This window comes from Pygocentrus nattereri, chromosome 4 (genome assembly GCF_015220715.1).
Source record: "Pygocentrus nattereri isolate fPygNat1 chromosome 4, fPygNat1.pri, whole genome shotgun sequence".
Taxonomy (NCBI): Eukaryota; Metazoa; Chordata; class Actinopteri; order Characiformes; family Serrasalmidae; genus Pygocentrus; species Pygocentrus nattereri.
In genome coordinates, this window is record NC_051214.1 from 26,738,444 (window position 1) to 26,860,339 (window position 121,896).

The 121,896-nt window shown below is 40.6% G+C and overlaps 6 protein-coding genes, 1 long non-coding RNA gene and 1 pseudogene across 9 annotated transcripts in view; 5 read left to right on the forward strand and 3 right to left on the reverse strand.

Moving 5' to 3' along the window:
• LOC108415300 (cytochrome P450 2J2-like) overlaps positions 1–4,938 on the forward strand; it is a 16,033-nt gene extending 11,095 nt beyond the window's left edge. The window contains exons 7-9 of the mRNA XM_017688322.2: positions 3,359–3,546; positions 3,638–3,779; positions 3,904–4,938. Of these exons, the coding sequence (XP_017543811.1) occupies positions 3,359–3,546; positions 3,638–3,779; positions 3,904–4,079 (506 nt within the window). The 3' untranslated portion in view covers positions 4,080–4,938. The remainder of the gene's footprint in view (positions 1–3,358; positions 3,547–3,637; positions 3,780–3,903) is intronic.
• Positions 4,939–7,133: 2,195 nt separating this feature from the next.
• LOC108415267 (cytochrome P450 2J2-like) lies at positions 7,134–17,471 on the forward strand. Its single transcript, XM_017688292.2, has 10 exons — positions 7,134–7,482; positions 11,222–11,381; positions 11,514–11,663; positions 12,234–12,394; positions 12,616–12,792; positions 12,881–13,022; positions 13,660–13,847; positions 14,291–14,432; positions 16,687–16,889; positions 17,085–17,471. The coding sequence occupies exons 1-9, from the start codon at positions 7,300–7,302 to the stop codon at positions 16,860–16,862; spliced, it is 1,479 nt and encodes a 492-aa protein (XP_017543781.1). The 5' UTR covers positions 7,134–7,299; the 3' UTR covers positions 16,863–16,889; positions 17,085–17,471.
• Positions 17,472–24,722: 7,251 nt separating this feature from the next.
• LOC108415260 (cytochrome P450 2J6) lies at positions 24,723–41,257 on the forward strand. The gene is made up of 9 exons (XM_017688279.2): positions 24,723–24,914; positions 25,965–26,127; positions 26,497–26,649; positions 27,304–27,464; positions 27,616–27,789; positions 27,969–28,110; positions 38,614–38,801; positions 40,668–40,809; positions 40,912–41,257. Exons 1-9 carry the CDS (start codon positions 24,723–24,725, stop codon positions 41,085–41,087), a joined length of 1,491 nt encoding a protein of 496 aa, XP_017543768.1. The 3' UTR covers positions 41,088–41,257.
• Positions 30,810–32,620, reverse strand: LOC108415376. The gene is made up of 2 exons (XR_001857003.2): positions 32,363–32,620; positions 30,810–31,675 (listed from the first exon to the last, which is right to left on the reverse strand). It is a non-coding gene; the product is annotated as an uncharacterized LOC108415376 (long non-coding RNA).
• A 1,957-nt stretch (positions 41,258–43,214) lies between the features above and the next one.
• LOC108414539 lies at positions 43,215–57,964 on the reverse strand (annotated as a pseudogene).
• LOC108415319 (cytochrome P450 2J2-like) lies at positions 57,827–71,152 on the forward strand. 2 transcript variants are annotated; one of them, XM_017688355.2, is made up of 10 exons: positions 57,827–58,341; positions 64,476–64,540; positions 65,320–65,482; positions 66,922–67,071; positions 68,331–68,488; positions 69,425–69,601; positions 69,991–70,132; positions 70,350–70,537; positions 70,629–70,770; positions 70,879–71,152. In XM_017688355.2, the coding sequence occupies exons 3-10, from the start codon at positions 65,371–65,373 to the stop codon at positions 71,052–71,054; spliced, it is 1,245 nt and encodes a 414-aa protein (XP_017543844.1). In that variant the 5' UTR covers positions 57,827–58,341; positions 64,476–64,540; positions 65,320–65,370; the 3' UTR covers positions 71,055–71,152. The 2 variants fall into 2 exon arrangements, with proteins under 2 accessions (XP_017543844.1, XP_017543838.1); XM_017688349.2 differs by lacking the exon at positions 57,827–58,341 and having other exon boundaries at positions 63,057–64,540.
• An 18,603-nt stretch (positions 71,153–89,755) lies between these two features.
• LOC108415337 (cytochrome P450 2J2-like) lies at positions 89,756–95,000 on the forward strand. The gene is made up of 5 exons (XM_037538084.1): positions 89,756–90,087; positions 90,267–90,408; positions 92,527–92,714; positions 94,581–94,722; positions 94,825–95,000. The coding sequence occupies exons 1-5, from the start codon at positions 89,938–89,940 to the stop codon at positions 94,998–95,000; spliced, it is 798 nt and encodes a 265-aa protein (XP_037393981.1). The 5' UTR covers positions 89,756–89,937.
• A 307-nt stretch (positions 95,001–95,307) lies between these two features.
• hook1 (hook microtubule-tethering protein 1) lies at positions 95,308–117,535 on the reverse strand. Of its 2 annotated transcripts, none has more exons than XM_017688423.2 (22): positions 117,383–117,535; positions 114,924–115,009; positions 114,340–114,412; positions 113,204–113,254; positions 112,692–112,824; positions 112,201–112,268; positions 112,044–112,106; positions 108,985–109,068; positions 106,535–106,698; positions 105,966–106,106; positions 105,418–105,619; positions 103,958–104,068; positions 103,763–103,850; positions 103,479–103,545; positions 103,021–103,161; positions 102,068–102,155; positions 101,842–101,873; positions 101,261–101,343; positions 100,811–100,911; positions 98,293–98,394; positions 98,113–98,181; positions 95,308–96,969 (listed from the first exon to the last, which is right to left on the reverse strand). In XM_017688423.2, the coding sequence occupies exons 1-22, from the start codon at positions 117,425–117,427 to the stop codon at positions 96,814–96,816; spliced, it is 2,148 nt and encodes a 715-aa protein (XP_017543912.1). In that variant the 5' UTR covers positions 117,428–117,535; the 3' UTR covers positions 95,308–96,813. The 2 variants fall into 2 exon arrangements, with proteins under 2 accessions (XP_017543912.1, XP_037393975.1); XM_037538078.1 differs by having other exon boundaries at positions 102,062–102,155.
• Between the last annotated feature and the right edge of the window lie 4,361 nt (positions 117,536–121,896).

The following is a 121,896-nucleotide window of genomic DNA, read 5'->3' on the forward strand; positions in this document are numbered from 1 at the left end:
TGTGTCGTTGAGGACAAGTATCTTACCTTAGATCAGAGAATGGAAAGAGAGTTGAGGGAGGCTTTTGGAACTTTGGACCACAAAAAGATTCAGGGTCCTCTCCTACAAGAGGTAGTACAGTGGAGTTTTAATCCCCCTTCTTGTCCACATTATGGTGGTATATGGGAATGACTCATTCGCATCATCAAACAGGTCATGTATTCTGTTATCCAACAGCAGTCTCTGGACGATGAGGGCTTTTGTACCATCCTTTGTGAGGTAGAGGCCATTCTCAATGACCGTCCCATTATCAAACTCTCTGATGACCCAGCAGATTTGGAAGTGCTTACCCCAACCACATTCTGTTGATTAAGCCAAAGCCAATTCTACTCCCAGGTATATTTCAAGAACATGGCTTGTATAATAGAAAAAGATGGAGATAAGCCCAGTATCTGTCAGACCTTGACTAGGGGTCAAGCTGCACTAGGTGATAGGTCAGGTGACAAGTCAGGTGCTTATAGTCACAAGACACTCATGGAATGGGAGCTCAGATGGTGGGAACATACGGTTTTTACCACGATTGCTGGAACAAACAAAGCATTGACTGGATTATATTTCTGCTATTCAAAGCAAATTAAGTGAAATCAAATTTATTTGTATAGCGCTTTTTACAACTGATGTTGTCACAAAGTAGCTCCACAGAATTACAGAAAAGACAAAGTTTTAACATGAATGTAAAAACCCCTAGGTGAGCAAGCCAGGGGTGACAGTGGCAAGGAGAAACTCCCACAGAGCTGAGGAAGAAATCTTGGGAGGAACCAAGGCTTACCAGGGGGGGTCCCATCCTCCTATGGTCAAACTACCTACAAACGATTATACTACTAATATTAATAGCAGTAGTATTAGTAGCAGTAATAGCTAGGGGTCTACAAAAACTTCAGTGTAGGGTGGGCGGCTAGTCCAAGACAGGTGGTGGTAGCTGGGGCATGGGCAGCTGGTCTGAAGTGGGTAGCAGGAGAGCTTGATAGTCAGTCGTCCTTCAGTGTCCGGCCAGACATGTGCTTAGTCGTTTACTTGGAAAAAGGCAGGGAGATGGAATTAGTATTGTTCTGTTTGTTTATATGTAAAACAGGGAATGTGAACATTTCCAGAGTGTGGCTAATGACTCTGGCAGATCTGACTATAACAGCTTAACTAAAAGGAGAGAACCAGAAGGACACACAGATAATCAATATGGAATTTAACAGGCAGCCAATGAAGTGATGATAGCACTGGACTAATATGATCAAATTTTCTAGTTTTAGTGAGGACCCTGGCTGCAGCATTTTGGACTAGTTGAAGTTTGCTTAGATTCCTGCTCGTACATCTTGACAGTAGTGTATTACCATAATCTAGCCTAGAAGTAATAAAGGCATGTACTAATGTTTCTGCGTCACGCAGAGATAAGGCATTTCTTATCTTGGCAATCTTGCGAAGATGTAAAAAAGCTGTCCTAGTAATGCTGCCTATGTGTTGATCGAATGATAAAACTGAATCAATTATGACAGCAAGATTTTTTACTGCTGAACCAGGTGTAAAGTCAGCGAGATTTAAAATTAAATCTGATAATTTACTTCTTGCCAATTTTGGACCCAGAAGGAGAACCTCTGTTTTGTTACTGTTTACTAGGAGGAAATCACGTAACATCCAACATTTCACATCTTTTACGCAGTCCTCTGTTTTCTTTAATCTGTATTTGTCATCAGGCTTGGCTGATATGTACAACATATCGTCAGCGTAACAATGAAAGTTAATGCCATGGTTACTTATAACTGTGCCTAATGGTAATGTGTATAATGTAAATAATAATGGTCCTAAAATAGAGCCTTGTGGAATTCCAAATCTTACTTTTGAATAATTGGAAGATAAATTGTTTACCCTGACGAACTGATAACCGTTAACTGACGAACCGTTCTGTTAAGTAAGATTTGAACCACGATAGGGCTGTCCCTGTGATTCCAACCATGTTTTTTAACCTTTCTAGGAGAATATTGTGGTCTATTGTATCAAAAGCTGCGCTGAGGTCAAGTTGCAGTAACAGGGATACGTAGCCTTGGTCAGAGGCAAGAAGAAGATCATTAGTTATCTTAACTAGAGCTGTCTCAGTGCTGTGATGTGGCCTGAATCAAGATTGGAATTTTTTATACATGTGGTTCTTATGTAGATATGAACTAAGTTGTTGGGCCACAGATTTTTCTAAGATCTTAGATATAAATGGTATGTTAGAATTAGGCCTGTACTTAGACAATACGCTAACATCAAGATTTGATTTCTTGATCAGAGGTTTGATAACTGCTAGTTTAAAAGCTTTGGGTACATGGCCCAGGCTTAGGGATGAGTTTACTAAGTGGAAGTGAAGTGAAGATCACATTGTTTCTGACTAATATCTATGGTATTTTGGTAGATTACACATACTCCACCTCCCTGATAATCTTGGCCAATGTACATAATTATAGCCTACAGGGGCGGCTTCATTTAGTGCTAAATATTCATCTGGTCTAACCCATGTTTCAGTGAGACAAAATGTCAAATTTATGATCACTTATAATTTTATTTACAATGACTGCTTTTGGGTTTAGTGATCTTATATTGAGTAATCCAAACTTTAGATCTGAGGTGTTGGTGTTATCATCTGAATATGGATGTATGTAGAGTAGGTTGTTGAAATGGGCTGATTGAGTTTTTCTATGATTAAATTTACTTTTAATTCAGGGCAAAGACACAGTCTCAATAAAGTTCAACCTGGGTGGTGCCTCAAGGCAGTTTGCAGACGGTTGGTTTAGCCTGTCTGTCTGCGGCCTGGTCCCGGCTCTGGATTGTCAGCAGCTGTTTACACTACTCTGCCGACTAACTAAAAGATTATGAGCTATGCTGCAAGAAAGTAAGGCAGCACCCTCCCACGTGGGGTGGACACCATCCCTACCTATAAGACCAGGCTTCCCCTCAAAATGTAACCAATTATCTATAAAGCCCACTTGATTTCCGTAACACCACTTGGACATCCAGCACTTTAACACTAAATGTCCGCTGCAGCCTTCAGCGCCATGCTGCATTGGGATGGGGCTAGAGCAAATTATAGCATCGGACATTGTCAAGTTTGTTATCTTCATCATCTAAAAAGAATTTGTTTTCTGTAGACAAATGTCTCAATAAACGGGAACATCACCCAACGTCAAGTTTTAGTTTGAACTGTTGATCATTGGATGCGCATGAAAAAACATTTTAACCACCCGAGCAAGTGACTAAGAAATAGGTTCTCCATTAGTCGCTACAATTATTATTTACATTGAATTTATGTTCATCATTGACTGATGCTGTTGCCTTGTTCCTGTTCTTACAGAAAAGGTACAAGAGGAGATAGACAGAGTGATCGGGCAGTCACGTCAACCCAGCATGGCTGACAAACCCAACATGCCCTACACTGATGCGGTCATCCATGAGATACAAAGAGCAGGCAACACTGTGCCTCTGGGTTTCCCTAAAAGAGCCTCTAGAGATGCAAAACTGGGAGGATACTTCATACCAAAGGTTTGACATTAAGTAGTAAAAAAATCTAAACATAATACGACATGCTCCACAAATACATCAGTGCTGATTCATGTCTTTCACTCACTAATAGGGCACTGCAGTGACTACAAACCTGTCATCTGTGCTTAACGACAAGACTGAGTGGGAAACACCGAACACCTTTAACCCAGGACACTTTCTTGATGATCAAGGCCAATTCCGAAAAAGAGATGCCTTTCTGCCCTTTTCAGCAGGTGAAACAAATATGCAGTTCTGTATTGCTGAGAGACAAATGTATAATATCAGTAAAAAGTATAAAGTGTAATGACATTTTAGAGAACAAATACAGCGTCTCCTTTTGGTTCTGCTGTTCCACAGGTAGGAGGGTGTGTATAGGGGAACCGCTGGCACATATAGAGCTCTTCTTGCTCTTCACCTCACTGCTACAACGCTTTACGTTTGCCCCAGGCCCAGGAGAGAAGCTGAGCCTAGAGGGTCTGATGGGTTTCATGTACGTCCCCAGCCCTTACCGCATGTGTGTGATTCAACGTTGAACCTCCATACACCAAGATTGAGGGATACACAATATGGACAAAAGCACTGGGACACCTACACATTGTACCGACGGGAGCTTTTACAATATTCCTTTCTAAACCTATAGGCATTATTATGGATTTGGTCCACCTTTGCAGCTATAACAGCTTCCACATTTCTGGGAAGGTTTCTAAAAGGTTTGAGTGTGTCTGTAGGAAATTTTGCCCTTTCATGCAGAAAAACATTTGTGAGGTCAGACACATGTTGGATGAGACACAATTTTCCAGTGCCTATTGAGATTGCAAGGCTATGTGCTTAATTTTATACACCTGTTATGGTTGTGGCTGAAACAACTTGAACTCAGTGACCAGGAGGGGTGTGCCAATACTTTTGCCCATATAATGTATAATGAAAGTGGAGGATTTTTCAGGGAATGCTGCATAAAACATACAAACTAGGCAGGTTTTCAGAGAGGGTAAACATTAAGATATGCTGATAAAAGGGATAAAGTTAAAGAGTTGCATAAAAGTTTATTTCAGAAATGTTTTTAAGCCTTTTCAAATTTAATTGTTCATTTCATTTAACCTTGCAAAATTTAAATGCTTGTGTTTGTATAGTTGATCTCAATAGGTTTTAAATTACATATTAGAATGCCTGAACTGAGCTGAAATTCTTAATCTTTGTAATATAATCTTGAGTCTTTTTTGAATTATTTTTCTAATTTTATGTTTTGAAATGTAAAAATGTTGGATGCTGTAAATAATTCCCAAATAAAAATTTGGGATGAAATTGAAAATGAATTTGAAAATTGAAAATGAAATTGAAGTTGTTAAATTTGTTTATTATTCTACCAAATAATATGAGGTTCAAGGAACTTGATTTCTGCATTTGTATTCTTACACTTGCATATGTGGGTCTTCAATGAATGGATGGATGGATGGATGGATGGATGGATGGATGGATGGATGGATGGATGGACGGACGGATGGATGGACGGATGAATGGATGGATGGATGGATGGATGGATGCTGAACGAAATTTAGCAGCCAGTAGCAGTCACACAACACAGTACAGAAATAGTAATAAAGGTGAAAACAGGAAGAATAAATATAAAGAATCCTATCTACATGAATATATACAAATAGAAAAATACAAAAATCTGTAATAATATCTATAACTTGATGATGTAGTAAACAAAAAGTGTTAAAATAGTGTTAAATGAATTACAATATATTTTATACTTTAGATTCTTCAAAGTAGCCAGCTTGCGCTTTGATGACAGCTTTGCAAATTCTTCGCATTTTCTTAATCAGCTTCATGAGGTACTGAACTGGTACCAACAGTCTTGAAGGAGTTCCCAGAGGTGCAAAGCACTTTTCCTTCACTCTGTGGTCCAACTCAGCCCAAACCATCTCAATTGGGTTTAGGCTGGGTGATTGTGGAGGCCAGGTCACGTGATGCAGCACCCCATCGCTGTCCTGCTTGAAGCCCTTACATAGCCTGGAGGTGTGCTTGGCGTCATTGTCCTGTTGAAAAACAAATGATGGTCCCACTATGCGGAAACCAAATGGGATGACATATCGCCGCAGAACGTTGTAGTAGCCATGCTGGTTAAGTGTGCCTTGAGTTTTGAATTAATCACCAACGCTGTCACCAGCAATTCACCGCCACACTATCACATCTCCTCCTCCATGCTTCACGGTGGGAAACACATGTAGAAACCATTCGGTCACCTCTTCTGTATCTCACAAAGACACGGCAGGTGAAACCAATAATATCACATTTCAACTGATCAGACCAAAGTACAGATTTTCATTGCTCCATCTCAGCAGGGGGACCACCAGGTTTGCCACACCATCACAGCTATTGCTGTAGTTTTGTATGTGTATGTATTTATTTATTCATTTATTCAAGCTAAGATCTGCATTTTCAGTCAGCATAAAGTTTGAACACTCCTGGTCAAATAGCTTGTTTTGTTTACACATGTTTTGTTTTGGAACACATCCTGTACAGAAAACAAACTTAAAGCAACACTGTCGGATTTGGGCATTTGGAGACCTCTCTGGTGAAAATATGTAATGGCAAGCAATGTGCTGAAGAATATTTTTTAATGTTGGTTCTGCTTTGGACCTCCATAAACAGTTGAATCCGACTCTTGAGAGTGTGTTGAAAGAGTATTCAAAGAGCACTCGGTCAAAGCTTGGCAAAGATTGTGTCTTCCAATGATGTGAGTGAATGATATACGATTGTGATCATATCTTCATCAGTGTAGCTTTGATTATGTATTTGGGACCTAAACATTAAGTTGGACCTTCTTTCTGAGCCTGTCCATGTGACGTTAACACATAAAGACGTATGATATGGTCAGGAAAACTTCTGCCAAACCTGTTCATAATTCATGACTTTTAAATGGTTAATTCAGGCTTTACAGGGTGACTTACAGCAGTGTTCTCCACATTCAGCAATGTTACTTTGTTTTGACAAAATATTACAGTGTTGCTTTAAATAACACATTCCTCTGTGAATTTTAGTGGAAAATTTCCCCAATGTATTGGGGAAAAAACCCCATGGTCTGTGGAAAACCTTTTTTTTATTGTTTATTTTTCTATTACTTTTTATATGTTAAACTAAGCAAATAAGCAAAAACTGTGCCGTAAAAATGCTGTATGAAAATTTATTCTCTGTAGACGACGTGTTCTCTTACTTTTCACTTAGGAAATCAACAAAGCATGTTGTTTAACTGGGGTGTCCAATTAAATATATATGTCTTTTACATGTGACTGTATGTTTCACCTTTTGTATTCAGTGAACTCTGCCTTGATTTTAAAGCAGTGTGAGTATTTGATTCCTGTGTGCAAATAAGTAGAGGACACGGAGAGGACAGAGCTGGAATGTGTTCTCTGTGGGCCCCTTTTAGAATTCAACAGAATGTAAATAAATGGGTTGTTTTACTTGGAGACCACGCCAGCCCCTGGTTATGTAACACTGAACCCTGTAGTACCAAAATAACACAAACCTTTGTGCTATCTAACCCACCACCATTTGCCTCTATCACTCATCTCTCTCTCTCCAGAGAAACGTGCACACATGCTCGACACACATACTCATGCAAACACACAGACAAACCCTACACACATATGCTGTGGTGACTGTTTGAATTGCACTATAGAATAACTATACAAATGCATGCTGGCCTAGACGGCTGCTTACTATATCAACTCTTCTAAGACAGAATTAGCTATGATTTTATATGCCTTATTTGAGCTGTTTGGTGTTAAATGGTGGTTGATTATCATTCCTATTGTCTTGATTCTTGTCGATTATATTTGGAACAAAAATCCACCTAACTTTCCTCCAGGACCGCTGCCTTTGCCTTTTTTGGGAAATGTCTTCACAGGAGTTGACTATAAAGCTATGGACAAAGTGAGTGCTTTCTATTATTTCTATTAGTCTTTATAACATAAAACAGTACAGTACAGTAAAACATTTTGCAGACAAAGGGTGCCTCTAATCTAGATATTTGAATGGTAAGCTTCTACTAGCCAGTGCATGTGTCACGGAGTCTGACTGTATCTATGTGATCTTTAACTGCCTCTCTGGCTCCTCACCATGCTCTCTGTTTGCATCTGTGTCTCACTGCAATGTCATCTGTGGCAGCATATTCTGGATTTTATTCAAATTCGAATGCAACTTTGAAAATTCAAATGTAAATTTGGAAATGCTAATTGAATTTGGTATTTACAATTACATTTCCAAAGTGAGTCTGCATTATTATAAACATGATTTAAATTCAATTTGTATTTGCATTTCTTTCTATAATGCTGGAAAATGTTAATATGGAAAAGCAATGTGCTTTTGAAATTTCATTTTCTTAGTTTTAATGATCTGAATCTGTCATAATTACAAAAAAAATCCCTGATTTGGAATTGCATTTCCTCATTGTGGCACTTTCAGTTCTGCCATCTGTGTACATTACAGATGTGAATCACTTGAAAGCCCACAGTTTGATTTTATCACAAATCCCCTGTGAATTTTAAAGTTTTTTTGTATGTTTAGTGCTGCATATTAATATATTTCCTTCCTACTGCTAAGTACACCTCCATAGAAAGTCTTTCTCTGTTTTATCTAAGCATGCGCTGATATAAAAATCATATTATCAAGAGTATCATAATGATTACCTAACCTTTTATTACAGACTATAACATCTTGGCATTGCGCATACCAGCAGACCACTCTACTAAATTACGTCTCATTATTTATATATGTTTCTGTGTATGTATAAATATATATGGCATGTTTGTCTCATTTATATATGTATGTATATACACTGCTCAAAAAAATAAAGGGAACACTCAAATAACACATCCTAGATCTGAATGAATGAAATATTCTCATTGAATTCTTTGTTCTGTACAAAGTTGAATGTGCTGACAACAAAATCACACAAAAATCATCAGTGGAAATAAAATGTATTAACCAATGGAGGCCTGGATTTGGAGTCACACACAAAATTAAAGTGGAAAAACACACTACAGGCTGATCCAACTTTGATGTAATGTCCTTAAAACAAGTCAAAATGAGGCTCAGTATTGTGTGTGGCCTCCACGTGCCTGTATGACCTCTCTACAACGCCTGGGCATGCTCCTGATGAAGTGGCAGATGGTCTCCTGAGGGATCTCCTCCCAGACCTGGACTAAAGCATCCGCCAACTCCTGGACAGTCTGTGGTGCAACGTGGCGTTGGTGGATGGAGCGAGACATGATGTCCCAGATGTGCTCAATCAGATTCAGGTCTGGGGAACAGGTGGGCCAGTCCATAGCTTCAATGCCTTCATCTTGCAGGAACTGCTGACACACTCCAGCCACATGAGGTCTAGCATTGTCCTGCATTAGGAGGAACCCAGAGCCAACGCACCAGCATATGGTCTCACAAGGGGTCTGAGGATCTCATCTCGGTACCTAATGGCAGTCAGGCTACCTCTGGCGAGCACATGGAGGGCTGTGCGGCCCTCCAAAGAAATGACACCCCACACCATTACTGACCCACTGCCAAACCGGTCATGCTAAAGGACGCTGCAGGCAGCAGAACGCTCTCCATGGTGTCTCCAACTTCTGTCACGTCTGTCACATGTGCTAAGTGTGAACCTGCTTTCATCTGTGAAGAGCACAGGGCGCCAGTGGCGAATTTGCCAATCCTGGTGTTCTCTAGCAAATGCCAAGCATCCTGCACGGTGTTGGGCTGTGAGCACAACCCCCATCTGTGGACGTCAGGCCCTCATACCATCCTCATGGAGTCGGTTTCTAACCGTTTGTGCAGACACATGCACATTTGTGGCCTGCAGGAGGTCATTTTGCAGGGCTCTGGCAGTGCTCCTCCTGTTCCTCCTTGCACAAAGGCGGAGGTAGCGGTCCTGCTGCTGGGTTGTTGCCCTCCTACGGCCTCCTCCACGTCTACTGGTGTACTGGCCTGTCTCCTGGTAGCGCCTCCAGCCTCTGGACACTACGCTGACAGACAAAGCAAACCTTCTTGCCACAGCTTGCATTGATGTGCCATCCTGGATGAGCTGCACTACCTGAGCCACTTGTGTGGGTTGTAGAGTCCGTCTCATGCTACCACGAGTGTGAAAGCACCACCAACATTCAAAAGTGACCAAAACATCAGCCAGAAAGCATCGGTACTGAGAAGTGGTCTGAGGTCCCCACCTGCAGAACCAGAACTTTATTGAGTGTGTCTTGCTAATTGCCAATAATTTCCACCTGTTGTCTATTCCATTTGCACAACAGCTGTGAAATTGATTGTCAATCAGTGTTGCTTCCTAAGTGGACAGTTTGATTTCACAGAAGTTTGATATACTTAGAGTTATATTGTGTTATTTGAGTGTTCCCTTTATTTTTTTGAGCAGTGTATACACACACACACACACACACACACACACACACACACACACACACAGAAACTATATACATACATATATATATATACATACATACATACATACATACATACATATATATATATATACACAACCCCAATTCTAATGAAGTTGGGACATTGTGTAAAACATGAAAATCCTTTTCAACCTTCATATTCAATTGAATACACTATTTTTAAAGTTGAAAGATTTAATTTTATATTAAAAAATATGAAATCAGAAATTGTCCCATAATTTTACATTGCTATCAAAACAAAGCCTAATTTTAGCCTAATTTTACTTTTAGTAAAATTACCATGATATGACAACATGAGAAGTGTTTGCTTATCATGTACTGACTAGTGTTTTGCTCAAAATTAGCTAAAATTGTCACAACTGAAACAGTCAGTACTGAAACATTTGGTTTGGATTTTAATGATTTATTTCAATAATATTTGAAAGTATCAATTCGGTGCAATGATAGATAGATAGATAGATAGATAGATAGATAGATAGATAGATAGATAGATAGATAGATAGATAGATAGATAGATAAACGTTTAGGGACACACTTCCTTGTCATTGAGTTCAAGTGTTCCAGCCACACCCATTGTTAACAGGCAGATACAATCTTCATTGGTAGTAAAATGGGTTGTACTAATGAGCTCAGTGACCTTAAACATGGCTTTGTCACAGGATGCCACCTCTGCCATAAGTCTACCAAGTACTGGTATTTAACATACCAAGACATTTTGGACAATTGAATGCTTCCAAATTTGATGGAACAGTTTGGGCACAGCATGAGTGTGTCCCAGTCCATAAAGGCGTGTTTGGGTAAGGAAGAACTTGAATGGCCTGCACAGAGCCCTGACCTCAACCCCATCAAACACCTTTGGGTTGAACTAGAACAGAGATTGTGAGCCAGGCCCTCTCGTCCACCATCAGTATTTGACCTCACAAATACTCTTCTGGATGAATGGGCAAAAATTCACATGGACACTCCAAAATCTTGTAAAAAGCCTTTACAGAAGAGTGGAAAGGGGAACAAAGTCCATATTAATGCCTTTGGATTTAGAATGGGGTGTCATAAAAACTCTTGTAGGTGTAATGGGTAGGTGTCCCAACAGTTTTGCCCATATTGTGCAGTTGGTCCTGGAGTTTAGAACACATGCTAGAAAGCACTGCGACTTTTCAGTGATTTCACTGTAAGCACCAACAGAAGTGTGTAAATGATCTGTTTTGTTTTTACAGTTGACAGAAGAGTATGGGGATATTTTCAGTCTGCGGAGAGGCAGCACTAAAATAGTGTACGTTTCTGGATATAAGATGGTAAAGGAAGCTCTTGTCACTCAAGTGGACAGCTTTGCACGTTATGTTACACCCCTATTTGGTGAAATTTACCAAGGGAGAGGTAAGAAAATCATAAAGGAATCATCCTAAACATCAGCCATCTGTAACCTCATATTTACTGATGTCTTTTTACAATGATTCTTTCTGATTTATATGACTTCCTCTCATTCTTCTGGATGAAACCTGACAAAAGGCCTGTCGTTCAGCAATGGCTACTCATGGAGGAAGCAGCAGCAGTTTGCTGTTAGCCACCTGAAGAACTTTGGAGAGGGGAAAAAGACTCTGGAACACCACATCCAGCGAGAGTGTCATTTCCTCTGTGAGGCATTCAAAGAGGAACAGGGTAAGTCCTGTGATGATGCAGGAAGAGCCTCTTATTACATGTAATTGGAATTTCCTGATTGCTTCACTCTCTAGAGGGCTGCTTAGTGTTGTGCACAGAAACAGTGCTTTGAATTTGCACGATTCAAACATATCAAACATTATGAACAGTATGTGGAAAACTGAAAGACTGAAATATACAACCCCATTTCCAAAAAAGTTGGGATGCTGTGTAGAATGTAAATAATAGAATGCAATGATTGGCAAATCATATGAATAATTTTTAAAGAAAATGCTACTAAGACACCATATCAAGTGTTGAAGCTCTGAAATTTTTGTTGTTTTGAAAAATATATGCCCATTTTGAATTTGATGCTTTGTTGGATGCCCTGTGATGGACCGGCGACCTGTCCAGGGTGTATCATGCCTCCCACCCGATGACAGCTGGGATAGGCTCCAGCACCCCCCCCCCCGCCCCAATTAACTATTACCTAAGATGAAGAAAAGTGGTACTTTTCATTAAAAGCTTCCCTGTTCCCCTTTTATAGCACGGTGTATCTTGTACTTGAAAGATGTTTTTCAATTGCTACAGGCCATCCATTTGACCCTCTGGTCAAAATCAATAATGCAGTGGCAAATGTGATTGGCACCCTGGTATTTGGCCAGCGCTACGAGTACGATGACATTCAGTTCCAGAAACTTCTACGCATGAGTGCAGAGTCTGTGCACCTCACTGGCTCTGTTTGGAATGAGGTAAAGGGTTCAGCTTTACACTCAAAATTAAAATGAAAACCAAATTAAAAATCCTAGTGAAGTGCAACATCACAAATTAATTTCAAATAGGAATAAAATACCATACAAAGCTATACACACCATATACACTGTCAGGTAAAAACTTAAATCATATTAAGATGACATGTTTAAGTGCTACTGACTACTACATAAAGCATCACTCTTTATTTTATGCTTTTCAGTGGTATGATGCATTCCCAAGCATAATGAGCAGGATACCAGGACCACATCATATTATAATCACAAACTACCGCAGACTTGCAGCCTTTCTCAAAGAGAAGATTGAGAAGCACAAACTGGACTGGGACCCAAATGAGCCTCGAGATTACATTGACACTTACTTAGCAGAAATTGAGAAGGTAGTAAATATATATATGGGTAAGCTTGTGAGGTAATTTTTAGTCATTTTGAATGCAAATTTTAAAATATGAAATTATACTTTTTCAGAGGAAGAACGACAAAGAGGCCCGGTTTGATTTGGATAACCTGGCATGGTGTATGGTTGATCTCTTCGAGGGAGGAACAGGGACCACTACCACCACTTTATGCTGGGCTCTTTTGTACATGATGAAATATCCACTGATTCAGGGTATGCTTTCTGAGAGAGCAGTGAACTGACAGTGTCTTAAGTAATAATAACCAATGCCACAGATGGACAAAATAGACATGTCTAAAAGTATCCAGACACGTTTTCTAATTAATGCATTCAGCAACATCAAGGCTTTTTGCTTACAAAGGCAATAAACTGTACACACATGGTCATGTGACCTCCAAAAAAGAGGAAGAAGTAGAATGTTACACACAAACCTGAGAATGGCGAAAGGGGTATGAAGCTCATCAGCTTTGGCTTTGGAGCAGGGGAACTGAGTTCTCTGGAGTGATGGGCCACCACTCAAAACCTTTGAGATGAGTTGAAGTGGAGTCTAATGATTCAACATCAACAGCTGACCTCACCAATGTTCCAACATATAGTGTAAAGCTTTCCCAGAAGAGTAGAGACGGTTGTTGCAGCCAAGGGGGACAAATTAATATACTGGATTACTATTAATATACTGGATTGTTGAAGACACAACAGATGAACAGTTGCCTGCATTCATTCAGGCATATTAAGTCTGAAATTATTACATGTACTATCCAGTTATTATATTTGCTATGCAGTACAATTTAAACTGTTTCTTTGTGGACAAATTTAAATAGTTTGTCTAATCAAAAATGTCCCCAATCAGAGAAGGTCCAGGAGGAGATTGACCGCATGATTGGACGTTCAAGTATATGCACTTTGGCAGACAAGGCCAGCATGCCATACACCAATGCTGTTCTTCATGAGGTCCACAGGAAAGGCAATATTGTCCCACTAAACATGTCCAGGGTGGCAATAAAAGACACTACACTGGGGAGCTACTTCATTCCAAAGGTAAAGAAAAATATTGCAATTGAACTATATGACTACACTGCTGATGAACATTATTACCACATGAACAAACTATATCAACACAATAAGTAAAACGAAAGACAAATATATGTGGATGTAATATCTTTCATTCCTGTGGTATATATCAATGTCATTATCACTGACGGAAGAAAACCTAGTATCTCTTAAATAGTAACTTTACATTAGAAGGAAAAAACATACTTTTAATGTAAGTCAATGGAAGCAGAGCTTTTCCAAGCAGTTTTGGGTTGTTTCTTTTGTTCCATACTTCATGAAATTTATATTCATTTTTATATTTATATTTATGAACATATTCATTTATAAACATAAAGACAGATGTTATAATGATAATATGATGATTTCTTCTTCTAACAGGCCTCATAGCCCTGAAAAATTCTTTGTGGTGCTTTCTGTTTTGTCTGCAGGGAACAGTGATGATCACCAACCTCTCTTCTGTGCTGAATGATAAAAGAGAATGGGAAACGCCAGATACCTTCAATCCAGGACACTTCCTGGATTCAGGGGGTCACTTCCGCAGGAGAGACGCTTTCTTTCCATTTTCCGCAGGTATTGCAAAATCTCTTCAGTACAGGGTTGGACTGAGAGCTAAATTCAACTCTGGACTTGTGTCTAGCGGTCCTCTAGCATCGCAGCAACAATCACAATCTTTCTATGCATGAATAAATGAGGAAAAAAAAAAACTAAATTCTACTAAATAAAAAGTTTGCAAGTTCGGACTGTGCCTTCAGTTTATGCTGGTAGTAGAGGGGAGACTGTGACTGAGGGAGGGGAGTTAACTTTGAGCACTTGGATTGGAGTTCTGGAAGGCATAGTTGATCACTTGATGCCATGTTCAAAAGAGATTCAAATACAGATGTGAAACGAAGTCATTGAAATCTACCAGTCTGGAGAAGGTTGCAAAGCCATTGCTAAAGCTCTGGGACTTCAGAGACCCACAGTGAGAGCCATTATCCAGAAAACTTGAAATAGTGATGAACCTTCCCAGAAGTGGCAGGTCTGCCACAGTTTCACCAAGAACACATCAACGACTCATCCTGGAGGTCACAAAAGAACAGAGACAAATGTCTAAAGGACTCTAGGTGCACTTGCCTCAGTTAAGGTCAAAATACATGATTCCATAATAAAAGTCACACTGGGCAAAAATGCCATTGATGGGAGAGCTGCAAGGCACAATTCACTGCTGACCAAAAAGAACACAAAGGCTCATCTCGAGTTTGCCAAAAAAAAATAAAAATCTACATGACCCCCAAGACTTATAAGATAATATTCTGTGGACTGATGAGTCAACGGTGGAACATTTTGGAAAACATACGTCACGTTACATATGGCGTAAAGCTAACACCACATTCCACCACAAGAACATCATACCAACAGTGAAACATGGGGAGTAGTGTGATTGTCTGGGGCTGCTTTGCTTCTACAGGACCTGGATGATTGATGGAACCATTAATTCTGCTCTCTATCAAAAAATCCTGAAGGAGAATGTCAGCCCATCAGTTCATGACCTAAAGCTCAAACACAGCTGGGTTATGCAACAGGTCAATGAACCGAAGCACATGAGGTAGTCCACCTTGCAGTTGTTACTGCCAAGGGTGACATGACCAGTTATGAGGTTTAAAGGTGACACAAAAAGTTATTAGATTTAAAGGGGTGGTTACTTTTTCACATGGGTAATATAGGTTTGAATACATTTTTATCTTCAATAAATGGAAGCTGAATTTGAATGTCTAGTCATTGCTTACTATACTAATTCATGCTGGGATTTTTGTTTTATTGTTTTATTTCCTGCTCTCTGTAACGTGGAGCGAGGAGGTGGACGCACTTGCTGAGATAAGCGAGATTTATTAAGGGCAAATCCAAAATCAGGGTCGAGACAGTCCAGGGTCATAGAGCCAAAACGGATAGATCGGGGGGCAGACATGACAAATCAGAATCAAACAAAATATACAAACAGAACATCCAACATAGCACATGATCCAAACAAAGACCCAAACAAAGACCCAAAGACCCAAACAAAGACCAGCCAAGTCAAGGGGCAAACACAGGGCTTAAATACACATAGAAAATGAGGGAGAGGTGGAAAACAGGTGTAGACAATCAGGGGTGGAGTCATGAAACGAGGGGGCTAAACCAAAACAATTGCACATGGAAGATCAAAACAAAAAGCACATGGAGTGGGAGGAGCCAATCATGACACTCTCTTCCTTGGCAAAAGAAAAGATTAACTTCATTCACAAAGAATTAAGTGAAAGTACACCATAAGCTTTCCCTTTTGTCTATGTTAAAGGCACAAAATAAGCCACCTGTCATAGTTACACTGAGTGAACACACATTTTTAAACAAGAAAAATCTAAGTTTAACTGACTACCTGCTGTAGAACTGGAGTGAGTGTTTGTTATCTGCCTAGTTAATAAGGCAGATTTAGTGTGTGATAGTACTTTAACATTGAGCTAGCCATATGTAGCCTTAGTGTACAAGTAGACTGAACGAATCTGCTAACTCAGCTAGCTAGCTAGCTAACTAAGCAAAGTTCTCACAGGCTCTGAACTCTGTGCTCACCAATTCAGCACTCCTGCAGATCCTCGCTCCGATAGCCGCTTCGCAGTTTCACAGCTTTGTGCATTTGTGCATTTTGTTCAATCTTCCTGGTTTTAATCCTGAACCTTTATGATCACCCTCTCTTTCCATTTCATACAGTTTTCTCCCTCTCTATCTAGCTAGCCTTCACAGTTTACCTTGTTGAGCTGAATGGTGAAGCTTGGGAGGGAATTCACAAACGTGGTTTTGGATGTGTCTGTAGGTAAAAGGCTGTGTCCTGGGGAATATTTGGCTCGTGCGGAACTCTTCCTCCTCTTCACCATCCTCTTACAGACCTTCACTTTCTGTCCTTCTCCTGGGGAAGAGCCCAGTCTGGACAGTCATCTCGGCTTCACGCGGGCCCCAATGCCTTACAAGTTCTGTGCTGTCCCAAGATAAGGAGATAAAGCCATGTGCAGATAAGAGGTGGGAAGGGTAACCGCTACCTTAGTAAACGGATGTCTAAGACTACTAGTGAAAGTGGTTCTGTTTTGCCTTTCTTTCTAATTTGAGGTTTTTCATGTGATGTACAAATGATGTTATCTGCATAACAGTTTCAGTGAACAGTAGAATCTTTGAATGTCTCCATACATTTTCAGAATGTCTTATTTTTCTTCATAGGTCAGTCGTTCGCTCTAATGACAGTGTGCATTCAAGCTGGCACTGACTCCACAGGTTTGTGCAAAGGCCTCAGATAAGCAGATCAAATTCTCCTGAAAGTCTGAACCTGAGCTTCAAAAGAATAGACAAGACAAAAATGACATTTTGATGTACAAAGTGTCACTTACATTTGAATAGCGACCTAGAAATAGTGCAAAATTTAATATTGAACTTGAATATTTTTGCTTCATTTCATGTGTATTGTTTCTATTTGTTAATGTTTAAAAAATCTGTTGCTTGTTTCAACAATGGTGGTCTCAGACTTATGGACCCCACTGTACCTAAAGTAATAATTTAAGTAAAACTCAATGTACTTTTCGAAACAAACAACTTGAGCAGAAGTACAAAGTAGTAAGCCAAAAAAATAGCACTGAATACTTCTAGAACTGCAGAACATTTAACTACATTCAGCATCTACCAGCACATAGGAATCAGAGTCTAATAGACTCTATTCTTCTCATTTTGATGCACAGTTGGAGTAAAACAAAAGATAAACCTCAAAAGTGGAAAAATTATGAATAGAAAATATGCATTGTGTTTAACAAAGTCATCAAATCTTGAAACTATGAATGAAGCCTGTATGAACTTTAATTCATTTTGTATCTGGCTAATGATAAGTAGATAATAATATACTACACTCACTGTCTTAATGAACATTTGAACAATGATCATTCTTATATATATTCTATGCAACATTTTTTTGTGGTCCATTTATTACATTTTATGTAGGTTTATTTACCAAAAACATTTATTTTTACAAGACCTTTTTCAAACCTCCCCTCATCCCTTAGAATTAAATAGACTGACATATATAAATGATCTTCTAATGATCTTTTTAACTGGCTGCCCTGTATTGTGCTTTATTCTGAAAACAGTGTCGGCTGAAACATTCCAATATAAATGGGCAGGACAAAGGTGCTGCAGGCTGAATAGGTGGATGTATAAAAATGTGTTGGTTTTTGTGACATCACAAAAAAATGGATTTTAAAGGGCCGTTTTTGCTGCTTAGTTTCCATACATGGACTGGCGTGAACTTTTAGCAGTGTTTGCATACTACATCAAACTTTTATTTCAATATAGCAAAGAAAAATGAGTTTTTACAAGATGTGGGCCCACACCAAGTAATATTCTTGGTATTTTAAAACCATTTTTATTGATTTGTTCATCTTGACTGTGATGGACTGGCGACCTTTCCAGGGTGCATCCTGCCTTCCACCTGAAGACAGCTGGGATAGGCTCCAGCGCCCTCCGCAGAGAAGCAGCTTACAAGATGTGTGTGTGTGTGTGTGTGTGTGTGTATGTTCATGTTTGTGTGTGTGTGTTCATGCGTGCGTGTGTTCATGCGTGCGTGTGTTCGTGCGTGCGTGTGTTCGTGCGTGCGTGTGCGTGTGTTCGTGCGCGTGCGTGTGTGTGTAGGTGTGTGTTCGTCATGAAATGTTTACATGATGTAAAGACAGCTGCTCTTTTATGGTGTAAAAAACAAAACAAAAACACGGACAAGTCACAACAGCAATAATATGTGGACATAGAGGGAAAATCCCACAGGTACACACATATAGGAGCCTGAACCTGAAATCTATGAAGACATTTAAAATACCTCACTCTGTTAATGCAATTTTATTTCATCTTTTAAAACTTAGCTGAAGACTTTCTTCTTTATTTATTTCATTCAACTCTTAACTTTACAGGAGACGAGGCAAAATCACTTTGAATGCAAGTCAATGATACATTAGTTTTTTGTAAGGCATTTTGGTCAGTTTCCATTGGTCCATACCTCATGGATATTGAACAAAATCTAAAAGGGCAGCTTGCATTTTCAAATTACACAATTTTTTTTAATGGAGATACAAGGTTTCATTCTAACAGCTGTGATATGCTCATATGTTTTGTGTGGGTGATTTGTCGTGAAGTGTCTGTAATATAATTAAAAATTAATAAACAAATAAGGCAAAGCACAGCATAAAATAAAACCCCATTATCTTACCTCTGCCCTGCAGGTTGTGATGTTTGACTACCTAATCTGTAAAAGATAAATACATCAATAAAAGCACTGATCACTGTCCAAGTTTAAAGTATCATATAATTTGTGTAAACACAGGTGACTGAGGTGAATAGGTAAAAGGAATAGTGGACAAACTAAAGGAACAAATGTTTATATATAAATACACAATTATTTTCCTTAAGTGAAATCTGTGCACATCTGAGTGATCAGACAACCAGTTAACATAAAGAAAGCATTGATCTATTCTAAGTTATAAGCTGTAATAAAATCTGTAAGTGTCGCTGAGTCATTTGAGACCTTGTTGATGTCCAGGCTACACTGATGTCTTATGCAAGACTAATGAAATGTGTACACATCTAAAGTGTAAAGATAGGTGATGTGTATCATTATTCTGGTTAAGAAAACATGCTAAGGGTCATAAACACAGAGGTCAGAGTACACATAAAAAAAATGAACCATGACCTACCCAAGTCAGCCATTGACTAAGCAGGCCTTCTTAGATTTATACTGAACAAAGTGCAATGCAGACCATACACTTGTAGAGGAAAGGTGCTTGTGTGCCTGCTACTTTGCCCTTTGATTAAGAATGGAAATTTTTTGCAAAGTCAGCAAGTTCATCATCAATGATTAATGCATGTTTAACCAAATTCTGTTCTTTGGCACCCTGATCACTGTCACGATGTCCATGTGCTCGTGTTTCAGTCTTCCATGTGCGTCTGTTTTCCTGAGTTTCTTGTTGGTCTTTTGTTTGATATGGTTCATGTTTGATGTTTGAATTGTTTGTAAATCTTTTCTGATGTACTGTTTGTATAGTTTGGATTTGTCTGTATTTCGTCATGTCTGTCCCTCAATCTATCCATGCTGGCTATATGAACCTGGACTGTCATGACCATGACCCTGGATTTGCTCTTAATAAAAGTTGCTTATCTCAGCATATGCGTCCACTTCCTCGCTCCCCACCATCACAGAAAGACCAACCAACAGAGGACGCAGCGAGTAAGCGACATACTGGTCTGTAGCTGTTCCGTTGTTACCTGAATTACCCATGTCCCAACGCTGCCAAGTCAGTGAGAGCAAATCCCCCTGGCGCTGAGGGGACACGAGCGTCTCGTCGGTCCCGTAGGAGGGTGAAGGACCATCCCGTCTTCGGTTTGGATGACGAGAGCTCAGGTAAGCACCTTGGGTCCACCCGGCTTGAGCAACGCTGCAAAGAGGAGCGACCTGCAGCGCAAGATATGGTAAGATGGAAGGAACCTGCAGATAACCCTTACTGTGGTACTCGGCTCGTTGTCAAGCGCCATTGTGAGCTTCCCATAGAGGGAAGAGGGTGAGAGTGCACCCCATGGCATTCCTGATCCCGTGGCCACACCCTGCGGCAAGCCTGAGCCCATGGACGCTACCCGTGGCAAGCCTCCGGACCCGCCGCCAGTTGCCATGGACGTCGCTGCAGGCTCACCTGCTTCCATGGACATCGTTGCAGGCTCACCTGCCTCCATGGACATCGTTGCAGGCTCACCTGTCTTCGTGGATGTCGCAGCCCCTTTGTTGCTGCCCATCCCGCCCTCGCCTCTGTCTGCTGCTCCCTGTGGGCCTCCTGTTTCTCCTGTGTCTGATGTTCCCCGTGGGCCTCCCATTTCTCCTGTGTCTGCTCCCCATGGGCCTCCCATTTCTCCTGTGTCTGCTTCCCATGGGCCTCCTGTTTCTGCTTCTGTCTTTCTTGTTTTTTCTGTCTCTTCATTTTTGCCTTCCTCTGTTCCTGGTGTGGTTTTGTTCCCTTATGTCATGTCTGTGCCTGTTCCCGTTCCTGTTGTGGTTCCTGTTCCTGTCTCTCCTTCTGTTTCTGTTCCGGTGTCTGTCTGTGTGTCCATTTCTGTACCTGTGTCTGTCTTGGTTCCTGTTCCCCTCTCGTTTGTGTGGTCTGTCTTACATTCTTGTTTCCCCTCATCCTGTTTTGCCTCTAGTCTCTCATTTGGTGTCGTTTTGTGTTGTGCCTCCTCATCCTCTCTCCATGTTTCATCCTTGTTCTGTTCATGTTTTGTCTATTCCAGTGTCTGGTCTATTCCAGTGTCAGTGTCTTGTTCCTTTTTCTGTGCCTTTGGCTCCTGTTGTCCCGTGTCCTGTGCCTGTGCCCATGGTTCCTGTTGTTCCCTCTCCTGTCTGTGCCTTTGGCTTCCGCTCCCATTCCTGTTCGTGTTCCTGCTCCTGTTCCTGCTCCAGATTGTGTTCCTGCTCCCATTCCTGCTCCTGTGCCTGTTCCATTCTCTGTTCCTTGTGTCCCGGCTCCTGTCCTGTGTCCTGTCCCTGTTTAGTTTGGTTCTGTCCCTGTTTTTGGGACCTTGTGTCTGTGTTTGGTTTTTTGTTTGGCGCACCTCGTTGTTGCATGCCTTTTGGTGGGGGAGGGGATTGGGGTACTGTCACAATTGGCCCCTCCCAGTCCTGTCCATGTGCTCGTGTTGTTTCAGTCTTCCATGTGCATCTGTTTACATGTCCATGTGCTTCTTTGTTTGGGTTCCTTCCTAGTCCGGCCCCCTTGTTTTCTGACTCCGCCCCAGAATAGAACCAGAATAGCCCCAGAACAGCTATATGAACCTGGACTGTCATGACCACGACCCTGGATTTGTTCCCCACCGTCACAATCATAAGCCCTGCCTTATTGTCTTGGCCCTCTACTAACTGCTTAGTAACCACTGCTTTCCATCTTTATCTGTGTAAGGTTCAGATTTAATTTAACTCATTTAAGCCCACTAACCCAAAGTTGCCCCAGTCAAAAACCTGAACCCTGCTGTTGGACCTACGAACTGAGAATATGTTGGCATTAAACATTTCATTTTTTTGTCCTTAAGTAACTGGTTTATGTAAAATGGACAAAGATTTATTAAAATGCAATTCTATTCCAATGAAACTCAAATGAGCTGTACTGAAATGATTCAGTTCTGCTCCACTGAGTTGAATTTTATGTAACAACGTCCTGGCATACTGACTCTAGTATGCATAACTAAAGTTCACAAACCAGTTTATTTTAAATTAGTACACAGTGTGTAACATTAGGCTTGAAGCACCATTTAGAGTCAGATGTGCCTGGGCAACACTCAGTAGCCTGACAGACTCAAGAATGTTGTTTAAAGACAAAAAAAAGGTCTGTGTGGTAAAGCTCACCAGCTGAACACAAATCCCTTGAAAAAAAGGTATCTAAGTGTGCACAAAGGTGAGCTATTTGATTTGCTGTTCAGCTGGTACTATGAGCTGGTTTGACTGAATAAAAACCGTGTGTTGTGTTCCCAAAGATAGGATTTATGGAGGCTACCCTGTAAGCCTCGGCCTGGACTAAAGGTGTTCTCAACTCGAAGCAAAAAGTGAAGTTCCAGCCGAAAATATCCCTTTGAGGTTGTTCCCCGTTTATTGCAAAAATGAAGTTTAATACAAAGGCTAGTTCACCTCGGTGCTGTTCAGTGTGTTAAAATGTGCTGTCTTGGCTGGTTCCACACAGCTACGGTAAGAACCGTGTGTTCCCCAGTCCAAGCCGTCCTACTCACTAATCACTGGCACCTGCATTTATACCTGTGACCTACGTGACCTAAGCTAAAGTGAAGTGCTCCCCCAAGTGACTAAGTCTAAAACTACACTAAAACCTACCTATAAGTGCAAATAAAATGGCTCCTACAGGATTAATTAAACTCGTGTGTTCTTTGTGTCTGTTAGCTTGTTTAATCACATTTCATTGGCTGTCAGCTGCTGTGGTGAGAAACATTAACCAAATCAGAGCTCCACATTGAAGGCAATTCAGTATTAAAGGCTTCAGTTACTTACAGTGGAACTAGCACTGTTAACTGGATAATTTGACTTGAAATGAAATATTTTTGATATTAAGATTGACAGGTGGTATCTTGAAAATGTATAAAAAAATAGTTTTTTTTTTTATCATTACTTTTTTAATTTGTGATATTGTACTATTACCTTACTAATTTCTTACCTATTTTTGATCTTAATTTCTTACCACTTAAATCTCAAGTTCTATTTTTATCTACTTTTATCTTTTATTCACTGTTATTTTAAACTTTCTTTTAATTTAAAATGATCATGTCAATCCCTGTTTTTGTAAATGCTCGGCTACATTGAAAATGAGGGTTGCCCTCAATGTACTTCCGAGTCAAAATAAAGGTTGATTGATTGATTTTGATAAATTACAAAGGAATCATGTAATATGTTGTGGTTTGTTATAACATTTCTCGTTATTTTCTTATTTATTGTCATTTGCTGCTATAGTAATTAGGTTATGCTGATGTTGCTGTTTTGATTCATGCCATATGGAAGAATAGTAAACACACACTTTCATTTAAAAAAATATACATGTAATCTATGTGATTTTTACAATATATATGTGCTTAGAATATTAAAATGTCTAGTCTTTAAATGTATTACAATGTATACATATTTGTCAATATACTGAAATATGAATGCATATGTAGATTAAATGCATGCTATAGTGTCAATTTTAAATATTTCCATATATGCCAAATATGTACTGAAACATAAACTGGATGTGCCTGTTTCTAATCGTTCTAACTGAGAATTTGCCTGTCTAAGGGTGTCTGTACGACCCTGATGACATGTTCTCACGAATGTGCTATAATGCTGTAAAATAAAGACAATATTCCAAGAATAACCAGCCAAACTTGAACCACAATGCTGCAAATTTCCAGTTACATCTTACCATAGGAGCCTCAAATCTGTAAGTACCAACAGTGGCTGGTGTCTGAATAGCTTTTTCTGTCAATTTAGTTTTAAAAGCATTCTTTATGCTAATGAATACATACATTCTGTTCATATTTATATGCACACATTCAGAAGACGTGTAAAAATCTGAAGTCAATATGCACAGGAAGTGAGTTAATGTAATATATGGTAATCTAACCTGCAAGGCTCAAAGCCAAAGTAGAAAACAGGTGAAACACTACAAAAGGATAAAAGAAAAAAGGAGGGATGATGTCAGTGAGCGCGAACAGCCAATGAGCTACTCCGCTTGCCAGCCAATCAGCACACACGTGCAATAAAGCTAGTGTGCTGCTGCACTACTGTTTATTGTAGAAAAAAAATTTATAGTTACATTTTCTTTGCTTTCTTAGGAAAATAAGAAAAGGAACACATGAAATTTCTGGCCAAATGATTAGAAACCATTTTAACTTTTCATTTTTAGACATTGAGCTCTGTTTACTCATTCATTGAGGACTCCCTCACTCTGGCATTTGCAGTCATGTTTTTTGTATAACGGGGGAAATAGGAAGAGGCCAGGGTCCTCATAAAACAGCTTCGATTCCACAACAAAAGAGTTAGAGATAGCAATTCCCTTGCCTGTTGCCGAATTATGCTGTTAGTTTCTAGCCAATTCCAGCGAGTGTAGTTGTTCTGTTGTCACTGCAGTCGACTTTTACTGAGGCTACTCTACCCACCCTTGCCATTACCACGTTATGTAACATGATCATGTCTATAGAGAATAGTGAGGGGTGTGACTAACAAAAGCTGGAAAACACAGGCGCTGTCCTACGAGACCACTTGTTGACTGTTTCTAAAACGTTCCGTCTCTCCATCCCTGCTCAGTCATGATGCCTTTGGCATTGCTTGAGAGTTTTGATCTGAAGGGTCTGCTGCTCTTTCTTCTTGTATTCTTGTTAGTCCTGGACTACCTAAAGAACAAGCCTCCACTGAACTTTCCACCTGGACCCTTCGCCGTACCATTCCTGGGAAACATTTTTAACATCAACTTCAAAGAGCCACATATTTACTTAACCAAGGTGAGCAAACAATTTGTGGTGGACTCTTGCGGGAAAAGTTTGTGATGAACTGATTCAGTATGTCTTTGAAAAGATTTCTCTAAACTGTTCACAGTCTGAGTTAGTGCTGTCATTCTAATGGGTTTATCAGTAATCTTTCTAAGAGGGGAGATTGCCCTGAAAAGCTGTACTAACACACCACACTGTTTTCAAGAGCTTACATAATACAAGTGCAACTTGATATGATTGTCCTTCCAGGACTGTTAAAGCCATCTACACATGAGAGAGAATGTTTAACCCCTTAAACTGCAGGCCTTACGCAGTTGCCATATGCTTTAAAATGTGCAGATGTGTGTTCTCTGTAAATCAACATAATGTGTAATTTGCCCCCAGATTTACATAAAAAGTGCATGTATGTGTGTCCGCTGTTTAGACATTAATGGTTTTTAATGTCTTTTAATTAATTTTCAGAGGAAAGTAAATATATACTGCTGTACAATGAATACTTGAAGTTATACTAATTTCATTTCTATAGTGTTGTCCCATGAAAAGATATAATAAAATATTTGCAGAAATATGAGGGGTGTACTCACTTGTGTATACTGCGACAGACTGTGTATACATATACACAAACACACACATATACACTTTTGTATGATTGTGCAGCTTGATAAAGAGGCAAAAATTAGTACCCCTCCACAGTCCGCAGTGACCAGCTTCAATAAGGTTTAGTGTAAGGGTATCATCCCCTACAAAAATGAGAAGGCCAAAAAACTGCACAGTTTAGTATTTCATCTACTCCAACACACCCACAATGATTGTGACTGGGCTGTTAGGGCCTACCTGACCACAAGGCCCAATGCAGCTCAAATACTAGGGGCGATCCACTTCAGACAAAAACAGTAGCTGAATGAGTAGCATTAAATATGATATTGATAATGATTAAATAAAGTAAAAATAGGAAAAATAGACCACTTTAATATATGATCTATAAAACTGGTCATCTGAAAGTATGGTGACTGAAAGTAAATTCACTGTGTTTGTTTGACCCCCTTGTTTTCATCTCCATAGCTGGGCAAGACCTACAATAATATCTTCTCCATGCAAATTGGGCGACAAAAGTCAGTCTTTCTCACTGGTTATAAAATGGTGAAGGAGGCGCTGGTGAACCAGGCTGAGAACTTTGCAGATAGGCCTTACAGCCCCCTTGCTGTGAGGATATACTCAGGCAATGGTAGGTCATCTGCTGTCAACCACACTTCTTACTATGTCCAGCATTATGTCTTAGTCAAGATTAATGTCCACTTCTTAGTCCTTTAGAGTTCCTAGTCCGGTGTAGACCACAATATCACCTGTGGAATTAACTTGCTCTCCTTGTACACAGTTGGAATTTTTTTGCTCTTGAAACAGGACGTGATTGAAGAGCAATTTCAAACAGAAATTTGTGTTTGGCAGATGATGAAAACATAACTGCCTTGCTCTTTAGAGCAATTCCATGCCAATGCTTGAGCAATTTTAACTGATCAGCTCAATCTGAGTAGTTAGCTTGTTAGGTTAGGTGGTGAGTGAAGTGTACTGTACTCATCTCTTTCTACTCCTGCAGTTGGACTGTTTTCCAGCAATGGGGAAACGTGGAAGAAGCAAAGGCGCTTTGCATTGTCCACACTGAAGAATTTTGGGCTGGGGAAGAAGACCATGGAGCTGGCCATCTGTGAGGAGAGCCGATTTCTGCAGGACGAAATGGACAGACAGAAAGGTACAGTATATATATTCATCAAACAGGCCCAGAACCAGATAATCTCCTAACCCTAATCTGCATGAGAGAAAACTTAACTGTCTTTAGAATAATCTGAATTTTTGGGTCTAGCCTCCACAAAATAACTTGATAGTATGTAGCAATGTTGTAAAATGATCTACACTGACAAAAAAAGAGAAATAGCAATTTGCCTGTCTTCTACCCATCTCAATTAACTTTATATGAAAAAATGAGAAAGGATAAATACTTCATTAATCATGACGAAAGTTTAATAAATCCTATGGTAGGCATATTTAAACAAATAATAACTACAAATAAAACAGAATAATAAAACTGCTAAATAACTACATGCAAATAAAAAGTCATTTTAAAGCAAAACCTTCAGTGGTGCCTTCTGAAGTTATTTTTCAGCCAGAAAGACTACTGGACCTAAAGCAAACGAAAAACCAAACAAACCAATCAAAAAAAAAAAGCATACCACATACGCATACAACCCTTAGAAAGAAACAGTGCTGAAAAGGGAATACAAAAGGTATGGAAGTAGAGTTGAGCACATGCATGTCACCCAACCACACTATACACCATAACAACTAGCTCAAAGATACCATGCATTAAACTAATATGTGTTTCTATGTAACACCATGTTATCCCCAGGAGAGGCTTTTGATCCTACGGAACTTTTCAACAATGCTGTCTCTAACATCATCTGCCAGTTGGTGTTCGGCCAGAGATTTGATTACAATGATCACGATTTCCGGCTCATGCTGAGATACATATCTGAAGCAATTCAGCTAGAGGGCTCCATGTGGGGATGGGTAATCTGCCTCTACATACAACTTCATTACTTCATATTCACTTAAATGAATAAATCCCAGCTAACCTCAGCCCTTACCAGAGATCATAGCTGGGGTACATCCTGATCCTGAGCAGCAATGCTTAACCAAAGCTTTCTCTTCCCCACCAAAGTTTTATGAATCGTTTCCTGCCATTATGAAGCATCTGCCTGGACGACACAACGTCCTTTTTAGAAACTATGAATTCGTTTCTAAATTCATAAGAAAGAACCTGGACAAACACAAAGCAGACCTGGACTCCTCCAACCCTCAGTGCTACATGGACAGCTTCCTAATTGAGAAAGAGGTAGAATACATTTGCTTCTGTAGTGGCATTGATGTAACTGTAAATGACATAACAGATGACTTACCTGAGTGACTGCCAGATACACTGTAAGTTACATCATCTTTCTGTAAAACATTTCTCTTAAATTCTCTTTTTCATTCACTTCTCCCTAATTTTTTCGTCTGTGATTGTGTGTCCAGAACTCTCATGGTCCAGCTGAAGGTTTTACTGAAGACAATCTGGTTTGTTGCACACTAGACCTGTTTACTGCAGGGACTGAAACCACTTCCACGACACTGCGCTGGGCCCTTCTCTACCTTATCAAACATCCGGAGATACAGGGTGAGACCCCATTTCACAAAACCTACTTGTTCCATAATCTGTACACTGACGAAGAAGAAGCAATGCAACACTCATCGCATTTGGCCACCCAGTGACCCAAAAGCATGTCTTTTGTTGTTCATTGTTTGATCTCACATTGCAATTATAAGCAAAATCTAGCCTTTCAAAAACATTTCACAATTACCAGCACCCCTACATTTGCTGCTGAGTATCCATGCTCATTAATGAGACATCTCTTATAATGCTGGATGAGATTACATTACATTACATTTAGCAGACGCTTTTATCCAAAGCGACTTACAAATAATGTGGTACATAGAACAAACATAGTCAGGCCTTAAAGGAGGCCAAAGGGTAATAGCGGGGTAGAGAAGGGAAGGAGGGCAAGAAGGAGATGAGGTTGGTAGTGGTTAGATTGCAAGAGGCAATTAGAGTAAGTGCTCCCTGAAGAGCTCTGTCTTCAGGAGTTTCTTAAAAATAGCGAGGGACGCCCCTGCTCTATAGGAGAACATATAAAGTGACCTGAAACTATGTGACCATACAAAATCTCTCCAGGTCCTTCCTAGGTCCCTAAAAGTGGCCTCTTCTCTTCAGGTCCACTACAGTTCCCCCTGTTCTTGATTCTGTGAAAATTAACCACTGCCGTCAAATGCCATCAGAACTAGATAAATAACAATCTTAAAATGAATCTTGTGTAATACAGTAATATTCACACAGAAAATAATAATTAAAAAAAACAGATCTTACATTCAAACACAAACTTAGCTTACAGAATCAATTAAACCAAAGGCTATAAGCTTTAAAACTTAATATAATTAGATATTAGCTTGTTAATTACCTTGTTGAATATTAATCAAAACATAGATATACCATTACAGTACTGTATGAACTCTGTTAGCATCTGTAACACTTTACAATACTGTTTTGTAGTTAAATAACTAATCAGGAACTAAGCAGGAACGAATGAGTAGTGCTGCATTAACACTTAAATAACTACTCTTAAGTACCAGGGACTACTAATTAACTACTCAGTAGGTAATAATGAACTAATGATTAGGGTAGTTTACTATTAACTAAGCAATAAGTACTGAGTCTCAGAGAATTACTTAGTAACTATGGTGTCTTAGAATAACTTCTCATAAATTACAGATCAATTCAACATTAATTGCTGAATAGCTCAGTCTGACAAGGTTCCTGCTGAACTATTAACTGATGTAGTGTATTCCAACACTTCTAACAGTAGTGAAATACTCTACACAGTGTACAGACTCTACAATATAATGGATTATACCCTCCATTTCTATTCACAGAAACAGGTATCCTTAGAGAAGGCTAGGACATCTCACCACACTGTAATGACTGGTGTCCCTCATGTGTTTGTTTTGATTAGAAACATTAAACTGTTAATGCACATCTTGGTATTTGGCCCTGTGAACCAATTTGCACATCAGCCTACAAATGGGACAACTGCTAAAACACTTCAGTATTCAGTAGACCAGTCTGCTTACCTCTCATCTTTAGAAAAGAAAATGTTTTCTGCAGGAGCATGTGTGCCATTATTTCTTCTGAACAGTAGTTCTCCTTTAATGTCCTCTTGAGGGCAGGGTCAGTTGAAGAGAGGGCTCACAGAAATATCTGAGAGTTTGGTTTACAGACATAAACAGATATACAGAAATACACATCAAACAATACACTTCAGACACTACTAAAGATTTCTACCAAAGACCAGCCACAAACCAGGACAAACACAGAGCTTAAATACATAAGGGATAACGATGGTCAGGTGGATAACAGGTGGTAACAGTCAGGGGACAGGGTCTGGAAACAAGGGGACAGGACCGGGAAGGAACAAAACAAATGCACATGGACAGGACTGGGAGGGGCCAATCGTGACGGTGTCCTGCCTTCAAATTCACTTGGTACCACATATTACCAAGTGATTATGTAATTACTGTCTGTTAGATAATTAATGAGGTGCTGCTCTTCTACATCAAGAGCTAATGATGATCAGGAACAATATAAAATGAAGCAATGGTAACTCTTTATTAATGAACTAGGAGTCACTGATGATGAGGAACAGTACAAAATGAAACACATGGTAACTCATTACTAATGAAATAGGAAATAATGATGATCAGGAACAGTATTATAAAGTGAAACGCATGGCATGTCATTACTAATGAACTAGGAGTTGATGATCAGGAACAGTTTGTAAAGTAAGACACATGACAACTCAATATTAATGACCTAGGAGTTACTCATGATCAGGAAGTATATTATAAATTGAACTACATTTTAAAAAAAAACTAAAAATGATATACTGTAGCACAAACAGTATAAATTTTTTTTGCAATAAGAGTAAATACGTTGTTTATTGACTCCTTTTTTATTTGTGAACAGTCTAAACATGAAAACATTTCTGGGTTAACTAGCTATATCACTGAAAATAAGATAGATGTATGTGTTAGATAGATAGAACTTTATTGATCCCAGAGGGAAATTGTGGTGTTTCAGTAGCAAGACAATTTCACAAACTTATGTGACCACTAGCAAAGCAAAAAAAAAAAACAAAAAAACAACTACGCCTGGGTTTCACCCCAGGAAATACCCAATCAACAAACTAGAGTAATTCAGCACGCAGGTAATGCCTGGTTCACACTACACGACTTTTTCAGTCATCAGGTTTTTGTGCCATTCACACTACATGACTGATCGGCGACACGGGCTGACGAATTAAACGACTTTCACCCTGGGGAAACGCCGACTCATCTGGCTGCTGTCCAAAAACAAGAGAACACACGAAAACTAAACTCTCGTGAGAACTAGCAATACCACATAGAAGATGTGAAAAACAAGCAATCTGAGTTGTCACCGCGCTGATTTGTAGTGAGAAAAGAAAGAAGAAAAGGGAACGAATATGGAGGAGACGATGGATAAAGGCACAGGGCCAGCAGGGACTGTCTGTTCTGCAGAGAGAGTTGGAGGTGAATATTTTATCAATGAAAACGTACCTGTCTGTTTGTACTGTGAGAAAGCATGTGTATATGTACATGTACTCCATATTTTCGTTATTTTTTGACGGTGACGCGGTTCTCTCTCTACGCGTTCCCATTGGCTGTAGCTAGACGCTGCTGTTGCCGACTGGGCTGGATATTAAACATGCTAGATATTTGCCAGGCGTCTCCGATTAGTCGGCGACCACTCGGCGAGTGTCTTTCAGCTGTTCACACTACATTTGCCTCCGACCACAGGTTTCTGTCGGCGATCTACAAAAAACAGTCGGTGACTGAAAAACCAGGCTAAAATCGTGTAGTGTGAACCAGGCATAAGCCTGAAGGACATCCAGAGACATGGGTTTGAGATGAGACATTAATTGATAAGAACATAAGAACACTGGTTTATTAATATAAATCTAAAATAAACAAATGAAAAAAGAAATATATAAGATAGGAGCTCCAAGACGAGGAAATACTGGTTGTGAGCAAACAACGAGTGACAGACAGGAGGGGAGCATTCACAGGAGCACTCCACCACCAGAAGGATACCCCACACACACTCAGGTGCCCTATGAAAAGAAGAGTCGGTTATAACGTACAATGCCAAGACCACTTGATCCAAAAGGGGGTGCTACAAAGCCAGTACATTACCCCAAAACAAAAAACAAAAATTTGGCTAAGGTCAGAGGACAACAAGTACTTACTTTAAAATATCTTAATTTAAGTAATCAAAACAAACCATAAACCAAAATAAGAAAAACTAACAAGGTATAATCAAATATTAAAAAAGCAAAACATAACCAAACAAACATGAATCAAAATAAGGTCAATGTAACAAAAAACAAACAACAAATTCAAATCAAGATAAGCAAAACAAAAATAAGCAAGAGGAAATCAAAACAGCAGCAGCTCAAATTACTCTGTAGGTATTAAAACAATAAAAAGACAAAAGGTAACAGCGAGTCAGCTGCTTCCAGAGCCTGCACATTTGAATGGTTATGCACCACCTAGACCGGTCAATGGCGACGCTCACATCCAACCTAAATGCAGGAGAGGGACATCATTAGCAACTAGATCTCTGTTGCTTCACAGCCCCAGCTGCCTACTTCCAGGAGCCGTGAGAATACCTTTAACTGCCGCTACGCCCAGGCTCACCACCTGTTAGCCGTTTCACCAGCCCACCATACACCTACACAGACACAAACCACTATCCACTATATACAAAAAACAATATCCATGTAGCCCCCACTACATACCTGCATACAGACATCACCCTGCTGAGGTCGAATTGCAGGAGCGTTATAAGTTGGCAGAGCCACAAAGCCACAAAGGGCTGTGATAATTCAATGCTGTTTCCAATAGCTCCTCACTAATGCACCAGAAGTGCTGGAGAAGGGGGAGACTGCATAAAATGGCACGCCAGCACCAATCAAATGACCATCAGCCCCAGCCAAATCAAGCTCCAAGCAGGAGGAAGTTGTACATGCACAAAGTGCCACTGTGCTTATATGCTAAAGCTAATGGCTAATTGCAAACACCTTGTGCTTCAGAGAGGGGCGGGGAAACAGCACAGTGCCTCTCACTATGGTGGCTGGCAGGGCTCACAAGCCACTCACAACCAGCCAAAGGCTTTGCTGGTTACACTTACATATACTATGCAGAAATATCTAAAACAGAAATACATTTAGACATAAGTTAAACTACAAGACAAATAAAATAAAGTTTGAAAATATATCTATTTACATATTTACATGGCATATTAGACAGATTCGCTGTATTTAGCATAGTGCATAGTGCATGCATAGTGAAAGTGTCATTACAGTAATTGTTGTGATCTGCTTTGCTCTGCTTGAGTTTTTTCAGTTCAACCTTCATGTGATTAGCAGTGAATGTAACATCACTGCACATTCCAGTTGTGGGGGGAGGGTGAGAGGTGTCCATTGCAGACAGCGGTTGCTGATGGTCACAGGTGTCAATGGCTGTGGTACAGGAAGGTGAGGCTGTGGATGGCCTATGGTGTAGTTGTGTAGGAGAGCTAATCTACTTAGGAGACAGTCACGGAGGAGCAGGAGAGGAGCCCTTGTCAAACTGCACAAAGAACTGGTTTAACTCATTTGCCCATTCACGCTTTCCCTCTGCTGGAATAAAGCTGCGTTGGTTGAAGCCAGTGATGTGTTTTAGACCTCTCCAGACATCACAAGTATTATTCAGCTCTAGTTTGTTTTCATTGTTTTCCAGCTTGAACTTGTACTCCTCTTTGGCCTTCTTAAATGAGGTTTTAAGCTCTTTTTGGACCCTCTTCAGTTCCTCCCTACCTCCTGCCATAAATGCTGTTTTCTTCTGGTTCAGCAAAGACTTTAAGTCACTGATGGGTTTGTTGTTCTGAAAGCTTCGCACAGTCCTGGAGGGTACAACAAAGTCCAGGGGGTTTATATCATGGGAACCAGGGGTTTATATCATGAGTTGAGATGAACCAGGTTTTGGTCTAAATGGCCCAGTGGATGGAGAGCTGTGGATTTATATGCTTCCTTGACATTGGCATATAGCAGGTCCAGAATATTGTTCTCTCTCGTCTTGCAGACCACAAACTGGCTGAAAGTGGGCAGACTTGATGAGAGGATAATATAATTGAAGTCTCCAGATACTGCGATGAATGCACTAGGGCTTTGGTTTTGCACCTTTGCAATGGTCGAGTGGATGACGTCACACATGGCATCCGCGTTAGCAGAAGGTGGGATGAGCACAGCACACAGAATAGCATGAGAAAACTTGCGAGGGACATAATACGGACACATAGCTACAACACATGGTTCAGTGTCGATCTTACAGATTACTTCTTTAACTATGTGACCAGGATTACATCATCTGTTGTTCACAAACACAGCCAGCTCTCCTCCCTTCTTCTTACCAGTTCGCTTGTGGTCTCTGTCCACCCTCACAGTAGTAAAACCACTCAGATGAACATGAGAGTCTGGTACGCATGGGCTCAGCCATGACTCAGTGAAGCACAGAATGCTGCATTCCCAGTATTCCCATTGTGTCTGTGTTAGAGCAGAAAGTTCATCCATTTTGTTAACCAGTGACCATATGTTCCCCATAATCACTGAAGGAAGATTTGGTTTGTATCTTCGCTTCTTTACCCGCTGTTTCTCTCCCGCTCTGCAGCCCCGGTAAGGATGTCTCAGCTCCACTAGAATCACCAGCCGCTGAGATGTAAACAAAGCCAGCGGCTTCCACAGCACAATCAGCTGATTTCTCATGTAGACAAAGCAAGGGCACGCAGTTATAATACACCCAAACAAAATGAAATCAAAATCTGTCATTACTACTGAAAGAGAAATCTGAGAGCTGAGACCAATCACAGTATATTCTGCATGTATATTAGTTACACGTATTTCTGTTTTATATCTGAGGCACAAAGTTTTACTACCTATTAGCTTAGCTTACATTAGCTACATTAACTAGCTAGCTAGCATGAACTCATAACAACATCAGCAGCAGCTTTAGGTTTAATAAAACACTAATGTGCTTATAATTCTGAAGCAACACAGTAAAACAGACATTATATGAGAAGACCATACCTACTTAGCTCAGATTAGTTAGCAAGTCAGCTAACTGTGTTTCTACATTACTGCTGCAGTCTGAATAAACCCTTGAATCTGAATCAAAAGTCTCACATTAGTGGCCCGGGGGTCTGTCATGAGTCTGATTCACTCATCATACATCAGGAGATACAACAGGTCAGAATTAAAATATGAACAGAATTATTAAACTAATCCAGTGAGAACTCAGGATTAACTGCTCTCCTTTTCTCATCACCTAAAAAAACCCAATGGGCGCTCAACAGAAACACCAAAGCTAATAAAATAAGTGAAATAAATAATAGAAAATAAATAAATTAATTAAACTTTCTCATTCAGTAGTAATGACAGATTTTGATTTCATTTTGTTTGGGTGTATTATTTTCAGTGATATAGCTAACTAACCCAGAGATTTTTTCACATTTGGACTGTTCACAAATAAAAAAGTTGATAAACAACTTATTTACTCTTACTTTTTGAAAAATGTCTTTATTATTACTTTCATTAATTTCTTTATTATTACTTTATTATTCTTTTTTATTACTATTTTGTACTACAGTACATCATTTTTAGGGTTTTTTTTTCTAAAGTAGTTCAAGTTATAATACTGTTCCTGATCATCATTAACTCCTAGTTCATTAATAATAAGTTACTGTGTGTTTCACTTTATAATACTGATCCAGATCATCATTAACTCATAGTTCATTGTTTCAAAGTTACCATTGCTCCATTATATGTTGTTCCTGATCATCATTAGCTCTTGATGAAGAAAAGCAGCACCTCATTCATTATCTAACAGAGAGTAATTACATAATCACTTGGTAATATTCAGAACAAAGTGAATTTGAAGGCAGGACACATACAAATTCAGATATTTCTGTGAGCCCTCTCTTCAACTGACCCTGCCCTCAAGAGGACATTAAAGGAGAACTACTGTTGGCACAGTAGGCAGTACTGGCACACATGCTCCTGCAGAAAACATTTTCTTTTCTAAAGATGAGAGGTAAGCAGACTGGTCTACTGAATACTGAAGTGTTTTAGCAGTTGTCCCATTTGTAGGCTGATGTGCAAATTGGTTCACAGGGCCAAATATCAAGATGTGCATTAACAGTTTAATGTTTCTAATCAAAACAGACAGATGAGGGACACCAGTCATTACAGTGTGGTGAGATGTCCTAGCCTTCTCTAAGGATACCTGTTTCTGTGAATAGAAATGGAAGGTATAATCCATTATATTGTAGAGACTGTACACTGTGTAGAGTATTTCACTACTGTTAGAAGTGTTGGAATACACTACATCAGTTAATAGTTCAGCAGGAACCTTGTCAGACTGAGCTATTCAGCAATTAATGTTGAATTGATCTGTAATTTATGAGAAGTTATTCTAAGACACCATAGTCACTAAGTAATTCTCTATGAGACACAGTACTTATTGCTTAGTTAATAATAAACTACCCTAATCATTAGTTCATTATTACCAACTGAGTAGTTAACTAGTAGTCCTTGGTACTTAAGAGTTTGTGTTAATGCAGCACTACTCATTCGTTCCTGCTTAGTTCCTGATTAGTTATTTAGTGGCACGTGCTCCTGAGGAAAAAAGTTTTTTTTTCTTTTCTAAAGATGAGAGGTAAGCAGACTCGTCTACTGAATACTGAAGTATTTTAACATTTGTCCCATTTGTAGGCTGACGTGCAAGTTGGTTCACACGGCCAAATATGAAGATGTACATTAGCATTTCAAGGTTTCTGATCAGAACAAACACATCAGGGACTCCAGTCATTACAGTGTGGTGTGATGCCCCAGCCTTCTCTGAGGCCTTCTCTGTATTTTATGAGTATTCTAAGAAACCATAGTTACAAAGTAATTCTCTATGAGACTCAGTACTTATTGTTTAGTTAATAGTGAACTATTACACAGGCAAGTCCACCCGGGAGGAGACCCCGGGGAAGACCCAGGACACGCTGGTGTGACTATATTGCCCAGCTGGCCTGGGAGCGCCTCAGAATCCCCCCCGGGGAGCTAGTGGAAGTGGCTGGGGAAAGGGAGGTCTGGGCCTCATTGCTTAGGATGCTGCCCCCACGACCCGAACCCCAGAGAAGCGGAAGATAATGGATGGATGGATGGATGGATGGATGGATGGATGGATGGATGTTACGGGATGGCGAGGAGGTGGAGGTGGATTAGTTAGCAAGTCGGCTAACTGTGTTTCTACATTACTGCTGCAGTCTGAATAAACCCTTGAATCTGAATCAAAAGTCTTACATTACTGGCCCCGGGGGTCTGCCATGAGTCTGATTCACTCATCATACATCAGGAGATACAACAGATCAGAATTAAAATATGAACAGGATTAATAGTGAACTATTACACAGGCAAGTCCACCCAGGAGGAGACCCAGGGGAAGACCCAGGACACGCTGGCGTGACTATATTGCCCAGCTGGCCCGGGAGCGCCTCGGAATCCACCCCGGGGAGCTAGTGGAAGTGGCTGGGGAAAGGGAGGTCTGGGCCTCTTTGCTTAGGATGCTGCCCCCATGACCCGAACCCCAGAGAAGCGGAAGATAATGGATGGACGGATGGATGGATGGATGTTACGGGATGGCGGGGAGATGGACTCAAGTGCAGAACAGAAAGCCAGCAAAAAGGGGAGTAAGGAGATATATGGGGGCAATGGAGTGTGTATTTGACGTTGCTTATGAGGTGACCCAGACTCACATTCGAACCGCTGCTGTAATGATCGGCAGTCCACAGCGTTAACACTGCACCACTGGGATGCACAGGCGAGCAAAGCACCTCGAGGAAGGTGGAAATAAGGAGGCGGGGAAGAGTGGCAAAAAAAGGAAACGCCAAAAGCAGTGTGCTCAAACAACGGCTAAATTAGAAAAAGGTGAAATAACAGATAGTCAGAATACAATAAACTTCCTCTGAGAGTATGAGAGGAAGGTCAGCTTTAGGTTTTGCTGGTTTGCTCTTCAAGCAGCAAACACTTTTGCATGGCTTGGAGCTGTCTCTTGTTCAAGCCTTCTTTTGAGCTTTTAAGCAGTTTTGCAGCAGTTTCCCTCTTTTATTTTTCCAGCTCTTTTCTTTTTTCTTTTCTTTTCGCTAAATACTGTAGCTGTTAACCCTGTACAAAGGTGTGACAAACACTGGTGTTTGGTGCAGCCTTAAATAGGGGAGCTCACAGGTGTATAGGGTTAGCCTGATTAGTCCTTGGCTCCTCGCCGCCGTCGCCGTCTGTTGGCTGCAGGTGGTGCAGGCTGGGTGTGTTGCTGCCATCGTGCTGTACCAGAGCCCAGTAATCTCAAATATTTTCTCTTGAGTTTTAGTGAAGGACCGAGTAAAGACACACTTTGTGTTTAGATTTGATTGTATTGTATTTATCTGCATCTTAAACTCTTATTTCTCTGTTAACACTCCTGGTCTCATATCTCTCTTTTGACTAAGGCTATTTCTCCTAAGTAATTCAAGAGAATCACTCAGAAGTCTTCTGAGCCATCACAGAGAAACATTTCAACAATGAACATTTTCTCTTGGTTTTTATTCTCCTATCTCCCCCAAGATGGATAACAGATCAGTTTCCTGGACAGGGAATAATACTAGTCCTTGACCTAGTTCTACACAGTAATTTTTTTTTTTTTTATTGAAAGAAATATTTTGCCCAAAACTAAGCTTGATCCCTGATTGGAAACCGGAACTTTTATAATCTAATTAGCCAGGAAGATGTAGATCACCAGTAAAGACTGAAGAGTTTCTAAAGATGACTAAAATGAGACTTTGTTCTTAAGAATCAAATGTATCAAGTTGACAAACAATCCTTTTTAACAAGAGTGCCAATAATCCCAGAGTGCACTTTACATAGACTTATTCTAAACATCTTTATGAAAAGAATGTAATGTGACCAATTATCTGACCTTTTTGCTGATGTAGATAAGGTGCAGGAAGAGATAGATAGAGTGATTGGACAGACACGCCTGCCCTGCATGGCCGACAGACCAAACTTGCCCTACACTGAAGCTGTCCTCCATGAGGTCCAGAGGAGAGGAGACATTGTGCCCCTGAATGGAGCAAGAATGGCCGGGAAGGACACAACACTTGCAGGATACTTCATTCCAAAAGTGAGAATCATATTTTATTGACAGACGCTCATGGATTGTTAGAACATGCTGGCAAGAGAACAGGTTATTGTGTATATCACTAAGGCTTCATAAGTTTTGAAGCCTGCATGCAAAAGACACACAGCAAAGTAGTACTAGCATGATATATAGCTGACTAGCATAACTACAGTTGATGCACAGAGGATTAGAGGGTTGTGAGAAAGACCTGTAGTCCAGTCTCAGAAAAGTAAAGTTGTCATTTGCTGAAATCTGCCAGTGTTACACTTCAGTGATTTATTTACTAAAGCTTATAACCCACACTTGTCAAACTGGGGACCTTCCACAGTGGTGCGAAGATTTGCATTTACCCTCATCTAATGCTCTGAATTCAGTTCATGAAGGCCTTGCTAATTAGCTGAGGAGCTGAATCAGGTGTGTTTAATGAGGTAGCGTGCTAAATTCTGCAGTGTTTTGGCCCACCAGGACTGAAGCTTGACATGTGTTATAACCTCAAAAGTTGACCACTCAGATGAATGAAATCAGGCTGATTTGTGAAAAAAATTATGTGAACACCAGGTGAGCAGGTACGCAGAATCTCGAGTTATAGAAACGCATTGGGGAATGGTTTTGTTACAGTGCTGTGCACCCCCAGATTTCAGGATTACAGGATTTGCATCTGCTAAAGAGAATTATAATCATAAAACCTTCTGAACTGTTTAATAATTTGAGTATAGTAAAGACCCATGTGTGCTTGTTTTAGAGCAGATTTTTTCTAATTATCTGCGGTAGCCACGGACTGTTTACATGAACCACGCATTTTCATTACAGTGAGCCAAAAATGCCAGTTGAGGTTCAAAGAGGTCAAGTGTGTACAGGCCGGTTCTAAGCCTTCCTAAGTTTTTTTCTTAAATTTGTTCTTGAGGAAGGTCCTAAGAAGTTTATGTTAGATGCACAACATGTTGTTATAGTACCTTTGTACTCTTAAGTGTGCATAGATTCTGTTCTTACCCAGTAATGAATTGCAAATAAGAAAACATTGGTGAATGTTAGAATCTTCATCAAAAGCAATGTAAGTAGGCATCATGAGGAAATTTCTTCTTAAGAACGATTGTTTTTTTATCAGCCATTGTATCCACTGCTCAGTGAGCATTCCAGTGTCACATCTCACAGCGTGACTGTTGGCATAGCAATCATTTACCACCAAGAATTTGATTGGTTGCATCAATTCCCAGATGTAGGACATATGCAGTATGATAGTAGTAGTTCATTTACAGTATCATAGTAACATAATATTCAACTCACTCCACAGGTTTTAATAGAATGGGGGTCTCGGGCAGATGCTAGAAAAGCTTGAATTTCCATTCAACAAATTATTGTTGTGTGCATTTGGAGGTATGCTTTCCATCATTGTCCTGCGAGAAGATCTATGACCCTATTCTGGCAGAGGCAGCCAGTTACAGTAACTTAGTCACAAAGGTCAAATTAGCACTGCAGAAAATAATAATACTGGGAAGTACAGAATGTTTTAAAGGAATACAACTGATTACCATAAACAGCAATTTTGATGCATTTATGAAGGAACAGAGAGCATATTCAGTTGTAACTCACTTATAATAGAAACCAATAGGCAGGTGCTAAAACAGCTGCCAAAACAGCTGAAACTACTGAACTGAAACAACTGAAACAAAGTCTGTGGTAATTGGCCATATGCTATGCATGGGAAAAAGTATACATAATATAGATTATTCCTTTAATAACAGCAATGTTGATTTGGTGCCTTGTGAGACTAGATTGCAAAAGCCCTTTTAATAGTTTGCACTTTTTCCACTGAGTTGTACTTTTATACTGATTTCTGTTCGCCTCCTTATGCTCTTCTGTTGTGTCCAGGGAACTATGCTGATGCCGATACTTCACTCTGTTTTGTTTGATGAAACTGAGTGGGAGACACCCAATAGCTTCAATCCTGAGCACTTCCTCGATAAAGAGGGGAAGTTTGTGAGGAGAGATGCATTCCTGCCATTCTCCGCAGGTAAAAACATGCTCAAAGAAGAAGCCTGAATCTGTCTTCTACACAAACCAAGTATCTCTCATCCAGCTTCACACACTCACATTCTCTTTCTCTCTGAATCAGGGAAGAGAGTGTGTCTTGGGGAACAGCTCGCGAAGATGGAGCTCTTCTTGTTCTTCGTCGGCCTTTTCCAGAAGTTCCGCTTCTCCGCAGTGGAAGGGGCGCAGCTCAGCACGGAGGGAGTTGTAGGAGTCACGCTCACTCCTCAGCCTTTTAAAATCTATGCAAAGGCACGATGAAAACACGTCATTGCATTGCATTGAAAACAGTTCATGTGCATGTAACCAAATACTTTTGGAACTCTATATATTTATATATATATACACAGTACTGCTTGAAAGTTTTAGGCATCTAAGCAAATTTTTAAATGCTTTACCTCAGCAGTGAGTTTATCACAAAGTATATTAGAATAAAGTCATATTCATAAGAACTTCTTGGGTCCATATTTTTCCTTGACACCTTCACAGCCACCACAGAGACTTGTTAAAATCATCAATTACAACATGAGCACAATTTAATGATGCACTGATTGGTCAAACAAGGAATTGCTTTTGAACTACATATAATACTGGGCTTCCTTGAGGAGAGGTTTGAAAATCCATAAAATCACTATTATACATATATAAAATCACTATATATATATATATATATATATATATACACATACACACACTGCTCAAAAAAATAAAGGGAACACTCAAATAACACTTCCTAGATCTGAATGAATGAAATATTCTCATTGAATATTTTGTTCTGTACAAAGTTGAATGTGCTGACAACAAAATCACACAAAAATCATCATCAATGGAAGTCAAATGTATTAACCAATGGAGGCCTGGATTTGGAGTCACACACAAAATTAAAGTGGAAAAAGACACTACAGGCTGATCCAACTTTGATGTAATGTCCTTAAAACAAGTCAAAATGAGGTTCAGTATTGTGTATGACCTCCCTACAACGCCTGGGCATGCTCTTGATGAGGTGGCAGATGGTCTCCTGAGGGATCTCCTCCCAGACCTGGACTAAAGCATCCGCCAACTCCTGGACAGTCTGTGGTGCAGCGTGGCGTTGGTGGATGGATCGAGACATGATGTCCCAGATGTGCTCGGATTCAGGTCTATGGAACGGGCGGGCCAGTCCATAGCTTCACTGCCTTCATCTTGCAGGAACTGCTGGCACACTCCAGCCACATGAGGTCTAGCATTGTCCTGCATTAGGAGGAACCCAGGGCCAACCACACCAGCATATGGTCTCACAAGGGGTCTGAGGATCTCATCTTGGTAACTAATGGCAGTCAGGCTACCTCTGGCGAGCACATGGAGGGCTGTGCGGCCCTCCAAAGAAATGCCAACCCAAGCTGAAGGATGTTGCAGGCAGCAGATCGGTCTCCACGGCGACTCCAGACTCCAGACATGTGCTCAGCGTGAACCTGCTTTCATCTGTGAAGAGCACAGGGCACCAGTGGCGAATTTGCCAATCCTGGTGTTCTCTGGCAAATGCCAAGCGTCCTGCACAGTGTTGGGCTGTGAGCACAACCCCCATCTGTGGACATCGGGCCCTCATACCTTCCTCATGGAGTCGGTTTCTAACCGTTTGTGCAGATACATGCACATTTGTGGCCTGCTGGAGGTCATTTTGCAGGGCTCTGGCAGTGCTCCTCCTGTTCCTCCTTGCACAAAGGCAGAGGTAGTGATCCTGCTGCAGGGTTGTTGCCCTCCTACGGCCTCCTACATGTCTCCTGGTGTACTGGCCTGTTCTGACTCTCCTGGTAGCGCCTCCAGCCTCTGGAAACTACGCTGACAGACACAGCAAACCTTCTTGCCACAGCTCGCATTGATGTGCCATCCTGGATGAGCTGCACTACCTGAGCCACTTGTGTGGGTTGTAGAGTCCGTCTCACGCTACCACGAGTGTGAAAGCACCACCAACATTCAAAAGTGACCAAAACATCAGCCAGAAAGCAGAAAGGTACTGAGAAGTGGTCTGTGGTCCCCACCTGCAGAACCACTCCTTTATTGAGTGTGTCTTGCTAATTGCCAATAATTTCCACCTGTTGTCTATTCCATTTGCACAACAGCTGTGAAATTGATTGTCAATCAGTGTTGCTTCCTAAGTGAACAGTTTGATTTCACAGAAGTTTGATTTACTTGGAGTTATATTGTGTTGTTTAAGTGTTCCCTTTATTTTTTTGAGCAGTGCATATATATATATATATATATATATATATATATATATATATATATATATATATATATATATATACTGTCTGTGTCTGTCTGTCTGCCCTGCGATGGACTGGCAACCTGTCCAGGGTGTATCCTGCCTTTCGCCCGAAGACTGCTGGGATAGGCTCCAGCTCCCCCCAGCGACCCTGACGTATGTATCCATATATATAAATATAAATCAGAGGAATTTAATGACCAAATTACCCAAATTCCCTAAGAGACAGACAGGTCACTTACCTCGTTCATCTTTGAAAGCATCGCACATAAAGACACTCTCCTGCTGGATGCTCAGCTCAAAGGGCTTCTGCCTGTCACTGGCAGGTGTAGCGCAGGTGTGAGCTGGCAAACTTTCTCTGCATCTTCCACCTGTAACCATTACTTGCAATTAGACCTACATAGCATTCCAAAGGAAGTATAAAGACTTTATTTTTTAGCTTTATGTATATATGATGCATTAAGTTAATGGTCTCAAACTCCAATTAGCAGTTTTAGGTCAGAGCTGAACTCTGGAAACAGGAAGGCAAGTTTATGTGCATAGCATATTTCATACAGTGCAGTCATTCAAAGTGCTTTGCAAAGGAGACAGTACAAAGATAATTCAAATATGTAGGCAAAAGCGTTATTGAAACATTAAAACAATAGTTTAAAAAAAGAAAATATTAAAACTCAAATTGCAAATTAAATTAGCATAATAAAGTGCTGTTGTAGGTGAGAAGTACAGTAGAGCTAACAGTGTTAAATTAAAGGTGCTCTATAACAGGAACGTTTTGAGCCTGGATTTAAAAATGATTTAAAAATAAAAGTGTCAAAAATGGTCTCTGTCAGCTGGTGTTATCTAAGAGCAGCATAGAGGCTAAACGCTGCTTCTCCATGTTTAGTCTTTACCTTCGTCAGGACTAACTGACTAGTTCCTAATGATCTGAGAGCTCTGCTCTGCTCAACATCACTGCACTGCAGCATATCAGATAAACATGCTGGTTCTACCACTGAGCAATTTCTAGAACAGTATTAGTATTTTAAAGTCTACTCTGGAACAGGCTGGTAGCCATTGTAGAGATTTAAGCGTGTAGGGTGACATTTTCTCTTCTTTTACCCCTAATGAGACTCTAGCAGCTGCATTTTGAATCTACTGAAGTTGTTTGATCATCTTTTTTGAAAATCCAGTTAGGAGACCATTACAGTGATTAATCCTGCTAGAAATAAAGGTGTGGGTAAGTTTCCTCAGGTCTGATTTGGGCAGAAAATCTATAATCATGTTGAAGGTAGAGCTCCAGGAGGAGAGTTAGAGACCACTGCACAAATAAAGTGCATCTAAAATGCATCATACGCGTGCTGGCTCTACCAAATAAGTGACAAGTGACAACAGGTGTCTAATTCAGAGTTAGATACTTAGGCTGTGATTAATCCTTATGCTCAAGCACAAGGCATGATAAACAACCAATTTTCTGAAACATGAGGTGTTGCCAAAGTGGGAAAATAATCAAGCTACCTACAAATGCAGAAAGCAAAGCATTCACAACAGTGCAACAGTGAAGCCACTCTGTAATTTAACTTGTGACTTATTAGGACCCCAAGTGAGCCTCTAATCAACAGTGATAAATGTATGCAACTAAGTAGCCACCCAAAAATCCTGCTAAGGGCCCCCAAAAGGACCACAATATACAAAAATTATAAATTCATTGTTAAGATATATTTATTTTCATTGGAAAAAAGTGGTACAATTAGTAATAAGTAATAATTGCATGCTTAACTTCAGAATTGGTTTCTGGTCATGCTATGTTTCTTACCAAGTCCCTGAAAGATTTTCTGAAACATGGGAATGGCAGGACGGTCAGCAAAACTGTCCAGCTGAGTGATGAGGGCCTCCTTCACCATTTTGTATCCAGAGATAAACACTACTTTGTCACTGCCCCATCTCAGGCTGAAAATCTCCCCATATTCCTCAGCGAGCTGAAACAAGTGAAGTCCTCAGATAATAATAAATTAATGGCAGTCGACATTGTTGATAATATTTCATTGTAAGAGCTGCCATGTGGAGAGCAGGGAACACTGATGTATTTAAGAAATGTACACAAACACATGCATGAACAGACTGGCTAATGTGGATTTTTACATTTTTAGTAGCATACTTTTAAGCATTAATATTTGTAGTAGCATACTTTTAAGCATTAATATCAGAAGGCATTAGCTCGCGCTTAGCGTTAAAGCATTATGACATTCGCATGGCAGGGCAGGCAACGAACAGACAGTATGTGACAAATGTGCAGAGACAACCGTCTAAAGTCAAAAAACAGAAGTAGGTCTGCGCCTAACCTAAGGAACATGAGGGTCTCATATCTATATATGGTAAACCATATGTCCATTGCACCCACTAAACAGGAACATGTACACATTTAGGCTTAGCTTATACGCACATACATATTCAGCTTCAGGGTATAAAAGGAGTCAGAACACATTGGGAGGTCAGAGCTTACTTGGGAGATACATGATGCATGTTCTCTGTTTGTAACCTCTCCAGAATTCTGTAATAAAACTTTGTTTGTTTCACTTCAGTCTCATCTACTCGTCTCATTTTTTGCATCAATGAACACGCAGGACTGGTTTCGTCCACACTAACCACCTAAAAAACATTCTGATCCGTCCAGCACTGCAAGCAATGGAGCATAAAAATGTACACTGCCATTTCATTTTGGTTCTCTTACAATATCAGGCAAACAAAAATAAACCAAATGTAACTCATTTACTTTGTTTATGGTTCTGAAGTCAAGCCCAGTGAAGACGTTTCCCACAAAGGTTAAAGGACGAGGTCCTGGAGGAAAACGGGGTGGATTTTTATTCCTGATGACATCAATGAGCAACATCCATCCATCCATTTTCTAAGCCACTTCTCCGTCAGGGTCACGGGAGGTGCTGGAGCCTATCCCAGCAGTCATCAGGCGGAAGGCAGGATACACCCTGGATACACCATCGCAGGGCAGACAGACAGCCACACACACCTAGGGGCAATTTAGCATGTCCAATCGACCTGATTGCATGTCTTTGGGAGGAAACCGGAGAACATGCAGAAATGGGGAGAACATGCAAACTCCACACAGAGAGGACCCTGATCACCCGGCTGGGGAATCGAACCCAGGCCCTCCTCGCTGTGGGGCGACAGCACTACCCACCACACCACCGTGCTGCCTCAATGAGCAACAGAAAAAAGAAAATAATTACTAGGCAGCCTGTGAAATTAATGTAATCAAATAAGTAGTGGACGATCATGGCTGGCGTCAGGTGAAGATGCAAGCACTTTTATTAATGTCCGTGCCTGGACTGGTGCAGAGGTGAGCTGAGGCGAGGGATTACGTAATCCACTCTGAATCTGTGGCAAAGAAGAAAAAGGGGAGGGGCCTCATGAACAGCCTTTTTACCTTCTATTCTTTTACCTTCTATTCTTCTTTAAGGACTTGTTTAGTAGTTTAACTGCTTGAGGTTGAAACTTTTACATTTTTTCATTTTATTTTTAGTTTTTTTTAAAAATGCTGTTATACACTATTATACAATCTACAGCTGTGTGCCTGTAATCAGAACACAAGCAAATGGACTTTAGTAATCATCGTAAAGCAAAGGCTTCCTCTGCTGGTTCTTTCAGTGGGTGCTCAGCGGCAGAAAGGAGAGCACTGCACGGAGTCATAAACACGGCCCAGAAGATCATCAGCTGAAGGACACATTTTATCCAGGACATCATCTGTTTGACCTGCAAACAGACTTAAAAACACTTTTTACCCCAGAGCCATACGGAAACTGAACACTTCCAAACACACACACTGACAAGGACTTTTTATAGAAGACTGTGCTCAGTAGAAGTGACTGAACACCACTACAACTCTTTACTGGCACTGACTTCATAGGACGCTGTACACTGTTCCAGTGTTCCACTCCACCTCTGTTCTATTTATTATTCACTGCACTATTTGTTCTCGAGTGTGCAATATATATTCTTTCTGTGCAATAATTCTTAAAATGTGCAATATTATATAACTCTATAAGCTATCCCATGTGCAATAACTAACTACTACCTCACTTGTCTAATGTCTATTGTCTGTTTAGAATATATAGTTTCATAGTCCTTTTCTTTATATTTTTTAGGCAAGTGTATAAATGTACATACTGTTAGATCCTAATGTCAGTGCATACTGATCAATGCACAATTGATCATGACTATATCATGACCTATGGGTTCAGGCCTGTGACACACAGAGGCCTCAGCTTATTTTTGTGCGTTCATATGGTTAGTTATAACTCATAGTGACAACGATATCTGATCAGCAATGTTCTAAGACTTATCTGTTGTTTAGGCTCCATGTACCCAGATGTCTTAAACATCCTTGGGGGCCCTTGTCCACCTATAATTTTATTTTATCCAATCCTCTCTCTCTAGTGTCTTGTCGCATGATCACGTGATGGCCATGCCATTTGTGTGTATATAAACTCTGCTATTCTGAACAATAAACAGGAAAAGCCTTCTGAGTACAGACCTAGTCTCTGTGGTCATTTGAGTTTCCTCCATCTGGCTGGACTTTCAGGAGGATGGAGGGCTTCTTGCCAAGTTCACAGCTTTGGTATTGAGGTCGAACCATAGAACCTAAAAACATCATCAAACGGTTCTAACAATTATTTTATATATTTTAGCCTTATGTTTAATTATTTTGTGTGTAAAGTGCCGTTGGATTGCTGCTTTTTTGTACACTGTGCAATGACAATAAAGGCATTTTATCTTACCTCACCACCCAACTTCAGAGTCCCGTCAGTCCCTCAAGTTCAACTGTGAATTTGAGTGCTGTTTTTTCAGTCAGTAAACCAGAAAAATTTAATGGCAACCGTGACAAGTGGTGTTTTTTTTTCCTTCAATGTTCCATCTTTTTTAATAATATACCTGCTAGCTCTGACCAGGCCAAGATCTCATTTTTGGTGTTTTGTTTATCAGATAAAGCTTTAGAATGGGCCACTGGAAGTTGGTCATATATTCACAACCTCTCTTTTAGCCAATTCCTAAAAGAATTTAAAATTGTGTTTGATCACCCCATGAAGGATAAGTCAGTGATGAAATGTTAACCAAGCTTTGCCAAGGCTACCGCTCAGTAGTACAGTATGCTGCGGAATTCTGCATGTTAGCTTCTAGTAGCGGATGGAACGAAGCAGCACTACTGTTTATGTTCCACCAGGGACTTCTAATTGAAATTGGAATTCTAATAGAACTGGCATGCAGAGATAATGACCTTTAATAACCCTCTCCATTCACCTTTATTAGCTGCTGAATAATCGTGGCAGGAAACGAACTGACAATCCTGGAAAGAACATTGTGGAAATCTGAATTACCCCTAGACACCTGATTCATGAGGAAAGTAAAGAACCCATGCAGTGTGACTCCTCCCGCCTATCCAAGGAGGAGAGGCTCAGACGGCTGAGAGAAGGCCTCTGTCTGTAGAGGACTCTGTCTCTGTCTGTGGTGGTGCCAGTCATCTAATACAGGATTGCAGGACCAGTCCACCCAAAGGTTCTGCACCAACTCCTGGACAGCACATGGAGAATACTCTCTCTCTGTTAATGTGGTGGGTGTACCCACAAAGTAGTTTTTTTATTTATTAATTTTTATTACCAGTAATTGTCTGCTGTCATCAAGTGTCTGTTGTTTCAGACCTTATAGATTCCAGAGCTGAGGGAAATTTCACCCATTCCCACCTCGTTGAACAACTCCTGTAAAAGACCTGCCTATGACACTGTGAGTAGCTGCGCTGGATGGAGCCCATGTAGGAGCCATTTCGTCTCAGACCCAGAGCCTAGTCATCAAAACCAGTGCTCTACATTCTGAAAACCTATCCCTTTTCATCATAGAACAATCAGAGTTTGAACTTATTCTAGGGTTACCCTGGAAAACATAACCCCACTATTTCCTGGCCAGAATGAGAAATTTAGAAATGGTCTGAATTCTGCCACCTGAACTGTGTATCTCCACCCACATCGTCTATCAGTTCCACATCCATAGAATGCCCCCAGACTGACATTAATGTAACCATTCCTCCTGAATGCATGGACCTCAAGGAGGTGTTTGGCAAAGGCAATGCCATAAATCTACTCCCACACAGACCATATGACTGCGCTATTGATCTTGAAGAGAACCCTGCACTCCCTAAGTCACATGTCTATCCCCTTACTCAAGAGGAGGAACTGGCCATGGATACTTATATCCAAGAAGCTCCTGATCAGGGTTTTATCCAACCATCAATATCCCCAGTAGCCTCAGCCTTCTTCTTTGTTAAAAAGAAGGATGAGGTCTTTATCACTGCAAAGATTACAGAAGTCTGAATCAAATCACTAATACATATCCTTACCCACTTCCATTAGTCTAGAACAATTAAAGAGAGCCAAATATTTTACTAATCTGGACTTGAGAAGTACTTCATTCGTGTCAAAGAAGGAGACGAATGGAAAACAGCTTTTGTGACCACCAGGGAGCACTGAGTATCTTGTGATTCAGGCTCTCTATTGCCCCCTCTGTCTTCCAAGCATTTATCAATGATGTCCTCACAGAAATGTTGGGTAAATTTGTAATAGCTTACATAGATGACATTCTTGTGTACTCACCATACCTGGAGTCACACATCAGTCACATTTGGGCAGTCCTTCAGAAACTCTTAGAAAACAATTTTGGATTAATGCATTTTATTCCTGGGTTATATCATTAGCCCCAACAAGATTGTGATGGATGATAAGAAAGTTGATGCAGTGTTGAATTGGCCCACTTGAGGCTTTAGTAGCATTGCTGCAACCCTCCCCCTTCCCCCTGCCCCCCCAAAATGCTCTACTCAAAGGCAATCCCAAGACGTTTCAATGGACTGAACAAGTTGAGCTTTCAAACACTAAAAGAATTGTTTTCTACTGCCTCTATCATCAAACATCCTGACCCCTCTGAGCCTCTTGTCGTGGAGGTTGATGCCTCAGAAATAGGTGTTGGAGCTGTCCTGTCACATTTCAGCAACCCTCTAAAACTCCACCCGATAGCTTTCTACTCTCACAAGTTGACACCCACTAAACAAAACTATGGTATTGGTGATTGCAAACTGTTGGCAGTTAAACTTGCATTGGAAGAGTGGCATCATTGGTTAGAGGGAGCTAAGCATCCGTTCCTTGTACTCACTGACCATAAAAATCTAGAATACCTACGTAACGCTAAGCGACTAAATGCCTGTCATGCTTGTTGGTCCCTGTTCTTTGTTAGGTTCAATTTCAACATTAAATACCATCCTGGCTCAAAGAACACCAAAGCAGACACTTTGTCCCATCTACAAGGAGAAAGCCAATTACCATAGAGGAGAAACCCTCATTTATCAGCCTAGAGATAGTGTGGCTGTCTACCAAGGATTACATACCATCTGAGGGAAGTAGAAATTTGCTCCCTAAATTCATTGGTGCTTTCAAAATACTTAAAGCCTAATGAACTGAAGACTTCTAAATTGGAGTTGACCCTCAGGTTCAGAGTCTCATGTTCTTTTCAAGTCTTTACTGAAACCTGTTATTTCAGGGCCCTTGTATGAGGCTATGCCAGAAATCACACCACCCCATTTGGAGGAGATAGACAGAGCACTTGTGTTCACTATCTGTAGGTTGCTGGACTCCCAGAGAGGTGTACTCCAGTACCTTGTGGATTGGGAGAGATACAGCCTTGAGGAGCAGTGTTGAGTACCTGCATGGGATATATTGGATCCCGGTTTGATAGCGGACTTTCATGGCTGGCACCCAGAGAAACCTGCTCCTTGACCTAGGGGCAGTCTGATTCACATCATGTGCACCTGTGGAATCATCATCTGTCCAGCGCCACGGCAGCTCAAGTCCTGCTCCTGTTCAGGTCTCTGGATGTGGGCATGGTGGTCATCCTGGTCAGCCTCGTTCCATACATCATGACACTAGTGTTACGAGTTAATTTCAGGTAGTTAAACGGAGGTTTTAATATTGGTACAGTATACATGTGTGAGTGTAATAACCTGGCCTCCTGCTAGGCCACCCTTGGCTGCTAGAGGGAGGAAGAAAGCTGCCTCTACCTGATTACGGCTTACTGTTGTTGGCTATGAAGCATCCTACTTAAGGAGAGCTCATACACAGCTGTGCGATCAGACTTCATGCAACGACGTCAGAGTGCTCTCAACCAAGCTGGTAACTCCTGGAATTGTCCTCCTTCAAGCTCTTTGTCCTTGACCCTCAGTTCTTTCCAAGTTTAACCTCGCAGTGCGAGAATAAAAAAAGATTGTGCTTATTCATTAAATCTAACTGAAAGGGAAATTAAATAAATGGAGAAAGAAATAAAGTTTTTTTTACTTTGGTAAAGGCATTATAGGGGGTTTCTGCTGCGATGTGCACTTCTTTCAAGCAACATTATCTCATTACTCACAGGCCGAGCCCTGGCCTGGGCCACTCCTGTCTGGGAGAATAAGTCTTCCACATGCTCCTCCTAGTACCTGTTTATGGCTGCCATGTACTGTACATTCGATCATCCAGTCTGCAAAGGGGTGTCTGTCTCAAGTCATGGCTGACTATCATGATCTATCAAAGATATTTAGCAAATGCAAGGCATGAGCAAACAGCCATGGATGAATACATCAGGGAGGCACTGGCACTGGGCCTTATCCAGCCTTTCAAATCAAACTAATCAAATAAACTGGGACTGGGATTTTCTTTGTGCGTAAGAAGGTTGGTGGCCTTTTTCACTGCATTGTTTGCTGGGGTCTCAACAAATTAACTCACAAGGACCATTGCCCCTTGTTCCTTATGACATCAGCCTTTGAGGCACAGCAAAAAACCTCAGTCTTCAAAAAGCTGGACATAAACTGGACTTGCACAGTGCCTATAATCCCATTAGGGTACACCAGGATGAAGAAGGGAAGACATCATTCATTACTCCCTTGGGCCACTACCAGTAGATCATAAAGCCCTTTGGGTTAATGAACACGCCAGCTGTCTACTAGCCCTTCATTGATGAGGTTCTATGGGAAGCCCTGAATTACTTTGTGTTTGTCTACCGTGATGACATTCACATTTACAGCCGCTCAGTAAAGTGAACACGTAGTTCTGCTCAAGAACTATCTGTACTTGAAGCTGGAGAAATCCCTTTTCTACACTACGTCAGGCACCTTCTTGGGTTTCATTGTGTCAAATGGCCAACTGACCATGGATCCAGCTAAGGCAAAGGTCATTATGAAATTCTTTCACCCCAACCCCACACTTGACTCACTTGGCTTTCTGGACTTTGCTAATTTCTTCCTCTTTTCCATTTGAAATTTCAGCACAGTGGCCGCTCCTTTGACTGCCGTCGCAAAGTAAGGCATGGGGTGGTTTTGGTGGAGTCTGGAAGCCCCAGAAAGCTTTTGAACAGCTTAAGCATCACTTGACCTCCAGTCCGGTCCTGTAGTGTCCAAACTCCACACTGCCAATTATAATAAAGGTAGATATCTCCAATGCCATCTCCCACCCCCTTTTCTTCCTCGCAGAACTGCTTTAGCTCTGTCATGTTCCTTGGACGCCTCATGTGAACGGCTCTCTTCAAGTCAATCCATAGCATTTCTATAGGGTTGAGATCTGGGCTCTGACTTGGCCACTGCAAAAGGTGGATTTTGTTTTTCATAAGCCATTCTGTTGTGGACTTGCTCCAGTGTTTTGAGACATTGTCCTGTTGTATCACCTAACTTCCACAGTGTTTCAGCTGATGTGTAGACATGCTCACACTATCCTGTAGAATATTTGGATAAACTTGGGAATTCATCTTCCCCTCAATGACTGTAAGCTGGCCAGGCACTGATGCAGCAAAGCAGGCCGAAATCATGATGTTCCCTCCATACTTTACGGTTGGGATGATATTTTCATGATGATGTGCAGTGCCTTTTTTATGTCAGAGTAGTGTAGTGCGGCGTGTTCTTTCCAAATAGTTCAATCTTAGTTTCATCTGTCCACAAAACATTTTGTTTTTAGTAAGCAGTGGCTTTCTTCATAGTGTCTTGCCATAGACACCCTGCTTGTTCAAGGTTTTATGGACTGTAGACGCATGAACACAGATGTTAGCCTGTACCAATGATGCCTTCAAGTCTTTGGCTGTCAGTTAGGGTTGTTTCTTTAGCTCATTGATGAGTCTCCCTTGTGCTCTTGGGGTCAATTTGACTGGGCGCCTACTTCTTGGCAGAATAGCCACAGTCCCAAATTGTCTTCATTTGTAGATTGTTTGCCTTACTGTAGCCTGGTGAATTTCTGTTGTCTTTGAAATCACTTTGTAACCCTTTCCAGCTTTATGTAAATCAACAATTTTTGATTGACGATCCTCTGAAAGCTCTTTTTGGCAAGGCATGGCTCACATACGCATATCCTTCTTGTGCAGAGCAAACTCAAAAATTTTGAGTGGTTTTTATCAGTCAAAGTAGCTCTAGTCCACACCTCCAAACTCATTTTCTTAACAAGACTCCAGGTATGCTAACACCTGACTCCAATTAGCTTTTTTGGGATCATTAACTCAAGGGTTCACATACTTTATCCACAAGCACTATAAGGTTTTTATGGTTGTTCTAAATGAAGACATGAATGATCAGAATTCTTTTGTGTTATGATTTTAGACTTATTATGTCAATACGCTTGACTTGGATGAGGATCAGACCACATTTTATGACAAATTAATGCAGACAACCATAAAATAAAGCTTCACTGTATATATTGTTTGTTTGCTTCTTCTTCTTTCAGCTGCTCCCTTTAGGGGTCGCCACAGCGGATCATCTGCCTCCGTCTTGCCCTATCCACTGCCTCCTCTACTTTTACACCAACCATCTCCATGTCCACCTTCACTACATCCATAAACCTTCTCTGAGGTCTACCTCTTCTCCTTCTACCCGGCAGCTCCATCTCCAACATTCTTTGACCAATATATCCACTTTTCCTCCTCAACACATGTCCAAACCATCTAAACCTGGCCTCTCTGGCTTTATCTCCAAACTGCTCCACCTTCACTGTCCCTCTGATTTGCTCATTTCTAATCTTGTCCATCCTTGTCACTCCCAACGAAAATCTCAGCATCTTCATCTCCGCCACCTCCAGCTCAGCCTCCTGTCTTTTAGACAGAGCCACAGTCTCCAAATCATACATCATAGCCGGACGCACTACTGTCTTGTAAACCTTCCTTTTCACTCTTGCTGCTATCCATCTGTCACACATCAGCCCTGACAGCCATCTACACCCACTCCATCCTGCCTGCACCCTCTTCTTCACCTCTTTTCTACACTGTCCATTGCTCTGGATGGTTGACCCAAGATATTTGAAGTCATCCACCTTTACGACCTCTACTCCTTGCATCCTCACCTTTCCATCTGCCTCCCTCTCATTCACACACATGTATTCCGTCTTGTCTCTACTGACCTTCATTCCTCTCCTCTCCAGTGCAAACCTCCACTTCTCCAGATTCTCTTCCACCTGCTCTCTACTCTCACCACAGTTTACAATGTCATCTGCAAACATCATGGTCCATGGAGCCTCCTGCCTGACCTCATCTGTCAACCTTTCCATCACCATTGCAAACAAGAAGGGGCTCAAAGCTGATCCCTGATGTAACCCTACCTTCACCTTGAAACCATTTGTTACTCCAACTGCACACCTCACCACTGTCTCACTCATGCATGTCCTGCACCACCCTAACCTACTTTTCAGCTACACCTGACTTCCTCATACAGTACCACAGTTCCTCTTTTAGCACCCTATCATATGCCTTCTCCACAAAGACACAATGTAACTCCTTCTGACCTTCTCTGTACTTCTCTACCAACACTCTCAACGCAAAAATTGCATCTGTGGTACTCTTTCTGGGTATGAAACCAAACTGCTGCTCACTGATCTGAACCTCTCACCTTGGCCTTGCTTCAACAACTCTTTCCCATACCTTCATGGTGTGGCTCATCAACTTTATACCTCTGTAGATACTGCAGCTCTGCACATCACCTTTGTTCTTAAAAATGGGGACAAGTACACTGCTTCTCCACTCATCAGGCATCCTCTCACTCTCCAGGATTTTGTTAAACAACCTGGTTAAAAAGTCCACTGCCTTCTCTCCTAAACATCTCCATACCTCCACAGGTATGTCATCTGGACCAACTGCCTTTCCATTCTTCATCCTTTTTAAAGCTGCCCTCACTTCCACCTTACCAATTCTCTGCACTTCCTGATCCACTATCTCTCCCCCCGTTGTCCTCCTCTCTCTCTCGTTTTCCTCATTCATTAGTTCTTCAAAGTACTCCTTCCATCTACTCAACACTCTCTGTTCACTCACTAGTACATTTCCCTCTCTATCCTTTATCAGCCTAACCTGCTGTACATCCTTTCCAGCTCTATCTCGCTGTTTAGCCAAACGATACAAGTCCTTTACTCCTTCTTTACTGTCCAGCCTCTCATACAGCTCATCATAGGCCTGAGCCTTTGCCACCATTCTTTTCGCTATGCGACTAGCCTCACGGTACTCCTGCCTACTTCCTTCATCTCTCTGGTTATCCCACTTTTTCTTAGCTGCCTTCTTCTTCTGAATGCTCTTCTGGACTTCCTCATTCCACCATCAACTTTCCTTGTCTTCTTTCCTCTGACCAGACGAAACACCCAACACATTTTTGCCAGTTTCTCTCACCACCTTACCTGTGGTTTCCCAGTCCTCAGGTAGCTCCTCACTGCCCCCAAGGGCCTGTTGCAATTTTTTCCTGAACTGCCTGCAAGCATCCTCCACCTTCAGCTTCCACCATCTAATCTTTGGATCTGTCTTCACTCTTTTCCTCTTCTTTGTTTCTAATCTCATTCTATAGACAACCACCCTATGCTGCCTTGCTACACCTTCCCCTGGTACCACTTTACAATCTCCAATCTCCTTTAGGTGGCATCTCCTGCTAAGGATATAATCCACCTGTGTGCACCTCCCTCCACTCTTATACGTCACCCTGTGTTCTTCCCTCTTCTGAAAATACTTGTTCACCACAGCCATTTCCATTCTCTTTGCAAAATCTACAACCATCTGACCTTATGCATTTCTGTCTTTCACACCATACATACCCAGCACCTATTCATCCCCTCTGTTCCCTTCACCAACATGTCCATTGAAGTCTGCACCAATCACCAATCTCTCCTCTCTAGGGACACCATCTACCACTTCATCCATCTTACTGCAAAATTCCTCTTTCTCCTCTAACTGACAACCAACCTGTGGTGCATATGAACTGACCATATTCAAAATTACACCATCAACCTCCAACTTTAGGCTCATGATCCTGTCTGACACTCTCTTTACATCCAGAACACTTTTCACAAGCTGTTCCTTTAGGATTATCCCTACTCCATCTCTCTTCCTCTCTACACCATGATAGAACAATTTGAATCCACCTCCAATGTTCCTGGCCTTGCTTCCTTTCCATCTGGTCTCCTGGACACACAGAATATCTACCTTCCTTCTCTCCATCATGTCTGCAAGCTCTCTGCCTTTACCAGTTATTGTCACTATGTTCAGAGTCCCTACTCTAACCTCCACAATCCTGTCTTTCCTTCTCTCTTGCTGCCTTATAACCCGCCTTCCTCCTCTCCTCTTTGATGGTCTTCGACCTACAGTAGTCCAATTTCCACTGGCACCCTGCTGGTCAACAGCACCGGAGGCGGTCGTTGTTAACCCGGGCCTCAACCGATCCAGTATGGCAATCATATTTGTGATCCACATGATAGTTTTGGCACACGTTTTACGCCGGATGCCCTTCCTGACGCAATCCCTCACCATTTATCCGGCCTTGGGACCGGCACCAGAAGTACACAAAGTACAGCCCTAATGGCTGGTTTGTTTGCCTTTACTTCATTGTGAATATTGCCACAGTTTCAGTGAGCATAATGAGCATTGTTTAACTGCCTGTCCAGTTGTCTTTTTGACCTGATTAGTTATTTTAATGCTGTTTTTACCTTTTTCTACTGTTTTGTTATGACTTGTTACAACATATTAGTCGTTAGTAGTAGTTAACATATTAGATAGCTATTCATATTAGTGATAGCCATCAGGATATAAGGGTAGTTCATTCAAAAAGTTGTTTTTCAAAAATTAATTACAGCTTTATATTGTTTACTAAATACCACAGGCTTTCCAAAAAACTGCTGATAGGAATGTTTGAACCTTAACTCCTACAGCCCTAGGCTATTTTTTTGCATAACTGTTAAGTCAAGTCAAGTCAAGTCAAAAGGCTTTTATTTTCATTCCATCTATGTACAAGTACAGAGTGGAGTGAAATTACATTCCTCCAGGAACAACACAATGCAACATGGAATAAAAAGTACAAAGTTCAAATGTGCAGACATAGTATGCAAACAAAAAAATAAGCTAGAATCAATACAATAAATATGATAAATTAAACAGACATTAGACACAGTAAACAGACAGGACAGTGCAGCACCGACACAGCACACATTTCTGGACATGAGGTAGTGAGAATAAGGTGCAGAGATATTTAACATGCTGTGATCTGTGAGCCACGCAGTCAGATGACATACATAAACACAGCAGTTACTGAGGTAGTGAAACTTGAGTAAACAGTGTAAACATAGTGTTAGCAGCAATGTAGAGTAGAGAATCAAAAGAGGTGTGTGTAGAGTATGCGTGTGTGTGGGGGTGGTTTACTTCCGTCCGTGTGAGTTTAAAAACCTGATCGCTTGAGGAACAAAGCTGTTGCAGAGTCTGGCAGTGGCAGTGGCAGTGGCACGGATGCTCCGGTACCTTCTACCAGATGGCAGATGGAAAAAATTCCATGTGAGGGATAGATGGGGTTGTCCACAATGCTGGTGGCTTTCCAGATATATCGTGTGGTGTAGATGTCCATGATGGAGGAGAGAGACCCCAGTGATCTTCTCAGCTGTCCTCACTATGCGCTGTAGTGTCTTGTGGTCGGACTCGGAGCAATTCCCAAACCAAGCAATGATGCAGCTGCTCAGGATGCTCTCCACAGTCCCCCTGTAGAACATGGTCAGGATGGGAGAGGGGAGATGAGCCTTCTTCAGTCTCCGCAGGAAGTAGTCTCCGCAGGAAGTAGTCTCCACTACGGAGTTAGTGTTGAGAGACCAGGTGAGGTTCTCTGTGATGTGGACACCAAGGAACAATTTCCACAGCAGAGCCAGTGATGTTAAGTGGGGGGTGGACACCTCGCACTCTTCGGAAGTCAACAACCATCTCCATAGTTTTGTCTACATTCAGAGACAGGTTGGTTCCATGCCAGTCCATTAGCTGCTGCACCTCCTCTATTTGGTATTTTGGTCAATTAAAATTACAAAGTATTTATATGAGACAATCACACATACACTGTTATTTTCAGGAGACCCTAGGCTACTCAAATATGTCATTATTTGGCACGTCAATGCTAACAGAATTTCATATCTTTATGAATTTGGCCATATTTTTAATAAAAAATGTGCTTTGCATCAGCTATAGTCTTTATTTTTGCCTACACAGACTTTGAAAATAGTTGTTAGTTCATGTACCTTTTCAGGAATTGTTAGACCTGAGTGCTTGTGAAGTAAAAATTGTATAATTTTGATTTGTGGTTTATAATATTATTTATTATTGAGTAAAAATAAATAATTACATGTTTTTATTGAAAATTCATGGATGCACATTGCCAAGGCAGAAGTCACTGGACTAATTTGTTGTTTAGGTCTTTGTGGCCATAAAACTCTGTGCAAATGTTACACAGACAAATACCATGGTGTAACATTACAGCCAACAAACACACAGCAAGTAATACCACTGATGTGGGTTAGTGTTCAACAGTTGCTACAACTGCTGCTGTGAAGCTAACCAGTTGCAATCACAAACATTAGTTTAGTGATACTTTTTTAATCCCACAACCGGGGAAATTCCACCTCCGTATTTAACCCATCCATGAAGTGAAGCACCACATACACACTAGTGGGCAGTGAGCACACTTGACCGGAGCAGTGGGCAGCCCTATCCACAGCACCCGGGGAGCAATTGGTGGTTAGGTGTCTTGCTCAAGGACACCTCAGTCATGTACTGTCGGCTCTGGGGATCAAACCGGCAACCTTCCGGTCACAGGGCCAGTTCCCTAACCTCCAACCCATGACTGCCCCAAATGTGATAAAACAACACTGGCCTATGGTTCTGCAAAACAGCAAAAATAAGTTAACGTAACCCACCTGTCAAGCAGGAGTAGCCTCTTTATGCCTTTTGAGAGCTGTCTCACTAGCTTCTTCAGATTCTTCGTTTCCACCTTAAATGGTATAGCAGTTGTTTTATGATGCCTCGGCTTCTTGTTTTAATTTTTTCCATTCCACCTTAATTGGTGCAGCAGTTAGGTTACATTCAGGTGCTAATCAGTACTGAATAACTATAAGATTAAATACCCAATAACCTGCAGTTAAAGGGTTAAATTGAAAGAGAGGGTTAAAATGAAATACAAAGAGGCAATTGTATTACATAATCAGTAATATAAAATTGCACCCTGGATATGTTATTTATGAAATAACCCTGACCTTTACAGTCCAGAGTGCTATAGGGTATACTATATGCAGATTTGAATGTTCCTTATTTGCCGTGTTAGTTTGATAAATTGCAGTATGCATGGTAAAGGAAATAGGGCCACAGTGTCTGTTTTCCTTTTTTTTTAGGAATTCTTACATAATCTCTTCACTCTGCCCCAGCCCAACTGCACATAACAGGCAAGTTCAGACAAACACACCACACACTCACATGCCGGACTTCTCCAAACTCCAGCCATGTTTTTACAGTACTTACTTACCCTTGGTTTTATGAGCTGGTTGATAGGAATTTCTCTTCTATGCTTTATATGTTAAGTACAGCCAAAAAAATAAATAAAATGTGAGAAAATTTGCTCATTTTTTTCCACTTATTTCACTTAGGAAATCTACAAAACATCAATAGAGTAGGAGTGTACGTATAAATGTACATGTCCTTTACATATGATTATATCTGCATTTTTCCTTTTATATTCAGTGAATACAGCTGTGTATCTACGTAGATGTCACAGAGAGGACAGAGTTGGAATTAGAAAATCAAGAAAACACTTCATTAGACCAAACTTTGGCACACCACTGTATATCATTCATGTTGCTTTGTTGCATTTACTGCCCTCAACCTCTGTACAACAAATAAATTGCCATTTTTTTGGATTTTTATGAGAATTATTTTGTGATTTCAGCTCACTGAGGAGTATAGGGAGATTTTCAGCCTGATGGGGCAGTTGTAAGGGGGAGCGAGGAGGCGGACGCACACGCTGAGATAAGCGAGATTTATTATGGGCAAATCCAGGGTCGTGGTCATAACAGTCCAGGTTCATATAGCCGATGCGGACGGAACGGGGAACAGACATGACAAAAACCAGAGCAACCAGTAAACAGACAAACAAAGACCAATACAATGATACAAAGACACAAAGACTGGCAAACGCAGGGGGCAAACACAGGGCTTAAATACATGGAACAATGAGGGACAGGTGAAAACAATCAGAGGCGGAGTTACAAAACCAAAACAAGAACACATGGACAGGACTGGGAGAGGCCAACCGTGACAGTACCCCCCCCCCAAAGGCACGCACACCGAGGCGTGCCACACAGAACCGAAAACAAAACAAGAAAGCAAAACCCAGAAAGACAAAACCCAAACTAGACAAGGACAGGCACAGACACCGAAGCCAGAGCAGAGGCGGAAACGGGCACAGAGGCAGAACCACAAGAGGCAGAACCACAAACAGGAACAGACACAGACGGAGACACACCAGACACAGGAACAGACGAAACAGAACGAGGACAACAAACGGAGGGAGGACGAGGAGGCACAACACAAAACGATGCCGACCGAGAGACGACCGGAGACACAGGACGAGGAAAACAAGAACGAACAACAGACCACGCAAAAGACAGGGGAACAGGCACCAAAACAGAAACCGGAACGGAAGCAGGTACAGAAACAGAAACAGGAACAGAAACAAAAGGAGACACAGGAACGGGAACCACAACAGGAACGGGAACCGAGACAGACACACAGAAAACCAGGGACCGAACAGGGCAGAAATTAAGGAACAGAAACTGATACAGGAGGCACAGAAGGACCACAGGGAACAGAGACAGAAACGGAAGGCCCAGGGGGAACAGACACAGGCGAGGGCGGGATGGGCGGGAACAAAGGGGATGTAATGTCCACGGAGGCAGGCGGACCTGCTACGACGTCCACGGAGGCAGGCGGGCCTGCTACAACGTCCGTCTCTTGTACAGGAGACAGCAATCTACGCATCAGCAGGATAGTCTCTTGTAGTGTGAGACTGCTCTGATGCATGAAGGGCGGGTCCGGAGGCGCGGCGACTGGCGGCGGGTCCGGAGGCGCAGGCTTGCCGCGGGGTGCGGCCACGGGATCAGGCTTTCGGGCTAGGGACCTCTGCTCCAACCTGGAGGTACAGACAGACACTGGACCCACTCGGCCGTTCCCAAAGCTCACTCGAGCGATAGGCAGCTCGCATTGACGCTTGCGAACGAGCCGAGTCCCACAAAACGGGTCATCTGAATGCTCCTTCCATCTGACCCAAGGCGCTTACCTAAGCTCTCGCCGCCCGGACACAAGGCGGGAAGGTCCTCCGCTTTCTTGCGGGACCGACGAGATGCTCCTGTTCCCTCATCGCCAGGGGATTTGCTGTCTCCGGCTTGGTGGCGTTGGGACACGGCGAACTCGGGCTGCTTTGAAACAGCCGGAGTTTCGTCCCAACGGAACAACCACATGCCGGAGTCTCGCTTACCTGCTGCTTCCTGTGATGGCCAGTCTTTCTGTAAGGGGGAGCGAGGAGGCGGACGCACACGCTGAGATAAGCGAGATTTATTATGGGCAAATCCAGGGTCGTGGTCATAACAGTCCAGGTTCATATAGCCGATGCGGACGGAATGGGGAACAGACATGACAAAAACCAGAGCAACCAGTAAACAGACATAAAACAAAGACCAATACAATGATACAAAGACACAAAGACTGGCAAACGCAGGGGGCAAACACAGGGCTTAAATACATGGAACAATGAGGGACAGGTGAAAACAATCAGGGGCGGAGTTACAAAACCAAAACAAGAACACGTGGACAGGACTGGGAGGGGCCAACCGTGACAGCAGTGAAAAAATTGTGTTTATCTCTGGATCAGAAAGCAACTTCAGAAACTCTTAGAAAACAATTTGTACATAGAAGTGCTAATTCCACATACAATCCATTTAATTCCTGGGTAATATCATTGTTATTTTCTTTCAAAATGTACCTTCTTCATTAGTTTGGCCTGGATGTTTTTATCGGCTCGGAGTGCTAGAAGGCACATAGTTTCAGGATAACTCTAGCCTCCTTGTTTCCTTGTCTGCTTTAGAGGATATATGGACTTTATGTTACAGCTGTGTATCCCCAGCTTTCACAGTTTTTTGCTGTTTTCTCTTTGCTGTGAGCCTTTGTGTTCATCATGTCTAGTACTGCTGTTATTTTATTACCTGATTAATTTGCATGGGTGTTCTTTGAAGGTAATTGGACATAAATTTGAAACAGATGTTGTAGAGGTTTTACTTTGGTAGATAACTTTTCCATATTTAGCAAAGACTCAGCTAATAATCATCAGTGGCCCTAATTTGAATTATGATATTGCACATTTCATTTTTAATAAGAAGATAATTAAATAATAATACTGCTTTAACTTCATATGTGCCCTAGCACTTCAATTTTGCACACTTGTAACCATGTAACCTACATAGCAGCGTCATAGTAGTTACTAGGGGTGCAGGAAAAAATTGATTCTTAGATGCATCGCGATGCAGAAATGAACGATTCTGAATCAATTCACAAATGTCAAAAGTCGATTTTCCAAACCCCTTTTTTAATTTATAACGTAATGTTGACGGAATGCAAAGGGTGGAACTTGGAAGTGGGTTAGTGTAGCGCCTGGACAGTCTCTGGTGGCACATAACAAAACCAAAAGTGGATCAGCGAGAAATCTGACCAGCTCCCCCTGCATAAAATGTCTCTCTTCATTCGCTTGTTTTACAAGGCTGAAGTTGCTTCTCATTCGCCAGCTTCTTGTTTGAATTTAAATGTCTGAATGTAAATGCGGCACCATTTAAGGTGGAACGGGAAAATTTGATAGAGAAGTGACTTCTGCATCACAGCTTTTTAGTGTTTGACAGTCTCCCATTGCAGATTTAACATTGCAAGAAACCAAGTGCACTGCTTATAAATATGAATAAGTCTGATCGTCTTCAAGTGTTCGCACGTCCCGTCTCAAAGATAGTTTACTGACACAGTGACCCCTGACTCTCTACAACGAGACCAATTCCGGAGTTATGAAATCACTAAAGAAAATGGGCAGGATGGATGTAGCATGTGCTGCGTGGACATCTACTGCCACTGGATCTTATTTCACCATAACTGCGCATTTTATTGCAGATGAGTGGTAGCAGCGTCTAATGTGCTCCAAACATGCACAGTGTATGAAAGTCTTCTAGTTTACTTACCACATCACTTCCATTTGGTTTATTAATAAAAGACATCGGAAGTAAACTCATTGTGGACTATTATAAATACTTTGCTTTAAAAGTACCAAGTTCTCACACAGTGAGAAAAAACAAATCCTGTAAAGAAAAAAATTGAAATCATCTTATAATCACATTGCAGCCTCTGAATCTTAATCGAATCGAATTGTGAGGTGCCAAGAGATTCCCACCCCTAATAAGGACTGAGTAATTGACAGTCATTACAGAATAACTATTAGATTAATGACTAAATAATATACCTGCAGTTAAAGGGTTCAGTTGAAAGAGTTGAAATAAAAGGAGCCATTTGTATCACTGAAGTACACATGGTATTGCTAAACATGCACAGTCAGTAATATATAATTTCACACTAGATGTACTATTCAAACCCAGAGCTTTTCAGTCCACAGTGCAATAGGTAGCACATTAATGCTCCTTATCTACTGTGATAGTTTGACAGAGAGTCCAGAGAGATTTATGTAATCTCTTCACTCTGCCCAGACCAACTGAATGTAACATTCACGTGGAACCATACATACCATGCACTCTACAGACCCAGAAACAGGTCTTTACAGGATTTCTTTTTTTTCTAGAAATTCTTATGTAATCTCTTCACTCTGCCCCAGCCCAACTGCATATAACACACATGTTCAGACAAACACACTATACACTCACACGCTGGACTTCTGCAAACCCCCGTCATGATTTTACAGTGCTTATTTTCCCTTGATTTCATGAGCTGTTTGATAGGAATTTTTCTTTTCCTGCTGCTGGTCGACATCATCAGGAATAAAAATCCACCTAATTTTCCACCAGGACCTCGTCCTCTGCCGTTTGTGGGAAATATCTTCACTGGGCTTCACTTCAGAACTATAGACAAAGTAGGTTAAACCTTTAAACTTGTATCAGATGATCCACACTTTCATTCTGCAACCCCATAACTACATACCTTTCATCTTAGTTTTATAATAGTTACTGAACAATTCATAGCATTTACTGCATTAAAAACTTCCATATTTTCAACAGAAGAAAATGTCTTTTTGGGGTTACTTGTTTGTTTAATATTACTTTGGTCATTACTATTTGTATCCAGTCTGCTAGACAAAAAAAGTAGCTGGTTCTGTAAGTCTGCACAAACAAAAGGCTGAAACATCCTCAAACATGTTAATTTAAGAAGTAGAATCAAATTTTGTAGCAATTACATTGTGCACTTCATGTGTAGGAATGTGAGCTTTTCATGTGAAAGAAAGTCAACATGTCAACAATGTTTCTTTGAGTTTCTAATCAAAATAAGTTACAAAATGAAAACATACTTCTGCACATTTTAATACAAAATGACTGTTTATTTGCTGAAAATAAAACACAAAATGAGGCCTGTTCCTGCATTTTACATGTTAAACTGATAAAAAAAATAGCAAATGTGCACTCAATCTTGCAGAAATGTCATATTTCAGTTTGTTCTCTGTAGCGGTTGTGTTCACTTATGTCACTTAGAAAATCAGTAAAACATGTTATTTGTCCAGGGGTGTTCAAACTTTTGTGTGCCACTGTATATCATACATGTTGTTTCACTGCATTCACTGTCCTCGACGTCTGTACAACAGAAAATGGTCATTTTTGTGGATATTTTTATTTAATGAGAATTACTTTGTGATTTCAGCTCGCTGAGGAGTATGGGGAGATTTTCAGCCTGAGGTGGGGCAGTGAGAAAATGGTGTTTATCTCTGGGTATAAAATGGTGAAGGAGGCCCTCGTCACTCAGCTGGACAGCTTTGCTGACCGTCCTATCATCCCTCTGTTTCATCCATTCTTCAAAGGACTTGGTACGTAAAGGCATAACATATGATCAGAGGTGGATAAAGTACAATAGTTCTATTCTTGAATAAAACTAGATGCACTCTTGGTAAAATACTAGTGTAAGTATATAAGAACTTCCTGGTAAATGTACTTTGCCATGTCAGAGATGTCATGTCTCTGGAAAAACATGGTAAAAGCAAAGAAAAAATCTGAGCTCTCATTCATCAGGCAAAATGGGTTGTTTCTAACAGGCAAAGGGCAAAAGAAGGCAAATAGCTAAGCTAGGCAGCCACAACTCAAAGATATGAATTAAATTATTTGTGGCCAAATCAGCAGTATACTTCAGACACAACTTTACGGAACTGCACTGCATTATCTTCTTTTATTTGGCAGTGATTAAGCATTAACATACAAACTATCTCTGTGCTTGCTTGTTTGTCCACTTCAGTGTAAGGAGCAAAATTATTCAAAGAAAAAAAAAACAGCCTGGTTTAACTGTTTACCAAAGTTAGTTTCCATTTTTTTTACTCATGTATAAATATAGATAGAAAACAGGGTAGTATATTTGCACTTTTATGTAGTACTTCTATTTTACCCCAAGTACTGGTGTATTGCACTTCATCCACCCCTGCACATGAACAAATCCATAGTAAATTGATAAGTAGGATTCAAAGCTAAACTGATTGCAATAAAATGAATTCAAACATACAGTTACAATCTCAACATGTCACATTACTTTCCACACATAGGAGGGGATTCGCCAAACATTGAATCTGATGTAGGAAGAAAGGACAGTTTTAAGTGCAGGCCCAGTTAAATCTGATGATCTTAAATCCTGCTGAAGCTTTTGACTCTGTGTGTCCTCCTACAACAGCAGTTAGAAGGTTTACTATGATGTTCTGTCCAAAAAGATAAAATGTGTTTTCAAACCTTTTAAATATATTGTTTAATCAGCTCAGTGTGTGTTTGTGCCAATTGTTCGATTGGTGACCAAACATGTTTAAAAATGTTAGAAAATTAACCATTTAATATACATCAGCTTCTTACCTCCAGAGCAGTTCAGGTTACTTTTTGTAGGAGTGTGTTGTGTCATGAATTGTTACTGCCTTATTTAAATGTGGTTATAGAGCCGTCATGGCTCACATCACACTGAGGTCAAAGCACTCAGGTAATCATTGTTTGTGAGTGATCAAATGTGTTTCCACCACACTATTCGCTCTCATCGTCACAGTAAATGCTGAGCTGTGTTTTATGATTGTAGATTACTCTACCCACCTCTACGTATGACTTACTTTGGAGACTGATATTTTAGACAATCTGTCCTATTATTTTAGATTTTTTATGTATTATTGGCACACTAATGATTATTGCTTTACACTGTGGGATCTCACTTTTCACATGCATTTCGCCTAATTTCTCTCACACATCATCCGATGATGCACTGACACTTTGAAATGTTCTGCAGGTGTTATCCTCAGTAATGGGTACCTGTGGAAGATGCAGAGAAAGTTTACCAACATATATCTACGTAACTTTGGTGAGGCTAAGAAGAATTATGAGCGGAGTATCCAGCAGGAGAGCATCTTTCTCTGTGAAGCTTTCAAAGGGGAAAAAGGCAAGTGATCAGTTCAAGATGTATGAGACCTGTGGCTTTTCTTTTCTGTGCTCATGATAACAGGTCAGAGCTTTCTTACAGGCTGTAAGTCAAAAGAAATCACCTTAGTTCATCTTAACCCCTGTGTGGTATTCTTGTTTTTGTTACTCAGTAGTCTGGTGAACCTACTGCATTATTGTTTTTTTTCTGTTTTTTTATTAATATAGCCATAACAATTTAAGTAAAAATACCAGATGTTTAAAATATCAGAAGAGGCCGGTGTAGGGTTCTCCTTTAGAAGCTGTAGGCAGTCAGCAGCCTGTCCATATTGTCCACCCTTATACACACACACACACACACACACACACACTAACAGCAGGCCATACCTCCACACTTTTATTCTCCGCGGGTTCACCCCAACACCACATGTGTAATATAAATGTGTGGGAGGTGAACAGTGTGAAGACCCTGAAAATGTGTTATTTTATATGTTGTTCACAGAAAATGAGCAAAAGCCAGGGAATCTAAGTTTGAAATAATAATTAATCACATCATTTTTCTTCTGGTAAACGCTGAAAATGGGTCCTACAAACCTGAACACCACGCAAGGGTAAATGAGCTCAGGCCCAGAGAAGGTGGAAGCATTTCTAGATCCTGTATATGTATGATTTACTCTTTGCATGGTAGAGTTTTAACTCTACCAAGCAACAAACCGTATTCATAGACAATTAAGTGTTTCTGAGCCTGTGCAGTTATTTCCGATACAGAATCATGTCTGCTTTTAATGCAGTGCTGCCAGAGGGCCCAAAGATCATGATCAGCCAGTATTGCTTTTTGGCATTGCATACAGAGTTTCAGAGATAAAATTTTGTTATTGTACAATGATAAACATTATTCATGCAGTCTTCTTTTTATAACAAATCATGTTATTTACCCTTTGATAATTAACCTAATTACTGGTAAGATGTTCCAATAACAAAACTGTTTTTATTTACATATTATATACATATTATATAGGCCTACAGCAAGTTTAAAAAGCTGGCTGAATTACTGGCAGGTATTGACAGATAAAATATATTTTAAAAGATATTTTTCACAATATGGTCCATCCAGAGCTTTTGAAAAACTCAATAAATCACCATAAACCATAGAATATGACTTGACTAAAACTCTAAAAGCATTTAATGTTTTTTATATGATTCATCTCAATTGCTGGCTTTACATCACAAAAATGCAAACTTTTTATATCCACTGTATTTATGTAACTTTTCCCCATACAGGTCCATTTAACCCTCAGTTCTACGTGAACAATGCCATTGCAAATATCGTGTCTGCTGCACTTTTTGGACATCGCTTTGATTATCATGATGAGCGTTTCCATACTGTCTTGCGTTTGGACTCCGAAGCCCTCGTGTTGTCAGGTTCTGTTCTGGCTCAGGTCAGTAGGTGCAGTGTGTTCTTAGTTCTTAGAGCCTATTTTTGTTCACCGCTTTATTCGTAGTTTGGAACAGTACGTCTTCACATTAGAATTATTTTTTAGTTAGTGGACTATTCTCAGTCCAGCAGTGACACTGAGGTGTTTTATACTCCAACAGCACTGCTGTGTCTATAATAATCCATTTGAAAGTATAGAGTGTCCCTGAATTTGTTAAATCCATGCATTTCTTTGAGAAATTAGTTGAAAAAGGCAAGTAAAGCACAAATGTGATAATGACCATTGCATTCATGCTACAGTATTCTTCCTGCTTTTTAACTAAAGTGACAAAATACAGAATAAACAACTAATTATACTATTTTTTCATATAATCAGCCAGGAAGAATGAAGTTATTCAGCTGTAGATAAGTTCAATTGGTGTGAGAAGCAGTGGCAAACATTCTCAAAAGCAAAAAATCAGACTAATCCTCACAGTTTAACATACCAAGTATAGAATAAAATAAAACACACATTGCCAAATGTATTACAGCGTCATTGAAATTATCCACTGATTGCCTACTGCTTTAATTACTAAACAGGTTACACTGTAATAAAAGTAGAAACATCACATATGATGAACTGCTAGGTTACGTGACTTGAGTTTAACATTTAGCTTCAAAAGGCTGTTTTTCCAAAATATTTATTTTCAAATATTTATTGAATACTTACCGTTTTATATATAAAAAACAAAATTGCATTTTTTATTTTGCATTTTAAAAAGACGTTTTGTCAATATTGAACATTTTGTGAAATAATAATTATTAAAAAAAAGAATAATACAAATGCCCTACTGGCATTCAGTACTGACAATCAATGTGTTTAATTTATGTGTATAAGTCATCATCACCAAGATTCATCACTTTGTCATTTTGTCATGTCTCTCTCTACTTTCCTCTTTAGCTGTACAACGCCTTTCCACGTCTCTTTGCCTATGTTCCTGGCCCCCACAAGAAGGTTTTTGCCAACTATGGCAAAATTACAGATTTCTTAAGAGATGAAATCAAAAAGCACAAAGAGGACATTGATCCATCGAATCCACGGGACTTCATAGATGCTTATCTAATAGAAATGGAGAAGGTCTGTTTAAAATGGGTCATACTAGCAAAATCCACATTCTTTGTATGTTTTGTATATATATATATATATATATATATATATAAATATATATATATATATACACATACATATATTGTTGCTGTTGGAAGAAAACCTTGTATCTCCACCTCCATTTCCAAGTTTTTGACAATGCCTGTAGCTCTCTGCATCGTATGTAAATTTCATGATGAATGGACGAACAAAAATGACCCCAATTTACTTGGAATTACTTGGTTACTGACTTATATTAAAAGTAAGTTTTATGTTTTGCCTAGTTATCATTTTGGAGATACAAGGTTTTGTTATGATATTAGCAGTTGAAAACCCATATTCTGTCATACATGCAACGCTTCTCTCTATGAATCTGGTAGAAAAGCAGTGACCCTGAAGCTGGCTTTAACATTGAGACATTAGTAGTGACTACACTGGATATTCTTGAGGCAGGGACAGAAGCTTCAGCCTCAACGATACGGTGGGGTCTTCTCTTCATGATGAAACACCCAGAGATACAGAGTGAGTACATTGAGAGTATAAACTATGGTAAACATGTTTCAGTTTAGATTAAAGGACTGTTTGTTTGTTATTACATATTAATCACATTGTTACATTATTGTAGGAAACAAATTCGGCCAAATAGGTTCTCTGTTAGTCACTACAATTATTATTTAAGTTTATGTTCAGCATTGACTGACGCTATGCAAATAAACTTGCCTTGTTCCTGTTCACACAGAGAAGGTACAAGAGGAGATAGACAGAGTGATCGGGCAGTCACGTCAACCCAACATGGCTGACAAACCCAACATGCCCTACACTGATGCGGTCATCCATGAGATACAAAGAGCAGGCAACACTGTGCCTCTGGGTTTCCCTAAAAGAGCCTCTAGAGATGCAACACTGGGAGGATACTTCATACCAAAGGTTTGACATTAAGTAGTAAAAAAGCCCAAACATTATAAGAGATGCTCCACAAATACATCAGTGCTGATTCATGTCTGTCACTCACTAATAGGGCACTGCAGTGTCTACAAACCTGTCATCTCTGCTTAACGACAAGACTGAGTGGGAAACACCAGACACCTTTAACCCAGGACACTTTCTTGATGATCAAGGCCAATTCCGCAAGAGAGAGGTCTTTCTACCCTTTTCAGCAGGTGAAACAAATATGCAGTTCTGTATTTGCTGACAGACAAATTTGTAATAAAAAATCAGTATTTTAGAGAACAAATACAGCATCTCCTTTTGGTTCTACTGTTCTACAGGTAGGAGGGTGTGTATAGGGGAACCGCTGGCACGTATGGAGCTCTTCTTGATCTTCACCTCACTGCTACAACGCTTTACATTTACCCCAGGCCCAGGAGAGAAGCTGAGCCTGGAGGGTCTGCTGGGTTTCATATATGTCCCCAGCCCTTACCACATGTGTGTGACTCAGCGCTGAACCTCCATACACAAAGACTGAGAGATACACAATATGGACAAAAGTATTAAGATAAGATAAGATAATAAAAGATAAGATAAGATAAGAGAAGATAAGAGAAGATAAGATAAGATAAGATAAGATAATCCTTTATTAGTCCCACAGCGGGGAAATTCACAGTATTACAGCAGCAGAAGATTAACAGGAGTAAGGCACTCAGTAATCGAAATGGGAAACAGTATAAACCTTATCAACATTATAAATAATAAAAATTAAAGCTAAATCTCTAGACTATTTACAGGAAAAAAATAAGGATAATAATAAAATAAAATAAAATAAGAGTTGCATAGAAATCTGTATTGCACTTAAGAACATATTGCACAATGAAGAATGTTCACATTCTGTATGTGTGTATAGTGTGTGTGTGTGTGTGTGTGTGGTCTACTGGGAGCAGTACTGGTTGTACAGTCTCACAGCAGCAGGAAGGAAGGACCTGCGATAGCGCTCCTTCACACACTTGGGGTGAAGGAACCGGTCACTGAAGGAACTGCCCAGTGCTGTCAGAGTCTCATGCATGGGATAGGAGTACTTCTCCAGCATGGATGTTTGTTTGTTTAGCATCCTTCTTTCTCCCACCTCCTGCACTGGGTCTAGAGGAGTCCCTAGGACTGAGCCAGCCCTCCTGATCAGTTTGTCCAGTTTCTTCCTGTCTGCAGTGGAGATGCTGCCGCACCAGCAGACCACTCCATAGAGGATGGCCCCTGCACTCCAAATGACCTCAGTCTCCTGAGCAGGTAGAGTCTGCTCTGTCCTTTCCTGTAAAGTGCAGCACTGTTGTCTGACCAGTCCAGTTTATAGTTAAGGTGGACACCCAGGTACTTATAGGAGTCCACTCCTATATCCAGTTCCCTGGATGTTCACTGCTGGAGGGGGATGTGTGCGCCTGCGGAAAGCCACCACCAATTCTTTGGTCTTCCTCGCGTTGATCTGTAGGTGTGAAAGGACCGGCCGTTTTTGGTCCGTTCATGAAGAGGAACCAGAGAGTGGATCACCTGTCCTGTGGAAAGTCTCAGTCTCAGCGAGCGCGCTCGGTGCAGGAAGACAGAACCACTCTCGTAATCAATCAAAGAGTTTATTAAGTCTTCTGCACAAAGAAAGAAGGGCACTCCTTCTTTTATACAAACACGTCCTGCCCTGTTGCGTACAAGCAAACAGGGTGGACCCAAATAAGTTGTCTAACAGTCATGAAATGCTAAGCTGACACTCAAGGACCACCGGAACTGCCCAAGGGCGGGGGGCTTCTGCTCTGTGTACGATAATCTTACCTACGAAAGAGAACAAATGGTCTGCCAAGGACAGTAGCTATGCTTGCTGCAAAGTCTGCTTAGAGCAGAGTTAGAGCAGAGTTAACCCTTTCAAGGTGATTCCGCAGACACCAGTCCACAAAGTCCTGAATCAGTTCTCTGTACTCTCTGTCGTCCTCATTTGTGATGCGGCCGACGATCGCTGAGTCATCAGAGAACTTCTGTAGGTGGCAGTTTGGTGAGTTGTACATGAAGTCTGCAGTGTACAGGGTGAAGAGGAACGGTGCTAACACCGTCCCCTGTGGGGCCCCTGTGTTACAAACCACCATGTCGGACACACAGTCCCTTGTCCTCACATACTGTGGACGGTTGGAGAGGTAGTCCAGGATCCAGTGCGTCATGTGATGGTCCACCCCTGCCTGTTCCAGCTTGTCCTTCAGGAGCCCAGGCTGTATGGTGTTGAAAGCACTGGAGAAATCAAAGAACATGATTCTCACAGTGCCCCCAGGCTTCTCCAGGTGAGAAAGAGCTCCATGCAGCAGGTAGATGATGACATCATCCACCCCGATGCCAGGTTGGTAGGCAAACTGAAGTGGGTCCATAGATGAGCTCACCATAGTGCGGAGTTGTCTAAGGACCAGCCTCTCCCACACAGCTGATCTGCGCAGGACTTGAGGAGCCTGGCACTGATGCCATCCGGCCCTGTAGCCTTCCTCGCCTTGATCTTCCTGAGCTCATTTCTCACCTGGGCCATTGTGAAGGTCAGACTGGAGCAGGGGGGGTGCTGAGTGTTGAAATGTGTGAACAGGGTGTTACGACAACCAGCAGAAGAACCAGTGGGGGGTGGGTGTGAGCTGAAAGTTGTTGGGCTGGGGGTGGGTGTGAGAGAGGGGGTAGAGCAGCATGCTGGAAGTGCCAGACAGGAAGGTTTCAGCAGAGATGTCTGTGCAGTGGGAGGGGCGGGTGAGTGATCAAACAGATTGAGATCGTTCACCCACTTTTGGTCCCCTACCGCTTGAGAGTCAGACTTCTTGTAGCCAGAGATTGCTTTAAGGCCTTTCCAGACTCCGCTGACATTATTCTGTTGTAGCTGTTCCTCCGTCTTCCTCCTGTAGCTAGCTTTCCCCTCCCGGATCTTCCTCCTCAGCTCCCTCTGCACAGTTTTCAGCTCCTCCTTATCCCCTAATCTAAAGGCCCTCTTTTTCTCCTTCAGAAGAGCCTTTATGTCAGGGTTAATCCATGGCTTGCTGTTAGAGAAACACCGTACAGTCTTGGTGGGTACAGTGTTCTCCACGCAGAAGTTCACACAGTCCGTTACGCAGTGTGAGTGAGGCTGTCAATGTCCTCCTCCTCATGATCACACAGCACTTCCCACACTGTTGTGCTGAAACAGTCCTTCAGAGCCTCTTCCGTTTCCTCAGACCATTTCTTTACTGTGCGGGTGACTGCTGGTTCCCTCTGTACAAGAGGTTCGTACAAAGGCAGGAGATGTACCAGGTTGTGATCAGATCTTCCCAGGGGAGGGAGGGGTGATGACCTATATGCCTCCTTTGTGTTGGCATAAAACAGGTCCAGGATTTTATTGTCTCTGGTGTGGCAGGTTACATACTGGACACTTTTTACGATATCCCATTCTAAATCTATAGGCATTATTATGGAGTTGGTCCCCCTTTGCAGCCATAATAGCTTCCACTCTTCTGGGAAGGTTTCTACAAGATTTTGGAATGTGTCTGTAGGAAATTTTGTCCATTCATGCAGAAGAACTCAGACACTGATGTTGGATTAGAGGGCCTGTTTCACAATCTCTGTTCTAGTTCATCTTGAAGGTTTTCAAGTGTTAAGGTCAGGACTTTGTGTAGGCAGTCAGGTTCTTTCACACCAAGCTCACCCAGTCATGCCTTTATGGACCTTACCTTCTGCACTTGAGTTCAGTTATGCTGGAACACAAAAGGTTCTTCCCCAAACTGTTCACACAAAGTTGGAAACAGAATTGTCCAAAATGTCTTGGTCTGCTGAAACATTAAGATTTCCCTAGTCTGACCCCTGAAAACCAACCCCATAGCATTATCCCTCCTCCACCAAACTTTACAGTTGGCACAACGCGGTCAGGCAGGTAATGTTTTCCTGGCATACGCTAAACCCAGACTTGTCCATCAGACTGCCAGATAGTGAAGCGTGATTCATTACTCCACAGAATAGGTTTCCAGAGCCAGTATGCCCCACCACCACCCACACCACCCCCGACCCTGATGCTAGATATTGCGTCTTGATCTTAGGCATGTGTGTAGCTGCTTGGCCATAGAAATCCATTTCATGAAGCTGCTAATGTGCAGTTCTTTTGCTGATGTTGATGTTGCAATTGATGGCCCCACTCTATGGGTTTGCGTGATCTACCCCTTCATGGCTAAGCTGTTGTTGCTCAAAGATGCTTCCATTTCTCAATAATAACACACAGTTGACTGGAACAGTTCTGGCAGGGCAGAAATTTCACAAACTGACTTGTGGCAGAGGTTATATTCTATGACAGAGACATGTTTAAAGTCATTGAGCTCATCAGTATAACCCATTCTACTGCTTGTATTTGTCTGTGGAGATTGCAAGGCTATGCGCTTAATTTTATACACCTGTTAGGTTATGGTTGTGGCTGAAACAACCTGAACTCAGTGACCAGGTGGGGTGTGCCAATACTTTTGCCCATATAGTGTATAATGAAAGTGGAGGATTTTTCAGGGAATGCTGCATAAACTATACAAACTAGGCAGGTTTTCAGAGAGGGTAAACATTAAGATATGCTGATAAAAGGGATAATTAAGAGTTGCATAAAAGTTTATTTCAGAAATGTTTTTAAGCCTTTTCAAAAACAAATTTCATTGTTCATTTCATTTAACCTTGCAAAATTTAAATGCTATCCCACTTGTGTTTGTATAGGTTATCTCAACGGGTTTTTAATTACATCTTTAAAGCTTATAGAAAGCCTGAACTGAGCTGAAATTCTTTATCTTCGTAATGTAATCTTGAGTCTTTTTAAAATTACTCTTCTAATTTCCAGTTTTGAAATATAAAAATGTTGGATGTGGTAAATAATGCCCAAATAACCCAAGGAAGTTGTTAAATTTCTTTATTATTGTACCAAATAATATCAGTTCAAGGAACTTGATTTCTGCATTTGTATTCTTACACTTACATGAGTGGGTGATGGATGGATGGATGGATGGATGGATGGATGGATGGATGGATGGATGGATGCCGATCGAAATTTAGCAGTCGGACAGTAATAGTAATAAAGGTGAAAATAACATAACAGGAACAATAAATATAAAGAATCCTATCTATAGGCATATATACAATTAGAAAAATACAAAAATATGTAATAATATCTATAACCTGATAATGTAGTAAACAAAAAAGCGTTAAACTAGTGTTAAATAAGTTAGACTATATTTTATACTTTAGAGTCGTCAAAGTAGCCAGCTCGCGCTTTGATGACAGCTTTGGACACTCTTGGCATTTTCTTAATCAGCTTCATGAGGTACTGAACTGGAACAGTTTTCCAGCAATCTTGAAGGAAGTCCCAGAGGTGCAGAGCACTTTTCCTTCACTCTGCAGTCCAATTCAGCCCAAACAGTCTCAATTGGATTTAGGCTGGGTGATTGTGGAGGCCAGGTTACGTGATGCAGCACCCCATCACTCTCCTGCTTGGTCAAACAGCCCTTACATAGCCTGGAGGTGTGTTGAGGGTCATTGTCCTGTTGAAAAACATATGATGGTCCCACTATGCAGAAACCAAATGGGATGACACATCGCTGCAGAACGTTGTAGTAGCCATGCTGGTTAAGTGTGCCTTAAGTTTTGAATTAATCACCAACACTGTCACCAACAATTCACCCCCACACTATCACATCTCCTCCTCCATGCTTCACAGTGGGAAACACACATGAAGAAGCCATCCGCTCACCTTTTCTGTATCTCACAAAGACACGGCAGGTGAAACCAATAATATCAAATTTCAACTGATCAGACCAAAGTACAGATTTTCATTGCTCCATCTCAGCAGGGGGACCACCAGGTTTGCCACACCATCACAGCCGTCACTGTAGTTTTATATGTGTATTTATTCATTCATTCATTTATTCAAGCTAAGATCTGCATTTTCAGTCAGCATAAAGTTTGAACACTCCTGGTCAAATAGCTTATTTTGTTTATACATGTTTTGTTTTGGAACACATCCTGTACAGAAAACAAACTTAAAGCAACACTGTCGGATTTGGGCATTTGGAGACCTCTCTGGTGTAAATATGTAATGGCAAGCAGCTGAAGAATGTGCTGAAGAATATTTTTAAGATTAAGTGACCCTTATTAGTCACACAACGGGGAAATTTCACCTCCGCATTTAACCCATCCGTGAAGTGAAACACCACATACACACTAGTGAGCACACACACACTAGGGGGCAGTGAGCACACTTGCCCGGAGCGGTGGGCAGCCCAATCCGCAGTGCCTGGGGAGCAGTTGGGGGTTAGGTGTCTTGCTCAAGGATAGCTTAGTCATGTGCTGTCCGGCTCTTGGGATTGAACTGGTGACCTTCCGGTCACGGGGCTGGATCCCTAACCTCCAGCCCATGACTGCCTTTTTTAATGTTGGTTCTGTTTTGGACCTCCATAAGCAGTTGAATCCGACTCTTGAGAGTGTGTTGAAAGAGTATTCAAAGAGCACTCGGTCAAAGCTTGGCAAAGATTGTGTCTTCCAATGATGTGAGTGAATGATGTACGATTGTGATCATATCTTCATCAGTGTAGCTTTGTTTGTGTATTTGGGACCTAAACATTAAGTTGGACCTTCTTTCTGAGCCTGTCCATGTGACGTTAACACATAAAGACATATGATATGGTCAGGAAAACCTCTGCCGAACCTATTCGTAATTCATGACTTTTAAATGGTTAATTTACAGGGTGACTTATAGCAGTATCTGTTTTCTCCACACTCAGCAATGTTACTTTGTTTTGATAAAAAATATTACATAATATTGCTTAAAATAACACATTCCTCTGCAAGTTTTTGTGCAAAGTTTCTGTTTATGCTTTTATATAATGGAAAAAAAAACAAAATAGGAAAAAAATGAAAATTAGCATTGTACTTTGTACTTTCACATATGGTGCCAAAACTTTTGCATATGACTGTATACATCTGTAATGGGGGTGATAAAACAAGAAGTGTGGCCTGTGTTTTTTTTGTTTTTGTTGTTGTTGTTGATGATTTTTCTATTACTTTTTGTATGTTAAACTAATAAGCAAAAATTGTTAACTAAATTTTTCTGTAAAAATGCTGTATGAAAATTTATTCTCTGTAGATGACGTGTTCTCTTACTTTTCACTTAGGAAATCAACAAAGCATGTTGTTTAACTGGGGTGTCCAATTAAATATATATGTCTTTTACATGTGACTGTATGTTTCACCTTTTGTATTCAGTGAACTCTGCCTTGATTTTAAAGCAGTGTGAGTATTTGATTCCTGTGTGCAAATAAGGAGAGGACACGGAGAGGACAGAGCTGGAATGTGTTCTCTGTGGGCCCCTTTTAGAATTCAACAGAATGTAAATAAATGGGTTGTTTTTCTTGGAGACCACGCCAGCCCCTGGTTATGTAACACTGAACCCTGTAGTACCAAAATAACACAAGAGCCTTTGTGCTATCTAACCCACCACCATTTGCCTCTATCACTCATCTCTCTCTCTCCAGAGAAACGTGCACACATGTTCGACACACTTACTCATGCAAACACACAGACAAACCCTACACACATATGCTGTGGTGACTGTTTGAATTGCACTATAGAATAACTATACAAATGCATGCTGGCCTAGACGGCTGCTTACTATATCAACTCTTCTAAGACAGAATTAGCTATGATTTTATATGCCTTATTTGAGCTGTTTAGTGTTAAATGGTGGTTGATTGTCATTCCTATTGTCTTGATTCTTATTGATTATATTTGGAACAAAAATCCACCTAACTTTCCTCCAGGACCGCTGCCTTTGCCTTTTTTTGTGAAATATCTTCACAGGAGTTGACTATAAAGCTATGGACAAAGTGAGTGCTTTCTATTAGTCTTTATAACATAAAACAGTACAGTACAGTAAAACATTTTGCAGACAAAGGTTGCCTCTAATCTAGATATTTGAATGGTAAGCTTCTATTAGCCAGTGCATGTGTCACGGAATCTGACTGTATCTATGTGATCTTTAACAGCCTCTCTGGCTCCTCACCATGCTCTCTGTTTGCATCTGTGTCTCACTGCAATGTCATGTGTGGCAGCATATTCTGGATTTTATTCAAATTCGATTGCAACTTTGAAAATTGGAAATGCTAATTGAATTTGGTATTTAGAATTTCATTTCCAACATGATTTAAATTCAATTTGTATTTGCATTTCTTTCTATAATGCTGGAAAATGTTAATATGGAAAAGCAATGTGCTTTTGACATTTAATTTTCTTAGTTTTAATGATCTGAATCTGACATAATTACAAAAAAAATCCCTGATTTGGAATTGCATTTCCTCATTGTGGCACTTCAGTTCTGCATAGTATGTACATTACAGATGTGAATCACTTGAAACCCTGCAGTTTGATATTATCACAAATCCCTTGTGAATATTAAAGATTTCTTGTATGTTTAGTGCTGTGTATTAATATATTGAGATTTGTTACTTCCTATTGCTAATTAGACCTCCATAGAAAGTCTTTCTCTGTTTTATCTAAGCATGCGCTGATATAAAAATCGTATTATCAAGATTATCATAATGATTACCTAACCTTTTATTACAGACTATAACATCTTCAAATTGTGCATATAGGCCATTCTACTAAATTACATCTCATAAATTATATATGTTTGTATATATATATATATATATATATATATATATATATATATATATATATATATATATATATGTAGCAAGGTGCTATTGAACTGTAGTACAGAATGAATTAAGTAAGTCAAAGGGGTACACCAAGCTTCTAACTAGGCTCGGGAAAAGGAGGGTTTTGAGCAGCGACACAACTAAAACAACAAAATGCACGTTGAGTTTTTTTATCAAAAAAAATTGTCAGTATATACAAGTGTGTGTGTGAGGGTGTGTGAATGTCCAGCTGGAAAAAAAAAAACGTGCATGTCCGTGGATATCTCAGTCTCTCTCTCTCCCTATATTCCTGCAGCTGCCTGTAGAGCTGCTGCACAGGAGGTCAGGATCACATGGTTCACTGGCTCGCCATCTCTCCTTCTATCTTGCAAAACTTTAACCATGGAAAAAAAAACAGTCGGAGCTCTGAACTGTAACGGCTGTAAAGTGTTCAGCAAATCAGATGGAATACTACGACTTTCTCTGCTAAGAGTTCTTTGGTGGCTCCTATCTCGTGTAGTTAGTTGCAAAAAATCATTTCTGCACGTAGTTTATCTGCAAACTCTGTGAAGGAGTGGCATGTACACGAGAGAGAATTTAAAGCGTCTAGCACCAGGGAGAAAAAGGGAAGGGGGGGGCTTCTCATCTCGCTGAGCAGTAGGTGCTGTTATAACACTGAATTTAACCCCTTAGTGTACAGTTAAATTTAGGAGGGCTACATCCTCCCTCCCTGAATCTGTATGCGTCCCTGCAGGCAGGACACTTATTATACTATTTCAGAGGGCACTGAAGTGCTAATGTGAGGGCCTAAATCGAAATCAAGGGCTTGAGAGAATGCTCTACCTAGTCCACCTAGGTACCAGGTTCCCTAAAGATTGATAAGCTAGTCTATCTGGTGCCATTCGATACCGTGTAGACCTCCTAGGTTCAAAATCTCCTTCTGATTGCTCTGCGGCTCTAGCTTCAAGTTGGTTTCCCATATCATGAATTTCAGACACCTGACTGGGTTCAGTAGTCTCTGTGGCTTCAACCTAGCTCTCTGCACTCTGACTAGTTCCTGTCTCTGGTAGTGACACGACACTAACAGCACTACCAAGGGACAACTGATCCAGCTGATGAGGGACAACTGATTTTATCACTCGATACAGCTGACGTCTGGGGGTGGAACACTTTTGCTTCTGGGTTCAAATCAGACTTTTCTAATCCCATAGTCTTTGGAGTAGACCTGACTTCCTTCCGAGGTTCTATGTCAGACTGAACATCCGATACACTTGATTTTTTCTGAGACTGGGACAGATCTTTAGGTTTCCCAGATATTAATCCTCTTTCAATAGGAATCTCAAATGTTTCCACCCAAGTTGTGGATTGAGGAACCTGGTACTCAACCACTTCACATACAGGAACTGGGCAAGTGTCCTCTTCTATCCAATCCGAAGACTCAGGGGAATCAGTATCTCTCTCCATATTATGTGGATGACGAGTCACCGTCTCTGGGGTTTTCAGTTGTGCTGGTTCTGCCGTATGAGTGGGTAGAAAACTGCAAGGGAGCAGCAAGTCCCTCTGCAGGGTTTTTTCTGGACCACCTGCATTCAAAGGTGTTACAACATAGACTGGATTGTCACCGACTCTCTTCACTACCCTGTATATGGTTTGGCTCCACCTGTCAGCCAGTTAGTGTTTGGATGGCTTGGCTGCCTGCCAAACATAAGCTGGTATGGAGAAAAGCCAGTGGTGTCGTTCCTGGTACAATTATAAGCATGTACCAATGGCTAGACATGGTTTCTCCACACTGCCTTGTTTTCTTCCTCAAGAGTCCCCAACATTTCCAATAGCGTCCTATTGAATCTTTCCACGGGATTTCCACGTGGATGGTATGGTGTGGTCCGTGTTTTCTTGATACCTAACATCTAGTCAACACACAGGTCCTTTATGACACACAATTCAAAACCACGGCCCTGGTCGATTTGGAATCGCTCTGGCAATCCATAATGGACAAAGAAGTTATTCCACAGAACCTTTGCTACAGTTTTTGCTTTTTGATCAGATGTAGGAACAGCAACCTCATACTTTGTAAAATGGTCTGTGATCACCAATATGTTCTTTGTCCCTCTGCAATCACGTTCCAGAGATAAGTAATCCATACAGACAAGTTCAAGTGGACGGCTTGTCTTGATGTTTACTAAAGGAGCATTCCTCTGAGCCTTTGCCTTGCACCTAATGCATCTCTCACACTTCAAAATCTTCTCCCTCACATCCATGAACATCCTTGGCCAATAAAATCTGAACCGCACTAAATCCACAGTCCATTTAATACCAAGGTGACCAACAGCATCATGAAGGACTTCAAGAGCTGAGCTTCTGAACTTTCTGGGAAGAACCAGCTGAAAATGAGGTTCTCCTCTAATGGTGCGTTTCCTATAAAGGACCTCATCATTTATAACAAACTGATCAGCAATCCTCAGCATCAAGTGGACTTCCCGGTCTTCTCGTCGTCTTGCTCTGTATGGAAGCCTCTTTTGTGACTTGACCATATCTATTCCCCTGCTTACAGCAGTGTCATTTCATTGTTCAAGAGCCCAATCCTGATGAGACAATTGTGGTAAGGTGTTTGACCCAGGGGCAAGTTGAAGATGGACAAAATCATCAGGTATGCCACTTACATCCATTGCAAGGCACTCAACAGCTACAGGGGTATCACAGACAACTGAACCACATACCTGGAACCTCTGACAGATAGCATGAACTGCAGCTTCAGAAAGTGTGGGCTGGCCCACTGCTTTAAATTGAGCAACAATTTGTTTCACTCATTTATCCTCATCGGCTATGCCATCATCCTGCCCTTCAGGTGCATGTGGCCTCCTAGACAGCCCGTCAGCATCTTGATTCATTTTTCCTGCCCTGTACTGAATGCAAAAGTCAAAGCTGGACAGAGCTGCAAGCCACCTATGTCCTGCAGCATCAAGCTTTGCAGATGTCAACACATATGTTAGTGGATTATTGTCAGTCATGACAGTAAATTTGTGACCATAAAGGTAGTCAAAGAACTTGTCAGTCACTGCCCACTTAAGAGCTAAGAATTTGAGCTTGTGTGTCACATACCTCCTTTCACATTTTGATAGGCCCCAGCTTGCATAAGCAACAACTCGAAGCTGACCGTTCCTGGTACAATGCTGCACTGAGCCAATGCAAGCTGGCATCAGTGTGAAGAATATATGGGTGCTTTGGGTTGGCAAACCCTAAGACAGGGGCAGAGGTCAGCTTCTGAATCAGGGTTCAGAATGCTGTTTCACACTCTTCAGTCCATCTTTCATTAAATGGCCGCTTCCAATTGAGGGAAATGTTTACTTTAGATCCTACATGCCCCAGGTCAGAGGATCTCTTTGGAGGTAGGTAACCCGTGGTGAGGTTATTCAGCTTTCTAGCAATTTTAGAATAGTCCTTCACAAATCTTCTGTAATACCCTGTGAACCCCAAAAAGGACTTCAGCTCTCGAAGATTGTTGGGCCTTGGCCAGGTAGTGAGTGCAGCAATTTTCTCAGGGTCAGTTTCAACGCCATTTTCAGACACGACATGGCCCAAGTATCTAACAGTTTTCCTGAAGAAATGACATTTGTCAGGGGAAAGTTTCAGCCCAAATTCTTTAAGTCTCTTCTAGTGTGCTTGGGAATACTATGAGGTCATCTAGGAATACCAAAACCTCTTTAAGGTTCATGCTACCCACACACTTTTCCATCAAACGCTAGAACATGCTGGGAGCATTAGTGACCCCCTGTGGCATTCTGTTAAACTCCCAGAAACCCATTGGTGTTACAAAAGCCGTTTTATGCTTATCTTTCTCCTCAAGCTCAACCTGGTAATACCCTGACTTAAGGTTCATGACTGAGAACCACTTGGACCCAGAGAGTGCTGAAAAGGTTTCTTCGATGTTCGGTAAGGCATATGCATCCTTAATGGTTTGGTTATTCAATTTCCTATAGTCTACACACAGCCTTATAGCACCATTTTTCTTCTTCACCACAACAATGGGTGATGAAAAAGGGCTCTCTGACTCTCAGATTATATTGGCATCTCTCAGCTCTTGGAGATGGAGTCTCACAGCTTCATAATCAGATGGATGTATCGGTCTCACCCTTTGTTTGAAAGGGGTGGGGTCTGAAAGACGAATGCAATGCTTGACTGCTGTGGTATGGCCATAATCAAGGTCGCAGAGTGCAAATACATCTGGAATGGAATTAAATTTCTCTGCAACCCTCTGTTTCCACTCCTCAGACAGAGGCGAATCACCAAAGTTGAAAGAGATGGTCCTCAATGAGTTTCCTGAGTTCTGGGCCTGATCTTGAGCAGTTACAACAGAAGAATGGCATAATGCATCGGCAGTGGATGGACTTGAACTGGAAACAGATGGCAAGGGTGACAAGGACACAGGTATTGATAATTCAGCTATATTTCTGTTGGTAGGGAGTCTGATGTCATGTTCAGTTGTGCTATGCAAAAGATTGGGAACTTTGAACGAGGACTGAGTTGGGCTGGAGAATATATAGCTGCAGAAGAACAGCCCATTAGGTAGGCTGGACTGAACAGATGGTTCAACAAGTAGCGGGGCTTCAGAAAGATAGGGGATATTTCTGGTAAACCCAGTTAAGGCTTTCTTTTCACCAGCTGGAATGACAGTACTTGACTTGCTTTGCAACTTTACTTTTCCAACCTTCCCATTGCCATTCTGTATTCTGTGTCTACAGCAGAGGTTTCTGACAAGTGATAAGTAAAGATGGTCTTTGGCTTCTTGATGAGGCTTTTTGTTTTGGCCACATGCACATACTCTGTATGCATCAAGAGTATTTGTACCTATAAGTGCAGAAGCTTCAAGATTGGTTTTTAGGAGGGCTATATATATATATATATGTATATATACACTGCTCAAAAAAATAAAGGGAACACTCAAATAACACATCCTAGATCTGAATGAATGAAATATTCTCATTGAATACTCTGGTCTGTACAAAGTTGAATGTGCTGACAACAAAATCACACAAAAATCATCAATGGAAATCAAATTTATTAACCAGTGGAGGCCTGGATTTGGAGTCACACACAAAATTAAAGTGGAAAAACACACTACAGGCTGATCCAACTTTGATGTGATGTCCTTAAAACAAGTCAAAATGAGGCTCGGTATTGTGTGTGGCCTCCACGTCCCTGTATGACCTCCCTACAATGCCTGGGCATGCTCCTGATGAGGTGGCGGATGGTCTCCTCCCAGACCTGGACTAAAGCATATGCCAACTCCTGGATGGTCTGTTGGTGGATGGAGCGAGACATGATGTCCCAGATGTGCTCAATCAGATTCAGGTCTGGGGAACGGGCGGGCCAGTCCATAGCTTCAATGCCTTCATCTTGGAGGAACTGCTGACACACTCCAGCCACATGAGGTCTAGCATTGTCCTGCATTAGGAGGAACCCAGGGCTAACCGCACCAGCATATGGTCTCACAAGGGGTCTGAGGATCTCATCTCGGTACCTAATGGCAGTCAGGCTACCTCTGGCGAGCACATCAATTTGCCAATCCTGGTGTTCTCTGGCAAATGCCAAACATCCTGCATGGTGTTGGGCTGTGAGCACAACCCCCATCTGTGGACGTCGGGCCCTCATACCATCCTCATGGAGTCGACTTCTAACCGTTTGTGCAGACACATGCACATTTGTGGTCTGCTGGAGGTCATTTTGCAGGGCTCTGGCAGTGCTCCTCCTGTTTCTCCTTGCACAAAGGCAGAGGTAGCGGTCCTGCTGCTGGGTTGTTGCCCTCCTATGACCTCCTCCACGTCTTCTGGTGTACTGGCCTGTCTCCTGGAAGCGCCTCCAGGCTCTGGACACTACACTGACAGACACAGCAAACCTTCTTGCCACAGCTCACATTGATGTGCCATCCTGGATGAGCTGCACTACCTGAGCCACTTGTGTGGGCTGTAGAGTCCGTCTCATGCTACCACGAGTGTGAAAGCACCACCAACATTCAAAAGTGACCAAAACATCAGGCTGAAAGCAGAAAGGTACTGAGAAGTGGTCTGTGGTCCCCACCTGCAGAACCACTCCTTTATTGAGTGTGTCTTGCTAATTGCCAGTAATTTCCACCTGTTGTCTATTCCATTTGCACAACAGCTGTGAAATTGATTGTCAATCGGTGTTGCTTCCTAAGTGGACAGTTTGATTTCACAGAAGTTTGATTTACTTGGAGTTATATTGTGTTGTTTAAGTGTTCCCTTTATTTTTTTTGAGCAGTGTATATATATATAGTGTGTGTATACTCACTGGCTACTTTATTAGGTACAGTGCAGTTCCGTTGCTTGTTAACACAAATAGCTAATCAGCCAATCACATGCCCGCAACTCAATGCATTTAGGTGTGTAGAGGTGGTCAAGACAACTTGCTGAAGTGCAGACCGAGCATCAGAATTGGGAAGAAAGGGGATTGAAATGACTTTGAACGTGGCGTGGTTGTTGGTGCCAGACAGGCTGGTCTGAGTATTTCAGAAACTGCTGATCTACTGGGATTTTCACGCACAACCATCTCTAGGGTTTACAGAGAATGGTCCGAAAAAGAAAATATACAGTGAGTGACAGTTGTGTGGACGAAAATGCCTTGTTGATGTGAGAGGTCAGAGGAGAATGGGCAGACTGGTTTGAGACAATAGAAAGGCAACAGTAAGGCTTTTGCTTTTTTTAAAGTAAAGTTGAAACATTTCAAGTTTAATTTTTAAATTAAAAAAATTAATTCAGAAATTGTTGTCCCATAGTTTTAGGCTACAAGTGGAGCCTAATTTTACCCAATTATGTTGTACCCTGTGCAATGACAATGAATCTTTAATCTTGAAATCTTGAATTTTTTTTGTTTTTTAATAATAATATGACAAAAAATATGTGGGTACAACTGTTCAAAGTTGTGTTTGCTCATCATGTACTGACTAGTGTTTTTTGAGTTCTGCTCAAATTTAGCTAAAATTGTCACAATTGAAACAGTCAGTACCGAAACATTTGGTTTGGATTTTAATTATTTATTTCAATAATATTTGAACGCACCAATTTTGTACAATAGACATAGACAAAAGTTTAGGGACACACTTCCTAGTCATTGAGTTCAAGTGTTTCAGCCACACCCATTGTTAACAGGTAAATACAATTGAGCACATAGCCTTGCAATCTTCATAGATAAGGACTGGTACTAAAATGGGTCATACTAATGAGCTCTGTAACCTTAAACATGGCTTTGTCACAGGATGCCATCTCTACCATAAGTCTGTTTGTAAAAGTTCTACCCGGCTAGATCTGACACCGTCAACTAAGTGACAAATGGGTTTTCATGGCTGAGCAGCTACACACAAGCCGTAGATCAAAATGCACATTGCTGGTCGTCAGGAGGGAGTGTTGCTGAGCACACTACCACTGAACTCTGTGGTGTGATGAATCCTGCATCTCTATCTGGCAGTCTGATGGAAGAGTCTGCATTTGGCAAATGTCAGGGGAACGTTACCTGCGTGACTGCATTGTGCCAACTGTAAAGTTTGGTAGAAGAGGGATAATGCTATGAGCTTGTTTTTAAGGTGGTGGTCCTTGGGGTTGGTTTAAAGGGAAATCTTAATGCTTTATCATACCAAGACATTTTGGACAATTGAATGCTTCCAACTTTGATGGAACAGTTTGGGCACAGCATGAGTGTGTCCCAGTCCATAAAGGCGTGTTTGGGTAAGTGTGGTACGGAAGAACTTGAATGGCCTGCACAGAGCCCTGACCTCAACCCCATCAAACACCTTTGGGTTGAACTAGAATAGAGATTGTGAGCCCGGCCCTCTCGTCCACCATTAGTATTTGACCTCAAAATACTCTTCTGAATGAATGGCTTCAACACAAAATCTTGTAGAAAGCCCTTGCAGAGGAGTGGAAAGGGGAACAAACTCCACATTAATGCCTTTGGATTTAGAATGGGGTGTCATAAAAACTCTTGTAGGTGTAATGGGTAGGTGTCCCAACTGTTTTGCCCATATTGTGCAGTTGGGCCTGGAGTTTAGAACACATGATAGAAAGCACTGCAACCTTTCAGTGATTTCACTGTAAGCACCAACAGAAGTGTGTAAATGATCTGTTTTGTTTGTAAAGTTGGCAGAAGAGTATGGGGATATTTTCAGTCTGCAGAGAGGCAGCACTAAAATAGTGTACGTTTCTGGATATAAGATGGTAAAGGAAGCTCTTGGCACTCAAGTGGACAGCTTTGCACGCTGTGTTACACCCTTATTTGGGAAAGAAAATCATCCTAAACATCAACTATCGCTAATATCATATTTACTGATGTCTTTTTACAATCAGGAGTTACAAGATTCTTTCTGATTTATATGACTTCATCTCATTCTTCTGGATGAAACCTGACAAATGGTGGAAGCAGCAGCAGTTTGCTGTTAGCCACCTGAAGAACTTTGGAGAGGGGAAAAAGACTCTGGAACACCACATCCAGCGAGAGTGTCATTTCTTCTGTGAGGCATTCAAAGAGGAACAGGGTAAGTCCTGTGATGATGCAGGAAGAGCCTCTTATTACATGTAATTGGAATTTCCTGACTGCTCCACTCTCTAGAGGGCTGCTTAGTGTTGTGCACAGAAACAGTGCTTTGAATTTGCACGATTCAAACATATCAAACATTATGAACAGTATGTGGAAAACTGAAAGACTGAAATATACAACCCCATTTCCAAAAAAGTTTGGATGCTGTGTAGAATGTAAATAATAGAATGCAATGATTTGCAAATCATATGAATATTTTTTTAAAGAAAATGCTACAAAGACACCAAGTGTTGAAACTGTGAAATTTTATTGTTTTTGAAAAATAAATGCCCATTTTGAATTTGATGCTTTGTTGGACCACAGGACACTTCTACGTCCCCTCAGTCCATGTTATATTAGCTTGGGCTAAGAGAAGGCAGAAGCATTTCTGGATTCTATTTATATATGGTTTCTTCTTTGCATTTTAGAGTTTTAACTTGCATTTGTGGTTGCAATGACAGACAGTTTTCATCAACAGTGTTTTAAAGAAACTATTTTAAATTTTCATTTTTAGAAATTGAGCTCCATTTACTCATTCATTGAGGACTCACTCACTCTGGCATTTGCAGTCACGTTTTTTGGTATAAAAAAAAATGCTGATTCAGCATATCTGGAAAAGATTTCTATAAACTGTTCACAGTCTGAGTTAGTCCTGTCATTCTAATGGGTTTATCATTAACCTTTCTAAGAGGGGAGATTGCCCTGAAAAGCTGTACTAACACACCACACTTTCAGTGCAACTGGATATGATTGTCCTTCCAGGACTGTTAAAGTTAAAGCCATCTACACATGAGAATGTTTAAGCATTATATATATATATATATATTGCTGCTGTCGGGAGAAAACCTCATATCTCCAAAATGGTAACTTTACAGGACAATGGAAAAAACATACTCTACTGTCAATGGAAGTCAATGGAACCAGACTTTTTTCCAACTCAGTTTGGCCCATTTGTTTTGATCCATTCATCATGAAATTTACACACAATGTAAAGGGCAACACTCAGTTTCACATTATGTCAAAAACTTAAAAACGGCAAAAATTGAGATAGGAGGTTTTCTTTCAACAGCAACGCTGTATATATGTGTGTATATGTATATATATATATATATATATATATATATATATATATATATACATACATATACACATACACTTTTGTATGATTGTGCAGTTTGGTAAAGAGGCAGACATGAGTACCACATTCTGCAGTGACCAGCTTCAGTAAGGTTTAGTGTAAGGGTATCATCCCCTACAAAAATGAGAAGGCCAAAAAACTGCAAAGTTTAGTATTTCATCTACTCCAACGCACCCACAATGATTCTGTCTATAGCGTGAGAATACAAGCAAAACAGCATCAAAATCTTGGTTTACTGAAACTCTATATGTCTATCAACTCAAAACTGCACATGCATCAGAAAAAAAGGAAACAAAAGCCTGATTAAAGAGGTAGGCATATTTAAACAAAAAATAACTACAAATAAAACAGAATAATAAAACTGCTAAATAACTACATGCAAATAAAGTCATTTTAAAGCAAAACCTTCAGTGGTGCCTTCTGAAGTTATTTTTCAGCCAGTAAGAATATTGGACCTAAAGCAAACGAAAAGCCAAACAAAAATTAAGCATACCACATACTCATGCGACCCTTAGAAAGAAACAGCCCTGAAAAGGGAATTGAGCACATGTATGTCACCCAACCATACTATACACCATAACAACTAGCTCAAAGATAGCATGCATTAAACTAATATGTGTTTCTATGTAACACAATATGTTATCCCCAGGAGAGGCTTTCTACGCAACCTTTCAACAATGCTGTCTCTAACATCTCTATCTTAACAACATGGTGTTCGGCCAGAGATTTGACTACAATGATCACGATTTCCGGCTCATGCTGAGATACATATCAGAAGCAATTCAGCTAGAGGGCTCCATGTGGGGTAATCTGCCTCTACATACAACTTCATTACTTCATATTCACTTAAATGAATAAATCCCAGCTAACCTCAGCCCTTACCAGAGATCATAGCTGGGGTACATCCTGATCCTGAGCAGCAATGCATAACCAAAGCTTTCTCTTCCCCACCAAAGTTTTATGAATCGTTTCCTGCCATTATGAAGCATCTGCCTGGACGACACAACGTCCTTTTTAGAAACTATGAATTCGTTTCTAAATTCATAAGAAAGAACCTGGACAAACACAAAGCAGACCTGGACTCCTCCAACCCTCAGTGCTACATGGACAGCTTCCTAATTGAGAAAGAGGTAGAATACATTTGCTTCTGTAGTGGCATTGATGTAACTGTAAATGACATAACAGATGACTTACCTGAGTGACTGCCAGATACACTGTAAGTTACATCATCTTTCTGTAACACATTTCTCTTAAATTCTCTTTTTCATTCACTTTTCCCTAATTTTTTCGTCTGTGATTGTGTGTCCAGAACTCTCATGGTCCAGTTGAAGGTTTTACTGAAGACAATCTGGTTTGTTGCACACTAGACCTGTTTACTGCAGGGACTGAAACCACTTCCACGACACTGCGCTGGGCCCTTCTCTACCTTATCAAACATCCGGAGATACAGGGTGAGACAGCTACAGCTCCTGTTCTTGATTCTGTGAAAATTAACCACTTTTTTATTTTAGGTGCACCGTTTATCATTGTCCTGTAGAAAGATGAAACCACATAGTCTTACGCTCCTGGCACAGGTGGGAATATTTTTCCAGGGTTTTGGACAAAAGCTCCACAGTATCACAATCCACCATTGTGGTTGCAATAACACCCTTATTAACTCTCAAGTTAAATCACGAACACAAGGCATTCCTTGAGTTGCAAGCATCTAATTTCCATGTCCATGCCATGAAATGCTGTCAGAACTAGAAAATAACCAAACCATAAAAAGAGTCTTGGGCAATACAGTAACATTTGCATAGAAAATAATTATTAAAACACAGATCGTACATTCTAACACAAATATACCTCACGTAATCCATTAAACCAAAGGCTATAAACCTTTAAACCTCTGAATAATTAGCTTGCTGAACATTCATGAAAACGTAGATGTACCATTATGGTACTGTATGAACTCGGTTAGAATTTTAGCTGTAAGTTAATCAATATACAGTACTGTGCAAAGGTTTTAGGCATCTAAGCAAATTTTTAAACAGCTTACCTCAGCAGTGATATCACAATATACATTAGAGAATCATATCACAATACATTAAAAAATCATACATTGTGATTTCTGGATTATTTTTTTTTTAGATTATGTCTCTCACAGTGGACATGCACCTAAGATGAAAATTTCAGACCCCTCCATGATTTCTAAGTGGGAGAACTTGCAAAGTTGCAGGGTGTTCAAATACTTATTTTCCTCACTGTAAATACAACCTTGCCTACCTCATTGCCCACATTAACTCAAAGAGGGGAAAGGAAAAAACTTCACGAACTGATCTTCATGAACTGTAATATACAGCAACATAACTTTAAATATCCTCTTCAGGCTTCAGATGTGCTTAGCTTTTTCTCATAATGCATAGAGCGCACCAACCAAATCTATGATACACGATTATTGGTTGCGCTAAGGCTTATACAAGTGCCTTTTAGACAAATGTTATATACGTATATTTATGTCAACTCAAACTGCACAACTGACTTTAATAGCAGTTACAACCACCATACTTCACAGAGGAAATTAGGTTATTTTGAATGGCTTTGACTCTTTACAAAACCCACCTGTTTGTTGCCAAAAAAAATGTTAGTTTTGTCAGAATTGACCCGAGCACCAAAGATCTTTAATGAACTCCAGGCTTGTTGTGGCTTGACAACAGCAGAGTATTCATTCTGGAAAGCTTTTTATTGCCTTTAATTATGAATGTTGTTCTGTCTCATTTAATTTCCCATAGAAAAGAAAAATCAAAAAAGAGATCTCCTTAATATCTTTGTAGTCTATCCTAGAAAATGATGAGGTCGGACGGAAAAACAAAATAGTTTTTTGCTTGAGGTTCCTGCTGCTCAGAATTTTCTGCAAAACAGAGCCCAGTAATCACAAACATTTTCTCTTGAGTTTTAGTAAAGATCTGAGTAAAGACATTCTTTGTGCTCAGATTTGCCAAAATATTAATGCTTGTATTTATCTGCAACTTAAACTCTTATCTCTCTGTTAATTCTCCTGGTCTCATATCTCTCTTTTGACTAAGGCTATTTCTCCTAAGTAATTCAAGAGAATCACTCAGAAGTCTTCTGAGCCATCACAGAGAAACATTTCAACAATGAACATTTTCTCTTGGTTTTTATTCTCCTATCTCCCCCAAGATGGATAACTAAGGTCAGTTTCCTGGACAGGGAATAAACCTAGTCCTGGACCTAGTTCTACACAGTATTCTGAAAAAGATTTTTTTTGAAAGAAAAACTTAGCCCAAAACTAGGCTTGATCCCTGATTGGAAACCATACACTAACATATTTGCCCTTTTATAACCTAGTTAGCTAGGAAGATGTAGATCACCAGTAAAGACTGAAGAGTTTCTAAAGATGACTTGAATGAGACTTTTTTTTCTTAAGAATCAAATGTATCAAGTTGACAAACAATCCTTTTTAAAAAGAGTGCCAATAATCCCAGAGTGCACTTTACATAGACTTATTATAAACATCTTTATGAAAAGAATGTAATGTGACCAATTATCTGACCTTTTTGCTGATGTAGATAAGGTGCAGGAAGAGATAGATAGAGTGACTGGACAGACACGCCAGCCCTGCATGGCCGCCAGACCAAACTTGCCCTACACTGAAGCTGTCCTCCATGAGGTCCAGAGGAGAGGAGACATTGTGCCCCTGAATAGAGCAAGAATGGCCGGGAAGGACACAACACTTGCAGGATACTTCATTCCAAAAGTGAGAATCATATTTTATTGACAGACGCTCATGGATTGTTAGAACATGCTGGCAAGAGAACAGGTTATTGTGTATATCACTAAGGCTTCATAAGTTTTGAAGCCTGCATGCAAAAGACACACAGCAAAGTAGTACTAGCATGATATATAGCTGACTAGCATAACTACAGTTGATGCACAGAGGATTAGAGGGTTGTGAGAAAGACCTGTAGTCCAGTCTCAGAAAAGTAAAGTTGTCATTTGCTGAAATCTGCCAGTGTTACACTTCAGTGATTTATTTACTAAAGCTTATAACCCACACTTGTCAAACTGGGGACCTTCCACAGTGGTGCGAAGATTTGCATTTACCCTCATCTAATGCTCTGAATTCAGTTCATGAAGGCCTTGCTAATTAGCTGAGGAGCTGAATCAGGTGTGTTTAATGAGGTAGCGTGCTAAATTCTGCAGTGTTTTGGCCCACCAGGACTGAAGCTTGACATGTGTTATAACCTCAAAAGTTGACCACTCAGATGAATGAAATCAGGCTGATTTGTGAAAAAAATTATGTGAACACCAGGTGAGCAGGTACGCAGAATCTCGAGTTATAGAAACGCATTGGGGAATGGTTTTGTTACAGTGCTGTGCACCCCCAGATTTCAGGATTACAGGATTTGCATCTGCTAAAGAGAATTATAATCATAAAACCTTCTGAACTGTTTAATAATTTGAGTATAGTAAAGACCCATGTGTGCTTGTTTTAGAGCAGATTTTTTCTAATTATCTGCGGTAGCCACGGACTGTTTACATGAACTACGCATTTTCATTACAGTGAGCCAAAAATGCCAGTTGAGGTTCAAAGAGGTCAAGTGTGTACAGGCCGGTTCTAAGCCTTCCTAAGTTTTTTTCTTAAATTTGTTCTTGAGGAAGGTCCTAAGAAGTTTATGTTAGATGCACAACATGTTGTTATAGTACCTTTGTACTCTTAAGTGTGCATAGATTCTGTTCTTACCCAGTAATGAATTGCAAATAAGAAAACATTGGTGAATGTTAGAATCTTCATCAAAAGCAATGTAAGTAGGCATCATGAGGAAATTTCTTCTTAAGAACGATTGTTTTTTTATCAGCCATTGTATCCACTGCTCAGTGAGCATTCCAGTGTCACATCTCACAGCGTGACTGTTGGCATAGCAATCATTTACCACCAAGAATTTGATTGGTTGCATCAATTCCCAGATGTAGGACATATGCAGTATGATAGTAGTAGTTCATTTACAGTATCATAGTAACATAATATTCAACTCACTCCACAGGTTTTAATAGAATGGGGGTCTCGGGCAGATGCTAGAAAAGCTTGAATTTCCATTCAACAAATTATTGTTGTGTGCATTTGGAGGTATGCTTTCCATCATTGTCCTGCGAGAAGATCTATGACCCTATTCTGGCAGAGGCAGCCAGTTACAGTAACTTAGTCACAAAGGTCAAATTAGCACTGCAGAAAATAATAATACTGGGAAGTACAGAATGTTTTAAAGGAATACAACTGATTACCATAAACAGCAATTTTGATGCATTTATGAAGGAACAGAGAGCATATTCAGTTGTAACTCACTTATAATAGAAACCAATAGGCAGGTGCTAAAACAGCTGCCAAAACAGCTGAAACTACTGAACTGAAACAACTGAAACAAAGTCTGTGGTAATTGGCCATATGCTATGCATGGGAAAAAGTATACATAATATAGATTATTCCTTTAATAACAGCAATGTTGATTTGGTGCCTTGTGAGACTAGATTGCAAAAGCCCTTTTAATAGTTTGCACTTTTTCCACTGAGTTGTACTTTTATACTGATTTCTGTTCGCCTCCTTATGCTCTTCTGTTGTGTCCAGGGAACTATGCTGATGCCGATACTTCACTCTGTTTTGTTTGATGAAACTGAGTGGGAGACACCCAATAGCTTCAATCCTGAGCACTTCCTCGATAAAGAGGGTAAGTTTGTGAGGAGAGATGCATTCCTGCCATTCTCCGCAGGTAAAAACATGCTCAAAGAAGAAGCCTGAATCTGTCTTCTACACAAACCAAGTATCTCTCATCCAGCTTCACACACTCACATTCTCTTTCTCTCTGAATCAGGGAAGAGAGTGTGTCTTGGGGAACAGCTCGCGAAGATGGAGCTCTTCTTGTTCTTCGTCGGCCTTTTCCAGAAGTTCCGCTTCTCCGCAGTGGAAGGGGCGCAGCTCAGCACGGAGAGAGTTGTAGGAGTCACGCTCACTCCTCAGCCTTTTAAAATCTATGTAAAGGCACGATGAAAACACCTCATTGCTTAATACAGCATCTGTTCACCTGTACATATTTTTCCTGAGTTGTGTCTAAAGAGAGAGCGCGTGTGTTACTATAATTTATAAATATATATTTATTTATAAATAAATATACATACACACACACACACACACACACACACACACACACACACACACACACACACACACACAAGTAGTAGTAATAACCAAAAGAATGAGTTTCCAGCACTTTTGGTAGTCTATCACCATCTAGTGGCAATGTTTGGAATTTGTACTTTGACTTCACATCATTAGAACAGACACAAAACCATGAAAATATAATTTAGTGTTTATTAAGTGTTTATTTTTTGACATGAAAACAAAAGCTGTGTCCAAACATTGTTCCATAATTTTCCACCCTTATTAAGCTTCATCTTTGCCAAAGACAGACAGCACTCATTAAATAAAGCCACAATTTCAAAAGCTTTCCTCTCATTAGCATTCAAAGTTTCACTCGTCACCCAGTAAAGGGTACAAAACCTATGTCCAACAAAATGGAAAGGAAAATAACTGCAGAGTTAATAAAGCTTACCATTAAGAGTTCAGTATCAGCCTAAAGAAAGCCAAATACATTCCAACACAAATTAAACTGATCACATTTTGAACCTTACAGCCCCAAATTATTCCAGCCTAATAAAGGGCAGATGTTCATGATGTACAGCCTTTCTAAATCTACACTGCAGCTATAGATGATTCACTGGCTATTACACAGCTTGCAGGTTTCCATATACACTAGAGCTGAGAAAGGCCAGCTGGCGAAGAAGAAAACATTCCAAAAAAATGGTCACAGCGTTTGACCCTATCAGAGAAGGCTTGGCCGGGTTACTATGACCATCAGCTGGTGATTTAATCCTGATATCTGAGGCCTTTACACATCAAAGCCAGACAGGAAATGTTCAGTGGACAAAAAAAGTCCTGCTGTTTACAAGAGCATGCAAGAGTCCAATCACAGTCAATTACTGTATAAAAGAAATACTACAAACATCTGCTCCAGTTGATTCAAGATTGGCTGCAGCACCTCAGATTTCTGTATTTTGAGATGTCTGTTTGTTTTGTATTCAACTGTAAGAAAGTTTTTTTGTAGTAAAAAAAGGAACTTTTTGGTGTCCAGCACCAAATATGCCTTTGTCCTGAAGCTTTATCTGTATTAGTTAGTTGATTCTGTGAACATGCATGCGTGGAAGTGGAGAGATTGCTGATGTCAGGTCTATGTTACAACAACCACATGTCTCTACACAGACATACAGTACAATGGTACTATACATAGCAGTACATCTAGCTGCATAGAATACCACTGGAAGTCCATTTTAGCCATTAGCATGCATGCTGCCCTTTTAGTCCTTCTCAGATGTGACAGACATACATAGATTGTGACAAACAAGTGGCGCATACATCTCTGGATTAGTCCTTCACAAGCCTCTGAGTTTGAGCACAATGCATTGAGACACCAATCTATGCTGTCCAAGTTAATGACTGCAGGCTAGAGTGTATATGGAGATTAAAAGTGTGTAAAACATTACATAAGGGAGTGTTTCTGTGTGCTTGAAGGAGAATGCTGAGCGAGTGTACTGTTCAACAAGGTATTAAACCCTGTCTTGTTTGTTTGTATGCATGTATGTGTGAGGGAGTAAATGGGGACATAAGTGCTATAGAAATGTTCACATTATGGCAAGCTTGTCACTTTACTTAGGATTGTGCTTAAGGTCACTTAAGTGTGCAGTTGAGGGGGAGACGAGGGGTAGAGAAGGTATGGAAGAAGGCAGGGGAGGAGAAGAAGTCGTCATTACTTTGAGGAAGTGGCAGGCACGTTGATTGACATGGTGCGCCGGGCATTGGTCACCTGACGTTGCTGGGCCAGGAACGACTGACCGGGTGGCACCACAGCGTTAGAACGGCCACCCAGCCGAGACTCTATCGCCATCTTCTGGAAATTCAGGCTCTGTGTGAGAAACAGACAGAGAAAATACATTACAGGACGGAAGTTCGGAAGCACAATTTTTTTCGAAGACAACGGTAACATCTTTATTAACAGTGGACAAAAAAAAAGACTGACCATATCTGCAGCAATAGTGTGCAGCCCTGTGTAAAAGTCAGAAACCACCCTTTATTTTTATCCCAGGTGGAAACAGCCATTATGTTCAAGTTATTAATTTTTAGGGTCAGGAAAAAGAGTACTTACTGTGTACAACCGTTGTCTTTTTCAATTGGTAAGTTTTTAGTTTTTAGGGAATCCATTTACTCTTTTTTAGTTTAGGAGGCTCCCATTTTTTAAACTGTTTACCTCGGACTTTCCTTTTGCTTATGCAAGTGGATTATCTTGCATCTAATCCGAAGACCTCTAAACCTCAGAAACATCTCCTAAAAATTGAATAACTTGTATTTAAGGCCTTTCGAATGGAAATTTAATAAATGTGGTATGATCTCTGGCCTTTGCACAGTATTGTACAACTAATTCTTCATTTGTTTTTCTCCTGGTGATTCTCCTGCAGCTCTAGTAAGATCCACATGATTCTCCAATTCAGAGGCCCTTGAAGGCTTAGTGAACAGAATATGACATTAAACTAGGAGTTGTAAACATTTCTTGTTGATGTAGGGGGCTATCAAAAAAGTGCTTTCCCACAGAACACATTAGGACTACATCACTTCAAACTAATGGAAAAACATTTTGGTGAAACTGAATGTCTGTAGTCATGCTGTCTAATACTGGTTATTTTCAAATTGTCTTCACTTTACAGATTTTTTCTGAAAAATGTTACTTTTTGCTTTTACATTTTTGGCCTGTTGAGTATTAAGGTCCAAGTGCATACCTTAAATGAGTTTACTCATTACTTCACTTACTCAGGTGAAAGGAGCATATTTGTACTTTTTTCACAACCTAACGTTTGAAACAGCCTGGAGTTAAGACAGGCTGTATGGAGTCAATGCAACTTAAAAACATATATAATATGTTTATTATATATAGAATATGGTACAAATATGTTAGATAACTAGGTACTAAAGAAGTACCATTGAGGGCAACACCCCAGTGATGGGAGGGGCACTTCCAAATCAGTGTCTTCCAGCATTCATTGCACCTCCTTACCTTATTGTACCATGCAGTCACAATGAGTTTTTCCTCATATTCACGCAGCTTGGCCTGCTCACACTCTCTCTGTGGAAGACATCAGAAGCAATGAAGGAGACAGACATTAGGAAAAGAGAAACAGATTAAACCACTATGACAGGGGTGATGAGAGAATGAAAGCTGAGGTGTGGTGTAGACCTCCAAAGCAGCAATCCTCTTCTCTCTCTCTGAGAGTTGGACCTTAAGAGACTGGATCTCAGCTGAGGCTGGGTTCAGTTTTGGATCCAGTGCACGGATCACCTGTCAAACACAACACATGCCCACATCCACTGTCAGACTAAAGGGTTCTGAACAAGTACATTTTTTGTTCACAAAGGCTCAGAGCATGTAAATGTAACCGCAAAGGTACAACAATACTCTTGAGGTCCAATTGCATACCTTTAAAGACTTTAAAGGGGACTACCTTCACTTTCCCAGGCACAAGGGGCATATTTGTACTTGCTCAAAACAACTTTTAAACAGCCTGGAGTTCAGACAGCAGTAAAGTTGCATAATTGCAATACAGTATTTTGTCCATATCATGCAGCCTTACTCAGAATACAGAACTACTATTAAACGCTCTCCATTGCACCCTTTCCATTGCAAGCATTATAAGTAGCTCCATTTGTTTTTCAAACACTTTACCACAAAGACTGAAATATCCCAATCTACAACCCCAATTCCAATGAAGTTGGGACGTTGTGTAAAACATAAATAAAAACAGAATATGATGATTTACAAATCCGTTTCAATTTATATTCAATTGAATACACTACAAAGACAAGATATTTAATGTTAAAACGGATAAACTTTATTGATTTTTGCAAATATTCACTCATTTTGAATTTGACGCCTGCAACACGTTCCAAAGAAGTTGGGACAGGGGCATGTTTACCACTGTGTTACATCACCTTTCCTTTTAACAGCACTCAATAAGCGTTTGGGAACTGAGGGCACTAATTGTTGAAGCTTTGTAGGTGGAATTCTTTCCCATTCTTGCTTGATATACAACTTCAACGTGGTCTCCGTTGTCATATTTTCCACTTCATAATGCGCCACACATGTTCAATGGGAGACAGGTCTGGACTGCAGGCTGGCGAGTCTAGTACCCGCACTCTTTTACTACGAAGCCACACTGTTGTAACACGTGCAGAATGTGGCTTGGCATTGTCTTGCTGAAATAAGCAGGGACATCCCTGAAAAAGACGTTGCTTGGATGGCAGCATATGCTGCTCCAAAACATGTTTGTACCTTTCAGCATTAATGGTGCCTTCACAGATGTGCAAGTTACCCATGCCATGGGCACTAACACACCCCCAGACCATCAGAGATGCTGGCTTTAGAACTTTGCGCTGATAACAATCCAGACGGTCCTTTTCCTCTTTGGCCCGGGGGACACGACGTCCATGATTTCCAAAAACAATTTGAAATGTGGACTCGTCAGACCACAGGACACTTTTCCGCTTTGCGTCAGTCCATCTCAGATGAGCTCGGGCCCAGAGAAGCCGGCAGAGTTTCTGGGTGTTGTTGATATATGGCTTTCACTTTGCATGGCAGAGATTTAACTTGCACTTGTAGATGGAGCGACGAGCTGTGTTCACTGACAGTGGTTTTCTGAAGTGTTCCTGAGCCCATGTGGTAACATCCGTTACAGAATGATGTCGGTTTTTAATGCAGTGCTGCCTGAGGGATCGAAGGTCACGGGCATTCAATGTTGGTTTTCTGCCTTGCTGCTTGCAGAGATTTCTCCAGATTCTCTGAATCTTTTGATGATATTATGGACTGTAGATGATGAAATCCCTAAATTCCTCGCAGTTGCACATTGAGAAACATTGTTCTTAAACTGTTGGACTATTTGCTCACGCAGTTGTTCACAATGTGGTGAACCTCGGTCCATCCTTGCTTGTGAATGACTGAGCCTTTCAGGGATGCTCCCTTTATACCCAATCATGACACTCACCTGTTTCCAATTAACCTGTTCACCTGTGGAATGTTCCAAACAGGTGTTTTTTGAGCATTCCTCAACTTTCCCAGTCTTTTGTTGCCCCTGTCCCAACTTCTTTGGAACATGTTGCAGGCGTCAAATTCAAAATGAGTGAATATTTGCAAAAAACAATAAAGTTTATCTGTTTCATCATTAAATATCTTGTCTTTGTAGTTTATTCAATGGAATATAAGTTGAAAAGGATTTGCAAATCACCGTATTCTGTTTTTATTTATGTTTTGCACAACATCCCAACTTCATTGGAATCGGGGTTGTAACCTTTCCCCCTAGTTCTGTTCATCTCTACTCCACATTGTTTTTTCTCAAATGCTTAATCACAACTGTAAGCATTAACCACTTAATGTTTCTGAACATACTCCTGTATGTATTCTCACTACTCTGAATGCTAAGTACATATGCATATTCATACAGCTTCAAATGTAATGTGCAGAAATTTCCATTCAGAAATTCTACATATACTAAGGCGCTGTCAATTTAGTGCTCCATTCAGACGATGCAGTGAGAACCTGTCAGACTGGATGTGCTTTAGCTATAAACAATAGTACAAGAAAACTATTCCCTAAACATTTTGGTTTCTCAATACGGGTCATTACACAGAGAAGGGGGTCAAATATCATGTAAGAACCAGACAACTCAGCAGAGCAGTCCTGGAGTAAACATGAGTGTAATTACATTGCGTGCTTTCTCCAGATACATCTTGTATCGCTCCTCCATCGCTCGCATGTCGTCGTCTTTCTTCTTCAGAGCAGCCATCAGCTCGTCTAGCTTCAGTGCTGGTGAAGCAAATGAATTTAAGTTCAAACTTTTACTTCAGATCAATCAAACAATCCACAAACTGGAATAAAGTGTAGTTTAGCTCATTAAAGATGGAATGATACATTAAAAATGGGTCCTCTTTCTCTGTATAGTGCAGAATACTTGGGCTAATAACATTTACAAGTAATACTAGTAGTGAGCTCAGATAATGTGGCTTCTCTGTCTTTTCAGAAACTGATGTTTAAGCTGTGAGTGTAGTCTGCCAGGATTACAAACTAACCCTCTGACAGGCCATGTGACTTGGACTAAGAAAAAGTGTCAAATTTTAACGTCAAAGGTCAAGGTCAGGTTAGGCCTTAGGCTTACAGGCTTGAGTTGCATCTGGCTGAAGGTCCTCCAGTAACTCTTTCTTCTTCATGATCTCATCTTGTGCTGCATTTAGCTGCACCCTGAGAGGACAAGAACAAACACCTTAGATCCAGTATTAGATTATACAAGAAGAAATAGAGTTTGATGGCATCTCAGCAAACGCTGTGGCTGAAAGGAGACCATCATAGAGGGAGCACAAGAAATAAATCTCACCATGAAGTAAAACCCAGCAGTGTTGTTAAGGTAACCAACACAGTGTCAAGTAATAAAGGGTAAAACATTGTTTTCATATGCCTGGAGTCAGAAAACTGCACAAATTATTTATTTATTTATTGAGACATATAGAGGCACAAAACCAGTCTTTTTATTTCTATTTTACTACTTATATTTTATTACTTATATTACTAGTCAATATACTACTATATTACTACAGATGTATTTATGGTGGTGGTTTTCACAAGCTTCTATTGTTACAGTACTAAGAACCTGCCCAACAACTGGGACTTCAACAGACCAATATACTAATAATAATTAATTGAATATGTAATCCAGTGCCAAATCAAAAAGATCAAACTTACATATGAGCATCTAGTTTCCTCTTCAGGTGAGACTGAAAAAAACAACAAGGAATGTGACTTTTCAAAAGCATACTCAAACAACATACATAAAAACTCGAAAATATGTTTTTATGTTAGAGAGCCAGTGCACTTGTTTGGGTCTTGTAAGAGGGCCTTGTGTAGTTGCAAGAAATAGCATATGGGTCACTCTAACTGAGGCATTTCTGTGTGTTTATCGTACACTCACGTCCTCAGGTTTGGCTCCTTGGGTCTGCAGGGCTTTCTGTAGGTCTTCCACCTGCTGCTGCAGTTCACTAATCCTCTCTCTGTTCAACCTGTTAGAGGAGAACAGTCACATTACATAATGTGAGCCACAATCTCAGTCACTTACATTACCAGTAACATGACTAAAGGATTGCGAGGATGAGGTAGTAGTTGTGTCTTTTTAAGGGTTCTCGGTGTGTTTGTGGTGTGAAATTTACTGATCTGAGTTGAATATAATTTGTTTCTTTTAGGTGAAATCTCCCCATTTTAAAAGAGTAAATTGGTCAAATGTCACTTCTATGGCCCAGGACAGTGTCAGAGAAAAGTCTGGACGTACCCAAATGAATTCATGACTTTCATAAAGTTCAAGTCTTCTTAAAGCCACATGCTGAAATGCTGGAAATTTGTTTTCAAGGGAAATACAAATTGTTGCTGTTGATTTGACTTCTATCAAAAGGTTTTTCCGTCTATTATAATGTCACTATGTGAGTCATAAGGTTTTGTTCTGACAGCAACAAAACAGTGAAGTTGATGCACAAGTACGAATTTCCAAAGCAAAAAATGTACACCAGGGAAAAGAAACAATTCATCGCCTCCCATCATGTAGTTTTTATTTAGAACGTGAGAAATATACAGTTGTAAATTGCTGAAACACCATCATTCTATCATCCTAAATACATGTTAACATTTAACACAAGTGTTAATTAGCGCTGTGTCTGTCCTTGTTAATGTGTGAGCCAATCAGCTGGATTGTGGGGTAGGCTGGATTTATACAGCCCTATGTGAAGGTCAATATCTCTAATTATAGTACTTCTGTATGTTTTATTCCACAGTTTTAACGTCTTCACTATTATTCTAAAATGCCATATATATTGTAAAATGTATGTGTGTATCCCAACGTTTGTCTGGTAGCTGGTCTAAGATGTGTCCGATTACCTGTTCTCAGTGTCCAGCTCACTGCGTGCACGCCGCTCCTCCTCCAAATGAACATGGAGCTCAGCGATGCGCTCATTCTCAGAATCCTCCTGCTGCACGCGCAACATTTTATTCTCATGCTGCAAACGGATGAACTTCTCCCTGTACAACAAACACACATATTAGAACAGTTCCAAATGCAAATTCAGGAAAAAAGAAATCACAAAAAGTTTTTTTTGTTTTCTTTAGTTTGTTTGTCTTTGTTTTCACATTATCTCATTAAAATAAAACAATGGTGGTGTGATACTGGTTTGAACCCTAACTGCTTAAACAGATGCACCACATGAAATCCACAAGCACAATATGCAAATGAGCTAAAATAGGGTGTGGCTTGGACATACCTCTATACAGCTGTTTCAATACAAACAAAAACTGAAATCTAATTCACAACAAATCCGCACAAACAGAGTACACAGTACCTGTACTCAATAGGCAACATCTCAGCTGCCAAGTTGTCATGGCTTGGACTCCCAGTTTTATACATTCCTGTAGTTTAAAAACAAACATACAGGAATTTTCATCTGGATTTGTATAATGACAAGCTGGTTTTTGCATTACGTTTCAACATTTAAGTTTCTTTAGGGAACAGCGTAACCTTTCAAGGACTACATTTTTCTTAGCAGCACGAACACAAAGTGATGCTGATTGAGAGCGCCACATTATCTTTCCAGGAATATTAGTCAGATTTCTTCTAATAGTGTACCTGCTTGTAGAAGCTGGTCTTGCTGAGCTTGTGTACATCGCAGCTCCTCATTGGTCTCTTTCAGAGAGTCTCGCTCAATGATGATTCTCTGGTAGATGTGGCAAAATAACACATGCATATACAGTTGATTGAGGCAGACTGTTCAGATTAAAGATGGGAATGTAGAATCTTGGCTATGTCTGTGTGTGTATGTACCTCTTTCTCCTTCAACAGGGCTTCATATTTTTCCTCAAACTTCTTCATGTCGAAGGCCAGATTATCAGCTCTTCGGCTCTCCTCAGACAGCTTCCTATGAAGCTCCTGGACCTGAGGTAAAAATATAAAATGTGTCTCCACATGTATGTATCTGTATGTGTATGCAGCATATTAATTAACCAGACATCTGCTCTTCCACCATTTCTTCTGAAGTCAGTGTATTAATAGGGAGTTTGTTCCTAGCCTCTACTCTTCTGGGAATACTTTACACTAGATGCTGGACTGTTGTGACTAGGATTTAATTCCATTCAATTGCAATGAGGGCTGGTACTGATTCCCCATTAGTGTTAGCTTACATTTACTTTAAATTCATCCCAGAAATATCTGATGGTGCCTCAGTCCAGAGAACACATTGCTACTGCTTCACAACCCCTAGCAGATGTTTGGCACAGTGAATAGTGATTTTGAGCTTAAAATGGTCCCATTCCTCTGCCAGTAATTTTGCATGGAGAGCAACTGCTGTGCCAAATTAATTTTAATTAAATAAAAAAAAATCATGGGTGTGGAATGTATTTTCACTGTCCAAAGAAAAACAATTCTCTAAAATGGCAACTTCACAGGAGAGGGCAAAAAAGCAGTTCTGGAGCATTTCCATTGGACCAATCCTCACAAATTTTTCACAGAGCATAAATGGCAGCTGCCATGCTCAAATGATGCAGAAAAGTAAAAATTAAAAAAATGGAGATACATGTTTTTCTTTGGGCAGCAGCAATATGGATTTCTGAACTCTTTTTGGTATCGGTATAATTAATCACATATTTAAATAACAAAAATCTGTGTATATTTGCAGCACAAATTGCACAGACATTAAGTAAAAGGCCCAAAATCATACTAAACATAACCCACATAAGAACAAGATTTTGTTTAGCAACCAGTTCGGCAGGTACCTAGCAGATTAACTTACTCAATTATTCAGAGTTTGGCTAAATAATGAAAAAATAAAGCTGCATACAAAGAGCACGCATGTTACACACAAGTCATACAAGCTTCTAAAGTCCATGTTTAAACTACAGCTGCCATAAGTAATAATAAATATGGTGGGGAGAATTAATGTACACCACCGAATGAAAATGGCATTTAAATGGCATGGTCATTAACCTATCAGAAAAACAAAGTCAAGGTTTCTACACGCAATATAATGCATGTTCATGGTTCTATGACATACTTATTTAAATTCATGCTCATGATCAGGTAACAAATTGTGGAGATTACTTTTTTAATGTAGGTATTCAAAGAGCTCAATTAGTTAACTGCCCATCCCTGTAGGACCTAACAAGCTAACCGTTATCACAGCACTGGTCATACAGTTTCAGTATTTTCATTCAATTTAAGGTAATGGATTAATAATTACAATGTAAAAATATAGCATAAGTATGGGGAGCCTATCTGCTGTATATTACCTGTCTCTTATAAGTCTCAAGCTGGGCGCGTGCAGCGTTGGCCTTGCGGAGCTCCTCCTCAAGACTGACTGTGTTGTGCATGTAGGTCATGTTTTTCTCCTCTAACACTTTAACCTGTCGCCTCAGGTCACTCAGGTCTTCCAGTTTCTTCCTGTACGTTTCCACAGAGGCCTCCAGCTTCACTGCTCGGTCAGAGCAGCTCCTATACACATATGTGCACACAGAGTACTCTAAATAAAGCAGACAAAACCATTGCATTTGGGGAGAGCTTAGTCTACAGCAAGTTAACTAGCTAGAAAATTGGTTTTAGAGCGTTTCCGGCAACAATTTCTGTATGTAATGACTGTAATTGTAAAGCACTAAGTTTATCACTGCTTGGAATAAATTGCCAAGCAACAGCTTTTCAGCAGCAGCATTTTGGGTTAACGGTCATAATATATATAAATGTCAGTGTTTTGTATTTTTTATTCAGTATTTGGAGCTAAAAACCATAAAGAGCAATATTAGAACACATCAAAACCACTGATAGATCTCTCTCGCATTCACACCTCAGAATGTCCAGCTCATCCTTCAGCGAGCGAGATTCCTCAGCCAGGCTGGTGAGCTCATCGTTTCGATGCTGAACCTCCACCAGCTGTTTCTCCAGCTCCTCACAGTGAATACGGTAGTCATCTTTAGCTGCCTCTAGTCTGAAAGTCACACACAAACATACAAAATGCATTAAAAAATTTGAATCAGCAAATAATTTAAAGACTCACTTTCAGCACTTGGCAGTACACAACATACTACATCACCTATTCTTTATCTCACACATCCAACTACTACGTTTCTAAGTTGGAGGTTCACATGTGCAGGACATAATAAAATCATAGAAATAGAATATGTCGTCACTGTCATAACAAACCCCTGTATCTCTGAAATGATAACTTTACAGGAGGCAACACAAGACATATGATAATGCAACACGGTTCTGTTATGACAGTGACAATATACAGCTAGTGTATTTCACTATTTACACTACATATTTATACTTTACTGGCTTTACAAATGCTAAGAAACATTCTCACTGTGAGGTGATCAGGCTTGTTTGGCTGTGAGATCTATAATGCAGCACTACCTGAAGTTCTCCTCTTGGAGCTGTTCCAGCTGCAGCTGGAGCTGGCTATGTTTCTTCCCTGATGGGGTGCTGGGATCATCAAACGTGTCCAGCTGATTGGCTCGATCTGTCAGAACATCGTTCTCCGCTAGGAGGCTGTTACGCTCCTCCTGCAGCACTGCCACCTGTTCATAGAGTAACAGTCCATGGAGCTACAGGTTAAAGGGATGCACTTCATTCTCTTCTATGATTTATGTGAATTGATAGTGATGTTACTTTTGCTGGATAGGAGCCAGTGCTGGTTTTGAACATCTTTTCTATTCATAGAGGTGCCATAGGTGGGTATTATTTTACAAATTGTATGCAACAGTGACTTACTTCTTCTCCAAACATTAATATTGTAGGGATGGATGAAGAACTCCACATTAGGCTTATATTGTTTTAAATGTTGAACTACTCCAGAAAAATAAAGACGTTCAAAAACAGACACACAATCATTACAGTGAAGTACACATTTACTTAAAGAGAGAATTAACTCTTTATGGAAATATGAAGGAAACTGACCATTATCATTAATTACTAAAAACCCTCATTGGACAATGCACAGCTTTCAAAACATCAATGCATTTTCAGAGCAGTATAATGGGCATCATTATTAGTAGCTGTTATCAACTGTTGAGTGAGCCATAAACCTTTAATGGCAGAGTTTAGCTGCATTTCCACAAAAAAAGAAAGAAAAGCTCACATTCTGTAAGTATTTCCCCAGTATACGCTGCGTGTGTTAGGTTGGTTAATGCAAGGCTTTAGTAAAGGCTTTGGTTAGGCTCTGCAGCCATGCAGCCAATTGGACTTACCTCAGTCACCAAGGAAACGCTAATACACAATCTGTCGAAAATCAGTGCCAGCAGTGGATAAGTAAACAGCAACACAAAGATGATAATGTAGAAATGCTGTATTATAGGATGACTCCACTATAACCATTCCTCTCATAGCCTTTTGTTGAGGAGTGATTTCCTAAAGTAACTCCCTAATGAAACACGAACACTTGAAAAGAATGGTTAAGCTGGGAATGATAAATAAATGCTTTACCCATTCTTAGACACAGAAGCAGATCTTGACAAAAATATTTAAGACTGGCAAGTAATGTATGTTGACTCAAAGTCACAGAAGCCTCATCAAATAAATATATAATTGTCAGTATTTAGTGAGTCCACCCTTTGCCTTTATTGCACCTTCTATTCTGTTCAGAATTTTTATGCTCAAAATTTCAAAGAAACCAAACCTCCAGAATTCAGTCTTAGGTGATGTTCTGAAAAGCAGAAAATACTACCAACAGCCTGATTTTCTCCCACCTCTTTAGAATAAGTTTTAAATACCATTTACCTGACAGTGGACAGTTTTGGTGGCCTACCAGGTCTTGCATGGTTGTTAAGAGTATCATTTTATTTTGTCTTTTAATACTTTTTTAACTCCAGTTTTGATAACTTTCCCCTTCAATATGCGAGTCTAATAGAAATCTCTATAGAAATATCTCCTTTAGTCATTTCAGATGCACATCTGCAAAGAAATCTGCCAAACATCTAAGGTGTGTTTGGGTAACTGTTTTTGTGAATGTTAGTGTTAGTGTCACATTGTCAGTGGCACCTTTGAGAACACAGGTGTAATTCATCGGTATCAGAAGTATGGAAAAGTTACAGTAGAGTGTACAAAAAAGTAAAAAGTGGACAAAATAAACACTGTTGGATCTGATATCATACTTGGTGTAGGAGGCCTTTGTCTAGTTTTCTATGAGATACACATTTCCTGCTTTATTGTGGTAGTTGTGCATTTAATTATATTTATAACTGCAGATACTGTCTCAAAAAGCGATAACCTGCTGAGACTACAGAACAGTAATGAATTAGCGCTTTTAAACTCTGCTGAGCTCTCCAACTGCTGCAGTTTGTGACTGAACACAATTATATGTCAGAGAGGAACAACCATTGTCAGCAATCTACAGTAAAACTTCCTCATCCGAGAAGAAACAAAATTAGGAAGAAAATAAAAACAAGCCTTGTTGTTCTATAAGTGCTGGCAGGTGAAGTAAAGATCCTGTCCAGGGAGGATCACACTAGACTAGTCCCTCTTAGGGTATCTACTCAAATTACCCCAATCCTTTGGGTGAAAGAATGCAGGTACTAGGAGTTGACAGCAAAGTTTAGTTCCTTTATGTAGATCCAGTAACTGCGAATAAGAGCCAGGTTTACCAAGTTTACCAACACTAATCTTAACATATTTCTTAGAGTCATCTATCTTTGCAGATTTTACTGAGGCACTAAATGATCTTCGTGCTCTCCAATACGTTTGCCAAGATCTATTACCATGGATCTTTCCTCTAGGTGCTCTTTTCTTCATGATGTTTATTTGCAAAGAAACACCCATTTCAATCATATGTATGTGTGTGCAGCAGTGTCTATATCAGAGTTTCTCACCTGGATGTCCAGCTCCTGGCAGCGTTGGGCCAGCTCATCTTTTTCTGCCATCACCTCAGACAAGTCCTCCAGAGCTTTCTTCAGCTATGACCACACATGTGCAATACAGTCAGTAATTCTTAGTGATTACTCTCCAGTCAATGATTAAGTTAAGCTGATTTGATAGTTCAAAACTCAATGCCAGTGTAGGCAACAAGTTCATCTGTGTATCCTGGCATGGCGATGTTCACACCCTGCCTCTGGACAGGAAGCTGAACTCACCACAAATGGACAGTTGAACAGTTGTCATACATATTTGCATACCAGAGACTTTTTCTACCACGTGCAGCTTCCTGAAACCTTCTAGTAATAGTCTGTCAATATACTATATCTCCACAAAAGCAAGTGATTAATTGCATTTTTACAAAATCTGTGTAAATGTTAAAGAAAATAAGGATTATTAAGTGAAATGCTAAATGTACTTAGGTTATGTTAAAGACTGCTGGGACAAGAGAAAACTGTAAGGAAGTTTTATTCACTCACATACCAGGTAATAATACTTAACCTACAAAACACAAAATCAATCCGAATAACAGCTCAATCGGAATAGAACACGTCCATGCAAACACCTCAATCGGAATAGTCTAGTCCGATTGAGGCCATTCGGAATATAATTTCTATCCGATTGAAGGAGGTGGGTAAACCTCTAAATAACCCGTTAAACAGAAGAATAATATCCGTGTAAACGCCTGAATCCGATTACAGTCCAGGCGGAGCGTGTAAGAACGTTCTGCGCATGCGCGGCGCGTCATAGTGAAGGGTTTATATCGGTCAACACGGCTGGACCTCACATGATGTTCTCTGTCATGGTAACGTTTACTCTCAGCGCTGCTCCACGCATGCGCGTCATTCTGCATCGGATTACTTGTAGTGAGCTGTAAACGAAGATTTTCATCGGACTGTTGAACAGAGTGAGAATAAACACCTCAGACTGAATCTGTAATCCGATTGTTTTCAGTCGGATTGGCAAAAATCTTTGCATGTAAACACAGACACTCACTCCTCTAGTCTTAATGAGACGCCGTGCACGGTCAAGTCTCAACATGAACTACGGATGACGCGCAGGGCCAAATAGGATTTGCATTAACGGCACTATTTTTTTAACGGCGTTAAATTGAGATCGCGTTAATGCGCTATTATCGCGTTAACTTCAACAGCCCTAATTTTATATATATATATATATATATATATATATATATATATATATATATATATATATATATATATATATATATATATATATATATATATATATATATATATATATATATATATATATACACATACCCACACACAGCTGCTGTATCTCCCTATTTGTCATTTCTCAGTTTTTATCATAATTGGAAAATGCCTCTTGCCCTTTACCTTATGTGTGAAACAACAACTGTGTGTGTGTGTGTATATGTCCTCTGAAAAGAACTCAACACACAGCCATGTCTAAATAGCTGGCAACACAAGTGAGTACACCTCACAGTGAACATGTCCAAATTCTGCCCAGTTGTGTCCAATTGTGCCGTTGTCCCTCTGGGGTGTCATGTGACTTGTCAAGAGTCACAAGGTTCCAGGTGTGAATGGGGAGCAGGGCTGTTAAATTTGGTGTTTTGGGTACAATTCGCTCATACTGACCACTGAACTCTGAGGATGTGAGAAATAGAATTGTTGCTCTCACAAAGATGGCCTAGGCTAGAAGAAGATTGCCAACACCTTGAAACTGAGCTATAGCATGGTGGCCAAGGTCATACAGTGGTTTTTCAGGACAGGGTACAGTTTGAACAGGCCTCGCCAGGGTTGACCAAAGAAGTTGAGTCCACATGTTCAGTGTCATATGCAGAGGTTGGCTTCAGAAAATAGACACATGAATGCTGCCAGCATTGCTGCAGAGGTTGAAGAAGTGGGAGGTCAGCCTGTCAGTGCTCAGACCATATGCCACACAATGCATCAACTCAGTCTGCATGGCCGTCGTCCCAGAAGGAAGCTTCCTCTGAAGCTGACGCACAAGAAAGCCCGGAAACAGTTTGCTGAAGACAAGCAGTCCAAGAACATGGATTACTAGATCCATGTCCTGTGGTCTGACAAGACCAAGATAAACTTATTTGGCTCAGATGGTATCTAGCATGTGTGGTGGTGCCCTGGTGAAGAGTACCAAGACAACGATCTCTTGCTTACGGTCAAGCATGATGGTGATAGCATCATGGTTTAGAGCTGCATGAGTGCTGCCGGCACTGAGGAACTGCAGGTCATTGAGGGAAACATGAATTCCAACATGTCCTGCGACATTCTGAAGCAGAGCATGATCCCCTTCCTTGGGAAACTGCGCAGCATGGCAGTTTTCCAACAAAATAACGATGCAAAACACACCTTTAAGATGACAACTGCCTTGCTGAAGGTAAAAGTGATGGACTGGCCAAGTATGTCTCCAGACCTAAACCCATTTGAACACCTGTGGGGCATCCTCAAGAGGAAGGAGGAGAAGCGCAAGGTGTCTAACATCCACCGGCTCCGTGGTGTCATCATGGAGGAGTGGAAGAGGAAATAGCAACCTGTACAGCTCTGGTGAATTCCATGCCCAATGTGGTCACACAAAATATTGACACTTTGACCAAAATCTGGACATGTTCACTTGTGTTGCCAGCTATTTAGACATTAGTGGCTGTGTGTTGAGTTCTTTTTTAGAGGACAGTAAATCTATATAATCATCATGCTGTAACTCTCTACATATTTGTAACTCTCTTATTTACAATATTCTTGGTGAAGCTTCATCTTATTATTAAACTGAATTGTAACATGCAACCAAGTCACAACGTGACTGCGTTGTTGAATGTGCCAAGTCACAGATCTATGGTTTTGGACCCATCATGTCTCCTTTAAACATAATAGTTTTACAGATTTTGCCTTTAGATACAGCTGTGGGACCATAATCAAACCAGCCCACATCTGGACAGGATGTTTCACCATACAGTCATACAGTCACCATACAGACACTTCTACTAGATGCGTAATTTGTAACTTAAATCTCTCACCTGTTGGTCTACATCCCCTGGTGGCTCCGTTCCAAAATGGGCCATGGACTCTTTGCTCATCAGCTGTATAAGACATTCAGGAAGCAGTAAGATGAAAATCTACTTATTTGTGACAAAAAGCATCATTTTTTAAAATACTTTTGAAACGTAGACTGACCTCCTGGATGGCTGTCATCACTACATGCTGAACGGACTCTTCCAGAGTCATTATGATCTGGATATACTCTGGAGAAATAAGAGTGGAGTTAAATATCAAATGTATGTAATAGTACATAGCATATATAAAATCTCTCAGATTGAACAGTGGTGAAATTAGAACAGGATTATTATCCTAATTATTATACATAACGTGAGTGCTCAAGATCAGCAGTTGGTTTTTTTTTACCTTGTATGTTATTAGTTTTACAACCTTTACTGACAGTATTCAAAATGGGATTAATTTGTTAATTAAAGAACAAAAATTTAACACAGGCACCCATCTGAGAAGTAGTTTATGTACACATTATATAAAGGAGATTATACAGTTTGATTATACAGGTCCTGTTGGAGTCGCTTGTGCATTTCTGATTTTTTTTTTTTCCCCTTACAGAAAAAGGATGAGCCCAGGTGTATGGAGAGGATTTTGAGTGCGGTGAACAGTACAGGTACCTTGTTTCCTGTCACATTTTACTGCACAGCCCAAGATAAGCTGCAGGAGGCGCCCCAGCTCCACAGGATCAGCATGCTCAGCCACCCGCACCAGGTCAGGCAGAGGGAAACCTGAGATCTGCTGATTCAGAACCTAAAAGAAAGAAGAGAAAGAGACAACGAGAAAGGAGCGCGAGAGAGAGAGAGAAAATGGACAGTGATACAATGGGGCAAATTATTGGCACAGCCTAAGAGAGGGAGCAAGAAGGAGGGTGTGTCTGCTGGTACCCAGTGCTGTATCAGCAAATTCAGTGTGTGATTATTTGTTTTTCTTACATTAATAAAAGACTAGCTGTCACCTGAATGAAAATACTTAGCCACCAAAGTTCACAAAGCATCAAATGAAGGCAGAGAAATGAAAAACTGTTATATTTTAGTCGTTTTAATTCAAATATTGATCCTGACTGATTTGAGACACACTGTGACTATAAGTACACCCCATGTAATGAATCTCAAACTCTTAGCAAACTTACCTCATTATAGTAGTCGACAATTATCTGCAGGATCTTTTTCAGGTTGTTTACCTGCACAAAAACAAAATTAAAAATAAACACTGAAAAGGTATGGGTTCAAAAACTGTAATTCTGCTAAATAAAAATTGAAACTGATTAATTATAGGTTACTAAAAAAAACCAACCAATAAGAGAAAACAGAAAGTAGGTGCAGACAGATAATCTAAGCAGCAGGGACGCATAGAACTGGCAGATTATTGCTCCAAACAGCCCATTTATTATTTTTGGTTGTTCCGTGTTTATGACATATACTGAAAGCAAGGTAAGGGTGCTGCATTCGTTGCAATGTGGACTCCAGTCTTAAGACCCTAAATTAAGTCTTGGTCTTGTCTCAGTCTCTACACCATTTTGTCTTAGTCTTGAGGTAAAGAGGACTCTGAAATTGTTCTTGAGACAAGTCGAGTGTGAAGCCTCTATCTGAGATTTTTTTTTCTATCATTACTGAATATCAACAAAACCTTCAAGCAGAATTAAAGTCTTTCCTCTGCATGTTTCAATAAAATCTGTTTGCTTCTGGTTGAGGATCTAACTGATCTCATTGTTTCCAAAATGTAAATATCTCCTGTGGAAAGATTGGAATGTTATCATTACTATGATTCTATACTTTTCATCTTACATTAAAACGGATGCATGTTGACTGCTTTATACTGAGTTTACTTTAGATGGCGATTCTGATTAATTTCTGTTTTTTTCTCTTTCTCTCTCCTTGGTTTTATACTCTGGTCTTGTCACAGACGCAACTACTACATCTTGACTCAGACGCCATGTGTCTAGGTCTCCGTCTTGACTACAACATTAGACGCTATACCTACCAGCTATGCTATAGCCTCTTACTGTTACCAACCAGCTGTACTATACATTCTTATAGTCAATGTAGCACTTTATCTGATTTGATGCTGTGTAAACAGGCAACTGATTTTGCATCTGATTATATAAACAGCAAATAAAGTTATATAAATTGTGAATTTCTACTTACAATGTGAGCATTGAATTAAAAACAAGGCTAAGAAAAAGGTAATCTGACAATTTAGCTGTAATGTAATCATAATCATGCATTACTGGTGCATCCCTACATTATACACAAAAATGTAGTTTACCTTGAGTCTCATGTTATCTCCTACGTCTTCTTTAATACGTGCGAGCCAGCTCTCACTGAACCACGATGGATCTCTAAAATTCAGAGCAGATTTATTAAATATGTCTTCATTAAGAACACTACGGTTCCATATTAAATGTGGAGCAGAACCCAGATGAAATTACATTAGGTAGCACTGGTTTATGCCTGTTGTAACTACAAAATCAATCATTACAAATATTTCCCTGAGCCTACAAGTTCTGATATGCCAAATAATGCTAAGTTTCATTACATTCCCATGCTGTTGAACGTAATGGCATTTCGATGTAATGAAACTTAATAAAGAATGAAACGTAATATTTTCTCCTGCAGAATAAGAAGAGTGGGGTGACTTAAGGTCCCTGCTCAGGTAACACAACACTCCCACAATCCACCAGGGGCTGTAATGAAATATTCAGGGAGGGACTGGCTGAGATATAAATGAATAATTCTGAGCAGGGATGGACAGATGTGGCTAATACAGATAAGGGGGGGGATGACAGAGAAAATGGTAAACAAATAGAAAGATAAACAGCAAAAAAATAACAAAATACAAGATGAACTCACATCTGGTGCAGAGCCTGGGCCATAGCTGCTCCTGTGGTCAGATCGTCCACTGTCTTACATGGCGCTGCAGTGTTAAAGGTTTGCAGCTGAGGGCAAACACACAAAAAAGTATTGAAAGACAGTAGATTAGTAGGTTAACAAAAGTGCAATTTATTGATTAATTCAAAACAAAGTACGTCATATGAAAGGTATATAGAAAAATATGCAAAAGGATGCCATCACTTTCATCTTGAACTGTGCTCAGCATCTGAGATGCTGGCCTGCACCAAAACAACATAACACTGCTAAGAGTCCATTTTCCCCACATTATCACTACAACGATTAACTACTGCTGATCTTAGTGGACATTCAAATTAGCGCAGCAGGTATTAAAACAGGTAATTTTATATGCCTGAACTTTCTTACTCTGGCATAAGTTTTGTTACAAATAATAATACTGAGAGCATATAAGAAGATATATTTGCATATACATGTATTCATCTGCTTATGAACATCAAGGGACCTCCAATCCCTCCCTACAGTTTTATAGTAAACTATGTCATCCAGAGTTCACATCTAGAGCCAGAGAGGGCAATAGATCTTATCCGACAGTCATTCTGGAATAATTCTAAGACCAGGTTGTCTGTTTACTATCATGTTAAAGGTTCATAGCTCAAGTTCATAAGTTACAAAAACACTGTGGGATGGTTTCCCAACGAGGGACTGAGCCCAATTCAGGACTCATTTCAATGGTGAATTTCCATTCAGCATGTTGCATCATCCAGAATGAGGCTTAATCCCACCATATATGTTTTCACTGTCATCACAAAACCTTATATTTCCATTTTTGACATTTTTACCTTTATATATCATTTGGAAATGATAGTTACTGTGTAGAAAATGGCAAAACACACTGACGAGCAGACTGATACAAAACGGTCCAAAATGACTTTGAATAAAAACTTGCAACACTAACTTACATTTACAGTCAATGACTTTTTTTTCCTCCTCCTATAAAAGTACTTTTTTGGAAATATGAGATTTTGTTGTGATGCCGATGATGTCAAAAATCCAGGCACCCTTTCTAAACAGCGGTACGGGATACAGGTGTTCAACTGTATGCACACAGCTGAACAATGTCCACTGCTTATCGAATGTGAGGTTCTGGAACAGCTGCACATGAGCCTAAGGTCACCATGTCCAATGCCAAGGATCAGCTAAAGGGGTATAAAGCCCCCACAAATTGGTGTGGTGCAGTGGAACAATCTGGAGTGACAGACGGATAGCTCCATTAAGTACCTCTGGGATGAGTGTGAGTTTTGTGATCCGGAACTAATCACCCAATATTAGTACCTGACCTCACTAATGCTCTTGCGGCTGAACGCAATCAAATCCTCACAGCAATGTTCCAAAATCTAGTGTGAAGCCTTGCCAGCAGAGCACAGATTGCTACTGCAGCAAAGGAGGACCAAACTCCTTATTAATACCACAGAAAAAATGTTGGCTGAACAGGTGCGTAGACATGTTTACAGTATCACTGTTTGTAATCGATGAAAAAAACTGAGGGGCACTGAAAGCTGGTAGGATAAGAATGTTAAAGCGTACAGAAGGACTTGTTTTGAGAAATCAGTCTAAAGAATATTCCAATAAACATGAATCGCATTAAAAATCACAGAATGGCATTGCAGTGTTCCCCTGTATGTTATGAGGGAGTGTGTGGTGGGCTAGGACACACACAGCAGGGTACAGAGTGTGCTGTAGTCTGCTATACTGGTACCAGACATGTTAGACAGCAAAACCCAGTGATCCGCAGCAGCTGAGTGGAGCTTTTTTCGCTTTGGCTGGTCGAGCAGCTGCAGGGTTCTGCCATGTGAGGAGCCCTTTTTACGGAGCCACAGTCCCGGTCATACAGTCTCTAAGGGAGCTGTGCATTTACCATCGATCGCTGCAATGCGCGTTGCTGCTGCTGCTGCTGCTTCTCTCTGTCTGCCCTACATCAGCAAAGCAACCAACCGCCACCAGACAGCAGGGCTCCAGCTCTCACTGCCTTCAGCATGGATCACGTTTGATTGCATAAGAGAAGCAAAGAGCAGATAGTCCACAAATACCACACTGACTAACCAGATTACACCTCCAAATCGGATGAAGACGCAGTGTGTGTGTGTGTGTGTGTGTGTGTGTGTGTGTGTTACTCTCACGGTTATTCGCTTACAGCAGGCACGCTACGTTAGCTAGCTGCGCGCGGATCAGGCTAATATCACCTGCGATAGGAGCACAAACACACATCGAGATAAGAGCAGACTTCAACCTGTCCTCTCATTTCCTGCGTTCAGGGGTGGGCGAAGTGTGAAACATGAGGTCCATGTTCACCTGCGACAGGTAGTCACGCCGTCACTGATGTGAGACTGACATAAATAAGCCAGGGAGCGGAACAGACCCTGAAACCGCACGGATAAACAGCGCAGGGACACAAAACTCACCCAAACGATGAGGCTCTCGCACAGCACCGTCTTGTTCAAATCCATTTCGTTCTTTTTCCGCAGTCGGGCATCTATTTCCGTCCACCTGTCAACAAAGAGCTTCCCTTTTCCACTGCATTTGACCTCACCTGGAGGCGTTAGTGTGTTTTTCGTTTACCACCTCTATTCCGTGAAGCCACGCCCCCCTGTGCTGTGATTGGATAGGAGTTCACGCTATTCGTTCATATTAATCCTTAAACAGATCAAAAAAATATTGGAAAAATGATGCAGTTTATGATAGTAGAACACACTAGCCAGTGTTTATTTGTCTATACTGATGTTCTTATACACCATGTTGCTCACAGACTTTTCAGCCCGTTTGTGTTAATCTAATAGAATTAATCTATCTCAGTGTTAGCGCCATATTTACAATACAGATGACTGAAGAACACCGCAAACGTTTTTAGTACAAATCATTGAACTGGATACAATAACCGACCAAACGAGTTGGTAAATCCACAGAACTGAGATTTGCCTGTCCTTGTGCAGGGGATCGAGGCTTGTCGGAATATGGGTGGGAAATAAAAATAAATGCCACTTGAAGTGTTTCTTCCAATCAAGGCGCTTGACGCGTAAGTCTATGACGACTGCGCTCTGTGGTCGCCGTAAGTCTGTTCGTGAATGGACGCAGAGCGATTTCTGCGCGCTGTGCTGATACGGATTGGTGGGATCAAGAGCAAAACACGAAGAGGGGAAAAAACCAATGAGCTCTCGAGTTAAAGAGCAGCGAGTGGCCAATCAGAACGAGGATCCGGGACAGACCGACGGTCCTGTTGGAAATGTTTGAGCAGAATTGCAGGCGCCCTGCTGCGTTTTTAGCCTGATATCTGACTGTAATTTTAACTGTAGTCCTGATCAGGAATAAAGAACATATACACACGTGGACAAAATGGTCGGTAAAGAAAGAAAATCCCACAATGGTCACTGAAACAACTTGAAACTGGCAAAACTAATAATAAATGACATTTTACTGAAAATCAACTAATGAAAATCAGAAAACATGGACCACAGAAAGGTAAGGAGAGAGTTGTCTCAGGAGATTAGAAAGAAAATCATTAGACAAACATATTAAAGGTAAAGTCTATAAGACCATCTCCAAACAGCTTGATGTTCCTGTTACTACAGTTGCAAATACGCTATATTGGAAAAAGTATTCGCTCCTCTACCTTCACATGTATATGAAATTAAGTAGCATCCCATTCTTAATCCATATGATGTCGGCCCACCCTTTGCAGCTATAACAGCTTCAACTCTACTGGGAAGGCTTTCCACAAGGTTTAGGAGTGCGTTTATGGGAATTTTTGACCGTTCTTCCAGGAGCGCATTTCTGAGGTCAGACACTGATGTTGGACGAGAAGGCCTGGCTCACAGTCTCCGCTCTAATTCATCCCAAAGGTGTTCTGTCGGGTTGAGGGCAGGACTCTGCGCAGGCCAGTCAAGTTCTTCCACAACAAACGCACTCATCCAGGTCTTTATGGACCTGCTTTGTGCACTGGTGTGCAGTCATGTTGCAACAGGAAGTGGCCGTCCCCAAACTGTTCCCACAAAGTTTGGAGCATGAAACTGTCCAAAATCTCTTGGTGCTGAAGCATTAAGCGCTCCTTTCACTGGAACTAAGGGGTCAAGCCCAAATCCTGAAAAACAACCCCACACCATAATCCCCCCTCCACCAAACTTCACACTTGGCATAATGCAGTCAGACAAGTCCAGGTCTCCTGGCAACCACCAAACCCAGACTCATCCATTGGATTGCCAGACGGAGAAGCGTGATTCATCACTCCAGAGAACACGTCTCCACTGCTCTAGAGTCTAGTGACGGCGCTTTACACCACTGCATTCGACACTTTGTTATATGGCATGGATGCAGCTGCTCAGCCATGGAAATCCATTTCATGAAGCTCTTTACACTGTTCTTGAACTAATCTGAAGGCCATATGAAGTTTGGTGGTCTGTAGCGATTGTCTCTGCAGAAAGTTGGCGACCTCTGCGCACTATACGCTTCAGCATGTCATTTTACGTGACCTACCACTTTGTGGCTGAGTTGCTGTCATTCCTAATCGCTTCCACTTTGTTATAATACCACTGACAGTTGAATATTTAGTAATGAGGAAATTTCACAACTGGACTTGTTGCACAGGTGGCATCTTATCACGGTACCACGCTGGAATTCACTGAGCTCCTGAGAGCGACCCATTCTCTCACTAATGTTTATAGAAGCAGTCTGCAGGCCTAGGTGCTTGGTTTTATACACCTGTGGCCATGGAAGTGATTGGAACACCTGAATTCAATGATTTGGAAGGGCGAGTGAATACTTTTGGCAATACAGTGTATTATTCAGAAGTTTAAGGTCTACTGGACTTTAGCCAACTTCCCTGGATGTGGCCGCAAAAGGAAAATTGATGACAAATTGAAGAGATGGATAATATGAATGGTAACCAAAGAGCCCAGAACAACTTCCAAAGAGATTATTGGTGAACTCCAAGGTCAAGGTACATCAGTGTTGGATCACAGCACTGTCACTGTTCTAGCCAAAGTGGACTTAATGGAAGACGACTGAGGAGGAAACCACTGTTGAAAGCAAATAATAATACAGCGAGTCTGGAATTTGCCAAAATGCAAATTGACAAGCCAACAAGCTTCTGGGAGAGATGTGACAAAACTGGAGCAAGTCACATCAGCTCTATGTTCACAGACGCAAAAGTGAAGCATACAAAGAAAAGTACATTGTACCTGTGAAATATGGAGGACGCTCAGTTATGCTTTGGGGCTGGTTAACTGCATCTAGAACAGGTTGTTTTGAATCTTTGCAGGGTAGAATGAAATCTAAAGAATATCAAGGCATTCTGGAGCAAAATGTGCTGCCCGGTGTCAGAAAGCTTGGTCTCAGTTTCAGGTCATGGGTCCTTCAAGAGGACAATGACCAAAAACACACAGCTAAAAACAGACTGAGAGCAAAGCAAGAAACATGCAGTCTGGGGAAGGCACCCTTTAAACCTAAGACAACTGGAGCAGTTTGCTCACGAGGAGTGGGCCAAAATACCTGTGGGCAGGTGCAGAAGTCTTATTGAGAGTTACAGAAATCACTTGATTGCAGTCAAAAGGCTGTACAACAAAATATTAAGTTATGGGTACCAACATTTTTGTCCAGGCCAGTTTCATTAGTTTGTTTTTTTTAATTATTCTGTTGAGCCACAATTAAAAAGCAATGTCTGACTTTCTTTACTTTCTCTAGTCTTTAGTTTCTTTAGTGTGTTTGTGTGTTGCATTCTATGTTTTTATAATGCTGTGTTTTTTAAAGTGTGAAAGGTATAAACTGAACTTGACAAAGGAAAATAAAGTGTTCATAATAAAAGCTGCAAACGATAATTTTTTCACTCATTACACATATTATTCAGTTTATTTCTAGACCTTTCTATTAACCTTAAGTGTTTTTATTTTATAGTCATCAGGGTTTATATACAAATGTTTAAAGATATGGGATCAGGCCATAAGATTAGATAAGGTAACCTACTGAAGGGTCAGTGATCATTGCTGAACACGGCGTTGGCTATGCAGAATCTTTTATTACTTTCTCATAATATAAACGCGGGAGATTTAAGACCTGGAGTAAAGAACACGTGAATAAGGCAAATTGCCTCTCCATAAAACATGCAGAATGTAGCTGCACATCACATTTCAAAGGCATGATTTATTTAAGTTATCATGCCTTTGTCTCATTGTATTGTACTCTACGCTCTGCCAAGAAAACATCAAACGCAAGATTGTTTTATACAAAAAGTAAACAGTTAATAATACTAATAATACTAATAATAATAATAATAATAATTGTGTTTATATCATACCTTTTTAACACTAAACACCAAAGACTAACCCTATTGGTTGGGAATTAAAATTCAATACGCCTATGGTACCAGTGTAATTACTTTTCTTTTTCAATAAATAATTAATTTTAATACCTCAGTAGTCAGCACTCATTTGTGAATAAATACACTTGTTTCAAAATTTACTAACTGTCTAAATTGCATTTTGTGTACATGTTATTAATGTCAGGGCTTCTTGATTAGTGTGTGATCTTTTGAGGTCAGTAAATAATCCCACCCCAGCACCCCACACTAAAATGTCTTAGCCACACCCACTTTGTTTGTAATTAAAGAGAACATACTGAAAAAGGTAAAATTCAGAAATCAGTTTCAAAGTAACACTATCAATGTACTGTCATCAGATGTTTTGGTGATACTTAACTATATTTATTAAAGGCTGTAAAAACTAGTGAAATAACATATATTAAAGATAATATCCTTAAAAAGAAAAAAGTATGGAATAACTAAATGATCCACAAACAATCAATTCATTTTTGTTTCAAAAATTCTGCCTATCTTAATGGTTGAGATGTAAACAAACACAGAGTGATTTCATGTGAAATGGTTTGTTGTAGAAAACCGACTCGGCGCACTGAGGGGAACCAGAGGTTTCTA

Excerpts from the sequence above, each read along its gene's own strand:
- LOC108415267 (XM_017688292.2), top strand. The coding sequence starts at position 7,300 with ATGATTTTATATGCCTTATTTGAGCTGTTTGGTGTTAAATGGTGGTTG. Across the intron at positions 13,023-13,659 it reads GAAATATCCACTGATTCAGG|AGAAGGTCCAGGAGGAGATT; the intron begins GTATGCTTTCTG and ends GTCCCCAATCAG. Across the intron at positions 14,433-16,686 it reads TTTCTTTCCATTTTCCGCAG|GTAAAAGGCTGTGTCCTGGG; the intron begins GTATTGCAAAAT and ends ATGTGTCTGTAG.
- LOC108415260 (XM_017688279.2), top strand. The coding sequence starts at position 24,723 with ATGATGCCTTTGGCATTGCTTGAGAGTTTTGATCTGAAGGGTCTGCTG. Across the intron at positions 24,915-25,964 it reads CACATATTTACTTAACCAAG|CTGGGCAAGACCTACAATAA; the intron begins GTGAGCAAACAA and ends TCATCTCCATAG. Across the intron at positions 26,128-26,496 it reads GAGGATATACTCAGGCAATG|TTGGACTGTTTTCCAGCAAT; the intron begins GTAGGTCATCTG and ends CTACTCCTGCAG.
- LOC108415319 (XM_017688349.2), top strand. The coding sequence starts at position 64,361 with ATGATTTTACAGTGCTTATTTTCCCTTGATTTCATGAGCTGTTTGATA. Across the intron at positions 64,541-65,319 it reads ACTTCAGAACTATAGACAAA|CTCGCTGAGGAGTATGGGGA; the intron begins GTAGGTTAAACC and ends TTGTGATTTCAG. Across the intron at positions 65,483-66,921 it reads TCCATTCTTCAAAGGACTTG|GTGTTATCCTCAGTAATGGG; the intron begins GTACGTAAAGGC and ends AATGTTCTGCAG.
- LOC108415337 (XM_037538084.1), top strand. The coding sequence starts at position 89,938 with ATGAAGCATCTGCCTGGACGACACAACGTCCTTTTTAGAAACTATGAA. Across the intron at positions 90,088-90,266 it reads GCTTCCTAATTGAGAAAGAG|AACTCTCATGGTCCAGTTGA; the intron begins GTAGAATACATT and ends TTGTGTGTCCAG. Across the intron at positions 94,723-94,824 it reads ATTCCTGCCATTCTCCGCAG|GGAAGAGAGTGTGTCTTGGG; the intron begins GTAAAAACATGC and ends TCTCTGAATCAG.
- hook1 (XM_037538078.1), bottom strand. The coding sequence starts at position 117,427 with ATGGATTTGAACAAGACGGTGCTGTGCGAGAGCCTCATCGTTTGG. Across the intron at positions 115,010-117,382 it reads GCGAGAGCCTCATCGTTTGG|CTGCAAACCTTTAACACTGC; the intron begins GTGAGTTTTGTG and ends GTTTGCCCTCAG. Across the intron at positions 100,912-101,260 it reads GCCAGATGCAACTCAAGCCT|CACTGAAGCTAGACGAGCTG; the intron begins GTAAGCCTAAGG and ends TTGCTTCACCAG.